The sequence below is a fragment of the Danio rerio genome, chromosome 1 (genome assembly GCF_052040795.2).
Source record: "Danio rerio strain M-AB ecotype USA chromosome 1, GRCz13ab, whole genome shotgun sequence".
Classification (NCBI taxonomy): Eukaryota; Metazoa; Chordata; class Actinopteri; order Cypriniformes; family Danionidae; genus Danio; species Danio rerio.
Window position 1 is genome coordinate 44042501 of NC_141021.1, and position 117500 is coordinate 44160000.

At 36.0% G+C, this 117500-nt stretch overlaps 5 protein-coding genes and 1 long non-coding RNA gene across 13 annotated transcripts in view; 5 read left to right on the forward strand and 1 right to left on the reverse strand.

Annotated features, from left to right (window-relative positions):
- Window positions 1–6700: 6700 nt before the first annotated feature.
- LOC147837465 (uncharacterized) lies at window positions 6701–10618 on the reverse strand. The gene is made up of 4 exons (XR_015476815.1): window positions 10303–10618; window positions 9074–9105; window positions 7357–9002; window positions 6701–7313 (listed from the first exon to the last, which is right to left on the reverse strand). It is a non-coding gene; the product is annotated as an uncharacterized LOC147837465 (long non-coding RNA).
- LOC565594 (mucin-22) lies at window positions 7062–45796 on the forward strand. The gene is given in 88 exon segments (NM_001442629.1): window positions 7062–7166; window positions 10501–10553; window positions 10667–10706; window positions 10806–20071; window positions 20165–20286; window positions 20378–20439; window positions 20555–20655; window positions 20746–20812; window positions 20909–21063; window positions 21152–21273; window positions 21430–21491; window positions 21656–21756; window positions 21858–21906; window positions 21995–22149; window positions 22238–22359; window positions 22516–22577; window positions 22742–22842; window positions 22943–22991; window positions 23080–23234; window positions 23323–23444; window positions 23595–23656; window positions 23821–23921; window positions 24023–24071; window positions 24161–24315; window positions 24404–24525; window positions 24682–24743; window positions 24908–25008; window positions 25109–25157; window positions 25246–25400; window positions 25489–25610; window positions 25761–25822; window positions 25987–26087; window positions 26189–26237; window positions 26327–26481; window positions 26570–26691; window positions 26848–26909; window positions 27074–27174; window positions 27275–27323; window positions 28497–28651; window positions 28740–28861; window positions 29018–29079; window positions 29244–29344; window positions 29444–29492; window positions 29581–29735; window positions 29824–29945; window positions 30096–30157; window positions 30322–30422; window positions 30523–30571; window positions 30660–30814; window positions 30903–31024; window positions 31181–31242; window positions 31407–31507; window positions 31609–31657; window positions 32831–32985; window positions 33074–33195; window positions 33346–33407; window positions 33572–33672; window positions 33774–33822; window positions 33911–34065; window positions 34154–34275; window positions 34426–34487; window positions 34652–34752; window positions 34853–34901; window positions 36074–36228; window positions 36317–36438; window positions 36588–36649; window positions 36814–36914; window positions 37016–37064; window positions 37153–37307; window positions 37396–37517; window positions 37674–37735; window positions 37890–37990; window positions 38097–38145; window positions 38243–38397; window positions 38486–38607; window positions 38697–38758; window positions 38853–38953; window positions 39158–39209; window positions 39286–39464; window positions 39604–39725; window positions 39851–39912; window positions 40073–40176; window positions 40934–41003; window positions 41095–41270; window positions 41459–41574; window positions 41656–41711; window positions 44851–45085; window positions 45253–45796. Coding segments are annotated over 88 exon segments (17805 nt in total). The 5' UTR covers window positions 7062–7137; the 3' UTR covers window positions 45349–45796.
- A 2440-nt stretch (window positions 45797–48236) lies between these two features.
- Window positions 48237–58506, forward strand: si:dkey-56e3.3. Of its 4 annotated transcripts, none has more exons than XR_015476780.1 (8): window positions 48237–48607; window positions 49061–49170; window positions 51595–51712; window positions 52640–52737; window positions 52824–52926; window positions 54006–54097; window positions 55054–55852; window positions 56186–58506. XR_015476780.1 is itself a non-coding variant. In XM_087237436.1 (8 exons), exons 2-8 carry the CDS (start codon window positions 49000–49002, stop codon window positions 58056–58058), a joined length of 1452 nt encoding a protein of 483 aa, XP_087093562.1. In that variant the 5' UTR covers window positions 48237–48659; window positions 48949–48999; the 3' UTR covers window positions 58059–58506. The 4 variants fall into 4 exon arrangements, 3 of the variants coding, with proteins under 3 accessions (XP_087093562.1, XP_087093561.1, XP_087093563.1); XM_087237436.1 differs by having other exon boundaries at window positions 48237–48659; window positions 48949–49170; window positions 55054–55135; window positions 57271–58506; XM_087237435.1 differs by having other exon boundaries at window positions 55054–55135; window positions 57271–58506.
- Window positions 58507–61532: 3026 nt separating this feature from the next.
- Window positions 61533–67807, forward strand: mogs (mannosyl-oligosaccharide glucosidase). Of its 2 annotated transcripts, XM_087236223.1 has the most exons (5): window positions 61533–61618; window positions 61976–62377; window positions 62478–62701; window positions 64323–64516; window positions 65724–67807. In XM_087236223.1, exons 2-5 carry the CDS (start codon window positions 62029–62031, stop codon window positions 67480–67482), a joined length of 2526 nt encoding a protein of 841 aa, XP_087092349.1. In that variant the 5' UTR covers window positions 61533–61618; window positions 61976–62028; the 3' UTR covers window positions 67483–67807. The 2 variants fall into 2 exon arrangements, with proteins under 2 accessions (XP_087092349.1, NP_001073659.1); NM_001080190.1 differs by lacking the exon at window positions 61533–61618.
- A 796-nt stretch (window positions 67808–68603) lies between these two features.
- On the forward strand, window positions 68604–82171 carry LOC797711 (uncharacterized). Of its 3 annotated transcripts, XM_087237443.1 has the most exons (6): window positions 69132–69944; window positions 70071–70124; window positions 70194–70237; window positions 76950–76978; window positions 79195–79303; window positions 79490–82171. In XM_087237443.1, exons 5-6 carry the CDS (start codon window positions 79219–79221, stop codon window positions 80752–80754), a joined length of 1350 nt encoding a protein of 449 aa, XP_087093569.1. In that variant the 5' UTR covers window positions 69132–69944; window positions 70071–70124; window positions 70194–70237; window positions 76950–76978; window positions 79195–79218; the 3' UTR covers window positions 80755–82171. The 3 variants fall into 3 exon arrangements, with proteins under 3 accessions (XP_087093568.1, XP_087093569.1, XP_087093567.1); XM_087237442.1 differs by lacking the exon at window positions 76950–76978 and having other exon boundaries at window positions 68604–69944; XM_087237441.1 differs by lacking the exons at window positions 69132–69944; window positions 70071–70124; window positions 70194–70237; window positions 76950–76978 and having other exon boundaries at window positions 78922–79303.
- A 23275-nt stretch (window positions 82172–105446) lies between these two features.
- Window positions 105447–117500, forward strand: part of fbxo41 (F-box protein 41) — a 120606-nt gene continuing 108552 nt past the window's right edge. The window contains exons 1-2 of one of the 2 annotated variants that reach the window (XM_087237425.2): window positions 105447–105603; window positions 109303–109438. The gene's annotated coding sequence lies outside the window, so the exon portion shown is untranslated. Of the gene's footprint in view, window positions 105604–109125; window positions 109183–109302; window positions 109439–117500 lie in introns of those variants that run through there. The other variant, XM_087237423.2, reaches the window with a different exon arrangement.

Below are 117500 nucleotides of genomic sequence, written 5' to 3' on the forward strand. Positions count from 1 at the left end.
GCAGTCGACAAAAGAGCACTGGCTTCTTTGTTGTGTTCATCTTACTCTAAGTCTTAAAAAGTAAAGTACTGCACATTGCATTTTGATGCTGCATGTCATTTTTAAACAAGACAGGCAAGATTTATCTTGATCAAGTTTTCCCAGATTAGTAATGTACAAAGAAATATTAGGAATTAAAATAATTCTAAATACAAAATAATAGCACAGCGCGACTATTCAAAACATATGAATGATGCATCAAAGTAGCTGATGCATAATAGCAGCTAACAAATTTTAGTTAACACTGCTTTTAAGAGATCAAGCAAATAAAACATTAGTGAACAAAACTTTAGTGAAGATGCTAGAAGAGTTATCTTAATGGGTTTGGCGGACATTTGTGAAGTCTAGACTTTTGCTTGAATCTTGTCAAGCGCATGTTTTGTAATTGAAAACCACAATGTTCAACAGTGCCGAAGGCTTTAGTCAGGACTAAGCACAGGACCAATAACTCCACCCTTGTTAAGTTTAAATTCAACATCTAATTAGCTTGGGTCTGAAGCTGAACTTCAAGCTTCAGTTGTTCTCTGAAAGGATTACTGTTAGTATGAGTGGATTGTTTTGTCACATGCCTTTAGCCGACCTCCAACATAACAGGTGTTTTACTCTGGGCCTATAGTTGTGTAGTTCTAATGGATGCCATGCTTTATACATAGGAAAACCCTGAATTTATACAATTATTGAAGATATTTTCTATTAAACCTGACCAACATTTACTAAATTGTTACCAACAGTTAAATGTAATATTTACCTGATTGAACTCTTTTTCAGTATTATTGTTTCTTTTTGAAGGGGATCTGAAATAAATTACTTCATAGGATTTTTGGGGTAAAGTGAAGCTTATTTAATGATACAATTTATTTTTACTGTAATCGTTTTATTACAAAATGATAATATTCTGATCTTCCACTCCTAGTAGCCTCACCAGTTTGTACATGCAGACATCATCTGAAGCTTGATGCCTGAAGCAGGCTAATTTAGTTCATAACCTGCTCCACGACAGATTCTTGGAAGAAATGCAAGCATAAGCTGGTCACCCTGGTTTTAAGAACAGAGGGTAAAAAGAAACTCATGTACTAAGGTCTTGCCTCTGTGCAATGGCACATATATATTGTATATGCATATTTAAATACAATAATATAATGGTACAAAAAAATTTAAAACATAAATAATAGATAAAAACGTTTCACTATTTTACTGTATTTTGCTTCCAATTAATTTATTGCTGGTCAAAGAGCTTTTAAAAAAAAATGTTTTTATAGTTCATAGTTTTTTTTAACTGTAAACATTGCCTTGCAATAATACTCAATAATACTCAAAATTATAAATTTTTTCATAACTAAGAAATGTAGCACTCGACTACGAACTGTGATTAAAAAGCATGATAATTTTTAACTCACTAAGCTGGCTTGATATATATATATATATATATTTTTTTATTTTTTTGTTAAGATTGATTTTGTTAATAGTTTTTAAGATTTTACAGTAGTTGGTGCTATCTTATTTGACAAAGCTTGTACGTTTACACACCTGTCAGAGCACTGAGGTTGTCAAATCAGATGCTCCTGGATGTTCAGAGGGTAAGTTTGGAATATACATGTGAGTAAGGCCACTCATTCAAAAAGTGCTTGACCTGTTGGTTCTTTAAATCCATCCTTAAGACACAACTATGTAAAAAAGTGTTTTTATTTTATTTTATTTTATTTATTTATTTTTCTGACATTGTGACAAACTTTGGTCAATCATGGTTGTTTTTAAATGTGCTATCTAAATAAAAAAAAAATAATTGAACTTAATCCTTACTTTTGTAAGAGTACTATGTACGTACTATGAATCCTTACATTCGTAAGAGTACTATGCAGCAACTAAAAATAAATTACCCAAATAATGCATCTATTTACATTTTGGGGAGTAACTCAATATTGTAATGTATCACTTTCAAAAGTAACTTTCCCCATCACTGCTTGGGACCATTCCACTTTCAAAGAATAGTCCCTGAAGTAAATTTCACTCAGAATTTAAATTTATACTCCATTTACTTAACCACAAGTGATTATAAACCTTTATGCATTGTTTTCTTCTGAAAAATCATGTAGAAGAAGAATGTTGGAAATGGATAGCCACTGACATCTTAACTAGAAAAAGACAAAAGAAGAAACAATTAAATCAAGTAGGTGCATGGAGGGTGAGTAAATGATTACAGAATTGTAATTTTTGGGTAAATTATTCTTTTAACTGGAGGTAATCTCAATTGATTGGGCATTGTTTAAAAAGACACACCTGTCTATGAGGCCTATTGGCTTAAAATATATGTCACATACCACAAAAATTAGTTTGAAGGTTCACATGACCCAGAAGCCTCCATAATCCTTAACAGTATGTGATACATTTAGTGTGTTAAATAAAATAGCTTTCATATTTTTGTGACTGTTTATATATAAACTCACGTAACAAATAAGAAACTTGAAATAAACAAGGACCTTAATCACTTTCAGAATGTAAAAAACATGCTTATGTAGCCTGATGAATCTCAATTTCAAGCATGCTGTGTGAAAGAATCCAGGCACCACTCATCATCTGCAATATACCACCACACTGGTGCTGGAGCCCATGAGATGTTTAGCTACATGGTCATTAGGGTCATTAGGGTAAGCTCAAAAATATAAAATCAAGTGCTTAAGTATGCAAACTGCTTCTACAAACATATGTGAAAGAATATATTGCTTGGGAGCTCAGTGAATTCATTTGCAGTACAATAAAAGGTTGCCACTTGAGCAATAAGTCCATTTATGTAATTTCTCCATTACTAAATATTTCACAGTCAACTGTTGATAGTTAGTGGTTCTCTAAAATGAAGAGTAACATTTTATGTCTGGCAATTCCGATAAACAATTCTGGGTTTGACAGTTGCCGGGAGAATGGTGCTTGCCTGACTCCATTTTGACAAGTGTCATCTGTTTATAGTGTTGAGTTGTTTTTCAGGATTTGGGTTTGGCCTCTTAATTCCAATGAAAGGAACTCCTAATGTTTTAGCAAAGACATTTCAGACAAATTTATGCTCTCAACTTTATAGGGATAAAAAGCTGTTTAGGGATGGCCAGTGCAAGGCAAGGCAAGGTATATAATTTAGTGTGAAAACACTGCACAGAATCCGACCTCAAACCAATAGATCACATCTTGGATGAATTAGAGCAGAGACTGCAAGCCAAGTCTTGTTTTCCAACATGAAAACTTAAGTTGTTATAGCTGCAAACGGTGGCCCCACTCTTCAGTCCTCCACCACTCACGCTTATTTTTTATGTCTCTTCTTTTTAACACACCTGATGCATGTAAGTTTGAAGAGCTGCATGAACAGGCCCCTACACAGTGAACATTGCTTCCTACGCCCAAGCATGAGAAATCTTTATTTGTCTTTGGACTGTTTATTCATTTATATTAACAACGGCACTGCCTGCACCATCTTCTGCTTACAAATTAATGTAATAAAGTACACCTCTGTAAATAAATGCAATGCAAATTTGCATAACACATATTGCTCCCTTTTCACAGAAAGTTTGTGTACAGCATGGGCCGGTATAAATTCTTATGGTGTAAAAACCTTGGACAAAAATATCAATGTTTCACGGTATTGTCATTACTGCTGTAAAATAATTTCTTTTTAAAAGTCTGAGTAAAAACCAAAAACTTTTGACTTTCTGAGTAAAAACCAAAAACACAATATGTTCTATTTTGAAAAACATAAAAAATATTTTGGAGCAGTAAACATATCAGGCTAAATAATTTAAGTAAATCATTGACTTGTGCTGTCCTTTTTTTTTTTTTTGTAATTTTTTACAATTTAAAAAGGCTAGTTGTTGGCATCTCTGGATATCTTTTCTGCTGGAGATACTGTTGTCCAAAAAAGCAAAAAAAAAAAAAAAGATGCAAAATTGTACACTGGAACGATGATGCAGAAAACTTTGACCTTGACTTTTCTAATTGGCGGTGTCTGTTGAAGGACCAATATCAATATTTATTGATACTAAACACAGTCTACAAATACTCAAATGGACCATCAAAATAAAGTGTTACCAGAAATTATGCAATATTACAAAAAAAAAAAAAACACTTTAAATTCACACAACATTTAAAAAAAATACTAAAAGGAACAAAACTATTTCCTCAAGCCAAAGTCTTTGATCTGACCTCCCTTTGCACTGTGCGACTATCCTAAAGTTTTCTGAAATTATTCATTCATTAATTCATTTATTTTCCTTTTGGTTTAGTCCCTTTATTAATCCGGGGTCGCCCAGCAGAATGAACCGACAACTTTTCCATCACATATTTTTAGGCAGCGGATACCCTCCTAGCTGCAACTCATCTCTGGGAAACATCCATACACACTCATTTACACTTATACACTACAGACAACTTAGCCTACCCAAATCACCTGTACTGCATGTCTTTGGACTAAGGGGAACACCGGAGCACCCGGAGGAAACCCACGTGAACGCAGGGAGAACATGCAAACTCCACACAGAAACACCAACTTACCCAGCAGAGGCTCAAACCAGCGACCTTCATGCTGTGAGGTAACAGCATTATCTACTGCGCCACTGCGTTGCCCTTTTCTGAAATCATGTGCTGTAACAATGTCTGTTTCATCATTTTTCATCAATAGGTTGAGCCTGTCATCTTTATTTTTCTGTCAAGGTCTGCCATTTTTCTCATGACATTTTTTTCTCTAAAAATATATTTAATTGTAATAATTGAAATGAAAAAAATAAACATGTATGGCTATGGTTATATATTATACCATCACTAAAATAACAGAAGTTTTTTTTGTACACAGTACTATAAGTGCAATATGCAAATCAATATTCATAAACTAATTTTTTAACAAAAATGTTTTATTTTAGTTTTATGTACAGTGTGTGTTTATATTTATAAAGTATATACATAATAAATATTTAAATATGAATAATCAAAATTTTGAAGATTAAACAAAAAAATTGGACACATTAAAGGCTTTCTGTATCAAGCAATCCTTCATTCATTCATTTTCTTTTCAACTTAGTCCCTTTATTAATACAGGGTCGCCAAAGCGGAATAAGTTCAGCATATGCAGTGGATGCCCTTCCAGCTGCAACCCATCACTGGAAAACACCCATACCCTCCTATTCACACACTTACACTACAGACAATTTTAGCCAACCTAATTCACCTATAGCACATTTCTTTGGACATGGGGGGAAACCGGAGCACCTGGAGGAAACCCACATGAACATTGGAGAACATGCCAACCGACCCAGCCAAGGCTCGAACCAGTGACCTTCTTGCTGTGAGATGAGGGCGCAACCCACTGCGCAGCATTATATCAAGGAATTCTAAAAAGTAAAATATTAAAACTGAAAAAAGTGTTTTTATTGCATTGATACTATGAATATTAAAGGTTGAGCAACAATAATATTGATTTATAGCAGAAAATCATTTCTGAAAAATAATGTGACACTAAAGACAAGAGTAATAAATAAATGTTTTTTCTTAAAGCTTATTCACCTAGAAAAGCGTTATTTAAATTTGAAATAAATAAATGAAGCCTTGCTGAGCAGAATAAATGTCTTATTAAAATATTAAAGAAAACTTTATATTTTTCATGGTAATACATATAATACTTCAAGTAAATAATCCAATTATATTTAGACCGACCATTAAAGTAAATCATTTTTTTCTTCTAATACATATTTGTAATCAATAATTGCCACCATCAAAAACAGTTTTTTTTAAAGGTTTATATTTGTAAATCTATTAGTAAAGAATGCAGTCAGAGTTGTTCTTTTTTGTAATGTGACAAAATGTGCCATTGTCATAATAGGATTTGAAGTAATTCTACACTGTTACTTGCACTTAGGTAATTCTACACTGTTCTTCTGTTCAAGTATTACAATAAACAATTAGATACAAAAAATGTGTATGTTTTATTGATTTTATATAAACAAAAAAAAAAAAAAAAATATATATATATATATATATATATATATATATATATATATATATATATATATATATATATATATATTTATATATATATATAGGTACTGTTGAAGTCAGAATCATTAGCCCCCCTTTTTATTTGTTTAACCGAGAGAAGATTTTTTTTTCAACACATTTCTAAACATAATAGTGTTTTAATAATTCATTTCTAATAACTGATTAATTTAATCTTTGCCATGATGACAGTAAATAATATTTTAATAGATATTTTTCAAGACACTTCTATACAGCTTAAAGTGACATTTAAAAGCTTAACTAGGTTTATTAGGTTAACTAGACAGGTTAGAGTAGACTTTTTTTAAACTGCTTCTATTCAAGTCGAAATAAAACAAATAAGGCTTTCTCCAGAATAAAAAAAATATATTATCGGACATTCTGTGAAAATTTCCTTGCTACGTTAAACATCATTTGCGTAATATTAAAAAAAGAAAAAAAAATCAAAGGGGGGCTAATAATTCTGACTTCAACTGTAGGCTATATAAACGGTAAAACACTTGTGAAAAGTTCCTTGAGTCTGTATCTGTGAAGGTAAATTTTTAAAAAGATAATTATTCATTTTAAATTCCTTTCTAATATACAGAAATTCAATTACCGACAGAGAAAAGGATTTCGTGCTATTTTAATTTTATTTAAAGTCGGAACATTTAAGTGACTATTTATTGCTTTATTTACAAAATATCTTAAAATACCTGTGCATTTATTGTAACATTAAATGTTCTACATCGGACGTTGCGATTTCATTATTGTATTTTAGATCTATTTTTAAGTTTATTATGAGGTAGGCTACAACCGTTTCAGGACATAAAGACATTTTAACGCAGTTGAGCTTGAGGGTACACCCTTTATTGTTGACGGAATAGTGAGTAACATCGTAAATCTGATGCTGCAGTGCAGGCTACATGGGTTCGTCACCAAATTACACCTGTTGTGCTACCACACCTCGCAAACGTCAACACACCTATGATATATGCTGGCCCAAATGTTTTCTCTTTAGTATCTTCATATTGACCCAAAACGCATCACATAGAGCACTGCAAGGATTATCTCAAGGGATATCGTTTGTTATTTATGGTTATGACTTTGAAGAGCAGGAGGAGGTAGGTCACTAAATGCAAGAATGAACTTGGGGAAAAGAGCTGGTGTATTTACACGTAAATTGTCTAATATCTTCCGTTATGTGATGTTGCTTGTTGTTATGCCTGTTAATATTATATCAGGCTTATATTGTCAGGGTTAGAAAACAGCTAAGTTTCACTCATTGTTCTGTTGCACTTATGGTTAGAAAACAGCTAACTATGTTTCACTCATTGTTCTGTTGCACACATTAGCGGATAACCTTTTTTCCCTGTATACAAATCAAATCCAATATAACACGCTTGATTCCGATGATGACAAGTATAACGCCCTCTTTATAAAAGTCGATTAAGATTAAGTTAAAAGATTAGTCGATTAGACAAAAACGGCCGAACAAATCAATAAATCATGAATATCGACTGAATGCATAAATATTTTGCAGTACATTAGCTATAATGAACAACATTTAGTTTTAGATTCTTTAGATTTAGATCATTTATATATATTCAAGTCTATGTTAATTGATGAAAACTTTAGAAGTATTTTTATTTCTGGTTCATGATAAAGTAAAACCTCTGTCTGGCTAAACAAATTCATTTTTTTGTCGTCTTTGATTGTATTAATCTGTTTCTGGCCCTATTAATCGATCGTCAGACCACTCTAATAAACATTCTTATTTTTTATTATTAGAAAAAAAATTACTCCATGTTAGTGGTAAGCTCTATTTGTAAAGCACTAAAGTTTTTTCGTAATTTTAAAGTGCCTTATCACTTTATAATACTTAGGGGCTATTTATAATAGGCTACTAAATAGGGGCGTAAATTGGGTGCTAAAAATTGTCCGTAGTGCATGTGTGTGAATGGGAGTGTATGGATTTTTCCCAGTGATGGATTGCAGCTGGAGGGGCATCTGCTGCGTGAAACATGTGCTGGACAAGTTGGCGGTTCATTGCGCTGTGACGACCCCTGATTATTAAGGGACTAAGCCGATAAGAATATGAATGAACAAATATTATTGTCATTATTATAAAGCATTTGTTTTATTAATATTAGTATTATCGGCATCTTCTTTATAGGCTATTAATTACATTACTGGTTTACATCCCGCATTCTGTTAAAGTTTAAAACAAACACATAATATAAATAACCAACAGCACATGTTAGGTACTTTATTCATTCATTCATTCATTTATTGTAAACTGGTAGCAAAATGACAGGGCACTAAAAATAATTATTGATAATTCAATGGCAGTGGCTGAATTCATGGCATATCATTCATATTTTTTGTGACAGTTTTAGCATTAAATCAAAAATAATTAAGAATTTTTTTTTTTAATATTTCTTTTAGGTTTCTGTTCATATTTCTGATAGAATTCTCATTACTTTATTATTTCTGTTGGGTTTCTGTTAATATTTTCCGTTAGAGAACTTATTAATTCAATAATTCTAATACAGTTTCTGTTAATATTTCTGTTAGAATTCTCATTATTTCAATATTTCTCTTAGGTTTCTGTTAATATTTCTGTTAGAGTTTTTATTAATTCAATATTTCTGTTATAGTTTCTGTTAATATTTCTGCTAGAATTCTTATTAATTCAATATTTCTGTTCGGTTTCTGTTAATATTTCTGTTGGAATTCTCATTAATTTAATATTTCTGATTATTTTACACAGTTTTTAAACATTCTGTTTAAAAAAAAACAATTGGAAGGAAACACGTTACACATTGAAGGTTGAAATGTGTAGACATTTTAATATATAATGGTATCACTTCATTTTGATATTTTGTTTTAGAGTGTAAGTTATACTGCCAACTAATTCTCATTATAGAATTATAGGTAGATAAAAAATAAAAGGATACCTAATTTACCTGTTCAGAAAGTGCTGACAGTATGTAATGTTGATGGTTTAGTTAAAAAAATATAGTAATACTGTGCTTTGTGAGTTAAATATTTAAAGCATTTCTATAGAACAAAATCAATGAAAAAGGTATTGAATAAAAAGTTTGTTGAATAGCACAAACTGAAAAAAATAATACACCGAATTAACAAGTTCTTGCATTTTAATGACTTTAATTGCAAGGTTTGTATTTTTACCTCCTGAAATTTAACATAGCTTTTTATTTATGCTGTAAATATTTCAAATAAAAATATTATATTGTAATAAAATATTATAAGAAACATGTTTTCATACCTATAAATTCAATAATTGATATTCAATTTCCAGATTTCACTTACAAAATATTCAATACCTTTTAAAAATACGATGTATAATATTCAAGAGGTAACTTTTAGTTCATTTTATTTCAGTTCAAATATTCACTTCTATAAATTTAATGGTTTAAATTCGACAAGGACATTATAAAAAATAAAAGGAGTATGAGTAAAATGAGTAAGCCAGCTGGTGATCGCGTAAACCTCACTCCTCTGATCCAGCGACAGACGTTCAGCAATCTTTAGCATCCTCAGAGCATTTGTCTCCCTATTTGTCAAAAGACTTGTTTATGTGCAGGTAACCACATTGGTCCGAGCAGGGCACGAGCCGGCGATACCGGCTGGCTTCCGTTACATAAGGACAAATATAAATGACCAAAACATCATTTACTCATTTTACTCATACTCCTTTTATTACCTATAATGTCCAAGGCATTTATATTAATATGCTACTTTTGTGCCTTTACTTGCTTTTTTCTTGCCTGTTTACTGGGTTAAAAATCTTAAATTATTCCATCTCCACTTGCTGGTAAAAGAGCAGCTGGCGATATTCAATCTGCAATCTATTGCTTTTCCTGCAGTTCCTGGATGTAATGTTGAATTTTAACAGTAGAATTTGAACCATTGAATTTATGGAAGTAAATATTTCATCTGAAGCAAAATGCTGAAAATTACTGAAATACTGAAAACTGAAAATTGCCTTTAGAATATTATACATCATATTTTTAAAGGGTATTGAATATTTTGTAAGTGAAATCTGGAAATAGAATATGAATTATTGAATTCATAAGTACAAAAACGTGTTTGAAATATTTTTTGTTGAAATGTTCACAACTTAAATAAACAGCTATGTTAAATTTTAGGACCTAAAAATACAAACCCTGCAATTCAAGTCATTAAAATGCAAGAACTTGTTAATTCGGTGTATTATTTTTTTTCAGTTTGTGCTATTTAACAAGATTTTTAATTCAATACTTTTGGCATTGATTTTGTTCCATACATTTCACCTCATCAAAAAATAAATAAATTCTAAATAAAACTCTTTCTGTGTGCAAATATTTTTTTTTATCATTTTTTAAACTACGGTTGTTCTTTTTTCTTTTCTTAGAAATTTAAATGACAGAATGTCTTTTTTCTTTCCTTTAGCAATTTTTTTCTTTTCAGGCAAGATGGCACTAGGAAATTTTTATACACCCTATGTAAGTACTAAAATCTGTAATAAAGTTTTCTCTGGAGTAGTTTGGATTTTAACAAAATGTCTACGAACAAAATAAAAAAACAATATATTAAAGCAACCTGTTTCTCTTTATAGTGTGCTTTTGGTGTGCGGTTCATTCTACAACTAGAGTTCAGTAAGTGTCAATATAATTGTTTTTAAATCTTTATTTACAAAGCATGCGTTATTATTTATCCAATAAAAGGCTTTTAAATCTTTTTTTGTTTTAATTCAGAGGTCAAACGACGGCAGAGGCAGGGCCCACTGTGTCAACTGCATCCACTGCTGGAACTTCAGAAACAACAGCTTTAACAACGGAGGCACCAACAACACTTCCTTCAACAGTGTCAACATCTTCAGAAACAACTGTATCTACAACCACAACTGAACCTACCACTACTACACCAGAGTCAACAACATCAGAGGCAACAACAACACTTCCCTCAACAACAGCGCCAACATCTTCAGAAACAACAACTGCAGCTGAAACAACAACTACAACATCCATAACTACAACTGAGACTTCTACTACATCAGCTTCAACAACAACAGAATCAACAACAACACTTCCCTCAACAACAGTGCCAACATCTTCAGAAACAACGACTGCAGCTGAAACAACAACTACAACATCCATAACTACAACTGAGCCTTCTACTACATCAGCTTCAACAACAACAGAATCAACAACAGTTACTTCAACAACAGCGCCAACATCTTCAGAAACAACGACTACAGCTGAAACAGCAACTACATCATCTATAACTACAACTGAGCCTTCTACTACATCAGCTTTGACAACAACAGAATCAACAACACTTCCTTCAACAACAGCGCCAACATCTTTAGAAACAACAACTGCAGCTGAAACAACAACTACAACATCCATAACTACAACTGAGCCTTCTACTACATCAGCTTTGACAACAACAGAATCAACAACACTTCCCTCAACAACAGCGCCAACATCTTCAGAAACAACGACTGCAGCTGAAACAACAACTACAACATCTATAACTACAACAGAGCCTTCTACTACATCAGCTTTAACAACTACAGAATCAACAACAACGCTTACTTCAACAACAGCGCCAACATCTTCAGAAACAACAACTGCGGCTGAAATAACAACTACATCATCTATAACCACAACTGAGCCTTCTACTACATCAGCTTCAACAACAACAGAATCAACAACAACACTTTCCTCAACAACAGTGCCAACATCTTCAGAAACAACGACTGCAGCTGAAACAACAACTACAACATCTATAACTACAACAGAACCTTCTACAACATCAGCTTCCACAACAACAGAATCAACAACACTTACTTCAACAACAGCGCCAACATCTTCAGAAACAACAACTGCAGCTGAAACAACAACTACAACATCCATAACTACAACTGAGCCTTCTACTACATCAGCTTCAACAACAACAGAATCAACAACAACGCTTACTTCAACAACAGCGCCAACATCTTCAAAAACAACAACTGCAGCTGAAACAACAACTACAACATCTATAACCACAACTGAGCCTTCTACTACATCAGCTTTGACAACAACAGAATCAACAACATTTCCCTCAACAACAGCGCCAACATCTTTAGAAACAACGACTACAGCTGAAACAACAACTACAACATCTATAACTACAACTGAACCTTCTACTACATCAGCTTCGACAACAACAGAATCAACAACAACACTTACTTCAACAACAACGCCAACATCTTCAGAAACAACAACTGCAGCTGAAACAACAACTACAACATCTATAACTACAACTGAACCTTCTACTACATCAGCTTCAACAACAACAGAATCAACAACAACACTTTCCTCAACAACAGTGCCAACATCTTCAGAAACAACGACTACAGCTGAAACAACAACTACAACATCTATAACTACAACAGAGCCTTCTACTACATCAGCTTTAACAACTACAGAATCAACAACAACGCTTACTTCAACAACAGCGCCAACATCTTCAGAAACAACAACTGCAGCTGAAACAACAACTACACCATCTATAACTACAACAGAGCCTTCTACAACATCAGCTTCCACAACAACAGAATCAACAACACTTACTTCAACAACAGCGCCAACATCTTCAGAAACAACAACTGCAGCTGAAACAACAACTACAACATCCATAACTACAACTGAGCCTTCTACTACATCAGCTTCAACAACAACAGAATCAACAACAACACTTTCCTCAACAACAGTGCCAACATCTTCAGAAACAACGACTGCAGCTGAAACAACAACTACAACATCTATAACCACAACTGAGTCTTCTACTACATCAGCTTCAACAACTTCAGAATCAACAACAACACTTACTTCAACAACAGCGCCAACATCTTCAGAAACAACAACAACACTTACTTCAACAACAGCGCCAACATCTTCAGAAACAACAACTGCAGCTGAAACAACAACTACACCATCTATAACTACAATAGAGCCTTCTACTACATCAGCTTTGACAACAACAGAATCAACAACAACACTTACTTCAACAACAGCACCAACAACTTCTGAAACAACAACTGAAGGTGAAACAACAACTACACCATCTATAACTACAACTGAGCCTTCTACTACATCAGCTTCAACAACAACACAATCAACAACAACAGCACTTTCCTCAACAACAGCGCCAACATCTTTAGAAACAACAACTGCAGCTGAAACAACAACTACATCATCTATAACCACAACTGAGCCTTTGACTACATCAGCTTCAACAACTACAGAATCAACAACAACACTTACTTCAACAACAGCGCCAATATCTTCAGAAACAACGACTGCAGCTGAAACAACAACTACAACACCCATAACTACAACAGAGCCTTCTACTACATCAGCTTCGACAACAACAGAGTCAACAACAACACTTACTTCAACAACAGTGCCAACATCTTTAGAAACAACTACTGCAGCTGAAACAACAACTACGCTATCTATAACTACAACTGAGCCTTTGACTACATCAGCTTTGACAACAACAGAATCAACAACACTTACTTCAACAACAGCGCCAACATCTTCAGAAACAACGACTCCAGCTGAAACAACAACTACAACATCCATAACTACAACTGAGCCTTCTACTACATCAGCTTTAACAACAACAGAATCAACAACACTTACTTCAACAACAGCGCCAACATCTTCAGAAACAACGACTACAGCTGAAACAACAACTACAACATCCATAACTACAACTGAGCCTTCTACTACATCAGCTTCGACAACAACAGAATCAACAACACTTACTTCAACAACAGCGCCAACATCTTCAGAAACAACGACTGCAGCTGAAACAACAACTACAACATCCATAACTACAACTGAGCCTTCTACTACATCAGCTTCGACAACAACAGAATCAACAACACTTACTTCAACAACAGCGCCAACATCTTCAGAAACAACAACTGCAGTTGAAACAACAACTAGACCTACTATAACTACAACTGAGCCTTCTACTACATCAGCTTCGACAACAACAGAATCAACAACCACACTTTCCTCAACAACAGCGCCAACATCTTCAGAAACAACGACTACAGCTGAAACAACAACTACAACATCTATAACTACAACTGAGACTTTTACTACATCAGCTTCGACAACTACAGAATCAACAACAACATTTACTTCAACAACAGCGCCAACATCTTCAGAAACAACAACTGCAGCTGAAACAACAACTACACCATCTATAACTACAACAGAGCCTTCTACTACATCAGCTTCGACAACAACAGAATCAACAACAACAATTACTTCAACAACACTGCCAACATCTTTAGAAACAACGACTGCAGCTGAAACAACAACTACAACATCAATAACCACAACTGAGCCTTCTACTACATCAGCTTCAACAACAACAGAATCAACAACCACACTTCCCTCAACAACAGCGCCAACATCTTCAGAAACAACGACTACAGCTGAAACAACAACTACACCATCTATAACTACAACTGAGCCTTCTACTACATCATCTTCGACAACAACAGAATCAACAACAACGCTTCTCTCAACAACAGCGCCAACATCTTCAGAAACAACGACTGCAGCTGAAACAACATCTTCAACATCTATAACTACAACTGAGCCTTCTACTACATCAGCTTTGACAACAACAGAATCAACAACACTTTCCTCAACAACAGTGCCAACATCTTCAGAAACAACAACTGCAGCTGAAACAACAACTACACCTTCTATAACTACAACTGAGCCTTCTACTACATCAGCTTTGACAACAACAGAATCAACAACAACACTTACTTTAACAACAGCGCCAACATCTTCAGAAACAACAACTGCAGCTGAAACAACAACTACACCATCTATAACTACAACTGAGCCTTCTACTACATCAGCTTCGACAACAACAGAATCAACAACAACACTTACTTCAACAACAGCGCCAACATCTTCAGAAACAACAACTGCAGCTGAAACAACAACTACACCATCTATAACTACAACTGAGCCTTCTACTACATCAGCTTTAACAACTACAGAATCAACAACACTTACTTCAACAACAGCCCCAACATCTTCAGAAACAACAACTGCAGCTGAAACAACAACTACACCATCTATAACTACAACAGAGCCGTCAACTACATCAGCTTCAACAACAACAGAATCAACAACAACACTTACTTCAACAACAGCGCCAACATCTTCAGAAACAACAACTGCAGCTGAAACAACAACTACATCATCTATAACTACAACTGAGCCTTCTACTACATCAGCTTTGACAACAACAGAAACAACAATAACACTTCCTTCAACAACAGTGTCAACATTTTCAGAAACAACTGCAGTTGAAACAACAACTACAGCATCCACAACTGAAACTTTCACTACTACACCAGCTTCAACAACAACAGAGACAACAACAACACTTACTTTAACAACAGCGACAACGTCTTCAGAAACAACAGCTCCAGCTGAAACAACAACCACACCATCTATAACAACAACTGAGCCTACAACTACATTAACTTTGACAACAACAGAAGCAACAACAACACTTACTTCAACAACAGTGTCAACATCTTCAGAAACAACTGCAGCTGAAACTACAACTACAGCATCCACAACTGAAACTTCCACTACTACAGCAGCTTCAACAACAACAGAGGCAACAACAACACTTTCTTCAACATCAACAGCTGAAACAACAACTACACCATCTACAACCCCAACGGAACCTTCCACTACAACATCAACTTCAACAACATCAGAGGTAACAACACTTGCTTCGACAACAGTCATGACATCTTCAGGAACAACAACTGCAGCTGAAACAACAACTACACCATCCGCAACCACAACAGATCCTTCCACTTCTACATTAGCATCAACAACAACAGAGGCACCAACAACAACACTTCCTTCAACAACAACAGCCCAAACATCTTCAGTAACAACAATTGCAGCTGAAACAACAACAGAGACACTAACAACAACACTTCCTTTAACATCAACATCTTCAGGAACAACTACTGCTGAAACAACAACTAAACCATCTACAACCACAATTGAACCTTCCACTACTACATCAGCATCAACAACAACAGAGGCAAGAACGCTTACTTCAACAACAGCGCCAACATCATCAGAAACAACAACTGCAGCTGAAACAACAACTACATCATCTATAACCACAACTGAGCCTTCTACTACATCAGCTTCAACAACAACAGAAACACCAACAACAACACTTCCTTTGACATCAACACCCACATCTTCAGGAACAACTACACCATCTACAACCACAACAGAAAGTTCAACTACTACATCAGCTTCAACAACAACAGAGGCACCATCTACACCCACATTTTCAGGAACAACCACAGCTGAAACAACAACTACACCATCTACAACCACAAATGAACCTTCAACTACAACATCAACAACAACAGAGGCAACAACAACACTTACTTCAACAACAGTCCCTACATCTTCAGGAACAACAACTGGAGCTGAAACAACAACTACACCATCTATAACCACAACTGAGCCTTCTACATCAGCTTCAACAACAAAAGAGGCACCAACAACAACACTTTCTTCAACATCAACACCCACATCTTCAGAAACAACTACAGCTGAAACAACAACTACACCATCTCCAACCACAACTGACTATTCTACTACATCAGCTTCAACAACAACACTTCCTTTAACATCAACATCTTCAGGAACAACTACTGCTGAAACAACAACTACACCATCTACAACCACAATTGAACCTTCCACTACAACACCAGCTTCAACAACAATAGAGGCAACAACACTTCCTTCAACAATAGCCCCTACATCTTCAGGAACAACAACTGCCACTGAAATAACACCTACACCATCTACTACCACAATTGAACCTTCCACTACTACACCAGCTTCAACAACCACAAAGGCAACAACACTTACTTCAACAACAGCGCCAACATCATCAGAAACAACAACTACACCATCTATAACCACAACTGAAAGCTCAACTACTACATCAGCTTCAACAACAACAGAGGCACCAACAACAGCACTTCCTTCAACATCAACACAGACATCTTCAGGAACAACTACAGCTGAAACAACAACCATACCATCTACAACCACAAATGAACCTTTTACTACATCAGCTTCAACAACAACACATGCTTCAACATCAGTGCCAACTTCTTTAGGAACAACAACTGCAGTTGAAACAACAACTACACCATCTACAACCACAACCGAAGCTTCCACTACTACATCAGCATCAACAACAACAGAGGCAACCACAACACATGTTTCCACAACTGTGTCAACATCTTTAGAAACAACTGCAGCTGAAACAACGACAGCACCATCTACAACCTCAACTAAACCATCCACTGCTACATCAGCTTTAGCAACAACAGAGGCAACAACAACACTTGCTTCGACAACAGTGCCAACTTCTTCTGGAACGACTGCAGCTGAAACAACAACCACACCATCTCCAACCACACCCAAAGCTTTCACTACAACACCAGCTTCAACAACAACAGAGGTAACAACAACACTTGCTTCAGCAACAGTGCCAACTACTTCAGGGACAGCAGCTGCAGCTGAAACAACAACTGAACCTTCCACTTCTACATCAGCTTCAACAACAACACTTGCTTCAACAACTGTGCTAACATCTTTAGGAACAACTGCAGCTGAAACAACAACTACATCACCCACAACCCCAACTCTTTCTTACACTACTACATCAGCATCAACAACAACAGAGGCAACAACAACACTTGCTTTAACTACAGTGCCAACTACTTCAGAAACAACAACTACGCCCTCTACAACCACAGCTGAGCCTCCCACTACCACAACACCTTTAACATCAACGGAAGCAACAACAACACTTGCTTCAACAACTGTGCCAACATCATCAAGAACAACTGCAATTGAAACAACAACTACACCATTTACAACCACATCTGAACCTTCAACTACCACATCAGTTTCAATAACAACAGAGGCAACGACAGGACATGTTTCCACAATGGTGTCTTTAGGAACAACGGCAGCTGAAATAATAGCTACATCATCTACAAACACAACTCATCTTTCTACTACAACAGTGCCAGCTACTTCAGAAACAACTACTGCTGCTGAAACAACAACTACACCATTTACAACCACAGCAGAGCCTTCCACAACTACATTAGCATCAACAACAACAGAAGCAACAACTACATCAGCTTCAACAACTGTGCCAACATCTTCAGTAACAACAACTGCAGCTGAAACAACAACTACACCATCTACAACCCTAACTCATCCTTCCACTACTACATCAGCATCAACAACAACCGAGACAACAACAACAACAACACTTGCTTCAACAACAGCGCCAACTACTTCAGGAACTACAACTGTAACTGAAACAACAATTACATCATCCACAATCCCAACTCATCCTTCTACTACTACATTGGCTTCAGCAACAGAGGCAACAACACTTACTTCAACAACTGTGCCAACTACTTTAAGAATAACAACTGCTGCTGAAACAACAACTACGCCATTTACAACCACAACTGAGCCTTCCACTACTACATCAGCTTCAACGACAACATTTGCTTCAACATCTTTGCCCACTACTTCAGGAACAACAAGTGCAGCTGAAACAACAACTACATCTTCCACAACCCCAACTCATCCTTCTACTACTACATTGGCTTCAACAACATCACTTGCTTCAACAACTGTGCCAACATCTTCAGGATCAACAACTGCAGCTGAAACAACAACTACATCATCTACAACCTCAACTCATTCTTCCACTACTACATCAGCTTCAACAACAACTGAGACAACAACAACACTTGCTTCAACAACTGTGCCAACATCTTCAGGAACAACAACTGCCGCTGAAACAACAACTACATCATCCACAACCCCAACTCATCCTTCAACTACTACATCAGCAACAACACTTGCTTCAACAATAATTTCAACAACTTCAGGAAAAACAACTGCAGCTGAAACAACTACACCATCTACAACAACAATCGAGCTTTCAACTACCACATCAGCTTCAACAACAGAAGCAACCACAGCACATGTTTCAACAACAGTTTTAATGTCTTTAGAAACAACTGCAGCTGGAATAAAAGCTACAACAACAGCTGAGCCTTCCACTACCACACCAACCTTAACATTGACAGAGACAACAACAACTCTTGCTTCAACAATAGTGCCAACATCCTCAGGAACAACAACTGCAGCTGGAACAACAACTAAACCATCTACAAACCCAACTGAGCCTTTCACAACTACATCAGCAACAACACTTGCTTCAACAACAGTCCCAACGTCTTCAAGCACAAGCCTAACTGCAACTCAAACAACATCCACAGTTCAAGCAATTTCTGAAAATATGTTACCCACAACCCTAGCTGTTACCAGCACATCTCCTGCTGGTAATTCATTTTCAACTACAATCAAAACCACTTCCAGTCCAACAACAGGGGCAAACATGCATCCTGAATCTACAACTACATCAACAACTACAACAGGAATTTTAACAGGTCTCACCAATACAGTTGAATTTCCAATAGTGATTCCAGTAACAGCAGCTACAGTAGGTCAGAATGCAAATATGTCAAATTTAGAAACATCCACAGTATCTACAATTCCAAGTCAAACATCAACTAAAACAACACCAGCAGAGATTCTAACAAGCAGTGCTACATCTATGAACAGTTCAACAACTATTCAATCAGATGTTTCAGGCATACCTAAAGCACTCACAACAAATGTGACCGGTAGTGCAACAGTCACAACCAAGCTGGTATTCTCATCCTTGTCTTCAGTGCCCCAGGAAAATCAAATTCTTGGTGCAATCAGCACTCTCCTGAACTCTAGAATGTCACACCTCAATGAATCTCTGACGATTGTCAATGTTACCTATCAGAGTAAGTTTTATAATTTTGATTTTAAAATAATAATAATGACCAACAAATAAGTAATTAATCTCAGAATTAACCTGAGTGTTTCTTTTCATACAGACATCTCTGAAACTGCTTATGTTGTCATCTTGATTATTAACTTAAATAATATCAACATGTCTGAGGATCCTCAGCAGAGAAACAGCACATACCAATATGTCCTGGATGTTGTCAATAATGCGGTATGAATTTTGAATTTAACCTATTAAAAAAGGCTTGGTTCAATGGAATTCTTCTCAACAATTTAATAAATGATTTGATTTTCTCCTGCAGCTGAATACTCTTCTGAATGAACCCACTAGTGCACCTTTGCAACCCAAATCATCAAACTTCACGTAAGCAGTCAAGTGATTTTAAAATGATCTTTTTTTGGAACTCTCAAAACATAAAATAAATTATTTGGATATATGGACTGAGCCGCCTTACAGATGGTATTTGTGTTTCCTGCAGGAGCACATTAAACCAAATTAATGGTATTATGGTTTACACCTTCCTGGATGGAGATGTTATCCAACCTGTTAGCTTCCTGAATGAGCTTCGTTCTCCAACAGGTTACTTAATATTTATGATTTAGTTTATAAATAAAAATGAAAAAATTCTGGCAATCAATAAGGTTTTTTTATTTTTAATATTTATCACAGAACTCATCACTACAACGGTGATTCCTCAATCAACAGTGTCGTTCACTTTGGCTCCTGTAAAACTATTGTAAGTTATTATTATATTCTACTTAAAGAACTCCGAATCAAAAGTAAAGAAGTAATTTTATTTCAGTTTTAAAGAAACATTTGATACCTTTTACAGATCTGGTTCAGCGGTGGTCACAAGCAAGCTTCTGTTCAACTCCTCATCTCCAGTCCCCAGTGAAGATCTGGTCCTCACTGCTGTCGACACTCTTCTTAACTCAAGAACACCACAGCTCAATCAATCAGTGATAATTGTAAATGTCACCTATGAGAGTAAGTTTCATATTTTGCATTATGAACACTTCAAGCACTGATTAATGTAGGTATTAAATGAAATAATTGATTGTTTCTTTGCCAACAGAACTCTCAGACACCTCATATGCCATCGTCTTTACATTCGATCTGCCCAATATCAGCATTCCCGAAGACCCTGTACTCAAAAACAAGAGCTACAATCAAGTGGAGAGTAATGTCAACAATGCAGTAAGCATTCTCCATTAACAAATTAAGCAGTTTGAGTTTAAAAATAAAAATAGAAATGTTAAGCACTATTGATTCAAAGCTAAGAAGAAAAAGAAAAAATCTTTGTAAATAGGATCTTGTCCAGAGTTTAACAACTGGCTTTGTTTTCTCCTTTAGCTGAATACTCTTCTGAATGAACCTACCAGTGCACCTTTACAACCCAAATCAGCTAACTTCACGTAAGGAACATCCTGACTTCACAACCTTTTAGTAGTCTTTGAGCATTTTTGGATTTTAAAGCAGCCCAACAGATAAAGGAATAAATACATTAATAATGTTCTCATTTTCATGTTACTTTTTTTGTGGACTGAAGTCTTAAAAGAATGTCTTGTTTTAACTAAAGGAGCACATCTAACCAGATTGTGGGCATTACGGGATACACCTTCCAGGATCAAGATGTCATCCAGCCAGTCAGCTTCCTAAATGAACTTCGTTTACTGACAGGTTTGTTAACCTTTTTTACTTGTGGTCATTTAACATTTTTAATCATTTTTTTTTCGTTACTGTACATCACCAGTGCTAAACATTTCTATTTCTGATTTTAGTAGTGACAACTACACCGGCCAGTACTACCGTGACTTCAGCAATCCCAATGTAAGGCTTTGTTTGATAATAATGAATAAAGTTACATTTCAAACCCATAACCCTCAACAATATTCATCACAAGTGGTGCTCTTTACAGATCTGGATTAGCGGTGGTCACAAGCAGGCTGTTGTTCAACTCCTCATCTCCAGTCCCCAGTGAAGCTCTGGTCCTCACTGCTGTCGACACTCTTCTTAACTCAAGAACACCACAGCTCAATCAATCAGTGATAATTGTGAATGTCACCTATGAGAGTAAGTTTCATATTTTGCATTATGAACACTTCAAGCACTGATTAATGTAGGTATTAACTGAAATAATTGATTGTTTCGTTGCCAACAGAACTCTCAGACACCTCATATGCCATCGTCTTTACATTCGATCTGCCCAATATCAGCATTCCCGAAGACCCTGTACTCAAAAACAAGAGCTACAATCAAGTGGAGAGTAATGTCAACAATGCAGTAAGCATTCTCCATTAACAAATTAAGCAGTCTGAGTCCTAAAATAAAAATAGAAATGTTAAGCACTATTGATTCAAAGCTAAGAAGAAGAAGAAAAAATCTTTGTAAATAGGATCTTGTCCAGAGTTTAACAACTGGCTTTGTTTTCTCCTTCAGCTGAATACTCTTCTGAATGAACCTACCAGTGCACCTTTACAACCCAAATCAGCTAACTTCACGTAAGGAACATCCTAACTTCACAACCTTTTAGTAGTCTTTGTGTATTTTTGGATTTTAAAGCAGCCCAACAGATAAAGGAATAAATACATTAATAATGTTCTCATTTTCATGTTACTTTTATTGTGGACTGAAGTCTTAAAAGAATGTCTTGTTTTAACTAAAGGAGCACATCTAACCAGATTGTGGGCATTATGGGATACACCTTCCAGGATCAAGATGTCATCCAGCCAGTCAGCTTCCTAAATGAACTTCGTTTACTGACAGGTTTGTTAACCTTTTTGACTTGTGGTCATTTAACATTTTTAATCATTTTTTTTCGTTACTGTACATCACTAGCGCTGAACATTTCTATTTCTGATTTTAGTAGTGACAACTACACCGGCCAGTACTACCGTGACTTCAGCAATCCCAATGTAAGGCTTTGTTTGATAATAATGAATAAAGTTACATTTTAAACCCATAACCCTCAACAATATTCATCACAAGTGGTGCTCTTTACAGATCTGGATTAGCGGTGGTCACAAGCAGGCTGTTGTTCAACTCCTCATCTCCAGTCCCCAGTGAAGCTCTGGTCCTCACTGCTATCGACACTCTTCTTAACTCAAGAACACCACAGCTCAATCAATCAGTGATAATTGTGAATGTCACCTATGAGAGTAAGTTTCATATTTTGCATTATGAACACTTCAAGCACTGATTAATGTAGGTATTAACTGAAATAATTGATTGTTTCTTTGCCAACAGAACTCTCAGACACCTCATATGCCATCGTCTTTACATTCGATCTGCCCAATATCAGCATTCCCGAAGACCCTGTACTCAAAAACAAGAGCTACAATCAAGTGGAGAGTAATGTCAACAATGCAGTAAGCATTTTCCATTAACAAATTAAGCAGTTTGAGTTTAAAAATAAAAATGTTAAGCACCATTGATTCAAAGCTAAGAAGAAGAAGAAAAAATCTTTGTAAATAGGATCTTGTCCAGAGTTTAAGAACTGGCTTTGTTTTCTCCTTCAGCTGAATACTCTTCTGAATGAACCTACCAGTGCACCTTTACAACCCAAATCAGCTAACTTCACGTAAGGAACATCCTGACTTCACAACCTTTTAGTAGTCTTTGTGCATTTTTGGATTTTAAAGCAGCCCAACAGATAAAGGAATAAATACATTAATAATGTTCTCATTTTCATGTTACTTTTATTGTGGACTGAAGTCTTAAAAGAATGTCTTGTTTTAACTAAAGGAGCACATCTAACCAGATTGTGGGCATTACGGGATACACCTTCCAGGATCAAGATGTCATCCAGCCAGTCAGCTTCCTAAATGAACTTCGTTTACTGACAGGTTTGTTAACCTTTTTGACTTGTGGTCATTTAACATTTTTAATCATTTTTTTTTCGTTACTGTACATCACTAGCGCTGAACATTTCTATTTCTGATTTTAGTAGTGACAACTACACCGGCCAGTACTACCGTGACTTCAGCAAACCCAATGTAAGGCTTTTGTTAGATAATAATGAATAAAGTTACATTTCAAACCCATAACCCTCAACAATATTCATCACAAGTGGTGCTCTTTACAGATCTGGATTAGCGGTGGTCACAAGCAGGCTGTTGTTCAACTCCTCATCTCCAGTCCCCAGTGAAGCTCTGGTCCTCACTGCTATCGACACTCTTCTTAACTCAAGAACACCACAGCTCAATCAATCAGTGATAATTGTGAATGTCACCTATGAGAGTAAGTTTCATATTTTGCATTATGAACACTTCAAGCACTGATTAATGTAGGTATTAACTGAAATAATTGATTGTTTCTTTGCCAACAGAACTCTCAGACACCTCATATGCCATCGTCTTTACATTCGATCTGCCCAATATCAGCATTCCCGAAGACCCTGTACTCAAAAACAAGAGCTACAATCAAGTGGAGAGTAATGTCAACAATGCAGTAAGCATTCTCCATTAACAAATTAAGCAGTCTGAGTCCTAAAATAAAAATAGAAATGTTAAGCACTATTGATTCATAGCTAAGAAGAAGAAGAAAAAATCTTTGTAAATAGGATCTTGTCCAGAGTTTAAGAACTGGCTTTGTTTTCTCCTTTAGCTGAATACTCTTCTGAATGAACCTACCAGTGCACCTTTACAACCCAAATCAGCTAACTTCACGTAAGGAACATCCTGACTTCACAACCTTTTAGTAGTCTTTGTGTATTTTTGGATTTTAAAGCAGCCCAACAGATAAAGGAATAAATACATTAATAATGTTCTCATTTTTATGTTACTTTTATTGTGGACTGAAGTCTTAAAATAATGTCTTGTTTTAACTAAAGGAGCACATCTAACCAGATTGTGGGCATTATGGGATACACCTTCCAGGATCAAGATGTCATCCAGCCAGTCAGCTTCCTAAATGAACTTCGTTTACTGACAGGTTTGTTAACCTTTTTGACTTGTGGTCATTTAACATTTTTAATCATTTTTTTTCGTTACTGTACATCACTAGCGCTGAACATTTCTATTTCTGATTTTAGTAGTGACAACTACACCGGCCAGTACTACCGTGACTTCAGCAATCCCAATGTAAGGCTTTGTTTGATAATAATGAATAAAGTTACATTTCAAACCCATAACCCTCAACAATATTCATCACAAGTGGTGCTCTTTACAGATCTGGATTAGCGGTGGTCACAAGCAGGCTGTTGTTCAACTCCTCATCTCCAGTCCCCAGTGAAGCTCTGGTCCTCACTGCTATCGACACTCTTCTTAACTCAAGAACACCACAGCTCAATCAATCAGTGATAATTGTGAATGTCACCTATGAGAGTAAGTTTCATATTTTGCATTATGAACACTTCAAGCACTGATTAATGTAGGTATTAACTGAAATAATTGATTGTTTCTTTGCCAACAGAACTCTCAGACACCTCATATGCCATCGTCTTTACATTCGATCTGCCCAATATCAGCATTCCCGAAGACCCTGTACTCAAAAACAAGAGCTACAATCAAGTGGAGAGTAATGTCAACAATGCAGTAAGCATTTTCCATTAACAAATTAAGCAGTTTGAGTTTAAAAATAAAAATGTTAAGCACCATTGATTCAAAGCTAAGAAGAAGAAGAAAAAATCTTTGTAAATAGGATCTTGTCCAGAGTTTAAGAACTGGCTTTGTTTTCTCCTTCAGCTGAATACTCTTCTGAATGAACCTACCAGTGCACCTTTACAACCCAAATCAGCTAACTTCACGTAAGGAACATCCTGACTTCACAACCTTTTAGTGGTCTTTGTGCATTTTTGGATTTTAAAGCAGCCCAACAGATAAAGGAATAAATACATTAATAATGTTCTCATTTTCATGTTACTTTTATTGTGGACTGAAGTCTTAAAAGAATGTCTTGTTTTAACTAAAGGAGCACATCTAACCAGATTGTGGGCATTACGGGATACACCTTCCAGGATCAAGATGTCATCCAGCCAGTCAGCTTCCTAAATGAACTTCGTTTACTGACAGGTTTGTTAACCTTTTTGACTTGTGGTCATTTAACATTTTTAATCATTTTTTTTTCGTTACTGTACATCACTAGCGCTGAACATTTCTATTTCTGATTTTAGTAGTGACAACTACACCGGCCAGTACTACCGTGACTTCAGCAAACCCAATGTAAGGCTTTTGTTAGATAATAATGAATAAAGTTACATTTCAAACCCATAACCCTCAACAATATTCATCACAAGTGGTGCTCTTTACAGATCTGGATTAGCGGTGGTCACAAGCAGGCTGTTGTTTAACTCCTCATCTCCAGTCCCCAGTGAAGCTCTGGTCCTCACTGCTGTCGACACTCTTCTTAACTCAAGAACACCACAGCTCAATCAATCAGTGATAATTGTGAATGTCACCTATGAGAGTAAGTTTCATATTTTGCATTATGAACACTTCAAGCACTGATTAATGTAGGTATTAACTGAAATAATTGATTGTTTCTTTGCCAACAGAACTCTCAGACACCTCATATGCCATCGTCTTTACATTCGATCTGCCCAATATCAGCATTCCCGAAGACCCTGTACTCAAAAACAAGAGCTACAATCAAGTGGAGAGTAATGTCAACAATGCAGTAAGCATTCTCCATTAACAAATTAAGCAGTCTGAGTCCTAAAATAAAAATAGAAATGTTAAGCACTATTGATTCAAAGCTAAGAAGAAGAAGAAAAAATCTTTGTAAATAGGATCTTGTCCAGAGTTTAAGAACTGGCTTTGTTTTCTCCTTTAGCTGAATACTCTTCTGAATAAACCTACCAGTGCACCTTTACAACCCAAATCAGCTAACTTCACGTAAGGAACATCCTGACTTCACAACCTTTTAGTAGTCTTTGTGTATTTTTGGATTTTAAAGCAGCCCAACAGATAAAGGAATAAATACATTAATAATGTTCTCATTTTTATGTTACTTTTATTGTGGACTGAAGTCTTAAAAGAATGTCTTGTTTTAACTAAAGGAGCACATCTAACCAGATTGTGGGCATTATGGGATACACCTTCCAGGATCAAGATGTCATCCAGCCAGTCAGCTTCCTAAATGAACTTCGTTTACTGACAGGTTTGTTAACCTTTTTGACTTGTGGTCATTTAACATTTTTAATCATTTTTTTTCGTTACTGTACATCACTAGCGCTGAACATTTCTATTTCTGATTTTAGTAGTGACAACTACACCGGCCAGTACTACCGTGACTTCAGCAATCCCAATGTAAGGCTTTGTTTGATAATAATGAATAAAGTTACATTTCAAACCCATAACCCTCAACAATATTCATCACAAGTGGTGCTCTTTACAGATCTGGATTAGCGGTGGTCACAAGCAGGCTGTTGTTCAACACCTCATCTCCAGTCCCCAGTGAAGCTCTGGTCCTCACTGCTATCGACACTCTTCTTAACTCAAGAACACCACAGCTCAATCAATCAGTGATAATTGTGAATGTCAACTATGAGAGTTAGTTTCATATTTTGCATTATGAACACTTCAAGCACTGATTAATGTAGGTATTAACTGAAATAATTAATTGTTTCTTTGCCAACAGAACTCTCAGACACCTCTTATGCCATCGTCTTTACATTCGATCTGCCCAATATCAGCATTCCCGAAGACCCTGTACTCAAAAACAAGAGCTACAATCAAGTGGAGAGTAATGTCAACAATGCAGTAAGCATTCTCCATTAACAAATTAAGCAGTTTGAGTTCAAAAATAAAAATAGAAATGTTAAGCACTATTGATTCAAAGCTAAGAAGAAGAAGAAAAAATCTTTGTAAATAGGATCTTGTCCAGAGTTTAAGAACTGGCTTTGTTTTCTCCTTTAGCTGAATACTCTTCTGAATGAACCTACCAGTGCACCTTTACAACCCAAATCAGCTAACTTCACGTAAGGAACATCCTGACTTCACAACCTTTTAGTAGTCTTTGTGCATTTTTGGAGTTTAAAGCAGCCCAACAGATAAAGGAATAAATACATTAATAATGTTCTCATTTTCATGTTACTTTTATTGTGGACTGAAGTCTTAAAAGAATGTCTTGTTTTAACTAAAGGAGCACATCTAACCAGATTGTGGGCATTACGGGATACACCTTCCAGGATCAAGATGTCATCCAGCCAGTCAGCTTCCTAAATGAACTTCGTTTACTGACAGGTTTGTTAACCTTTTTTACTTGTGGTCATTTAACTATTTTAATCGATTTTTTTCGTAACTGTACATCACTAGCGCTGAACATTTCTATTTCTGATTTTAGTAGTGACAACTACACCGGCTAGTACTACCGTGACTTCAGCAAACCCAATGTAAGGCTTTGTTTGATAATAATGAATAAAGTAACATTTCAAACCCATAACCCTCAACAATATTCATCACAAGTGGTGCTCTTTACAGATCTGGATTAGCGGTGGTCACAAGCAGGCTGTTGTTTAACTCCTCATCTCCAGTCCCCAGTGAAGCTCTGGTCCTCACTGCTGTCGACACTCTTCTTAACTCAAGAACACCACAGCTCAATCAATCAGTGATAATTGTGAATGTCACCTATGAGAGTAAGTTTCATATTTTGCATTATGAACACTTCAAGCACTGATTAATGTAGGTATTAACTGAAATAATTGATTGTTTCTTTGCCAACAGAACTCTCAGACACCTCATATGCCATCGTCTTTACATTCGATCTGCCCAATATCAGCATTCCCGAAGACCCTGTACTCAAAAACAAGAGCTACAATCAAGTGGAGAGTAATGTCAACAATGCAGTAAGCATTCTCCATTAACAAATTAAGCAGTCTGAGTCCTAAAATAAAAATAGAAATGTTAAGCACTATTGATTCAAAGCTAAGAAGAAGAAGAAAAAATCTTTGTAAATAGGATCTTGTCCAGAGTTTAACAACTGGCTTTGTTTTCTCCTTCAGCTGAATACTCTTCTGAATGAACCTACCAGTGCACCTTTACAACCCAAATCAGCTAACTTCACGTAAGGAACATCCTGACTTCACAACCTTTTAGTAGTCTTTGTGTATTTTTGGATTTTAAAGCAGCCCAACAGATAAAGGAATAAATACATTAATAATGTTCTCATTTTTATGTTACTTTTATTGTGGACTGAAGTCTTAAAAGAATGTCTTGTTTTAACTAAAGGAGCACATCTAACCAGATTGTGGGCATTATGGGATACACCTTCCAGGATCAAGATGTCATCCAGCCAGTCAGCTTCCTAAATGAACTTCGTTTACTGACAGGTTTGTTAACCTTTTTGACTTGTGGTCATTTAACATTTTTAATCATTTTTTTCGTTACTGTACATCACTAGCGCTGAACATTTCTATTTCTGATTTTAGTAGTGACAACTACACCGGCCAGTACTACCGTGACTTCAGCAATCCCAATGTAAGGCTTTGTTTGATAATAATGAATAAAGTTACATTTCAAACCCATAACCCTCAACAATATTCATCACAAGTGGTGCTCTTTACAGATCTGGATTAGCGGTGGTCACAAGCAGGCTGTTGTTCAACTCCTCATCTCCAGTCCCCAGTGAAGCTCTGGTCCTCACTGCTATCGACACTCTTCTTAACTCAAGAACACCACAGCTCAATCAATCAGTGATAATTGTGAATGTCACCTATGAGAGTAAGTTTCATATTTTGCATTATGAACACTTCAAGCACTGATTAATGTAGGTATTAACTGAAATAATTGATTGTTTCTTTGCCAACAGAACTCTCAGACACCTCATATGCCATCGTCTTTACATTCGATCTGCCCAATATCAGCATTCCCGAAGACCCTGTACTCAAAAACAAGAGCTACAATCAAGTGGAGAGTAATGTCAACAATGCAGTAAGCATTCTCCATTAACAAATTAAGCAGTTTGAGTTTAAAAATAAAAATGTTAAGCACCATTGATTCAAAGCTAAGAAGAAGAAGAAAAAATCTTTGTAAATAGGATCTTGTCCAGAGTTTAACAACTGGCTTTGTTTTCTCCTTCAGCTGAATACTCTTCTGAATGAACCTACCAGTGCACCTTTACAACCCAAATCAGCTAACTTCACGTAAGGAACATCCTGACTTCACAACCTTTTAGTAGTCTTTGTGCATTTTTGGATTTTAAAGCAGCCCAACAGATAAAGGAATAAATACATTAATAATGTTCTCATTTTCATGTTACTTTTATTGTGGACTGAAGTCTTAAAAGAATGTCTTGTTTTAACTAAAGGAGCACATCTAACCAGATTGTGGGCATTATGGGATACACCTTCCAGGATCAAGATGTCATCCAGCCAGTCAGCTTCCTAAATGAACTTCGTTTACTGACAGGTTTGTTAACCTTTTTGACTTGTGGTCATTTAACATTTTTAATCATTTTTTTTCGTTACTGTACATCACTAGCGCTGAACATTTCTATTTCTGATTTTAGTAGTGACAACTACACCGGCCAGTACTACCGTGACTTCAGCAATCCCAATGTAAGGCTTTGTTTGATAATAATGAATAAAGTTAAATTTTAAACCCATAACCCTCAACAATATTCATCATAAGTGGTGCTCTTTACAGATCTGGATTAGCGGTGGTCACAAGCAGGCTGTTGTTTAACTCCTCATCTCCAGTCCCCAGTGAAGCTCTGGTCCTCACTGCTGTCGACACTCTTCTTAACTCAAGAACACCACAGCTCAATCAATCAGTGATAATTGTGAATGTCACCTATGAGAGTAAGTTTCATATTTTGCATTATGAACACTTCAAGCACTGATTAATGTAGGTATTAACTGAAATAATTGATTGTTTCTTTGCCAACAGAACTCTCAGACACCTCATATGCCATCGTCTTTACATTCGATCTGCCCAATATCAGCATTCCCGAAGACCCTGTACTCAAAAACAAGAGCTACAATCAAGTGGAGAGTAATGTCAACAATGCAGTAAGCATTCTCCATTAACAAATTAAGCAGTCTGAGTCCTAAAATAAAAATAGAAATGTTAAGCACTATTGATTCAAAGCTAAGAAGAAGAAGAAAAAATCTTTGTAAATAGGATCTTGTCCAGAGTTTAAGAACTGGCTTTGTTTTCTCCTTTAGCTGAATACTCTTCTGAATGAACCTACCAGTGCACCTTTACAACCCAAATCAGCTAACTTCACGTAAGGAACATCCTGACTTCACAACCTTTTAGTAGTCTTTGTGTATTTTTGGATTTTAAAGCAGCCCAACAGATAAAGGAATAAATACATTAATAATGTTCTCATTTTCATGTTACTTTTATTGTGGACTGAAGTCTTAAAAGAATGTCTTGTTTTAACTAAAGGAGCACATCTAACCAGATTGTGGGCATTATGGGATACACCTTCCAGGATCAAGATGTCATCCAGCCAGTCAGCTTCCTAAATGAACTTCGTTTACTGACAGGTTTGTTAACCTTTTTGACTTGTGGTCATTTAACATTTTTAATCATTTTTTTTCCGTTACTGTACATCACTAGCGCTGAACATTTCTATTTCTGATTTTAGTAGTGACAACTACACCGGCCAGTACTACCGTGACTTCAGCAATCCCAATGTAAGGCTTTGTTTGATAATAATGAATAAAGTTACATTTCAAACCCATAACCCTCAACAATATTCATCACAAGTGGTGCTCTTTACAGATCTGGATTAGCGGTGGTCACAAGCAGGCTCTTGTTCAACTCCTCATCTCCAGTCCCCAGTGAAGCTCTGGTCCTCACTGCTATCGACACTCTTCTTAACTCAAGAACACCACAACTCAATCAATCAGTGATAATTGTGAATGTCACCTATGAGAGTAAGTTTCATATTTTGCATTATGAACACTTCAAGCACTGATTAATGTAGGTATTAACTGAAATAATTAATTGTTTCTTTGCCAACAGAACTCTCAGACACCTCTTATGCCATCGTCTTTACATTCGATCTGCCCAATATCAGCATTCCCGAAGACCCTGTACTCAAAAACAAGAGCTACAATCAAGTGGAGAGTAATGTCAACAATGCAGTAAGCATTCTCCATTAACAAATTAAGCAGTTTGAGTTCAAAAATAAAAATAGAAATGTTAAGCACCATTGATTCAAAGCTAAGAAGAAGAAGAAAAAATCTTTGTAAATAGGATCTTGTCCAGAGTTTAAGAACTGGCTTTGTTTTCTCCTTCAGCTGAATACTCTTCTGAATGAACCTACCAGTGCACCTTTACAACCCAAATCAGCTAACTTCACGTAAGGAACATCCTGACTTCACAACCTTTTAGTAGTCTTTGTGCATTTTTGGAGTTTAAAGCAGCCCAACAGATAAAGGAATAAATACATTAATAATGTTCTCATTTTCATGTTACTTTTATTGTGGACTGAAGTCTTAAAAGAATGTCTTGTTTTAACTAAAGGAGCACATCTAACCAGATTGTGGGCATTACGGGATACACCTTCCAGGATCAAGATGTCATCCAGCCAGTCAGCTTCCTAAATGAACTTCGTTTACTGACAGGTTTGTTAACCTTTTTTACTTGTGGTCATTTAACTATTTTAATCGATTTTTTTCGTAACTGTACATCACTAGCGCTGAACATTTCTATTTCTGATTTTAGTAGTGACAACTACACCGGCTAGTACTACCGTGACTTCAGCAAACCCAATGTAAGGCTTTGTTTGATAATAATGAAAAAAGTAACATTTCAAACCCATAACCCTCAACAATATTCATCACAAGTGGTGCTCTTTACAGATCTGGATTAGCGGTGGTCACAAGCAGGCTGTTGTTTAACTCCTCATCTCCAGTCCCCAGTGAAGCTCTGGTCCTCACTGCTGTCGACACTCTTCTTAACTCAAGAACACCACAGCTCAATCAATCAGTGATAATTGTGAATGTCACCTATGAGAGTAAGTTTCATATTTTGCATTATGAACACTTCAAGCACTGATTAATGTAGGTATTAACTGAAATAATTGATTGTTTCTTTGCCAACAGAACTCTCAGACACCTCATATGCCATCGTCTTTACATTCGATCTGCCCAATATCAGCATTCCCGAAGACCCTGTACTCAAAAACAAGAGCTACAATCAAGTGGAGAGTAATGTCAACAATGCAGTAAGCATTCTCCATTAACAAATTAAGCAGTTTGAGTTTAAAAATAAAAATGTTAAGCACCATTGATTCAAAGCTAAGAAGAAGAAGAAAAAATCTTTGTAAATAGGATCTTGTCCAGAGTTTAACAACTGGCTTTGTTTTCTCCTTCAGCTGAATACTCTTCTGAATGAACCTACCAGTGCACCTTTACAACCCAAATCAGCTAACTTCACGTAAGGAACATCCTGACTTTACAACCTTTTAGTAGTCTTTGTGCATTTTTGGATTTTAAAGCAGCCCAACAGATAAAGGAATAAATACATTAATAATGTTCTCATTTTCATGTTACTTTTATTGTGGACTGAAGTCTTAAAAGAATGTCTTGTTTTAACTAAAGGAGCACATCTAACCAGATTGTGGGCATTATGGGATACACCTTCCAGGATCAAGATGTCATCCAGCCAGTCAGCTTCCTAAATGAACTTCGTTTACTGACAGGTTTGTTAACCTTTTTGACTTGTGGTCATTTAACATTTTTAATCATTTTTTTTCCGTTACTGTACATCACTAGCGCTGAACATTTCTATTTCTGATTTTAGTAGTGACAACTACACCGGCCAGTACTACCGTGACTTCAGCAATCCCAATGTAAGGCTTTGTTTGATAATAATGAATAAAGTTACATTTCAAACCCATAACCCTCAACAATATTCATCACAAGTGGTGCTCTTTACAGATCTGGATTAGCGGTGGTCACAAGCAGGCTGTTGTTTAACTCCTCATCTCCAGTCCCCAGTGAAGCTCTGGTCCTCACTGCTGTCGACACTCTTCTTAACTCAAGAACACCACAGCTCAATCAATCAGTGATAATTGTGAATGTCACCTATGAGAGTAAGTTTCATATTTTGCATTATGAACACTTCAAGCACTGATTAATGTAGGTATTAACTGAAATAATTGATTGTTTCTTTGCCAACAGAACTCTCAGACACCTCATATGCCATCGTCTTTACATTCGATCTGCCCAATATCAGCATTCCCGAAGACCCTGTACTCAAAAACAAGAGCTACAATCAAGTGAAGAGTAATGTCAACAATGCAGTAAGCATTCTCCATTAACAAATTAAGCAGTCTGAGTTTAAAAATAAAAATGTTAAGCACCATTGATTCAAAGCTAAGAAGAAGAAGAAAAAATCTTTGTAAACAGGATCTTGTCCAGAGTTTAAGGACTGGCTTTGTTTTCTCCTTCAGCTGAATACTCTTCTGAATGAACCTACCAGTGCACCTTTACAACCCAAATCAGCTAACTTCACGTAAGGAACATCCTGACTTTACAACCTTTTAGTAGTCTTTGTGCATTTTTGGATTTTAAAGCAGCCCAACAGATAAAGGAATAAATACATTAATAATGTTCTCATTTTTATGTTACTTTTATTGTGGACTGAAGTCTTAAAAGAATGTCTTGTTTTAACTAAAGGAGCACATCTAACCAGATTGTGGGCATTATGGGATACACCTTCCAGGATCAAGATGTCATCCAGCCAGTCAGCTTCCTAAATGAACTTCGTTTACTGACAGGTTTGTTAACCTTTTTGACTTGTGGTCATTTAACATTTTTAATCATTTTTTTTCGTTGCTGTACATCACTAGCGCTGAACATTTCTATTTCTGATTTTAGTAGTGACAACTACACCGGCCAGTACTACCGTGACTTCAGCAATCCCAATGTAAGGCTTTGTTTGATAATAATGAATAAAGTTACATTTTAAACCCATAACCCTCAACAATATTCATCACAAGTGGTGCTCTTTACAGATCTGGATTAGCGGTGGTCACAAGCAGGCTCTTGTTCAACTCCTCATCTCCAGTCCCCAGTGAAGCTCTGGTCCTCACTGCTATCGACACTCTTCTTAACTCAAGAACACCACAACTCAATCAATCAGTGATAATTGTGAATGTCACCTATGAGAGTAAGTTTCATATTTTGCATTATGAACACTTCAAGCACTGATTAATGTAGGTATTAACTGAAATAATTAATTGTTTCTTTGCCAACAGAACTCTCAGACACCTCTTATGCCATCGTCTTTACATTCGATCTGCCCAATATCAGCATTCCCGAAGACCCTGTACTCAAAAACAAGAGCTACAATCAAGTGGAGAGTAATGTCAACAATGCAGTAAGCATTCTCCATTAACAAATTAAGCAGTTTGAGTTTAAAAATAAAAATAGAAATGTTAAGCACCATTGATTCAAAGCTAAGAAGAAGAAGAAAAATCTTTGTAAATAGGATCTTGTCCAGAGTTTAAGAACTGGCTTTGTTTTCTCCTTCAGCTGAATACTCTTCTGAATGAACCTACCAGTGCACCTTTACAACCCAAATCAGCTAACTTCACGTAAGGAACATCCTGACTTCACAACCTTTTAGTAGTCTTTGTGCATTTTTGGAGTTTAAAGCAGCCCAACAGATAAAGGAATAAATACATTAATAATGTTCTCATTTTCATGTTACTTTTATTGTGGACTGAAGTCTTAAAAGAATGTCTTGTTTTAACTAAAGGAGCACATCTAACCAGATTGTGGGCATTACGGGATACACCTTCCAGGATCAAGATGTCATCCAGCCAGTCAGCTTCCTAAATGAACTTCGTTTACTGACAGGTTTGTTAACCTTTTTTACTTGTGGTCATTTAACTATTTTAATCGATTTTTTTCGTAACTGTACATCACTAGCGCTGAACATTTCTATTTCTGATTTTAGTAGTGACAACTACACCGGCTAGTACTACCGTGACTTCAGCAAACCCAATGTAAGGCTTTGTTTGATAATAATGAAAAAAGTAACATTTCAAACCCATAACCCTCAACAATATTCATCACAAGTGGTGCTCTTTACAGATCTGGATTAGCGGTGGTCACAAGCAGGCTGTTGTTTAACTCCTCATCTCCAGTCCCCAGTGAAGCTCTGGTCCTCACTGCTGTCGACACTCTTCTTAACTCAAGAACACCACAGCTCAATCAATCAGTGATAATTGCGAATGTCACCTATGAGAGTAAGTTTCATATTTTGCATTATGAACACTTCAAGCACTGATTAATGTAGGTATTAACTGAAATAATTGATTGTTTCTTTGCCAACAGAACTCTCAGACACCTCATATGCCATCGTCTTTACATTCGATCTGCCCAATATCAGCATTCCCGAAGACCCTGTACTCAAAAACAAGAGCTACAATCAAGTGGAGAGTAATGTCAACAATGCAGTAAGCATTCTCCATTAACAAATTAAGCAGTTTGAGTTTAAAAATAAAAATGTTAAGCACCATTGATTCAAAGCTAAGAAGAAGAAGAAAAATCTTTGTAAATAGGATCTTGTCCAGAGTTTAAGAACTGGCTTTGTTTTCTCCTTCAGCTGAATACTCTTCTGAATGAACCTACCAGTGCACCTTTACAACCCAAATCAGCTAACTTCACGTAAGGAACATCCTGACTTTACAACCTTTTAGTAGTCTTTGTGCATTTTTGGATTTTAAAGCAGCCCAACAGATAAAGGAATAAATACATTAATAATGTTCTCATTTTCATGTTACTTTTATTGTGGACTGAAGTCTTAAAAGAATGTCTTGTTTTAACTAAAGGAGCACATCTAACCAGATTGTGGGCATTATGGGATACACCTTCCAGGATCAAGATGTCATCCAGCCAGTCAGCTTCCTAAATGAACTTCGTTTACTGACAGGTTTGTTAACCTTTTTGACTTGTGGTCATTTAACATTTTTAATCATTTTTTTTCCGTTACTGTACATCACCAGCGCTGAACATTTCTATTTCTGATTTTAGTAGTGACAACTACACCGGCCAGTACTACCGTGACTTCAGCAATCCCAATGTAAGGCTTTGTTTGATAATAATGAATAAAGTTACATTTTAAACCCATAACCCTCAACAATATTCATCACAAGTGGTGCTCTTTACAGATCTGGATTAGCGGTGGTCACAAGCAGGCTGTTGTTCAACTCCTCATCTCCAGTCCCCAGTGAAGCTCTGGTCCTCACTGCTGTCGACACTCTTCTTAACTCAAGAACACCACAGCTCAATCAATCAGTGATAATTGTGAATGTCACCTATGAGAGTAAGTTTCATATTTTGCATTATGAACACTTCAAGCACTGATTAATGTAGGTATTAACTGAAATAATTGATTGTTTCTTTGCCAACAGAACTCTCAGACACCTCATATGCCATCGTCTTTACATTCGATCTGCCCAATGTCAGCATTCCCGAAGACCCTGTACTCAAAAACAAGAGCTACAATCAAGTGGAGAGTAATGTCAACAATGCAGTAAGCATTCTCCATTAACAAATTAAGCAGTCTGAGTCCTAAAATAAAAATAGAAATGTTAAGCACTATTGATTCAAAGCTAAGAAGAAGAAGAAAAAATCTTTGTAAATAGGATCTTGTCCAGAGTTTAAGAACTGGCTTTGTTTTCTCCTTCAGCTGAATACTCTTCTGAATGAACCTACCAGTGCACCTTTACAACCCAAATCAGCTAACTTCACGTAAGGAACATCCTGACTTCACAACCTTTTAGTAGTCTTTGGTTATTTTATGCAGTCCTAATGATAAAGTAATAAATGCATTATTAATGTACTCATTATGATGTTATTTTCAATGTAGACGGAAGTCTTGAAAAATGTCTTGTTTTTTCCTAAGGAGCACATCAAACCAGGTTGATGGTATTATGGGATACATCTTTCAGGATGAAGATGTCATCCAACCAGTCAGCTTCCTAAATGAACTTCAATCACAGACAGGTTTGTTAAATATTTGACCTGTGGCGATTTTACGTTTCTTATTGTTGTTGTTTTTACGCTGTTAATCACTAGTACTTATTATTTCTATTCATATTTCTTATTTTAGTAGTGACTACTACACCAGCCAGTTCTACAATGACTCCTTCAATCCCAATGTAAAGTTTTGTACCTTGTAATAGATACTAGTTCAGAAAGTTACATTTCAAATTCATAACCCTCAACAATATGCATAACAAGTGATGCTCTTTACAGATCTGGATTAGCGGTGGTCACAAGCAGGCTGTTGTTCGACTCCTCATCTCCAGTCCCCAGTGAAGCTCTGGTCCTCACTGCTGTCAACACTCTTCTTGACTCAAGAAAACTACAGCTCGATCCATCAGTGAAAATTGTAAATGTCACCTATGAGAGTAAGTTTCATATTTTGCATTATGAACACTTCAAGCACTGATTAATGTAGGTATTAACTGAAATAATTGATTGTTTCTTTGCCAACAGAACTCTCAGACACATCCTATGCCGTCATCTTTAAATTTGATCTGCCCAATATCAGCATTCCTGAAGACCCTGTACTCAAAAACAAGAGCTATGATCAAGTGGAGAATAATGTCAATATTGCAGTAAGCATAATGCATAAATGAATAAACGAGGTTGAGTTCAATGTAAATCTTCTCCAGAGTTTGATAACTGGTTTGGTTATCTCTTGCAGCTGAATACTCTTCTGAATGAACCGTCCAGTGCACCTTTACAACCCAAATCAGCAAACTTCTTGTAAGAAACATCTGGACTTTCTTGGCTTTTTAAAGGAGTCATTTTTTTATATAGGCCCAAGACCTAAAACAATATCTATTTTTTTTCCCTGCAGGAGCACATCTAACCAAATTGATGGCATTGTGGAATACACCTTCCAGGATAAAGATGTCATCCAACCAGTCAGCTTTCTAAATGAGCTTACTGTACAGACAGGTACAGTAACTGACAAATAATTAGATTTCTTTGTATTACGGCATTTTAAGGGATTTAATCCACCAAATACTGTATTTGCAATCTTTAATTTGTATTTGCTTATATATATATATATATATATATATATATATATATATATATATATATATATATATATATATATATATATATATATATATTTTTTTTTTTTTTTTTTTTTTACAGTTTTAACTACAACTAGCAGTTTGCCATTAACCACAACTACTCCACCAATTTTGTAAGTACAACATTTTTAGCCTGTCCTTTAAGTAGTTTTTATCTTTTTTTAATCTGTATTGTCATCATCTTCACAGGCTTGGCAAAGTGCTTATATACATTCGCCTTGTGTTTGTAACACTGGGCCCCCTACCAGATCAGGATAAAATTATTAAGGTGGCTAACTCTCTGCTGGAGTCAAGTCTTTCAACTAAACAAGCAAACAGAGCGCAAACCCTGAGTGATCCTGTGAGCTTTGTTAATGTAACATTTACAAGTGAGTATTTCTCCAGTCATATGGCTGATTTTAATAGTGAATGTTTTTTTCAATTTTTGATGTTAAAGGACACAATGTAATAAATCAATAATTTTTGACTACCTGTTTATAACCACCCAACTATCTGCTTCTATTTTAGAAATTAATGACACAGCGTATGGTCTTAACTTTGGATTTGAAATCAGCAATGTGTCCATGTCTCAAAATGTTCAGTTCAGGAATGGAACCTACCTGGTAGTTCAAAACTCTATAAATGGGCTGGTGAGTTGGACACATTTTGATACAGAGACCTTTAACAAAAACAAAACACTCAACTTTTTGAATATTTTCTATATTCAACTTACATAAATCTCAATAATAATCATACTTTTTGCTGCACTTTTCAGCTGAACAAGATTTTGAGTAATAACTCGGCTCCTGTGATTAATTTCCAACCAGCTGATTTCACGTAAGTTCTGAATGTTGAGCCATTATGCTCTAATGACAGACTAACATGACTTAAACATGACTTCATTGTGTTAAAACTGTGCTGTTACCTGGGTACTACATGAGTTGGATATTTTAAATAGTTATTGACTCTCTTATTGAATATTTTAATGTCCCCACAGAGGTAATTCCACAGTAATTCGGGCCAATGTGGAGTATGTTTTCTCAGAACGTGATGTCACACAGCCCAACATCTTTGTCCAACAGCTTCTCCAAATTAACACAGGTATTGCCGCATTCACATCTGCTGCATTTTACTCTGTGATGCTGAACACAGAAGCTTTTTAGTGTATTATTGTATTTTACACAGTGTAAAGTATTGATGTAAAGGCCTAAATGCAACTATTTTTGCAGCTAAATGCAAATGCATTTGTACGAGTTTCCCTTTTATATAACATTTATGGAAGATATAAGAATCCACAAGAAATGAATCATGCAACCTAATTTAAACTATTTTAAAACGTCATTCTTCTATGTCTTTCTTCTATAATCATTTTTTTTTTTTTAAATAATGGATACTTTGGATATACATCAACATGTTATTGTAAAGCTGGGAATGTATTTTCTTGACCCTCAAATAAATTTTGAAACATATTTGGTAACTGAATGATAGCTTTAAATACAGTATGGCTATTTGTGCCAATATTAGCAACAAAAAAGCTATATAGAGTATTTCACATTTATGGCAGTAGATTGACAGCACCTAAAATATTTGCAGCTTTGTGCTAATTAGTGTTGCTCTTGGTGTATTTGTTGATCATTTTGGAAAAGTGTTTGTTAATTGCTTAAATTTCCACTTCTATATTCTACATTTATTGTGAGATTGTGATTTCACGCCAACTTGGCTGTTTAGAAATTCTGCCCCAAATAGTAAAAGGTTATATTTACCTTTATCTAAGATGTCGTGTTTTAAATGCATTGTTTAAAATTTACAGTAATTCAGAGTTTGAGACTTCTCCATTAACTATTCCATCTTCTTACAGAGAGCAGTCTGACAACCACAGCTTCACCTCCTACAACCACAACGCCATCGACGACTTCACTAGCAACCACGTAAGGCTAACGAGTCAGCTAAGTTGTTTTATAAAGGCCACTATTGTCCATTTTCTGTGCTCACATTTCTTTGTGTGTTTGTTCTTTTTAGGATCAAAAGTGTGATTATTAACATCCGTCTTGAGTTTATCACACTGGGTCCAGCACCAAGTGAGAGTGATGTCCTACAGCTGGTTAAATCTGTGCTGGCCTCAAATCTTACAACTTCCTCTAGGGTAGCAACAACTGTGAGGGACCCTGTAATATTGGGCAATGTCGTCTATACAAGTAGGTCTATTGTGTTGCTCCCTTTTTGTTGTGTGTACAACATTTGAATGCAAAAAAAAATACCTGTAGTAATTGTGTAGGTCTGTTAGAAGCTTTTGTGTAAATCTATTTTAAGGCTAATCGATTATAAAAATGTTGACAACCACTTACTATCACAGAACTAAATATTTCTTCTTTGTATTTTCAAGAAATCAATGACACAGCATATGCACTCCTCTTCACATTTAAAATCAGTCAAGTGCCTGTGACAGAGACACAAACAGCTGTGGCCTATAAAGAAATACAAGACAAGATCAATGGACTTGTGAGTTGGAAACACATATATGTGGTTCAGAAATTAAAACTTTTTTAAATAACGCTAACCTATTCTCTATCTTTCTATCAGATGACGCAGATCCTAAAGAGCCCCTCTTCGTTTGTACTAGTTCCAGCCACTTTCACGTGAGTTCTTCTGATAAACTTCATTGCGCTGAGTAAAAGTATTTCTCAGGGAACATTTACATGAAAACAATGTAATGAAAACACAATGATTTTATTTTCCCATCAAATGTTTTTTGTTCTGATTATTATGTGGTTAAACCAATCCAAGTTCACATTTCGCCAAAAGCGACAGATCGCGAAATTGAAAAAGCAGGGAGAGGGTGTTGCGGACAAAACTGAAGTGTGGGTTAGCAGTGCCCCTGCTCTGAAATAAATGCTTGTGTGCATAATATTTTGACAAGTAGATGCCTTGTTAGATCTTTTTAATTTAACCGGAAGAGATATTGATTTGACTTGATTAGGGGTTACTCACACTAAGCTACCTGAACCATGCCCAGGCACGTTTCCCGGTTTGTTTGACAAATGTGAGTGCTCCGAATCTGGCCTAGGCACGGTTCAGTTGGCCGGCGGTGTTCTTTCTATTTGTCCTACGTTGTCAGATTGTCCTACCTCCCATTCAAAAAGTGGGTGGCACATTATGATGATGCAATATGTGTAAACTTTAATGTCTATTAGTTTTTATATAAAGCTGTAGTATCGCCCTAACCTACCTAATCCTTGGAACCATTCAAATGCAGTGTTGGTAGCATAATCTAATGGGTAGAAAAAATGTCAGGATATTGACCCTGGCCCAGTTGAAAGATGTGTGCCAGAGCGTGTTTTAGCTGGGCTTTGCCGTGGTATGCTTATAGCGCAATGCAAAGCACGCCTTAGCCCGAAATTAAAGATGCAACGTCATTTTTAAGAGACTGTTTCATAAGGATTTATAAATCATTCTTACTTTTCGATGAACACAAGCTGTTGTAGTTTATTAAAGACACAAACCCCACGCTTCACCTCCTAATTAGAAACCTCCTAATACATGCAGCACAAGGGCTTTTATGATAAATTATGAGCGTCAAAAGTTGTGAATCTGTTTGTCAAAATGTTTGACTGCATGTAACTGCATCCTAAACGACTAAAACAATTTGATTAAAGCAATGTTCACTGTGCTAAGCGAGAGCGCTTCTCTTTCTGTTAAACTGAACAGTCGCATCATCAATAATGTAAACCTGCTCAGGTTCGGTAGGTAAAGATGCAGTGTGAATGCAGGTCATCGGGGGAGAGGGGAGGGGGACAACCGCGCTTCTGTACGGTTTAAGGCAACCAGGCCTATAGTCAGAGTACGCCCTTAGATTGAGTGAATGAGATATTTAATATAATTCACCAGAGTATCCTATTTTGTGTGATTCTCATTAAACTAGACAACAAAGTCTGACAGAGTTGTATTGTGCTGTATTTTGAAGCTATAGTATACATGTAAATACAGTCAGAAAGTAGTATCAACCAGTAAACAGATTACGTTAATAAAGTGTACTGTATTGCTATTATCTCACTTCAGATAAATATTAGTAAGAGCTGAATGATAAAACAGTTAAGAAACGTGTATTAAACACAATACAAATTTCTCAATAAACATGATAAATGAACAAAAGCTACACTTCAGCTTACCTTATGCCTCTTAGGTGGAGCTGAATACATTTGTAATTTGCATTTCCCACCTCGTTTTGCGTTCTGAAGAACTAAAAGGGACGACCGTTTGAGTCGTTGCTTAGTAACACATAAAAAAAAACTGCTGTATTTGCGGCGCCACTCGTTTTCAAAATACGAGTCCCACATACAAAGTTGGTTTAATACAAATTTTCAGACACTTATAAATGAAGGGAGGAAAATCATTGATGTTGTAATCTTCAAATGCTCAAGACGTAGAGATGAGTAGAATGTGACCTAAAATACATGTATGGGCAGTGTTCAAATTTAACCTAGTTACTTTAGCTGTCATAATTTTAACTATACAGCAAGGAACACCAGCTGTCACAGAACTACAACATAATCGGATCCCATCGAAACACTACCCCCTCTCACACACACACTGCACTTAATGTTGTGTAGATTACACTACCTATTAGAGTATGTTTTTACTTTCGAAATGGAGTGTAAATTCATCCTATTTGGCGTTTTAAATTCTTTTGAACATAATCAGGTGCTGCTGTCATGGTGACAATGCTTCAATGTTTGTTCTTGCTGTCAATTGCAGAAAAATGATCGATAAGTGTTATGATAAACCTAAACTTGTGATTTTAACTGAAGGTGCTGCATGCGAAGGGAAGTCAGACTTTTATCCGGGAGTCAGATTTTGATACAGCTTTCCTTCACCTTATCTTGTGGGTGAACCCACACGATTTGTGCTATACACTGGTCACTACTAAGTAGTGTAGATAAGTGTTAAATAAGTTGCATATAAAATTTACGTTTCAAAACCACCCAAATTTTGTCATCCCGCTGCCAAATTATTACCCACATCAAATTCAAAACTGCCCAATCTGACAACACTAAGCATGGGCTGTAAATAATGTAAGTCGGTCTTGTTCTAAATGACCTGCTTTTCACTGGTGTTTTACATCGGGAATTTACATGAGAAGAGGAAATAATTGTATTTGAGGCTCATGGTATAAATCTTTTCCATGTTCTGAACTTGACTATTATTTGACCATGCCCCTTTTCCCAGGTTTTCTTTAAATGGTACATTCAATTTGAATATAATTGCATTACCTTTATATACCTAAAGATGTTAGGTGACCACATTTTATTTTAATGAATATAACTATTTAAAAAAATACCAAAATATATTTACATACTGAGAAAAATTTTTATTTACAAAGGGGTATATTCATTTATGCTGTGCACTTTTATGCAGGCGCATTATATAGAGCCAGAAAAGGCAGATGAAATTTACCTTTGTAGCTAGCAAATTCTGGTACAGTTCTTTGATTGTCCGTGTCAAACTTTCAATTCAATTCACTTTTATTTGTATAGTCCTTTTACAATGTAGAAATGAAGAATTATTTTTTTTTTCAGTAATTTTCAGATTTGTGTGTTTTCAGGTCTCTAAAGCAGTTGTTAGGTAAAAAGTAGGGTCAAACTGCATAAAACATTTTCTGCACGATGAATGATTTTAAGAAATCTGCATTTTTAAGTGGTCTTTCCCATGCATCAATAAATAAATATATATTAATATTTATTTTAATAGATTTTTGTTTGTGTTTTAATCTATTCACAGGGATGTTTTTCCTACGGTGATTGAGGCCAATGTTACATATTTGTTCACACCACAAGACAGCAATGGCTCTGCGGGTGTTTTAGTCAGCAGTCTTTACTTACCTTTCCCCACACCAACTCCAACCCTCTTTAACACTACAGTCGCAGGCAACAGCACAAATGCAGCATGGGTTGTGGCTATCATTGTACCCTGCGCTATTGTCATTATGCTTGTACCTTGTTGGATTCTCCTTTGCGTAAGTATTATGATGACTCAATGTCAAAATTGTGCATTGCGGAAGAGATTAATAATGAAATGTTCTTTCCTTAATCTGCCTATTAAATGTGATTTATAATTGGGACTATGATTATGCACAGCTAATTACAAGTGTTTAACACTTACTTTATCTGTTTATGTCCTCAGTGTTTGCTGTGTGGTTGCTGTGCAGCAATCAGAAGACGCTGGCACAGGAGACGGTCTTACAATGTACAGTACACCACTCGAAACAGCCTCTTCTAAAGAGTTCAGAAATATTTAATTACTAAAACCGGACTGAACAACTATCAGAAATCATAATTTAATCTTTGGATTTTGGGTATTCATTGTGTGATTTTTTTTGTTGCTTTTATGAATGTACTTTTATGAATTATTTATTTTATTTTGCCTGTATTATTAGGCAGACAGGATCTGCATAAAATGTTCCTAAATGTGATGTTTTCATACTTTCTCTGTAGTGTATTATGAAATTGTGTTGTTATTTATTTTTATTTATTTATAATAATCTGCAGAGTTTACAGTTAATGATTTTAATCTACTTCATATGACAAAACACTTTTAATAGGGAGAAGGGTAGAATATTTTTAAATGAAATATTTATTTATTCATACTCCATGCACTTTATAGATGTAATACAAATGTTGTTTTAATCTGTGAAAAATGCAATAAAACAAATTAATAATTAAATCAATCTACAATGTTTGTGTTTCTGTTCATAATATCACCATAAAGTTTGCTTATGATTGTTGTTAATCTTGCACATCAAAGTATGCATCATTGAAGAAGTTTTGCTTAGTTCTGTTACATTTACACTTTTTTTCTCTGTTCATGCAATGTTTCTCTTGTACTAAAAATCTATCCATTTTATTATTGTTTGACTGAACAGGGTTAAATAAAAAGCTTTATAAGACATGTTAAGGCAAGTGTGCCTAGGGTCAGTTGCATACTTGGCATTTGTTCTTCATAGGCATACTTGGTTTACAATACTTTGCTAGTATTGAATCAAGTTTATAACTTAAGACATGCTTTTACTTAAAAATGCTGGAACCTTAAGTGCTGGTCAGGATCAGCATATAACTAGCAAAATCAAACATACAGTACCAGTATATACTTTTCCGTAGAGACATCAGAAATTACTTGGCAACAACCAGAATATAAATACATTTTCATCATGTTTTAGGAATTATAAGCGGCATGAAACCCATTAAATAATACATAGGCCTAAACAAACCTTCAAATATAGATGTAAATCTGCAAATTATGGAGCATAAGAAAAAACTATTGATAAAATAAGAGAAAACAGATTAAATAAGAACATGCATTAAAAAAAAACAACAACAAAGAATCAACATTCATTCATTCATTTTCTTTTCGGCTTAGTCCCTTTGTTAATCAGGGGTCAACACAGTGGAATGAACCGCCAGCTTATCCAGCATATGTTTTACGTAGTGGTTCCACCTCCATGCAAACTCCACACAGAAGTGCCAACTGACGCAGACGGAACTCGAACCAGTGACCTTCTTCTTGTGAGATGATCGTAATAACCACTGTGCCACTACGACACCAAAAAATAAAAAAATAATTAAAAAAATACAATTTTATCAATATTTAGTAATAAAAAACTAAATGATAATAAATAAAAATAATAAAAATCAAAAGTGATTGCTGATTAAAAACCTACATAGGCAAAAGAAAAAAGGCACTTTATGTAAATTTTGATTATCTATTAATATTTTCACTTAAAACACAGAAAAGCCTGGTTACTTCTTTTTTTGGTTGCAAAATTATTAAAAAGTCTTGAAATTGTTAAAAAATTAACCACTTTATTCACTTAATTGTGATATGGTGCTAAGGTAAATTTTGCTAATATGGCTAATCTTCAAAAAAAGAGTTCCAATTTTGTCCACTGTTATTTAAATCAATAAGACTAGAAAACGGCTTAGTTGAAACAAGCTGTTAAAAATAATGACATTAGTCTAAATGTAAGTAGTAAGAGTGAAATCAAGAGTTTTATTAAGAAAAGAATAAAGAAAATGTGGCAAAAACATATGGGATGATGAGAAAGAGGGCTGGTGGTTTTACAGAATTCAAAAGAAAGTAGAAGAAATGAGAAGTGTAGGGAAAAGGGGGGAGAGGAGATCATAATATCTAGGGTAGGATTTGGACACAAAATTAAATATTATACTTTTTAAAATGGGCAAACATGGTATAGGACAAGTTTATGAGTTTTGTGGACAAGAAGAAACAGTTGAACACAGGCTCGTAGTCCGCCTATTAAAAGGGTTAGTCCTTATTTCTTATAAAGTGGACCTTTTTACAGTTATTGGAGGTTTATACACTGCATTTTAGTGACATTTTAAGCTATATTTTGTGCTGGATTAGCTTAGCGGATGGTTATCATTACCACACTTTTTGATGGAACAAAATTACTTCTTACATTTTTGTCAAAGTGTTTATCATACTATTTTTTGTTTACAAAAATGTATTTTATTTATAAATGTGTATTTAAACTGTAAGTTATTACAGTTTTATTCTTAATGTAATCAGATTAAAATTTTAGAACAATGAAAAAATACTAATATTTTAAATGCTAATTTATTATCATCCATTATAAAAACAAACAAACAGCAACAACAAAATTAGGACTCTGTTAAAATTAGTTTTAAATAAAAAAAAAAAGTAGCCTATGGGCAAATAAAAAACTGTACAGCTCATTTCCTCAGTCAGAATTTGTCCATTCAAGTAATAAACGCCTAATGTTTGTTATTATTATTTGTTATTCTTCTTAAAGCCTCCATTAATCAACAAATGAGCTCATCTATTGGTTATTTTCACAGTCAAAAATGGAACAAACAAGCTCGTAAGAGCCAAATTCTGGGCCTTTCGAGATAAAAGTTTTAAATTAAATGACATTCTTCAAAATAACTCCTGAAATAAATGCTATACCTTTTTATTGCAGATTATTTTTATTATCTTAAAAATACTCATTTGTGGGAGAGGATTTAATAAAAGAAGGGAGAGTGAGGAGGGTGAAATCATAAATATCCAAACTCCATACCAGTTGGTGGCGGAAACACAAAATTCTGATTTTTGTCAACCGCCAATAAATTGAAGAAGAAGAAGTGGAACGCAGGTTGAACTTTTATCTTAAAATAGCACAAGCGGATGTTGTTGACACACGGGACAGCAGCTTCCCGTACACACACATTTTCATTTGGACGGATTTGTTTTAGCACAATGGCGAATATTGTAACGTTCCAAACGCAAATCGCGTCAGTTATTGAAGTTCTCGCAAACGCCGCTGTGGCAGAAATCTGCAAACTTGTTGAGGACAGCTATGCTGATTTACAGCTTGAAATATCTCAAACGCAAAAGGAAAATAGCCTGCTTAAAAAGAGATTGAAAATGATAGAAATCCGGGATTCGTTTTATCGAAGGGCAAATAAACTGAGGAACGAGTCGACTGCCTTCAACAAAACTAGTTTTCGCGAAAAACAGTCAGGTAAGTTAAAGTTGGTTACGTTGGTAATGGTAATGGTCATGTAGGCTAGTTAGCCACATAGAGGTAAAGTTGGTTTTATATTCGCACATTCGGACTTTTCCCTTAATATTATAATTTTATAAAAGTATTATTTGCAAACTCTAAATAGCGAAATCATATTAACAGCCAATGACTAAAAAAGTACGACATTGTTCACAGTCAAATAAACAGTGCTAATGTTGTTTACAAGTTACACTTGCATGCTAATTCCGATCGAATATTCAAAGTAAAATGGTAAACAATATAGAGACTTCTTAATGAACGAATGTGGGAATATAAAACCAACTTTACCTCTATGTTAGCCACTAACGTTACTGACTTGTTTCGAACCAACTCTAATAACATTCAAAGCTATGGTTATAATGTGCTTATTACTCGTGGTGAAGGAAGGCATTGTGTTTTTCTTTTCTTCAGGACGAATCAGCGTAAAAGTGTCTTCTGTGTGTTCTGGTGCTAATCATGAAGAAGGACATGTTCGCTCTTCAAACGCCTCAGTTTTACAACAACAACAAAGGCTTGACCAGGTCTGCACAACCAACAACTGGAACTGATTATATACAGTCAGATTATTTATGTACATTTACTCTTAGCAATTTATTTCTTACCAGTTTCTTATTAGGTGTGAGTTTAAGTAAAAAATTTTTATATATGAGCAATTCCATGCAAATGTCAACCTTGCATGAAAAAAAGTTTTTACCAAAATAGTATTTACTGTACTTTACAAATACTGAAAATGTCTCTGTCAGTGTTTTCAAATAATTATATTAGATTGACCAAAATCGCACAAGTGGCAATTTCACATCTGTCACATCCATTACAGAGAGGGTTTTTCCTTGTAAATGCAAGAATGTCAAATAAATAAAATCAATCCTTTTTGTTTTTTAAAGAGACAGCTCTTATTCTTTTGATTAGCATTATTTCTTTTGGGTTGGTCATTTTAATTCACTGAATTTCTAGAAAGTATACTGTATACTGTAAACTTGCTAACTTTTTTGTCACGTCCATAAAGCATGTTTATTTTCCTCATTTAAATTAAATTTTTTTTAAATTGATATTTTTTCTGACCTCATTAGTCTGTGGTTAGTAGTTTTGCAAAATATAAACGTTTCAATATAATGTTAACGTATACTTTCTCTTTGAATTTATGTTTTTACCGCAAATGTCACATCTATAACACTGGAATTGCTCATTTGTTTTATTCTGTTATGGTTTCATAACATTTCTTTTAAAAAAAAATTAATTTTTAGACATCAAAACCATTGATTTACTTCCAAAGAGTTTATAAGTGAACATTTGGTGGTATGACCGTGATTTTCAGTCACAAAAATGAAAATATTTATTGTTTTGACCTTCAAAAAATAAATACAAATAACAATAACAATAAATCTCATTTTTAATTTAAATTTAAACCAATATTTCTAGAATAAAATAATTTATTTTATTTACTTTTTATTATTGTTAGTTGCTTGTTCACACATACCTAATACAGGGTTTCTGCAGGGTCCTAAAAAGTCTTAATGTCTTAAATCTCAAAATCCAAATTATAGGCTTGTAAAAGTCTTAATTTTACAGAAATATTGTGTTGTAGGTCTTAAATCTTTTATTAACAGGTCTTAATTTTTCTTTGTTCATGTGTTGCCACCAAATCTGACCAAAACCCATGCAATTATCGACAATAATCTCAATAAAACTTTAAACTTTTTATTTAATTTTATTCAGTATTTTATTTATTTTAATTTTAGCTTTATTTATCATAATGGTTTAATTATTTTCCTTACAATAACATTTGTTTAAAAGTGCTTCATGTGTTTACAGCTGAGGATACTGGCCTGGACAGATTGTTGTGCATCCATTTAGTTTATTCTAGTTTTTAAATATTTTTTAAGTTTATGTTGGAAAAAAAGTGTATGGATACAAGCTTGCTTGTTTTACACAATATTTAAAATATTTTGTTAAGAAATAAAATCTAAAATATTCTATTTATAATATTATTATTATAAATAATTATTAATAAATGTATTAAACTATCTATCTATCTATCTATCTATCTATCTATCTATCTATCTATCTATCTATCTATCTATCTATCTATCTATCTATCTACATTCAAAGGGCATTTGGGCCATTTAAAAAATTCCTTAGCCTTTAGCCCTTTATGGATCTAAACTTTTATTCATAATGGTCTTAAAAATGTCTTAAAGTCTTAAATTGAATTTGGTGAAACCTGCAGAAATCATGTAATAAGTCCAGCATATCAAAAGCAATTGGGAACTTTTGTACTCTCTTATTTTTTCCTTGATAACTACAAAAAAACTAAATTAAACAAAAAATTGTTCTGGGCTAGCATAAATAATGTGTCAGTGCATTTTGGATAAGGGATTCATTAGAATAAACAGCAATAATTAGTTTAAGGTACTCAAAGTGTGTGAAACAAAATGTATTATATATATATATATATATATTTAGGAAACTTGATTCCCATATTTAATTCAAAATCTTCAATATCTCACAACCGCTCAGAAATTCTGAGTCAGAATGCAGGTAGTAACAGCAGCAGCTGCAAAATCACCAGTAAAGTGGCCAATTATCAGCTTAAATTAAATATAATTGGAATATCGTTGAGTAACATAGGCTTAATGATAGTAATACCAAGAAAATAATTTTTATTATTGTTATTTATTTGTTTGTTTGTGTATAAACTTGTATATCACATTTAAAAACAACTGAAGTTAGCTAAAGTAATTTTCAAAAGAAGTACTTGCTTACAAAAAAAGGTTTGATATGTCTTGAATCTTTTAATAACCTCTTAAATGAATCTTTTAAAATGGTTTGGATAACTGTTAGCAGCCAATACAGAAAATGAAGCCTAATGTAAATTAAGACTATATATAAGACCTATATCCGCTGAACAATATTTAAATCATTTTTCTCTGCACTCATTTTAACAGCAGGCTTATCATCAGTCTGTAGAGGATGGAGAGCCAGATGTTCTCATTATTAAAGAGGAGAGGCCTGAAAACACGAGGTGTGAACAGTCTGAAAGAGAAAAACAAACCACAGAGAATCGTGAGTATGGGAGGTGTTTGTAATAGGGGCTGTCAAATAGCTTAATGCATCTCTTTTATGTGTTTTGTCCTTTTTGTGTTAGTTTTTGGGTCAGACATTAAATTAGTTGTTGTTCATGTTGTTTTACACATTGTATAAAAATAGTAATTTTTAAAGAGTTGCTAATAATATGTAAAATAATATGTGAATTTTGTAAATAAATTGTATATTACTAGTTTAATAAATATTGATAGTAGGCATGCTCTAATCAATCTTTGGCCGATAATCACATTTCATGACTCAATCGGTACTCGCCAATCTCATGGACTGACCGCAGGTGTTTGTTTATGAGTTTAAAGCAGAGGAAGATGGCTTAAGATAGCCTAAGCTGAAGTAAAATCAATGAATTAATTGTTTTCTGTAAAGCTGCTTTTGGCCATAACACGTTCACACCTAAATGGTTATAAGAAACGTGTTTAAGGTATTTTATGCAGCATCCTTAATTTATTCTCTCATGTAAGGTGAGATCTTCCCTTAAGGTTCATACTTAGAGGGAAAATGTGCTTAATGCATTATAAAGCTTGAAGCATCAGAATGGGTATTAAGTATCACCATGACAAGGAATCAATACTTGGTATCGGCTGCAAAAATCCTGATCGGAGCATCCCTAATTAAGAGTAGATTCATTTTAGATAGATGGACGGATGGATAGATGAACAGATAGATACATAATAAAAATAAAACAAACATGTAAAAACCTACACTCACAGTAAAAAAAAAACAAACATCTTTTTATTGAATGTTTTCTAAAACAACTCATAAATGACCATTGACAATGGAATTAATGTTTTGAAATGTACTATAGTATAAATAGATATGTATTTAAAAAACATTGTATTATTATCATTTTTTATATATATTTGCATTGCTGGTATGTCCATCCTTCAGATAAAGATGAAGCTCTGAACAAAAGTGCAGGGGTTTGTGTAGCAGGTCACAGAGAGAACTTTATTGACCAGAACACAGTCCAGCACTGCCATCAAGAGGTAGAAATCTGCTTTCCTCAATCTCTGAGCTCATTCTAAAACTAATAATGTATCCAGAATCCTGACAGTGTTTTGCTTTGAATCAGCCTGTAGCAGATGATGAGTCAGATGTTATCATTATTAAAGAGGAGAGACCCGACAACATGAGATGTGAACGCTCAGAAATGGAATTAAATGCTACAGATAATAGTGAGTATGATTAATGTGATGTTTGTTTGTTTATTCTTAAATTATTCCTCATGTCTGCATGAACCGTAAATTGCTGGGACTTTTATTCCAGCTTGTCGAAGCACTTCCAACTGAAATATAATATTAAGTAAGGGGCGAGGCTTTCTTTTTGCGCATAATGGGCTATATAAGTCTCTCTTGGATGATGCGACAGCAACCACTGGACAACGGCACCAGTGTGCTCATGACACACCAGCTATAGGGGGAGTGAGCCAACTCGACGGAGAGGGATGATAGGGAGGCCATGATGGGTCAGGGCTGATGGGGGAATTTGTCCAGGACACCGGGGCTATACCCCTACTCTTTACGAAAAGTGCCATGGGATTTTTAATAACCACAGAGTCAGGACCTTAGTTTAGTCTCATCTTAAAGGTGGTGCTCACTGACACTATAGTGCCCCCTTCACTTTACTGGGTCATTAGGACTCAGATTGAGTGCTCCCTGCTGGCTTCACTAACACCACTTCCAGCAGCAACCTAATTTTCCCATGTGGTGTCCATTTCAGGTACTGACCAGGCTCAGCCCTGCTTAGCTTCAATGAGTAACTTGTCTTGGGCTGCAGGGTGATATGGCCAACCCAAGCACTGTCAGTCGCAGCAGGCTAGTGCAGAAACTCTAAATATTGAAAATACTAGGTTAAAATAAATGTCTATATATTAAAGACATGGCACAGAAAAATGGAATTTAATGCAGTGCTTTTTCTCTGGTTTGATACCCACTTTATATCGTTTATCAGTCAAGCAGTAAAGATCGTTAATTTTTAAAGAAGTCAAATCCAAAATGTGGCGAATTTGAAATGGAGCAACAGTTCACTGGAAGCAATTGAACTGGCTAAATAAAATGAATCCATATAAGTGATAAAAATAATATAGCATGTATGCATAGTGTAAATGGTGTTGTTCATTTATTTTAATCATTTATAAAAAATATTTCAATATGACAAACTTTGAATTGGTATTGAGATTAAGAATGATAATATTTGTATTTTTTATTTTTCCTGTCTTATTGTTACTTTTTGTTTTCTACTTTTTCTTTGTAAGATGGCACACAGTACGGGAGTGCAGGAGTGTTTGTACAAGTCCACAGAGAAAGCTACATAGACCAGGACACAGTCCAGCACTGCCATCAAGAGGTAGATGCGACATGCTCCAACAAAACTGTAATAGTTTACATATGAGGCTCTTTATAGACAAACCACTTTTCTCAAGCAGTGACCGTTTCAACATACTCAGAAATTGATATTTTTTTATTTAAAAATAAATCCATATAATTATATCTCTTGTTAGTTTCTGTAGTTTCATCTAAAATTACAGAGTTGACTCCTCACCTCCACACCTTAACAGCAGAGTAATTTTGCATGTAAACTGTACTTTAAAGGATAGTTTGCCCAAAACTGAAAATCCTGTTCACACTTGGTCACTCATAAATTTTTCACAACCTATTTGAGTTTCTTTCTTCTTTTTGAAAAATGATGGTACCCATTTACTTCCATGTAGAGTTTATTTTTCCTACTACAGAAGTCGATGGGTGCCTGCAACCAGAATTCTTCAAAATATATATTTTGTTTTGCAGAAGAAAATTCATTAAGGTTTAAAACCGCATTAGGTAGAATAAATTCAAAGGTAATTTTCATTTTTGGCTTAACTAAACCTTTAACATATTTACATAGTTGTTGGTTGTTTATTGTAATAAAACCCACCTTATATAAAGTGAGCCCACATTGTATAACTAGATTAACTACAACTCCATTAATACAAGGAAAATTCCTAAAGCATATATTAATCCACCATGGTACAGTGTAATTATAACATATAAACATACTTAATATGGGTTTAGTGTTTGGTTGTGTATAATTATTTATAATTTACTGTTATTACTATAGTAAGTACATGCAACAAGACAGATAAAAGGTGTAATGGTGTAATAATTAAAAATCAAAAGTTGCTTCTGTTAAAATGAATGGACATGAACTAACACAAACTATTGAATTCTCATTAAATAATGTTAACAATGATACATTTTACATTTGAATCAGATTTTGCCAATTGTTCTGCTAAATGTGTTGTCAATCATTTGTTTCTCTGGCAGTCTGATGCAATCCAGCCTGATCTCCTTCAGGATGAAAATACAGAAGTCAATGCTATAGATGAAGACACACATTTACTCAATGGTAATTATAAAATTGGGTTTTCAGTTATTCACTTGCATGATTTATAGTTAGCTTGATGTGACATGCATGATGTTGGGTGTAAGTGACCTAATTACTACATTTGTTTAATTTTTTGCTTGCTATTGCTAATTTCTTCCAAGACTTAAAGCCACAATTCACCCAAAATTAAAAGTTCTGTCATCATTTACTCACCCTTTAATTGTTCCAAACCTGTTTGACTTACTTTCTTCTGTTGAACACAAAAGAAGATATTTTGAAGAAAGCTGAAAACCATTGACCTGCATATAGTTAGTTTTTCCAATGGAAATCAAAGGTTACAGGTTTTTACAGAATAAATAAAGATCATAAAGGTTTGGAACCATTTCAGGGTGAGAAAATTGTAATTAAATAAATATTGTTGGTGTGAAATGTCGCTTTAAAGTGGCATGGTGGCTTAGTGGTTAGTACTGTCACATCAAAGCAAGAAGGTCGCAGGTTTGAGCCCTGGCTGGGTGAGTTGGCATTTCTGTGTGGAGTTTGGATGTTCTCCCCGTGTTGGTTTCCTCCGGGTGCTCCGGTTTACCCCCACAAGTCCAAAGACATGGGCTATAGGTGAATTGAATAAGCTAAATTGACCATTGTGTGTAAGTGTGAAAGAGTGTGTATGGGTGTTTTCCAGTGTTGGGTTGCAGCTGGAAGGGCATCCGCTGCGTAAAACATATGCTGGATAAGTTGGTGGTTCATTCCACTGTGGCTACCCCAGATTAATAAAAGGACTAATGCTGAGTTCAGACTGCATGATTTTAGCCCTGATTTTGACTCGCCGACAGGTTTTGAGAAATCGCAGACAAATGCCTGAAATCACAGAGTTGTCTGTAATACTTCCTATTTTAAAGTAATGCAGTTTGAACTCTCCTGTCGCCGATCCATCCTACAGTGTAAACAACATCTTTTAAAACCTGTTTTCAGATGACACATGAACACTATCATCTACCACAACCATCTACCCATCCTCAAATTCAAATACAGCAGCCCATAAGATAGCAGCCTTAAGTACAATATGTGTGCAAGGCTCCTTCTGAGGTTAGATACACAGTAGTGATGGGAAGTTCAGATCTTTAACGCGAATGTTAGGACTCAACATTATGTAGTCAGCAATAGTAATTTCAGTCAGTTAAAACATCACCATGATCTGAAAAATGTCTCACAGTAAAGTTTTGCAACCAAACTGAATCATGGCTCACTTTATTTAAATTCCGTTACGATTTTCCGTTATAAAATAAACTTTCGTTTTTCTCCAGATCCTTTCATTAAGCCCTCGGTTTACCCGCGCTGCAGTTGTTCAAGTTTAGTTCAGTCACAGCAGCCTGTCATGTACTGTTTGTGTTTGGTTCACTGAATCACGCATGTGCAGTATTATCGGTAACTGCTTTCAAATTTGATCTCAGTGTAACGTTACTGTTTTAATAACTGAATGAGAGTATATTTATTAAGTTATTTAGAGTCAGAGGGGGTATTGGGCTTTGTGGGGGTATTTTAGTCGTTTGTGGATGAGTGCTTACTGGAGAAGCGAATCGTTTTAAATGATTTGGTTCGATTTGGTGTACTAGTTCTTCACTTAGAAGGTCCGTTTAAAAAAAATCATTTGCAATCGCTATGTAGAAATAAAACCCATTATTGGGCACAAATGTATTAAAGTAATAGTTCTATGTGTCTGTATGTAATGCTGTCACCACGCTGCTGTCGTGTCCACTCATTGTTTTTGTCGTGGGAACAACAGCGAGGTTTTTGCTATAATTTTAGCTCATTTCGGTTAGTTGTGTACTTACACAATGCAGTTTCAGCTAGTTCAAGTTTTTTTAAAAACTCTCGTTTTTATTTCAGTTAACGACAATTATTTTACATTTAAGTTTTTGTTTTTTTTTGTTCGTTTTCATTAACTATAATAACCTTGGTCTGAACTCGGCATAAGCCGAAAAGAAAATGTATGAATAAATAACTGATGTCTCTTATCATCATTTAAACTTAATGTGTGCCTGCTTTGTGCATGTTTGTTTGTTTAATGTCCATTTAATTCATTTCAGATAAGATTGAAATGATTTAATAAAGCTGCCATGTATTGCTCAAAATATAGTAAGCATGTCATTTAAAAATAGGTGACACCAGAATGGAGAGACGTTGTGATGGAGAGGTGGATTCTAACCTCCAGCCTGTGTCTTCCTATGCCTCATGGGTCTCCAGAAGATTTGACGCAAGCGCAAACCATCCATCCTACAATGAATCTGAATGCAATGGGGGACCGTCTGTGAATCAGTATTTGATGTACAGAGGGAGCACAGATCCCATGTGTTCCTATGCAACTCCAATTAACTCCAATAGCTTGTCTGTGTCTAATATTGAAGGCCATTTAACACACGACAATGAAGGTAATATTTCTCAATCTGAACAGCCTCCATTCACACCATGCTTTTCTTTCAAACAGTCTGATTCTCCTCACATGCAGAGGAAAGATAGGTTTATGTGTAAACATTGTGGGAAAGTGTTCTCTCAACCCGGCACTCTTCTTTTACATCAAAAACTTCATACCAGAGAAAGGCTTCACAACTGTACGCTCTGCGGAAAAAGATTCAGTCAGGCGTCTAGCCTTAAAAGACATCACAGCATTCATAGAGGAGAAAAACCATTCAGATGCCAGCACTGTGGGAAACACTTCTCAGACCAAAGTAACCTCAAAAAACATGTGACTGTTCACACAGGCGAAAAGCCTTATGGTTGTAGCCTTTGCGGGAAAATGTTCAACCAGTCTTCAAACCTCAAAACGCATATGAAGATCCACACGCGTGAGAAGCCTTTCGGTTGCGATCGATGCGGACGGATGTTTGCACACAAGTACATTTTGGTAAAACACCAACAGAGAATCTGCATGTCTACTGGACAAGTGTAGATGGCATAAGGTAGAAAGAAGTCATGATCAATCAATTCAAAATCAACTTAACCATGTTAAAAATTGATTCTACATACTTTGTCCATGGTTATTGGTTTTACAGTATTAAGTTCTACTGTTGCTCGTTATTGCAGATAATAGCAAAGACTGTCTTTTATCAAAAGGAACTATGTGCAATTGCAGTTTTTACCATTAACAACAAAATAATCACTATTAAATTCATTCCCAACAATTCAAACAATTGCAAGTGGATAAATTCAACACCCTACTTATTTCATGGAAATTACTTTCACGTTCTTTTCTTTGATTTTATCTGTGCTGTAATGTACAGTAACAGTACACATTGTAATATTGTCTTTACACTAATTGAAGTAAATGTGACAGATTATTGTATACATTTTAACATAAAATATTATTATATGCTTAATAAATACACCTTACAACAGCAGATCGCATGGTTATTTATGAACAAAAGTTGACTGTTACAGTTTTTATGGGTTTTTATACATGAAATATGAACATATATATTTATTTTAAATACTATTTTTTTAATTGTATATTTCATTCAATTGTCATACTTTTTTACACTGATAGTGATGTGTGTAATTTGTTATAAAAACCTTTCAATCATTTTCCTTCGGCTTAGTCTCTATTTCAGAGGTCGCCACAGTGTAATGAACCACCAACTATTCAAGCATATATTTTACACAGCGGAAGCCCTTCCAGCTGCAACCTGGTACTGGGAAATAGTACCCATAAACTCTAACATTCTCATACACACACTCTATGGCCAATTTAGTTTATTCAATGTCTTTGGACTGTAGGGAAAGCGGAGCACCCAGAGAAAACTCATGCCAACACGGGGAGAACATGTAAACTCCACATAGAATTGCCAACTGGCCCAGCCAGGACTCAAACCAGCGACCTTCTTATTGTGGGGCAACAGTATTAACCACTGAGCCACCGTGACGGCAACAAAAAGACTGTAATATATATTTTATTTTAAAAAGTTGAAATAACCCAAAAGTTCAACCATCAGGATTCATACGGTCATGCAAAACCTAAAAAAGTAATGGAATTTTGACATGGCATATTCCGGGCCTGGAAAAGTTTTGGAAATACAGAAAAACCCACAAGATTTTGGAAAAGTCATGGAAATTACTTTTACATTTTAGTCATTTAGCAGACATTTTTGTCCAAAGCAACTTAAGCTGCGGTCACACTAGAGCTTGTGCTTGCAAAAATCTGTTCTGTTCTGCAAAATGGGCGGGGTTAAACAATATGATTTGACATTAATAAAAGCGATTACTCCATATTTTACATTTCTTATTTTAAATTATCTTCTATCGGTCTCGCACAATCACCTAATGTGATTTTGCAGGTAAGAATTCAATAAGCTTGAACTTTCGAATGCAGTGAAATGCGAAACTTGTCACAAGTGCTTGCGTTTTGGTCTGCCGCATTTGCATGCCTATGAATTGAAGTCTGGAGTGAAAAGTGCAGTGTGATCACGGCTTTATAATAGAAGTAGTTTTACCTACTATTACTTGTTTAACAAACTATTAAGATTATCTAAAATTAGTTTGACAAATATCTGTGTATTGGAATGGAGGTCAGTTGTTTTTACTTCTTTTCTTTTCTTGGCCAAAAACATGCTCTCACATTATTAATGCGGTGTAAGCATCATCTATTTTACATAGATATAAAAATAAATTAAAACTATTGCATGTTTTATGATATGCTGCAATAAAATTAAACGTTCCTTATGATTTACCATGCAAATGTAGACATTACATGAAACATAAGGTCATGAAAATTGACTTGAAAAGGCCTGGAAAAGTCATGGAATTATTGTAGGAAAAATGTGTATGAACCCTGAACCATAACTGCAATTCTGCATTTATACTGACAGTAACATTGTCAACATGGATCCATGAAAATGACAAACAAATGTAGTCCACCACTGTTGTTTTGGTTGATGAGTACTCGTATATCCATGACACTTCCGTTTGAGTTTTTGTAGTTTGCCCAGAGTTGAAAATCTATCAATCTGTATGTTTTGAACTTTTAAAACCCTTTAAAAATTAAAAATGATCTATGGATATAATTATTTTATGCATGTTACTGTAACATTAATTATTGCACAAATGATCAGCATTAGGGAAAGATAAGAGCTTAGTTCATGGCTAGGACAATAGTTTTAAAGATCAGTCCTTATATTATGGTTCACATTGCCACATCGCACAGAGAAACAAATTCAGGTGATTTTTATTTTATTTTTTTGTAAGTCTGGGACACAGTTACCTTATTAACATTGTGGCATTTGATTCATTAGCGGATGTAATAATTCATTCAAATACAATATGCAAAAACAGTTAAACCTTATTAATTTTATAGTCTTACAGGAGACCCTTAATATCTTCCAGAAGTCTTCTAGTGGCAGCGGCATCATCAAGGTAACAGCTTAAGTTCTTTAAACTTTTAAAGATCTTGAATCTTTATTCCACCTGTAAGTACTTTTCAATGTTAAATCAAAGAAACCTGCATTTTCTTGTGTTAATATGTACTGATTAGTATAAAACTGATTTAATGTATGTTCTATCTTAGTATATTAGTGATATTATGAATTATTGCATGGAAATAGTGCCTTTAACCTGTATTGTTGTCGTGCACCCTAATTGCTTTCCAATCATAAGAAGTGGTCTCTCTACCACCACCACCACCACCACCACCACCACCAGTATGCAGCTTTACCTGGATGATATGACTGCAGCCACAGGACCGAACAGCCAGTTCGCTCACCACACAAGATGTTGGTGGAGAGAGAGGAGACCTTGATAGAGACAGGTCAGTGAACGGGATAATTTGGAGGCCATTATAGGTGAGGGCGAGACGATCCCATTGTGCTTCCAACAAGATAACAGTGTCCCCATTTTTGTGGCAATGAGGATGAGCACCCCCTGCTGGCTTCACCAACACCACCCGAAGCTTGTTTTCCAAGGTGGTCCAGCATCCAAGTACAGATGTACAATGCTGCTTAGCCTCAGTGGGCAACCAATCTTGGGGTACAGAGTGATATTGACAATGCTGACCCAGTAGGTTTGGAAAACCCAAAATTATCCTAATCTATTTTTCCTCTTGTATTTTATTTTGCAGAATCATGCCCTTACAAGTTCTGAAAGTTGTTTAAATCCAATTAAAATTCTGGACTGTTTGTTGTCGTTGTTGCAAACTATATTTAAGAACTGTATTTGGTTAGTCTTTTGATGAGAGTCATAGCGTGTAAACGTCTAGTGTAAATTAATTATCAAATGTTCTCTAAAATTATTACACAAATAACAACAATAAAACGTCAACAAGTGTACAGAAATCAGATGCCTCAGATATAAAGGTTCCCATGGCTTTTGTGTGGTAATGATGGATTACAATGCGACAACGCGGACTTTTATTTTGAAAAGTAGTGATCCTGCATCTACAGTCGTCTGACAGCTTCTCAAGAAACGCGGAAGTGCCTGTGCTGCTGATTACCATGTTCAGTAGATTACTGACACGTACATAAGGTAACGTCATCGATAAAATAAAACATATGTTTGCCTATATTCAGTTAGCTTAAGGTATCGTTCATAATTAGTATAGAGAGAAAAACACTTGCAGACGCGTTTAATAGGCCCTCTCGATCTGAATCTCATTCATTCATTCGTTCTTTCATTCATATCCTTGTCCTTTTGTTAAGTTAGCTAGTTGTTTATTATATGTGCAGCAACTTTTAAATTGAAAGGTTAACCTAATAGTAATATTTAGTGGCTTAATTTCCACGAAATGCATTATCATAAGATATAAATGTAGCGTTAGTTAATGAATAACTTGGCTAATCATCTAATCCTGTAATCAATCTGTTGACCTTTGGTGTTTTGCAGGTGCATTTGAATGTTTGTGATCCTCAGACGGGCCTGGTCAGATCATAAGAAAGATGGGTAGGCGGAGGAAGAGGGTTGCAACAGGTGATGGAGTTCCAAGTCCAAGGAAGGAGGAAAAGGCACCTGCTCCACCACGCAAGGAGAAGAAGAAAAAAACTGACATCGGGAAAGTGTTCATCAATATATCCATCGGTCTGTGCATCTTCAGCCTCATCTGGTTCTTCTATGCTCTTTATATGCGCTCATCCTTAGCTAGAAGGGTTGTGACACTGCACCCCTCTCCAAGGGTCTTGGATGCTAATAGTTCAAGCCCTGCAGTCTCTCCCGAAAGATACTGGGGTTCCTATCGTCCCCAGGTGTACTTTGGGATGAAAACAAGAAGTCCTCGATCTGTTGTGACAGGTGAGGTGTTTTGTATGCTTTCTCTGTGTGCCCAAATTGCTTAGTTTGTGTGGTTTTTACTTGTCTTCGTGGTGTTGTTACAAACATACCTTTTCTTTAGGTTTAATGTGGATGCACCAGTTTGCTGAAATGGATGGAAATCTCAGGCACACATGTGAGCAAGGGGACCATTTGCTGGGCTATGGATGGTTAATGCATGATGGAGTCTCTTTTGGAGTCCAGGAGATCCATGACCGGGATTTCACCCTGACCACAGAGTTCGTCAAGCGCATGGGTGGAGATCATGGGGGAGACTGGACTTGGAGAATCACTGCAAAACAACATGTAAATAACACATCTGTCCGTCTAATTATCTCTCTATCTGTCTGTCTAATTATCTGCTTATCTAATTAACTGTTCGTTCGTCTGTCCATCCGTACAACCATCCGTCTATCTATCCATCTATCTAATTATCTGTCTGTCTGTCTGTCTGTCTGTCTGTCTGCCTAATTATCTCTCTATCTATCTGTCTATCTAATTTTCTGTCTAGCTAATTATTTAATTAACGGTACATTAGTCTGTCCAACCGTCTGTCCATCCTACCATCCATCCGTCTATCTATCCATCTATATAATTGTCTATCTATCTATCTATCTATCTATCTGTCTGTCTGTCTGTCTGTCTGTCTGTCTGTCTGTCTGTCTGTCTGTCTGTCTGTCTGTCTATCTATCTATCTATCCATCTCATCGTCTATCTGTCTGTCTGTCTATTTATCTGTCTATCTTTCTATCTATCAGTCTGTCCATCCGTCTATCTATCTATCTGTCTGTCTATCTATTGATCTGTCTATCTTTCTATCTATCTGTCCGTCTGTCTATCGATCTATCCTATCTGTCTATCCGTTCGTCCGTCCATCCATCCATCCATCCATCTATCAATCTGTCTGTCTGTCTGTCTGTCCGTTAGTCCATCCTTCCGTCCATCTATCTATCTATCTATCTATCTATCTATCTATCTATCTATCTATCTATCTATCTATCTATATTATTATTATCTGTCTAGATGTCTATGTCTATAGATTAAAAGTGTTGTTTTTTTATTGTTCGGAAAATTATGTTTACAATTATATGAGCAAAAAATAAATGACTATCATACATTTTTATCTTGATTTACAGAAGTTATTTATTGTAACAGGAGTTTATGTACTAAAATTATTTTTAGGTAATATTTAGAAAACATATTGAAAGACTCCATGTAGGGATTGCAGTGCATCTCCAAAACACAAATGAATTGTCATTTTACATTTTTACATTTTGTCGCTATCAATAAAACAACTTGGTTTTGCCTATTTGATTTTATTAGTTTAAAATATAACATTTTTGATCATCACATATGTTTTTATATACAGTATTTTAGGAAGTAGAGGGCAGAAAAAGAATGATCTTTTGTTTGTACATAAATAAATGTTACTCTGAATGACAGTGGAACAGTATTACACCCATATTTTGATGTTTTATCCTCACAATTGTTATTTGAAACATTCCAAGCTTTGGTTTTAATATGGTCTCTGTTTGTTTTAGTTGTTTGGAAATTTAACTTGATGCAGACACCAAAAATGGGAAATCTCATGTTTGACCCTGTAATATAAGTTGTACAGAAAGAAATACAAAATATAATTAACTACTGTCAATACACATGCTCAGGAAGTTAAAATTAATTGGGTTGTTTTATTTATTCATTATTATTTTATTTATTATGATTAATTGTCTCTGTAATCTTTCAAATGTCAGATACTATATGGTAGTTTAATCAGCTTTACATAACTTTACACTTTTCCTGTTATTTAAAAAAAATGATATACAGTTAGAGTGGTTCAATTAGATAAATCAAAAGTATAGGAATATTAAGATTTATGGTTTATCAGAAATGCTTTGTCAATTCAAGTCTTTCTGTTTCTGATTAACAGGGCACTGCTTTGTCGACTCCTGTGGTCTCGCTAATGTTCTACGCTTCCACAGATGGTCAAGGTTCATTGCAGGCTCACGTTGAGGAGAAAAATCGTGTGAGTTCTGTCACAGGAACATCTGAGGAGCTTGGCAACTTCAAGATTACTTTTGGCAAACCCACAGCAGGAGAAGGTGCTAGTGCCAAATATGCCAGGTATTTATTATTCATGTAATAATTATTAACTGTGAATATTGTGTATATATTTGGTCAAATGCAGGATTTTAATTTATTTTAATTACTTTCTATAATATGGGTCATTGGATTTTAATGCAGAAAATGCTTATTTATTTTATGGAATCAAGTCATAAGAGCATAATTAGCTGATGTTACAGAATGAGGCAGATTTAAAATAATAAAGCAAAAGTATGCTGTACTCATAATCCAAACACAACTTGGACAACTGCCTGTGAACATTAATGTCTTCAGAGTTGCACTGAGAGCCATTATATTAAAATGTTTATTACAAAATGCCGATATTATGTACACAAACAAACCCCAAAGTCTTCAAAATACAAATTTGCTTTCGTGATTGTACAGTATACAAAAATTATTAAGTTCCTATTTAACACAATCAGTAAAAAAACAATAATGAATAAAAAAAGACAATTACTTGTACATATTGAGCTGTACTAGTCAATGTACAGTTGAAGTCAGAATTATTAGCCCCTGTTTATTTTTTCCCCATTTTCTGTTTAATGGAGAGATTTTTTTCAACATATTTCTTAACAATAGTTTTAATAACTCATTTTTAATAACAGATTAATTTTATCTTTGCCATGATGACATTAAATAATATTTTACTTGATATTTTTAAGACACTTCTATACAGATTAAAGTGACATTTAAAGGCTTAACTACGTTAATTAGGGTAACTAGGCAGGTTAGGGTATTTAAGCAAGTTATTGTATAGTGATGGTTTGTTCTGTTGTTTAAAAAAAACTGCTTTTATTCTAGCCAAAATAAAACAAATAAGAATTTTCAAGAGGAAAAAAATATTATCAGACATACTGTAAAAAAATGTCCTTTCTCTGTTAAACATCGTTTGGGAAATTAAAAAAAAAAGAAAAAAAAATTCAAAGGGGGCTAATAATTCTGACTTTAACAGTATATACAATATAATAAAAAAGACTGAATATTTGCAACATTTGTTTACAGAGCAGTGAAACAATGAGTAATTTATAATGAAATTTTATTGGAGCTCAAATTAATTTTTAAATCTATTTGAAATATTGTACAGCTCTTTAAGAACAAAATTATACTTGAATTGTATGCAGACCAGACGAGTGAGGGAAAATTAAATACTAAAACATCTTATTTCAAATTACTCTATTGTTTTACTTTATTTCTTATATATTTTCAGATATAATTTCTTGCAAACAAGAAGCCCTGGTCTTGATAAGCTGACAGATATAGTGAAGAACAGCCTGAATCACAAGTTCATTTTCAGTCCTCCCAAAGGTGAAAAAAGGTCTTATTTTGCTGTGGATTCTTACAAAGTAACTAACCACCAGAATCAACAGAACGATCCCAAGATGGAGAGTGATTTTGTCGTGCATCAGGTGACTGTTCAAACACCTTTTCAGATTGAAGTCTTGTTTGAATCCGGAAGTTTCCGTGAACGACCGAATCAGCTTGTGGGCTCTGTGCTCACGGATGAACTGGAGAAGCGTAAGGTGGCATTTGATGAGAAGTTTGAGGCTACGTTTGGTCTTCAAGCTAAAGGATTCACATCTTCACATATCAAATTTGCCAAGGCAGCTTTAAGCAACATGCTTGGTGGCATGGGATATTTTTTCGGACCATCGGTGGTGCAGTCGGTTTACAATGAACACCCCGTGCTTTACCCTGAGGGGCCGCTGTTCACAGCAGTACCATCGCGATCCTTCTTTCCAAGGGGCTTTCTTTGGGATGAAGGATTTCATCAGCTTCTCCTAAGCAAATGGGACACCCAGTTAACACAGGAGGTCTTTGCACACTGGCTCGATCTGATCAACATAGAAGGCTGGATCCCACGGGAGCAAATCTTGGATGATGAAGCACGCAGCAAAGTACCATCTGAGTTTATAGTGCAGCACAATGAAAACGCAAACCCTCCCACGCTCTTCCTGGCCCTACAGGAGCTGCTGGAGCAGCTTGATGCAGAGTTAGTGTCCTCTCAGACCATGCTTCCTTTCTTGAGAAAGTTGTACCCTAGATTGCAGGTTTGGTTCGAGTGGTTTAACACCACACAAGTTGGACCTGTTCCCAACTCCTACCGTTGGCGAGGAAGGGACAAAGACACCAATCTTTTCCTAAATCCCAAGACGCTGACCTCTGGCTTGGATGACTACCCACGGGCTTCCCACCCATCTGCTGATGAAAGGCACGTGGACTTGTATTGCTGGATGACCTTAGCCTCTGGTGTCATGGCAAATGTTGCACGAATACTTGGAGAGCCCCACCAACTATATGAAAACACCCATCGTAGTCTGAGCAATAACGACCTGTTGAACGAGCTGCACTGGTCCGAGAATCTACACGCATTTAGTGATTACGGAAATCATACCCAAGCAGTCTCACTTCAGCAGGAGAAAGTGTTTGTGCCACCTGGACAACCACGGCACCAGTTCCCAGTTGCTCGATTGGTTCGTTCTGTCCGCAGAGCCCCTAAGCTGCAGTATGTGAATGCATTAGGCTACGTTAGCCTATTTCCATTCTTGCTACATATTTTGACACCAGACTCGCCAAAAATTGAGCATATATTGCAAGCCATTAAAGATCCAGAGCGCCTTTGGACACCATATGGCCTCCGCTCACTGTCCCGCGCAGATCCACTCTACATGAAGAGGAACACAGAACATGACGCCCCCTACTGGCGTGGACCCATCTGGATCAACATCAACTACCTGGCTGTTAGAGCACTGCATCACTATGGCAGCATAGAAGGGCCATACAAGGAAAAGGCAGCTACCTTATACCAAGAGCTCAGGACTAACCTCATGAATAATGTTTACAAGCAGTATCTGGAAACAGGATACATTTGGGAACAGTACAATGATAGCACTGGAAGGGGGCAGGGAAGTCACCCTTTTACTGGCTGGTCGGCTTTGACTGTACTTATTATGGCTGAGAAGTATTAAAAATCAGTAGCAAGCCAGAATCGAGTGGTAAATCAAGATGCTCAACTGGTGCCATATGTTTGTTACAACAAAGTGTAATTCATTCTTAAGTGATTTAGATAATTGGTGTAATTTTTTTATTTGCTTGTTTAATGTAATAATCTGGAAGCCTGTTAAATTATGTCAATTTTACATCTGGTTTAATGTGATTATATCCTCAGGTTTGAAGCGCTGAAGGCTTTTTCTGGCTCAGACAATACAATGTCATCTGTGTGAACCAGTAGACAGCAGTGCACTTATTTTGGTCCATTGCTGTTTGGCTTCATTAAAGAAAATAAATCCAAAAGTTCTTATTTCTTTAGTTTAATTAAATATTTTATTTGAATATTGAAATAATATATTCATAGATTTTCTCATATTTTGCTCTTTATGATTTTTTTTAAACCGTTGTGTTTTTCTGATTGATAGGTTTTGCTTTATTGTATTGTGTGTAATTCATGTGTTATGTGTGCTGTTAATTAAATAGAAAAGATGCAAGTAAAGATACGAAAGCGGTCACTGGAATGTTATCTTTTCAAAAAGTATACTTTTGTACTTTTTTAGGTAAAATAGATGCACCCCAGTGATAGCTTTTGTATGCTTTAATTTCTGAGGTTGTATACAGTCGCTGACAAAAGTCTTGTCGCTTATCTATTTTGTACAAACGCCTGCTATTAATCTGACTTTTAATCAACCAAATGTTAGAAGTTAGAAATCGCTCATATGAAAAGCTAAACCTCTCTCAAATGATGTTTTATGCACTGAAATAAATTAGTTTCACTGAAAAAAGATGTATCATTTAATCAAGAAAGAAAGGTCAAATTTTAGTAAGACAAAAGTTTTGTCACCTTTACAGAAATTGAACATATTTACTGCAAAAAAAAATATAACAGTGCATTAGGTTGTGGTGCTGTGAGATCCAAATTTAATATTTTGAATGACTTCCATAAGCTTTTAGGACTGCATACATGCGGTTTGGCAAGAATTCATACAATTTATTGATAGAGTCATTAGGAATAGCACAGAAAGCAGTCTTGCATGCATCCCAGAGTTCATAAGTATTCTTTGGTTTCCTCTTCCATGTATTCTCTTTCATCCTTAATGATGTTCATGTCTGGTGACTGGGCTGGCCAATCCTGGAGCATCTTGATCTTTTTCGCCTTGAGGAACTTTGATGTGGAGATGGAAGTATGCGATGGAGCACCATCCTGTTGCAGAATTTGCCCTCTTTTATGGTTGAGAATATAAGAGGTAGCTAAGATTTCCTGGTATTTTAGACTATTGATGTTGACTTGCAACCTGCAGATCCCTCGCACACCCTCATACTGAATGTAACTCTAGACCTTGTTTTACGTACTTTTTTTAGGTGAATCTTATATCCATGCAGACTCTAGGACAGTGGTGTCCAAACTCGGTCCTGGAGGGCAAGTGTCCTGCATATTTTAGTTCCAACCCCAATTAAACACACCTAACCCAGCTAATCAAGCTCTTTCTAGGTATACTAGAGTTCCAGGCAGGTGTGTTGGAGGAAGTTGGAGCTAAACTATGCAGGACACCGGCCCTCCAGGACCGAGTTTAGACACCCCTGCTCTAGTAGGTCTCCTTCAATATTTGCGGCAACCGGTGTAATTCAACAAAAGATTCATCTGAAAAAAAAAATCTTCCGCCTTGGCAAATGCCACACGTATTTTCAATTGTCTTTTGTTTAGTGCTGGCTTCTGGCCACTGATTCAGCCATGGAGGCCATTTTGAAACCGATTTCGACAAACTGTTTGTTTACACAAGGACTCCAGGTGACCAGGTCCCGTGGAGCTCTGCTGCTGTGGAAAATGGGCTGGCCTTGGATTTTCGAGCCAACAAACGGTTCTCTCGAGCAGTTTTCTTGCGGGGTCTGCCTGACCTGGGCAAGTCAAAAACGTCTCCAGTCTTCAAATCCTTTTTGTTATCCTCTGTACTTGACGCTGAAACATGTTGAAGGTGTCTGCCTTTTGATAACCAACCCTTTTGTCTCTAGGTGAATCGTAGGCTTGTTTGCAGAGGTCTAGTGTATTGGGGTATTTTTTATACACACCTAAGACCTAATTTATTCATTATTAGTTACAGATGAAGTTCTAATGACAAGGCGGCAACACATGGTTTTGCAAAAACTCACTCAATGGACTTTACCACGCTCAGAATATTGGAATACTTTTTGACAGTTTCACTTTGTACTGAAACATTATTACAAAAGCTGTTGGCATTAAAACGAGCCATTTCTTGTAAAGTCAGTTCGAACACAAGCGACAAGACTTTTGTCAGAGATTGTACAAAGTTCAAAACCATTTAGGCTGCTTTCAGTGTGAATATTGCTTGTCTGTGTGTGGCAGGAAGTACTGTATGTATTCTCTGCATGTTATGCTTTGTTCTTTTTCAGGCAGACAGTCACAGACAGTATTGAACATAAGGCAAGTGTATAGGACATGGAGTCAACAATTCACAAATGAAACCAGATCCAGTACACATTAGACAAATTAAGCGAAGTATTTTACAACTACATAAAGAGTGAATTAATAATTAGGTCTGTTTTACAGAGTTCCAATGGTGCCATGTTCAACAGGAGATTCTAATGAAACCCATTTTCAAATGTAAGTGAATTCACTAGTTTATTTAAAGGGTCTTTTAAACCTTGTAATTCATGTTTTTTATTCATGTAGGCAATGGAGCAACACTTTTTTCAGGCCTGTAAGAGGAAAGCTAGGTAAGCTTGTAGATTAATTATGATTGTTTAAGTGTGTTGTTGATGATTAGAAGGTAGGTTCAAAAGTTTGCTCACACACTCCTGGTTGAGTCTCTTGATGAGTCAGTCTCTCTTTGGTATTTTGTTTTTTCAAACTTCAGCATATTTTCACAACCATGTGACAACGTGAGCAGTCTGACGAATGATCAGAGGAGATAAGCACACATCTTCCTCTACATTTTCATTCCCCTTCAGCATCGTAGCATGTGTGCCCTCATAGCTATTGCCATTTGAAATGCATCTTCCAGCCTTTGTAGTTTTTGGTTGTTCAGTGTGACTAAAACACTCACAGCGCAATCCCCCTCCCTCTCCCCAGACGCACGGCACAATGGGATAATAGCCAAAACAGCATTAGCGAGATCTAACGCACAGGCATAAATAGATGAGTCAGAGTTCCTCCATTTGCGCATTGATGAGATCCTGAGCCTCTGTTTGCATCCATTGGTAAGAGTAGTTGGGGCATATTTACGTGAGTCACACTTTCTTTTGCCCCGTAATGGGACACTTACTGAATTAAATTCTCAAATCTTCCTGTTTTATGGAGTCTGAAGGATTCATTTGCTGATTATATCAGCCAATGGATCAGAATAGAGCTGTTCATTCACACTTCAAGCTCAAAAGAATCAATATTATAGAGTGGAGATTGTAATGATGACACTAGACTGCTAGGGGGAGCCATTTAATCACACTGTGGATCAGAAATACATATTTTGTGACACTTGGTCTAACTAATTTACCTTCATTCTATCTTTCAGTCATTTCAATATCATTAGCCGAACAGACTGATGTTGTCGTCAGCATTGCTCTCTTGATTTTGTGTGAAATGTTGTGAGGATGGCTCATAGTGCCGAGGGTAAACTCTTGTGTTTGTTATCCCTGAAAGCGCTCTTTTTCTGTGTCATAAACACTTGTTACCTCAATGAATCTGGTGGTGATGTAATCACAGCTACAGTGACGTTCAGTGGTGAATATCTCCCACCACCACAGGCTAATATGCGTCCCATGGGAGCTTGAGATGCTGATCAACAAGCGCTTGTATGCCAAACGTTCACCCTTTAGCAGTGCAACCATCATCATCCTCATCTCTCCATTTAAACTCTTTCTATCCCAATTTATACCCCTCCCCTAGCCTTCGATGTTTGCTCAATCGACAGCATAACATCTACACATCACTCGATTCTAGGGTCGCAGCCCCAGTGCCACCCCGAAACCCAACCTCCCTCGACCAGCGCTGGTCTGTGTGGAGATTATGTAAGCTTGCCTCCATAAATAGTGGCGCCCGGGATCTTTTGTCTTTACCTGCTCGCTCTTAGCCCAACAGTTTTATTTCTGGAGAGCTTGTGGAAGCAGTGCCATGCAGAGCGCCTGTTACCATAGTTACTTATGTTAGCGAGAAGAGAGCGAGAGAGAGAGAGACGCCACATTCTTATTTGGTTTCCTCATAGCAGCAGTGCAATCTGCTTGAATAGACTCATCCCTTTTCAGTCTATAGTTGTCCCTCAGAAAAGGTGATGAATTCTTTTATAGCCTTTTATAGAATCACCTTGATAGGGTCAGGCGTTATGAAGTCTGGCTCATAAAGAAATACGCAGTGCTCGAATGACACCGCAGGGAGAGAAGCAAGTTCGCAGTGCACATTCACTTTGTTTATTTCTCCAAACGGCTCAGGTGCCGGTTTGGGAGTTGAGGGAAAAGTTATGGGCCTCGTCCCCATAACAAGCAAGAGTGCTGAAACATTGAGGGGCCTGCTGCGTGACATGGAGTGAGCCCTGTCAGCGTGCTGCTAAGCTAATTGATCCTCGTTTATCTGTGATTAGATAACTCCAGGTAGCTGGAGGAGAGCCAGATTGGCCTGCTGGTGTGCTCTGTAGCTGTGGCTCAGAGTAGAGAAGAGGTTGCTGGGAATGTGGGGGAGTCAGTCAGAGCGGGCGGGGATCTGCTGGAACCCTCCGCAGTCACGATCAGGAAGAAAGCCGAAGCTCCGACCCCTCCCAGCCTGAGAGGCGAGGATGGATGTCCGGGGACAAGGGTGGGCGAGCGCAAGGGTGTATTTCTGGAACTGCAAGGGAAACCTGCAGCTGGCTGAGTGGGGTTTTGGTTGGTTTCGCAATCGGGCTTCCCTAACCCCACTCCCACACTGGTAGATGGAGGCGGGCGATAAGTTGCTGGTTCAAAAGAGCTATGCTTTCTGAAAGGGGTTCAAGCACTGGAACGTAGTCATGCAAGAGATTGTGAGTGAAAGGCAAAAAGAAAGCTAAATGATTTGGCAGTGTGATGCAAGCTTGCATCGAGTCGTGTTTCCGGTCGTGGAAATCTCTGATGTTGGTGCTCCCAATCCCTTTTTTCGGTTTGTCATTGTTGCTATGGCATGAGGAAGACGAGGCTTCATCCGGTGCCGTTGGGGGTTTAGAATATGGGACATACTGCAGAAATGTGATGTGGAGGGCGTACGATATCTTTGCTTCTTGAAAACCTACCAGACATTTTTGAAAGTGCTCCAACCCTTTTTTTTCCAGCATGTCTTTCGGCATTGCAAGCACACAAGATGTTTGCAGTGGTAAATCTTAGTTGCTCTTTTTTTATGGCTCGGTTTTTGTACTTTTAGTTGCAATATTTTCCTTTTGCAGTGCTGCCTCTTCCCTCAGCTCAATCATTGCCTTGGGAATTAGTCAAATTATGTGTGGATATGATTATACCATTTGTTAATGGTGTTGCCGAGCATCTACAAAATGCTGCTCTGAACAGATGGATTACAAGCATGAAAAGAAAACGAGTGAGGGCATAGTAGAGACACAGTATTCATTTTATTTTCCCATGCTTTGCACTGTCAGGAGCTTATTGTATAGAGATCATCTATTTTACCTTTGGAAAATCTTGATTTAGGAACTGAAAGGGGCTTAAGACATCTGTAGATATTGCAGTGCCAGCTCAGATCACCCAGCGTTTCCTTTCAAACAAACTTTTAAGAAAATACAGACACATCGATGGTCTCATTACACTTTTACCTTCATTGCATTTCTTTGGTATAATAATCTTGGTAAGTGCAGGAATTACATAAATCCATTACTGAGCTCCGTGGCATTTTGCAGAGGCGAGAGGTGAGCGCTGCTCGGCAGTTATCACAACAGCGTCTCAGTGTTATGAACTCTTTAAGAGGAGAGCTTTTTAATAGGTTTAGGTCAACTGGGAGAGACCACTGGAGAGGGGGATATTAGGGCCTCGAATAGGGGAAAGTATAGCATGATGTGAACAGTTACCTCCAGAAAATGTCAAACTCGTTGTTAAGTGCGATTTTGCACCGTGCATCATAATAAAAGAGGAATATTTTGTGCACCACCAAACACAGCTCCATCATGCTCATAGCTTTGTTCATCATTGTGCATATGAATTTAAAGGGTTAGTTTACCCAAAAAGGAACGTTTGCTCTTCATTTTTCACCTTGATGCCGTCTGAGATCTAAGTGACTTTTGTCAGCAGAACATTAAGATTTTTAGCTGGAACTGTGGTCCTTGGTGCTTCATAAAATACAAACCAACATCTTAAAGCACCTGAAAGGTCAAAAAAACACAATGATGAACAAAAATGAATACATTAATATCTGTGTGAGAATCATTATAACATTATTACCTTTAACCCTTTATAAGGCACTCCTTGAAATATTTATTGGAAAAGTCCTGAAGTGTTACTAAGGGTTATTACAAGTTTTATGGTAAATGTTGTGGTAAAAAAAAAAAAAAAGAATTATAGACCATTTTGAGAGATGTAAACTTAAACAGTATCCCCAAGATATTTCCTGTTTTACATTTTTAATTTCTACAGCTTCCGAGAATCCAAAAAGAGTAATGCTAAATAATGTTATGAGAGCTGTTTTAAAATGAGGTTATGATTGAATTGCCTCTTGTTACAGTCATGAGATAGTTTAATAACAAGCAGGAAATGTCAATGGGCCAATGACATGACCACATTGAAATGGTCTATATAATTTTTTTTTTATGTATATATGCCAAAATTACAAAACAGTGGCTCAGTTGTTAGCACTGTCACCTCATGGCATGAAGGTTCGATCCCAGCTGGACCAGTTGGCATTTCTGTGTGGAATGTGTCTGGAGTTTTCCTCCAGGTGCTCCAGTTTTCCCCACAGTCCAAAGACATGCACTATAAGTGAATTGGAAAAGCTAAAATCCAGGGATGTTGCGATCAGGTTTTTTTGCCCTCGAGTCCAAGTCATTTGATTTTGAGTAGCTACCGATACCGAAACCCAGTCGAATACTTCTATAATACGTAAAAAAGAATAAAGACCAAAGAAACAGATCCGGTATATTCCTTATTTTTTATTTTATTCACCTTATTTTAACATTTAACAACTCCGTTAACAAACAGAGCACTTCTGTGAGATAGCTTGAACAATCAAGTAATAAATAATATCAGTTCTTCACTTTTGGACTTTAGTGCAACAGTAAATATTAAAAAGAATCTAATATAAAACAAATAGCACCTTAACTTAAAATACCTGGCAGACAATCCCAACTTTACATATCTGGCAGACATACTCATTCTTTCTGTTTCAAGCTGCTTTCGTGTTCTACTTTGCCAGTGTTTAACCAATAGCATCTCTGCAACAAAGTGATGTCATCCCGCACGCGTTGCTGTTTCCGTGTGAAGTCAAGAAAGAGGTATGAGTCTGTGCCACTGCAAAACTATAGACGTATTAAAAAAGTAATGAGTATATATATAGTTCTGATCGGGGGGTAATGGGGGGAACATCCCTACTGAAATTGATTGTAGTGTGTGAGTGTGTATGAATGTTTCTCAGTACTGGGTTGGGTCTGGAAAGGCATCTACTGTGTAAAACATATGCCGGAATAGTTGGCAGTTCATTCCACTATGGATAAATAAGGGACTAAGATGAAGGAAAATGAATGAATAGCACAACACTTACTTTTACTTTACTTTCTTTAATATTGTCAATAAAGTTATAGGGTTCTTTATCTGGTAAATGGTTAATTTTAAAAAAAAATTTAAAATTGTCAAGAGGGCATTTACAACAGTCTGACATGTAACCTGATGCATAATGCTGTATGTTAGGATGCAAATTCAGGATGTTATTTGTTTGCAAGAGAGAGAGAGGGTGCATGCTGTGTTTTTACCAAAACAGCATGAACTTATCATGGATGCTGCAACATCATTTTACAAAAGGAAATTCACGCTCTATTAAAGGTAATAATGCTGTAAATCATGTTCTACTTTCTTTGCACAGACCAAATCTTTTGCTTTGTAAAATGTAACAAATCAGCAGCAGGAGCCATGTGTAGTAATTTAGTTTTTTTCCCCTGTGTATGCTATTCTGATTCTCAAAGTGGCAGTAGTCATTGACTTCCACAGTATGAATCATCTTTAATGTTCTGCTGAAGAAAAAAAAAACATCTTCGGATAGCCTGAGAGTGAGTAAATTAACAGCTGTATGTTCATTTTTGGAAGAACTATCTCTTTAAAAAATCTATTGTGCACCTGAATGGGTTGCATGTTAACCTATTTACTCTGGTTCATTCTGAAAATAGCTATAAAATACAGCAACTGCCTGCATTTTTCAACTTTTCTATGCACACGCTGCATGTTGGAGAAAAAAATAAGCCATAAAATAAAACAAAAAATACATAAATAGACTTGGTGAGCAAAGGATACTTGAGTAGGCATGTGCTAAATGAGAGCCTCGCTTTTTTCAGCCCACAGCTCAACATATTCTTCCTCGTCTCCTTTTGTCTTTCATTGGTGCTTCATTGGCCTGTGCAAAGTAAATTGCACAAGAGTGGCAGTCACAGCTATTACTGCACGTTTAGATCAAGCAAGCCACAATTCTCAAGTGATTTTGAAGGCACCTACCTAATACAGGACAAGTGGACATCATTGTGCCTCTTCAGTGGTTCTTTCATAGGGGTTTTGCATAGAAATGCTGCTTAAATTGTAAGTTCACCCCAAAATTAAAATGGACTCACCCTCAACTGGTTCCAAACCTTCTTTAATTTCTTTCTTCTGTTAAACACTAAAGCTTTGGAGTTTGAAGAAAGCTGAAAACCTGTAATCAATGACTTTCATATAGGAAAAAAAAATATGTACAGTGCTCTGCGTAATTGAGTACAGCCCTTTTTGAAAATGAATATCTGTATCCATTTCTCAGTGAATATAGGCGATGTATTTTGGTGCATTTAAACAAAACAGCTTTATTAAACAGATATATTTAATAAAATAATTAGTAATTTATTAATTAGTAATTTTAGTCACCAAACATATTTAGAAACTGAGAGAAAATACAATTAAATTCATGAAGAATATTGCAAAAAAAAAAAAAAGTACAACCTACAAACGTTTCAACTGAACTTTTCAATTTTTTGCTTCTTTTGATTTTTCCTCTTTTTTTAAAATTTGTATTTAAAAAAAAATTCTATAACATAAATTTGGGTGTACTAATTTTTGGACCATTATTCTAAGTTATTTTGTTAGATAAGCTCCAGATTTGTCTTCAGTACTAATGTATTTGCACAAATATAATATTGTATAGCTTCCTATTAAAAAATATGAATTTATTAGAAAGACTTGTGATGGGTGTGTACTTATATATGATGAACACTGTATGTCAATGGTTACAGCTTTTTGGCATTCAATATATCTTCAACAGAAGTCAATCAGCTTTGGAACAAGTGAAGGGTGAGTAAATAATGACAGATTTTGTTTTTGGGTGAACTATCCCTTGATATTGTTGAACGTTATAGCAGATCAGCCATCTGCTAACATGTTCCAAAACACAGCTTCAAGATTAAACTGGATTTTGCAACAGGGAATTGTAGTTGAAGAGAGTAAAGCCACCAGTGTAGGAGTTTCTGTGTTCAACTGTGGTATTTTTAAGAACATTTGGCTTTAAAGAGAGTGCAAAACAGAACTTCTATTAATCTAAAATCTAGGCTACATTTTTGTTCTTGTCAGATACATTCTCAGGGAAGGTGTTATAAATATTGTTAAACAGCTTTCAATATTCCTGTCATATCTTGTTGGAGAACCAAAATCCTAGAAACTGTTCACCTCCGTTGAACTGTGAAAAATTAGTTTCCGTCTTGTATATTCAATTTAGGATCAAATTGGCTGGACGTCTTTTAAAAAAGAACATTAAGACTGTTGAAACACATTTTTATTAATTGAAGTAATACTGAAAATTCAGTTTTCTTTTTGTCAATGACAAATGGTGGCACTGTGGTTCAGTGGTTAGCACCATAACCTCAAAACATTAAATTCGAAACCAAGAAAACAAATTTGAACCAAGAGGCATTTCCATGTGGAGTTTGTATATTCTCCCGATGTTCATGTGGGTTTCCTCCACAGTATACAAAGATATGTAGATTGTATGGGTGTTTCTCAGCGCTGGGTGGCGGCTGGAAGGGCATCCGCCACATAAAACATGTGCTATCGTATTTGGTGGTTCATTCCGCCGTGGTGACCTCCAGATAAACCAGGGACTAAAGCTGAAGATTAGTGAGTGAGGGAGTGTTTTAATGGCTGTAAATATCACACGTTTTGCACTTTTAAACTTGTCACATTTGTTATTTTTCTATAGAAGATAATTTTAATTTTATGAATTACTAAAAACATACTTATTCTATACTTGGAATAACTCAATACAAATTCAATGTCATAAAGAAAAAAACACGGCAAGAATGTCACCAATAATTCTTGGAACACAGACTGCAGGCCGTGAACTATAATTGTAGAATAGAGTAGCCTGCTATTTTCAGTTGCGCGCTCTCCATGGTGCTGGACAGCAGTGCGCTTTTACCGCCAGCTCTGCGCGACGCAGCCATTGCATCTCCACAATCTTTTTCTTTAGGAAAAACGTATTCCAGGGGCCGTTTTGTTTAACGTTGTGCAGTATAATTACTTTTGCAAACAAATCGTTATCTACGTATATTATGATAACCCACGGAGCGTGCATATGGAAGTGTTTGCACACAAAAAAGGTTTATTATCAGATCTTGAATTCTGGAGGGAAAGGGGACAGCAAAGGTTTTCCAGACTGCTCAAGGGAGGTAACAATTTAATAATATATTTTAATAATTGCTTTTGCCATTTAAAGTAAATTGGAGCAATGCTTATTACCCAATAACTTCGTATTGGCATGTTCGCACAGTCATTAGAGTTTGCGTTTTTATGCTGCTACAGCATGGCGTGAGATTTAATAAAGTTTCACTTCAAACAAAATCAAATTAAATGAGCTGAAATTCGTTGTCGACGTTTAAACTTTATTTGCAGACGGAAAATAAATGAAATAATTAAATAACTTAAAGAAACACCTTGCGTTTATTCGTTCAGTATATCTACAAAAAATGCAATCTAACGCTTAGAGATGTATTTGGAATTAGCGATAAGAAACATACATAGCCGATGCATGGCGCTCCCTCGTTTCCTTACACTTAACGACAGCCTTATCGAAGCGTCAGAACCGTAACTCTCCTTTTTTGGGGAAGCCCGTCATATCCTCTGTCCTTATATGGTCACGAAGATGACACGCAGCGGGGAATCCTCTCACTGGAGACAATGAATGGGGAGGAGGGCTGATCGCCGAGACGGAGTGTATAAAAGCCGAGCGAAGGGAAGCCGCTAGTGTGAGAATCAACAGATCTACACATCTACAGATAGCTGGAGAGCTATATTACCTTGACGCAGATCTCAAAAAGGGGAATTCCAAAGTATTTACATTTCTTTTCTGGACGTACGCCTTTACGGACTTTACTGTCGGACCGTTCTTGCTCTTTCTTGTGTTTGCAATACCCTCTGATCAATAACCTGCTCGGACTGATAGCCATTGGAAAGCCATTTACGGAAAGATGCTTAACAACATGGATTTGAACTCTCAAGATTCTTTTTACTCTCAGTTTGAAAACTGTAACAGTTCTGCGATGGGGATGGAAACTCAGGGCTCCAAAGACAGCCAGGATGTTTTCATGGATTCTGGAAGGACAGCACCTGCCCAGTTTTCACACGGTGAGTTTTTGAGATATTAGCTCTTATTTCGTTGTAATTTTTATAGACCGTATATCAGCTGCAGTATATATAATGTAATGCAAGTCAATTCAAGGCAATCACGAAACTGTATCGTTATATAACTGTTTGCACATATCACTCAAGGCACTGACGCATGGCTGTTTTATTTTTTCTTCTCCACATCAGGTGCGCCTATTACCCCCAAAACGGAGCCCACAAGTACAGATCAGTTTAACTCTTGTCAGGGTCCGAAAGAAAGCTACACAACCTCCCTAGCTTACTCAGGCAGCTTCTATGTGGAAACATCTCAAGGAACACCTTGCAGCACGGAAACGCTGCTCAACATGATCACCGAAATCGTTGGCATCTCAACAACCCCTGTGTCGGATGCGCATCCGTGTGGAGACGGTACAATGAACGCAAGCCGTAGCAGTTTTGGTGACGAGGGGGTCCAGACGCAGGCCTCCACGTGCACCACCCCGCCGCTGTATTCACCGGGACAGACAGGCCACAGCTACCCGGACACTCAGACCGCCACGCAGGCCCAAGACTCCGCCACATCGCATTTAAACTTTGCCTCCTCTGCGCAAGACGCTGAACCGCTGTCTGAAAGCGCGACGTTCCCGGTGGTCATCAAAAATGAATTCGAGAGCAGCTGCTATGAGTGGGGGACCTTCAGCAAGCCCTACTTGGATGCTGGCTTCCAGTCAGAGCCATTCTCCATGTCGAATAGCTTTTCAGCTGATCAACAACAGGTGGACGTGAAGGAACTTTTAGACTCATATTCTCCCATTTGCTCGAACACAGAGACTGAATTCAAAGTGGAAAGCACCCTAAAACAAGAGCAGTGCTTTGGAGATGCTTGCACACAAGGCTTTAGTGCTCCCCTGTTTAACTACCCCACTCCAGTTATGGATATCCCACCCACCAGTCTTTTAAAACCGACTATTTTCCCCAATATTGAACTCCAGTCCAGTTGCGACACAAGCTACTCGACTTCTACAATAGACTCGGTTCTGTATTCATCGTTATTGCCCGAGTCTTTCAGTCAAACTTATACAAGGGCTCAAAAACCTAATCGGGTAAGAAAAAGCCCTGCCTCCTCTACCGGCCCGGCCAAAGAGAAACCTTTCACGTGTCCGATGGAGACCTGCGACCGGCGTTTCTCTCGGTCGGATGAGCTCAACAGGCACATCCGCATCCACACGGGACACAAACCTTTCCAGTGCCGCATCTGTTTGCGCAGCTTCAGCAGAAGCGACCATCTGACCACACACACCCGCACTCATACGGGCGAGAAACCGTTCTCTTGTGATGTGTGCGGCAAACGCTTCGCCAGAAGCGACGAAAGAAAACGGCACGGACGGGTGCATCTCAAACAGAAAGAAAAGATGGAGTTGAAGCCACAAGTGGTCAACGCGTGGCCGTTCACTTTGCCTGAGGCAATTTAAGCGCCGATTGCAGAGAGCGGCGTAAAAAGCACTCGTCGTGCGTGATGTCAAATCTTTCCGTCTTGGAAGATTCAATCTTACTAATACAGTTGCTTAGGCTACAGATTACAAATCCAAAGCTCAAGTAAACGCTGTGGAAACTGATTCGAGAGACCCACATGAGCGTACAGCTCCAGCGAGGTGACAGATCTTGAATCGGGGACTGACTTTAAAACCTGGACCTCCCACAATGAGTCTTGCGCGCAGCTTGAGGTGCGTGCAACAAGCTCATAAACTTAATTTCTATATTCCTCGACCACTATATTTCACAATCGAGGAGCGTGTTTTGCAGAAGAAAACGAACTGCAGTTCAGCACTTTTACTACGGAACAGCTCCAACCTCGACCTTGCATTGTAATGCGGCAGTAAAACGCACAGCTGGAATGTATTGCACTTATCTCCACTTTCAAACTTCAAATCGTTTTAATTCGTGCTTTTTGGTCTTTTCTATTCTAACGCTGTCACCTTCTTGAACAATGCATGTATATGTTTACGTGATATTAATAATCACCGATAGATGCTTAACAGCACAAGTCAAATTTACCTCGTTTTACGACATGCTGGCATTATTGATTGATCATTGTGCCAAGGTTTTTACAACGTATTTCCCCCTCTTTATATGTTTAATTTCTGTTGCTATGCCTATCCAATAGTAATTGTGTTGTACATTTGAAAAAAAAATCCAGTTCTACTGTTGTCAAACTTACACAGCGAGTGGGAAGAAATAAATACATTTATATGCCAATGATCATTTGTATTTTTCTAACAAGTACTACTTTTTACATTTTCTGTTGAGCTGAAAGACTATTTATATCCTTATTTTCAACGTGTCCCTTGTGTTATGGAAAGCACAGGCCACGCAAAAGATGTCTTGAAATTTGTTCAGTCCACAATTTCTAGAATATTTGAATGTATGAAGCCAATTGCCCAACCCTGAGTATCTGCTTTTCAATCGTTTTTAATTTAACCACATCATTGTTGTGTGTTATTGTGTGAGCTTCTGACACAAATTCATGAATCATGAATTATCCAGTTCACACGGCTCCTATATTTTGTGAGAAGTAGACTAGAACAGGGTTTGCCACTGATGTTGAGTGATTTGAAAGCATACAGTTTTCAACAGTCTTTCACATGATTCTAGAAGAGTTCATCATGCCTTTCAGTATACAAGCTTTTGTATAGTACTAGCCAATTTAATCAATAGGGAGAATTGTAGAAAATGTGCATTTGCCTTAAGTTATAATAACTTTACTGGAGAAATGATTTTGTACATATTGAGAACCATTTATACGCAATACTTTGGATGAACATTGATGTGTGTTATTTTTATGACGAATATTTATGAATAAAACGATTTCTTGAGGTGTTTAAAGAGAAAGCCTTTGACTGAGAATGATCATTCAAGTGATTACGGGAAAGCAGCATGTGCTATAAATGTTATACTCCTCCCATCTGTCCTGCCCTTCTCATGTAGATGTCTAAACTGGCTCTGAGTTCTTGCAATCTGTCGCCAAGTGCTCAGCAGCAGCAAACGGGTCTCCTCAGCATGTAGGCTGCCCTGTACACATGACGCGTCCCGCTGGCAGTACATCACTGGCTCCCACTCCAGTGCGTAAGAGCCTGTGCTGTTTGCCTGACACTCCACTACTGTCAGTTATCAGCATGCGATGGACTGCGCAGCGTTACATTACGCCATAATGCATTTGATCAAACGGTGGTCAATTTGGTCGATTAGTTGATACTGATGCCATCGCTGTCCTCTTTGGAACAGGGTGTGTCGTGGATGATAAGTGTTTTAAGTGCTGCTTTTGTACTGTAGTGGCTGCAGTTATAGCGCTGTGCTTCTATGAATGTCATTCACATTTTCAATAGTGGGGGTTAACAGACTCAAGCCTGTATTCAATCCAGAAACCAGGACCAAGGTGTTTTTTACATGCATTTTTTTATTTCTCTTGGCTATTTGGGCTAATTGGAACTTAGAATAAAAATTTAAGTATCATCTATTAATATGATGTACTTTTTGAGAAAAAAATATGTCCATATATGTGGACTCGTGGTCGGAATTTACATAAAACAATTTCTTCCTGACTGTTTTTAATGCATATATAACATCTAAATTTTTTTGAAAATTTTAAACTATCAGAGAGTAAAAACAACATTTTATTCCCATATTGGACAGTTAAAATAGTGTTGGGGACATTTCATATGCTGCAAAACAGATGCAGGATGAGACTGTATGTCTGTAACAAAATATAAAACATTCAAAGGATTTTAAATAGCCACTTAAGAGCTAAAATATGGTCCACATATGGGGCCACTAAGCCCTAGGAGGTTAAAGTAAGGGGTGCCTAGAAGGACCATTTTTTGCTTTCAGTGAATGTAGATCTTAAAATATTGTTGTTTTTGTAAGAAGAACATTAAAAAAAAAACTTCAGAAGAGACGACACAGTGGCTCAATGGTTAACACTGTCACCTCACAACAAGAAGTATGCTGGTTCGAGCCCCGGCCAGGCCAGTTGGCATTTCTGTGTGAGGTTAGCATGTTTGCATTCTCCCTGTGTTTGCATGGGTTTCCTCCGAGTGCTCCAGTTTCCAATCCAAAGACATGGTACAGGTGAATAAAATAAAGGACTTGTCCGTAGTGTATGAGTGTGTATGTATGTTTCCCAGTACTGGGTTGCAGCTGGAAGGGTATCCGCTGTGTAAAACATATGCTGGTTAAGTTGGCGGTTCATTCCACTGTGGCGACTTCTGATGAATAAAGGGATTAAGGCGAAGGACAATTAATGAATAAATGAATGAACTTGAGAAGATGTTAATGGATCTTCATGAAACCATACATGCTAATAACACGTCTTTACACTCTTAAAAATATAGGTTCTTTATTGGCATCAAAAGATCCATGAAGAAACTTTAGCATTCTTAAACATTTTTAGCTGCACAAATAGCTCTGTAGAGTAAACAAAAGGGATTTGGAATATCAAACCATGGAATCTTATTCTTCAATGTGGAAGTGCACTCGTTTTTGGGATTGTTTTAGAACTTCTGAATCAGTTATCTATGGGAGAATTGATCATAAATAATAAATGACAGAACGTGGTCAAGCTTTACAAGCAAGTGTTTGCATGACTTTGCAGACAAATACAGAAAGAAAATATCAGTTTGCAACATCAAGCAGTTTAATGAGCTGTTTTTAATGTCTAAAAATGAATGGAAGTGAATGAGACCGGAAGTCTTGAGCCAAAAAGATTCAAGTGGCTGTGATTCAATACTCGACGTCGCATATGCTAAGAACAAGGTGAATAGGCCACAAATGCTGTTTGAGAGTGGGAAAAAAAGAACAAATGCTCTTCTAAGGCATTGCTGCAAAAACCTTTATGTTGAAGAGCATATTTAATTAATAACATTGCTTGATTGTTGTTAAATTGTTGAAACAATTCTTACAAGTGTAGAATCTCCAGAACTGAAAAATAACTTAAAAACAAAATGCTCTGATTGCCTCAAATCATTCCATTTCCCACTTGAAGCTGATTTAATGAAGTCAAAGAAAAAGGGAGGATGAAAAGTCTAGTATATATTGGTGAAAGTTTCTCTTTTGGTTGATGTGACTTCATGTGACTAAAAAAGCAACAGCCTACGTTAGGCAGCCATATGTCTTATACAGATATCAACAGCCACATAATTGGTGTCTGAGAGTCTTCATTGAAACAGAGTGCTGCAGGAATGCTATATATTTTTTAAGGTTAAAACTAGGGAAATAATTAATGTTTGAACATTTCCTGCTCCGTTTTCTACCAAAAAAAAAGTACTTTTGAGTTGAAAAAGGTCAGCCGTTAACACTAACACAATGATTTTATTCTACTACATAAATAGTCTGCAATACTACCCCATACGATTTTTGAAAGTTAGTACTTAGAGTAACATGTGTCTCAGAATGCACAAGTCGGTAAATTAGATCTGCAGAGATTGTCTGGGAGAGTGCACGGTGTTATGCTGGATAGGGAAGCTCATCCACAAAGTAGTAGAAATGCTTTCAGAGACTTGATGTGTCCATAGTAATGTGCAAATTATCTGTGTTGATCCTAAAGCCAGTTATGGACTAGTCTTATAAAGTACAACAGCTAGGTTCCAAAAGTAAACGTTCATAACATAAAGAAATTGATTAACTTATAAAGTTTTAAAGATACACTGCTGTGAGCTCTCTGGTGGTAAATTGACAGGATATGTTTTGTTGAATCTATTTGTGTGCTTTAATTGAGTAAAAGTATATTACTCATGAAACACTCAGTTTCAAAATGAGAATATAAATGTAGCAGAGATATGCCCATTCCCATGAAGAACCACAAATGTAGTCAAGTCAGTCAAAATGCTTCTATATTTTTATGTATATTTAATTTCTATAAAGAAATAACAACCAGTGCTGGGGTAACGCATTATAAGTGACATATAATATTATAAATAATATTACTTTTCGAAAAAATGAGTAAAGTAATGCATATACATTAGAAAATTAAGCTATAATACTTGAGTTATACTTTTTTAAAAATGTAACTTGAGTTTTTAAAAATAGTTTGCTGAATTAATTAAAATCAGTGTAATGTTGAATCACGCTCAATGAGAAAATGAGCTTCCCGCGGGAACAGACCAAAACCAAGATAGCAGAGCTTACATTTCTGCGATGAAAATAGTCTCATTATTTAAACACATGGAAATAAAGGGGATTACAGTCTCAATGAATAGTGATTTAAATGAACTAATAAGACAAAAATACAAAAGTAGCAAGCACATTGCTTTCAATTTTCACTAATCTGTAATACGGCATGTAGCGTCAGGAAGGTTTCAGAAGCGAACATTCAATTTTTTTTTAATTAGTTTTTTTTTTTTTTTTTTTTTAAGGAAAATGAAGGTGTAAGTTATATAGTGTGTCATTAAATGCAGAGCTCCTCTATTTTAAAAAAGAAAAATACCCTGCAAGTTTTGAAAGAGATCAAGCCTCAGGCAGGTATAAAAAAGTAACTTAAATGTAACTCAAAAGTAACATAACACAGTACTTTCCATAAAAAGTATCTAAGTAAATCAAATAGTTACTTTTTGGGGAGTAAAGCAAGGCAAGTTTATTTATATAGCACATTTATACACAGTGGCAATTCAAAGGGCTTTACATATACAGGAATAAAAGAGACAAGTATATAAAATAAAATATAAAAATAAATAAAATATTAAAATAAAAACAAATAACAAAAATGATTAAAAACAGGTTATAAAACAATGAAAAAGAAAAAAAACATATTAGTGTGATCTGTTGTGCGTAGCACAGTGCTCATTCGGTAAAGGCACAGCTAAACAAATGTGTTTTCAGTCTTGATTTGATTTATACCTAATGTTGGAGCACATCTGATCATTTCTGAAAGCTGATTCCAGCAGCGGGGGCATAAAGCCAAATTTCCCTGCTTTGACTGAACTCTTGGAATTTCTAGTTTATATGATGATTTATGTTTATATGTGATCTGTTAGGTTTGTATTCAGTGAGCATATCTGTAATGTATTGAGGTCCTAGGCCATTAAGTGATTTATAGAAAAGTAGTAATACTTTTAAATACATTCTGAATGTAACTGGGAGCCAGTGTAGAGACCTGAGGACAGTTGTGATGTGCTATGAATCCTGGCTGCAGCGTTCTGGATGAGCTGTAACTGTCTGATTGTCTTTTTGGGAGGGCCCGTAAGGAGGTTGTTACAGTAATCCAATTTTAAAATTAAAAGTTTCTCTTGGTCTTCGCTGGAAACAAAGCATCTGATTCTTGCAATGTTTTTAAGATGATAGTATGCTGATTTACTAACTGCTTTGACATGACTATTGAAACTCAGATCTGACTCCAGAGACACACCTTGATTCTTGACCCTATTTTTTGTTGTTTGAGCCTTAGTGCCAAGTTACGCATTCGCCTTGAGAACCTCATCTCTGTTCCCAAATGCAATAACTTCAGTTTTAGAGTATATCAGAGTATTTTAGAATATTAGAGAAACTCAATATTGTAATGTATTACTTTCAAAAGTGACTTTGCCCAAGACTGCTAACAACTTTGAATAGTTTAGTTCCTTTTTAAATAAACATATATTAATATTCAATATATTGTAATAATGAACATGCAAAATATAGAAAATAATTTATAATTGAAACTTTTTAGAGTGCCTTTTAAAAGTATTCAGATTGTTGTTTAGGCAGTAGTTGTTCATCACAGCGCCAAATCTGTAAAGACTTAATTTATTATCCAACATCAACATTGTCATGATAATCTGGCCTACAATATAGAATTTTCAACCATTTATAGGTCTGTTGTTTGTTAACTCTGTAAACGTAAAGACAAAAGGCATTTATTTATACAAGGTGATGTTAATTTCTTAGTTAATATCTAATAAAGCGTTAATATTACAAGTCAGAGTTCATAAGCAACATTTATTAATAAGACTTTTGTGTAACCTATTGTACTTTATCATCCTTGTGCAATACATTTTTACAATAATTTATTTACTTTACACATGTATATAAAGTGGCTGCATGTTGACGCTGTGGGTAGCACGTTCGCCTCACAGCAAGAAGGTTGCTGATTTGAGCCTCGACTAGATCAGTTGGCATTTCTGTGTGGAGTTTGCATGTTCTCCCCGTGTTGGTGTGGGTTTTTTCACAAGTCCAAAGACATGTGGTACAGGTGAATTGGGTAAAAGCTAAAATTGTCCGTAGTGTATGAGTGTGTTTCCCAATACTGGGCTGTGGCTGGAAGGGCATCCGCAGTGTAAACATGCTGGAATAGTTGGCGGGTCATTCCTCTGAAATAGAGACTAAGACGAAGGAGAATTAATGAGTGTAAAATAAAGCACTACACCAGCACAAGTTATCATATGTTTCTTATACCTGTTCATGTAATCTTTATAGGTTAGGTCAATATCATGATAATACCAGATATACTGTGATTTTCCACAAGTTTCTATAATTAACACAACAAGAAAATTACAGACAGAATTCACAATGCTTTGTGGGATTCTTTCCAGTATTGTACCTTTGTCTGTTTGTCTGATTTCATGTTACAATTTTACCCTGTATCCCCTTACCCCTACTCCTCATTTTATGCACTCACATGAAGGGAAGGGGTGTCCTAATTCTCTTTAGGGGTAAGGGATTAGGCTATATAGCCCATAAAACAAAGATTTTTCACACTCAAAACCAAGGGGTAAGAAAAGGCCACACTCAAAACCAAGGGGTAAGAAAATTTCCCAGAAAACACCAGCAACAACAGTAGCATGGCTGCACAATTTTTGTCAATATTATGAATTTTTATGACGAACAAGCTTTTGTTTTAATACATTCATAACGGTGTTTGTGTTTTACCACCATGCTTTTAAGAAAAACATCTAAACTTCATTATCTATATCCCCTAATAATAACTCCTGTAGTCCTACAACATACTTTCACATCTGTCACCTGATGACACTCAAATCCCCTGTCAGAAAAGTCTAGTGGCTGGGAATTACCTTTTCACAGTGTCTGCTATAATGTTAATGTTGTTTTCTTGTGTTTACATAGACAAATATGGCCACGGTGTAAATGTGCAGTATAGTTACGATCTTATTGCCACAATATATCGTTATAATAACTTGATACATGACTTCAGTGATTTTCTGAAGATAAATACCAAGAACTGGAATAACTACAGCAGTCGCGATCGTCAACCTTATATGTAGCAAGAGATCACGATGACAAATGATGATGTGTTGTGGTGTTGTAGTGCTGTCCCATTTTTAGGGGTCAATTTTGAAGCCTTTCCCCTTCACACCCTGTTTCAAAGATCAAGAGGAAGGGGTAGGGGTACAAAAATCGAATTGTGATTGGGCCAATCAAAGTTTGTCATGATGTAATTCTACTTAACTGGTTGATGTGGGTCATCGATTTGAACACTTTTTAAAATTATTGTGGCAAAAATGCTTCTGAAAACATTGCTCCTGAAAATGTCAATGCAGGCACCATTGTTTAGTTTTTGTTGAAGAAATCAGAGTGATGCAAACTTCAGGATTGGCAATTTTTTTCTGGTCAACATTTTACAGTAACATTTTTTAGCTTGGGTTATTGTTGGGTGGTTTCTTGTGGGCTAGTTAATTTCAGTCTAAAAATAACTAGCGAACAGGAACTTCTAGTTTATATAAGACAGACTCATTGTCTGCAGCAGTTCCTCCAGTTCACTGGCAGCAAAAATATCTCCATGTCCGTCAAATTAAGTGTTTGTTTTATGACGCGTAAAGGCCCGACTTTTAAAAGCCGGAGGTCTCGTTAAGTGTTACTAGCTATATAGGTCTCAAGTACACCTTATTAATCATAGTTGCACTTCAGACTAAGCTAAAAGACGATGCGGCCGCTAGATTGATCCGTCCCAGTGCAATCATTGCATGATTTTATATCCACCTTGACGATGTGTAGCCGGCTTTGCATGGTCCTCGGGTGGGCTTCGTAATCAGGGTGCATAATCATAAGCTACTGATGGCAATCAGCCTTAGCGGATTAATTCATCGGATGGCTCCCCGGCCCGGCGGTCCTGTCTCTGATCTTGAAGAAGGGTGTGGGTGTTTTGGAGAGTGCAAATGATTAAGATGGAGAAGTGGCGAGGTAAAAGAGCTCGTTATGCAAACATTTAAGTGTTTGATTCTCACCATTGTTCCGAAAGCGAATTTCTTCATTAGTATTACTGGTCAGGGTAGACACTAGTGGATGGATTCGAGAACTTGCCGAGGTGTTTTTATTCCGCACTAAATGGCAAGTTAATCCGAGGGGTCAAGGAGTCTTGTCCAGGCTACCGCTGTTATCCACGCTGGAACATCTCTATGGCAACAAGGGTTAAGCGTCACGGTGCGCCAAAACGGAATGGAGAGGTGAACATTTTGAGTGAGATGAATTGCCTGAAAGCAATTCAATCACATGCTGGAACAGTTCAGAGCTGTCCTTGATGGTGCGGTGGAGGCAAAGAGCCTTCAGACCCCCAAAACAGTTCATTTAAAACTCTCAGGAGTTAATGCAATGCTGTTGGTATAATACTGTCGGCTTTGAAGCAGAAGAATGGGGCTTGCAAACGAGTAATACGTGTCTTTTTGTGGGTTACACAAGCTGACAGAAACACACTGTGGAAATTCAGCAAGCAGAACTTGCAGTAAACGCTAAGGCTTTGGTAGGCCACTGCTACAAAGCTGCTATTATTGTTTAATTTCATTGAATAGTAACCGATTAAATTTAACCTGGATTTATAAATCAGGTCCCAAAAATTCTATAGGTGTAATTATATCACTATCAGATTCTACTTAAGTGTTATTTATTACTCTGTCATTTTGTTTTACTTTGAATAGTCTCAGTATTGTATGTCCACTCATGTGTCATGTAAATCAATTTGCAAACCATGCTTCTAAATTTGGTGACAAAAGCACATATCGATCAAATTTACCATGTACAAGGTGCAAATATTTAAAACATGGACTTCGACCATGTAATGGGCTCTATACACAGCCAGTGTTTTTAGCATTCATAAACTGACGGTGAAAGCTTAATGTGACTGTTTTCAATTTCATAAGGTTCCTTTTAAAGCATACTGAAGATGCTGTAATGTAATTACAAATCATTTAGTTAAATAGACTTAAGCATTCATTTAGTTGTTAAAGCATAAAACGAGATGAGGGACTGTGTAAACGCTAGCACCATCATTGCCATCAGGCTAGCGCAGAAACTCAATTGAAAATTCTGGGGTAAAATAAATTGTCATATTTTCATGGTAGGGGGAAACAGAACTTAATGCAATGCCTCTTGTGCTGTCTGAGACCCACTTTAAATCGCATATCTATCAGGCAGTGAAGATTACTGATTTTAAAGGAAATCAGACCTTCAATGTGGCAATTTTATAATGGAAAGACAGTGCACCGGAAGCACTGATGCTGGCTGGCTAAAATTAAAAGCCTGTGTGCTCATACCCCATTGCTGTTTGTATGTGTGATGCAGAGATTTCCAAACAAGGCAATCCGAGTTCAGAAACGCTTTGTTTAAGTCCACCAAAACATTTTGATGTTCACATTTTCCTGCATATCAGTTAACTGTTACAGTGACGTTCAGGTTAATTAGTAAAATATTTAGTAAATTTTGGCTTTATTATGGTCATTTTAATATTACATGTTAATGATTAATTGGATTGTTAACTTTTCATCAACTGGCATACCAGCATGATGACAGTACATAATATTTCACTTGCAAGATTAGTTTGTTATTTTGTGGTTTTGCAAGATACTAGTATGCAACTTAAAGTGCAATTTAAGGGCTTAACATATTGGGTCAACAAGGCTAGTTAGGTTAAGTAGGCAAATCATTAGACATATATATATATATTTTTTTTTATTATTCCAGACAAATTAAAAGAAATAAGACTGTCTCCAGAAGAAACAAAATAACAGGAAAATGCAGTGAAAAATGTCCTTACTCCAAAAAAGCACATCTAAAATATGAGAATTTTTTTTTTTCAATTCATTGCATGCTAATAATTTTGTCTTCAACTGTATGATAATAAAAGGCTTGCCAAGTAATCTACAGTAGTCAGAAAACATTACCCAAAATGTGTAATCTAATACAGTGTTTCTCAACCATGTTCCCGGAGGACCACCAGCTCTGCATATTTTCCATGGCTGCGTCCAAAACTGCCTACTACTCAGTAGTTACTGTATTTGAATTTAAACATACTACTCGACCGTTAAAAAGGTACTTTCTTTACCATATGGCAGTATGAATGGAACTCACACGTATTACAGAACATCCACTATCTTGTCATGATCACGTTATCTACTTGGGTCAGTTGCATCAATTCACTCCCATTCATGAATTCTCTCACATGACACCATGGGATAGCATAGCATGTATTGAATGAGCACTTCAGAATCTCGCCGGAAGTAGTAAGTTATCCATGTGCGTCTCGCATGCAGTTTTTCGAATTCTATGAATTTAGACATACTTCTTGATACTAAGTAGTACTACTACTACCATACTACTACTGTTTTTAGCGTATGATATAGTATGGAAGTATGCAATTTCTCAGTATGCCTTCTTCAGCAATATTGTGTCCTCATGTTGTCGTGTAACGTCATCATCAACCGCCAAAGTTCTGTTTCAAAACTGAGAATTGTGTTCCAGGATGTGTTCTTAGTATCGATGCTGCACCGATGGAGACTTGAGCACCGAGCTCGCGCTAATAGTCCCAGAAGTCATTGCAACTGAATAAAGGAGCTGGGAAGCGCAGCATTTTATACAACCCAGGCTCATTCTGAAAACATAGTCCCGTGGACGTTTCTGTAGACCGCGAAATATGTCCTTCGAGGTACGTATTTTTGCAGTTTTTGCTTTTACAAATCCGCGAGAGGCCACTGTGTGTGCTTTTTCACATCTCAAATGTCTCTTGCGAGTGCCGTTTACGCCCACGCTGTTCTCGCATAAACCCACCAGAGGCCGCTTGTGACTAACTGAATGATTGACTGGGCGATCGACTGACCCACCCTTCTCCTTCCCTAAACCCAACTAATTTTAACGATTGACCCGCCCACTTGCCGCTTAATTCCCTAAACTCAAATGACGGTTTAAAAATGCCATCCAGAAAAGAAAAGCCCTTGTTTGATTTTCACCACATTTTCAGATTTTACCACATTCTCACCCTGTTTTCACTCATTCATTTTATTTTTTGGATTCTGTTTTTGTCTTACCTAATTTCTGGAACAGCTCTTCCCCGCACTCGAACCCGGTCGTCCTCAAGGTCAACTTCTTTCTGCACCTCAAGTCCGCCAATGTACACAACGAGCTAACAAACTGGTTGCGGTGAAAAGCTCTCCACTCTTAGAAAAACGATCAGCCGGTAAGCGTCAAAAGGAATGGCGTCATACCACCCCGTAGCGTTCGCTTAAAAAAATTTAATACAGCCATACCTACCTCCGGCTACATAATTTGCGGTCTGCAGAAACATCTGTGGGACTATGTCTTCAGAATGAGCCTGCGTTGATTTTATGAAGAATTATTATTAAAGTTCAGACATAGAACTTATTTACCTCAGGAGTTTCTCTAAATGAGACAATATATATATATATATATATATATATATATATATATATATATATATATATATATATATATATATATATATATAGAAGAGCAAAAACAATCAATCATTGTATGAATGCTGTAATTTTGTAATTAATTTTAACGTGTCCATCAGAAAAAATGCAGCATCTCATTTCTCAGAAGATGTGGCTGTTTCTCAATATGCGTTCTTCAGCGGTCTTGCGTCCTCATTTTCTTGTGTAACGTCATCCTCAGCTGACTAAGTTCAGTTCCAATACTCAAGACCGCAAGAACGAAGGATGTGTGAAACTTCCAGGATGTGTTCTTGATATCGAGGACACACCGATGCAGACTTGGCACCGAACTCACTCTAGAAGTCCCAAAAGTCATTGTGACTGGAGGTGGGAAGCGCAGCATTTTATATAGATTTATTATTAAAGTTCTGAGATATGACTTATTTATCTCAAGAGTTTCCCTAAATTAAACGGTGAATATAAACATTATTATAAAAATCTTAATAAGGGAATAAACACATTAAGGGTGTTTGTTTGCTGAAATTCATATTAAAATCTATTTTATTTGCAATTTGCAACGTATATTTATAATGTTTCTATGCATAGTATATAATTAAAAAAATGGAAAAACAATAAATCCCTGTATGAATGCTGTAATGTTTAAATAATATTCCATTAAAACACTTGAAGGTCATGTGACCATCAGGAAAAACACAGCATCTCATTTCTCACAGATCGCGTTCTCTGTCCTCGCGGTCTCCCGAGTTCATTCTTCCGAGGACACCTGGCAAGTCCGGTCTCCACAAGAACGCAAGTCCGTTCTCTGCGTTCTTGGAATTGTGAAACATCCGTGGTCTCCCGAGTTTGTTCTTCTGAGATATCTTGGCAAAACCGGTCTTCAGAAGAACACAAGTCCGTTCTCTGTGCTCTTGGAATTGAGAAGCAGCCCATGTCTCTTTAACCAAACACACCTGGTTCAGATCAACAGCTAATTAGCAAAGACTGAAAGACCTGTAATGGGTGCAACAGACAAAGGAGACACATACAAAACATGCAGTGCTGCAGGATCGTGGTTGAGAAACACTCATTTAAAAGATTATGGTACTGACTACAGTTTCTTCAAGCAATTAATGCTTAGCTTTAAATACAATTTTTTGGTAATTATAGATATCTACAAAGTATGCAACACTACAAAATAGAAAAAAATGTAGCTGATAAAAGCATTATTATAATTAAACATGAATGAATGGAGGCAAATGCTAAAACCAGTTTTCTGAATGAACCTCATTGTCTAATTTGACAAGTAACAAGATATTGCTGATATCCGCACTGGGAAATTGTAAATATATACAAGCTGTATCTAGCAGAAGCCAATATTAAGTCCATAATCATGGTAACTCAACACAATAAACTAAAATGCAAAAATACCCATGCATCCATAGCACAAATTCTGTAGTGATAAGTCAAAAAAAGCCTTGAGTAGAGGCCGTTACCCTGTCCTCAGCGGGACAGTGATTGTGGTGTGGCTGACATTTGTGCCGCGGTAATGAGGCTTGGCCAGCAACGGCTATGTCACTTCAGGCCACCCATGTCAGCGTGTGTCAGAAAGAGAGAAAGAGGTAAAGAAAGAGAAAGAGAGGGATGAAATTGGCCAAGATAAAAAGAAAGAAACAGCATGACATGTATTCGGATATGGAGAGATATTGAGATTGTTAAGCGTGAAAGAGAAAACAATATGGTCAGTCACAGTCACAGCGCGCTGCCAATGCTTTCACACGCCGTGTCAGACGATTGAGTGCCACAGTGAGGCAACAGTTACCTCAAATGAAGTTTACCTCAACTCTACACACTGAATCCACTGGCAGAACCAGGCTCCAGTGCTGCGCTGCTGTAATCACTGCCAGCACATGGGGTTAAGAAGGTTGCTTTTAAAATTTATTACAAAATTACATTCTTTAAAAAGTCATCTGTAATGTATTTTGTTAGGTTAGTCAAATAGTTACTTAATCTAAGTACATTAGAGGAAGGTTTCTTTAAAAGGGTGGTCCACTACGATATCGTATTTTAAACTTTAGTTGATGTGTGCTGTAGCTGTGTGAACATAAACAACATCAACTGCTGACTACTTTGTCTGAAAAGATGGATGTCAGTATCACAGAGTCACAGCTGGGAAGTGGAAAAATATGCAGAAGATGTTGTAAACATAAGAATTTGAAGGAGCTGGATGTTTTTTTTTTTTTTTTTTTTTGAAGAACAGCAGGCGTTTTAACTGATCTGCAGAAAGAAGGGACTCGTTAAACATAAAAACAGCTGAAAGGGGTCAGGGTAACACTTTAAGGTGTTCATTGTCATCAGACCTTTATAATCAAAACATGATACAAATTGAATATGAAGGAGATTTTATGTATGCTTATGACAACTGCCATTTGCTCAGTTATGTAATTTTAAATGCAAGGATGACCTTATTTGTGTTGTTGTTGTTATGACTTCATTTATTCATTATATTTTTGGCGTAGTCCCTTTATTAGTCTGCGGTTACCACAGCAGAATGAACTGCCAACTTGTCCAGCATATGTTTTACACAGCGGATGCCCTTTCAGCTGCAACCCATCACTGGAAAACACCCATACACTCTCATTCACACACATGCACTACGGACAATTTAGCTTACCCAATTCAACTATAGCGCATGTCTTTGGACTTGTGGAGGAAACCGGAGCACTAAGAGGAAACCCAGACAAACACTGGGAGAACATGCAAACTCCATACAAAAATGTCAACTGACCCAGCCGAGGCTCGACCAGCAACTTTCTTTCTGTGAGGTGACATCGCTACCCACTGCACCACCGCGATGCCCTGTTATGACAACTTGACACATTCAAATTCATCATAACCTGTCTGTCTTTTTCATGACAGCTTGACATTAGGCCTACCACAACAACAAAACTTGTCATAAACCTGTCATAAACATGATTTTCATGAAGCTGTTTTATTTGTGTCATAAATTTTTTAAATAATATTTTTCTTGACCTCAATGACACTGGTACGAATTGAATTTATCATTAAATGTCAATGAATATTAATGAGTCTTTTAAAATAATATCACAGAGCATTGACACTTTTAGTGTAAATATTCAGTTTGTTTCACTGAAAAAGTGGGATCAGAAAATATTCATGCACAATTATAATGGCTGCCAATCATGTTTATGACTGATTTATGTGAGTTATGTTGTCGTGGTAATATCAAGTTGTCATGATAAGGACAAAGACAGGGGCTGTTTCACAACATGCGTTCTTGTCTGTACTTGTGTTCTTGTGTTCTCGTGACACATCATCAACCTTCGCCAAAGTACTGTTCCATCTCAAAGTTCACATCTTGCTAAGTACAGATAAAATTCCCAGATGTGTACTTGCTCCGCACCTTTTGTTTAGGACGCATTCAGAAATGACTTACATGAACTTGCGAAGCACAGGTATCCCAGACTGCATTGCAGACCAACTAGCGAAAGCTAATGGCGGAGAAGAAAACCTGCACTGTTTTAAAAATACTCCTCTGTAAGTTTTCAGAGTTTTTCAGGGCAAGAATGTGGTTCTTTCAACCTCAAATCTGCTGTTTATTTAAAAAGATGCCATGTACTGTATTTAATGGCGTTCTTTAATTGATGCGGACCCTGAGCCCCATCTTGTCAGTTTGAGCTCCGTCATCACATCCCCCATCGAGAGCAACTTTACATCGTCCAGTCCATCTCATCTATCCATTATAGTTAAAACATGATATTTAATACATTTTGTGTAAATCTATCGGCCACTTTTGGTCTTTTAAATCCATTATTTGTTCTCAGATGTATTATTTTGTCAATGTTATTTTGTTGCATTTTATAATTGTCTTTAAATTTGTTACGTGTTGTACACAGTTGGTCTTTGTTTACCAAATTGCTTAACGTTATCTTTATTTCCATTTGTTACATCTTGAACTTTATACTTGTACAACGTCCATGGTAGTTTATTAAATCTGGTAATCAAAGACATAAGTCTGGGTATAATAACCCATTTCTCTCCACATTTATGGTGAGTTATTTATAAACTGATTTCGAGAGGATCACGTGCTTATGATTGACCATAGCTGGTCCCACATTGGCTAACACATGATTCACTAATCGACTGATTCTAAAAATAAATAATATAGTTTCTTACCTAATCTTTTTTTATGTTGAAAAATCCCCCTTCCACCCCTGATAGGGCAGCATGGCGGCCCAGTGGTTAGCACTTCCTGGCCAGTCAACGCTTCTGTTGGCTTTTTACATGTTCTCCCCATGCTCGCTTGTGTTTTCCCCAGGTTCTCCGGTGACATAAGTGAATTGACCAAACCAAATTGGCACCTTAGATGAGCTTCTAGTCAGCAGTATATCTCTCCATAGTGATGCCTAATTTTATATTAGCCATAAATAAGCAGGGGAGTTCTCAAGACCTACCTGAGCTCAAACTCCCCTTATTAGCTTATGAGCTCAGGGCTCTCTCCTGGAACAGCATGCCAAACATGCTTTATAATCAAACATCGGCTAAGTGTGAACTCTTGAAAAGGATATAATGACATTTAATGACAGTTGTCATAAGCATGCATAAAATATGAGTCATGTCATGATTATGAAGGTGCCATGACAGTCTCACCACATAAAAGTAAAGTGTTAACAGGGCCTTTTTAAAAATGTAATTATCTTGTATACGCTGTCAAAAACAAACAATGTTTTACAGGTAATTTTCCAGTTTTTTTCATTATACAGTGAAATACCTGTTGTTTTACAGATATGTTCTGTAATAAACAATTCTAACAATAAATTTACAGTTACTGCTTGTATTTTGGTAAACTTTATTTTTCTGTTTTTAAAGGTAATTTTTGTATTTTCAGAGAGTAACACGTAATTTTACGTCAATATTCACAGATTATTCCTGTAAAAATAGGAAAACAAAAATTCTGTCAAATTGTTTTTAGTACTATTGAAGATAGTAATCATATGAAGATTAAAGGGAGGCTAATAATGTCAAATAATAGCCTATTGTTTGTAGGCTGCATATTATGAATGCACTGTAAACTATAAAATGTTTGGTTTGCTTTGCTTACTTTGTTTTTGCCTCCTTCACGCTTGGGATTGTATGCACCTGTTTGTTCTGTTTATTCCTGTTTCAACCTTTAATTGCAAGACGATACAAATAATTAATTGCTATTTGATCCTCATTTGATGTTGTGCAGGCATCCCCACATGACACCAATCTTGTTTTTATTGTTAAATGATGAGCAAATGGTAAAACAAAAATAAAAAATTTAAATAAATAAATAAAAAAGATATAAAAACAGATATAAAACAGTTTTGTAATTTTTTCAAGCAAATTGGAGTTTAACCTACATATCATAAAAAATAATTGTTAAACTATATTATAGTTTATAGTTTTATTTACATTGTTTCATGATAACAGCAATTATTTGTACCTAAACATTTTTTTTTATCATTCTTTAAAAGCTTTTTTTTCTTTTTTAACATTTTTAAGATTTTGTGCATAATAAGATTAATTAATCTGTATAATAACATTAATTAATCTACATAATTACAGTAATAAACATGATCACATGAATTAATCTGCCAAATTACAGTAATGATCATTATAATCACATTAATTAATTTGTATAATTACATTAATTGCCTGTATAAATACACTAATAATCGTTAAAATCACATCAATTAACCTGTATAATTGCAATTATAAATAATATATTTACAGTAATAATTTGTAAAATGGCAGAAGTAATCTGTATGATTACAGTAATAATTAGTAAAATGTCAGCAATTACCTGTATCATTACAGTTATAATCTGTAAAATGACAGTAATAACTTGTAATTATGAAGAAAGAAATTACTGTTTCTTTACAGATTATTTACATTTTTTATTCTGAGTTTAAATGCAAATTATCAACAGTAATAATCTGTAATTTAATAAATTTTGACCGTAAATGTTCTGTATTTTTACAGTTTGCTTGTAATTTTGTGAAATGGTTATTTTCTGTAATTTAACTGAATATCTCTGGAAGCCCTGCTGCTAGTCTTTTAACCATTGTTTTACAAACTTTTTTTTACAGTGTGGGTAAACATGCTAAAATGTGAAATAGCTTAAATAACGTGACGATAAATGTAAAGATTCCTCTTTTTTTGCTTAAAACTGCTACAGTTGTATACAAGGGGTATGTAAACTTATGAACTGTGGCTGAATGCTTTTGCAGAGTAATCGCTAATTGCTGTTTACATCATTGACATTTACAGTTTACATTAAAGTCTAAATGAAATAAATTTGATTGAAATAAATTAAATCAGTTAAATTTTTAAAACACTTTTCTGATGTACAGTTGAAGTCAGAATTATTGGCCCCCCTGTTTAATTTTTTTCCTAATTTCTGTTTAACAGAGATTTTTTTCAACACATTTCTAAACATAATAGTTTTAATAATTCATTTCTAATAACTGATTTTTTTTATCTTTGCCATGATTATCATGTTTCCAATTGTCCCCACCATCTTAATGGTCTGTTGTTTAAATGTGTTTCAACTATTTTTATCTCTATTACAAAATGTTGGTGTTTTAGCTTAATTTGTAAGTATTCTCTTTTAACATCTATATGACCATGTCTATTTTAGTACTTTTTAAATATGTTTGATAGATTGTATAATTTTTGTATTGTTTTTTTCTAGGTTGTTAAGGGACAACAGATGAAAAATAGCCTTCCGGTTAATTCGGGTGCATTGGCAGAAATGCTAATAAATGTACACTGTCCCTGCCAAATAAACAAACAAACAAACAAACAAACAAATAAATAAATAAATAAATAACAGTGAAAAAATTATTTGACTTGATATTTTTCAAGACACTTCTATACAGCTTAAAGTGACATTTAAAGGCTAAGCAGTTTATAATTAGGCAAGTTGTTGTATAATGATGGTTTGTTCTGTGGACTATCGTAACAAAATATAGCTAATAAAGGGGCTAATAATTTTGACCTTAAAATGGCTTTTAAAAAATTCAAAACTGCTTTTTATTCTAGCCAAAATAAAACAAATAAGACTTTCTTCCAGAAGAAAAAATATTAACAGACATACTGTGGAAATGTCCTTTCTCTGTAAAACATAATTTGGGAAATATTTATAAAAGAAAAACAAATTCAAAGGGGGGCTAACAAATTCTGACTTCAACCGTACCTGTAATGTCATTACTTCATTTCAAATGTATCTATAATGAGGTAAAGTTACTCAGATTTTGTATTTGAAACATGTCTTTGTGTACACATATTATTTAACTCCCCAATCCCACCATTCGTTACGTTGTAACCTATTTTTTGCGTTTATAGATTTTTTTCTTAGTATCATTTGTAGATTACATTTCTATACGGCATCATATTCCTACATGTTTATCCTTTTTTTTCCACACCACCCCCCAACCCCCACCGCCCCCACACTATCAGAATGTAATAGTTGAAATCCTGTTCCAAAAGGGCATTAGCAAATGAGTGGGTTGGCTGTGCTTAACTCACACTGTCAGGGCTCAGCAGGAGTAGTCTATACATACACACTTGCTGTACTATTCCTCAACGCTGCCTGTGAATCACTGTGCCATTATATGTGCATGAGCTGTATGCACATATATCATTTGTGTCTGAACAGACATGTTGCTTTTTATGCTGACATTTTCACACTGGCTCATGCTTGAGAAATGACAAGTTTGTTGTAGAAACAACGCAAAGCGACTCGCACATAAAATAGCTTGCACACAGATAAAAGTATGACAGTGGCCCCCTGTGCACTCTTGAGGGGTTATGTAAGGGTTGTGTTATGGTTAGGTAAAATGTTTAGCACTCAGAGAATGTCTTTATAGAAGGTTAACCACATGAAGAATGTTTTGTAAGACACAGAATGTGATGGACAGGTATTTTTATATATTTATTCATGCAAATGCTCTGGTGGAGGCATATAATTACCACTAAATGCATGCTGACTGCAACATTATTCAGTGCTTTCAGTGAGATTTATGTCCTTGGTAGACTTAATATTTGTGTTGAATTTTAACCATTCAGTCTAATGTCCAATGGCATTTTTGAGGTGTCATGCTATGACAATAATGACACCTATCTGATGTATATTCTCTGTAAGAGAGTTAACCTGCTTTTCTGTGTCCAGATGGATGTAGCTGACTTTTCTTGATGTCTTGTTTTATGATGATTGCGAAAGAATTTATTCATGGAAATGGACTGATCTTTAATTATCAGCCACTTTTCATATTCATTCATGCACATACAAGCCACATTCCGTCAAGATAAATAGTCTCATTTATTTCATTTACAGTCAAAGATATATCTGAAAGGTAAGTGCACTTCCTTGAACCTAAAGATGTTTTATTTTTAGTGTTGTGCTATTAATTTATCATAGACATATGTGACAGATTATATTCTGTTTAAGAAATCTAAACTTGGAACAATTTTTCTCATCTTTCAATATTTGCTTCTTATCTCTGTTATTTATAGATCAACTTAGGGGTGTGATATATTTTCAGTAACTTACATTTGTTTTTCTTTGTGTGTGTGTGTGTGTGTGTGTGCGTGTGTGTGTGTGTGTGTGTGTGTGTGTGTGTGTGTGTGTGTGTGTGTGTGTGTGTGTGTGTGTGTGTGTGTGTGTGTGTGTGTGTGTGTGTAAATATGTAAGCCTATCGATTAAGAATAAACTACCTGAAAAAAAGGCTTGTCGTCTATCCAAGTTCTAGGAACAACAAATAATAAATTGACTTCTAGTTGATTATTTGCCATCAAAAGTGGTTTATATGAAAGGCAAATGCCTCTAGGTTATGTTAATTTTATTAAAATAAAGTTTGCTCATGCATTTAATTTTTAATTATTGCATTAGGACAGTAAAGTCTGACTTTACTTGGACAAAATTCTTGTCACTTAACAGAAATAATGTACATTGTAGAATATAAAGTAATGGTGCAGTGGAAAAAGAATTAATGTTGTGTATGACTCCCATAAGCTTGGACCACTGCATCCACATATCTCTGCAATGATCAAATAACTTATTAATAAAGTCATCTGGAATGGCAAAGAAAGTAATATTTCGGGACTTGTAGACTTCATCAAGATTCATCTTCAATGCCTCCTCCTTCATCTTACCCCAGACATGTTCAATAATGTTCATGTCTGGTGACTGGGCTGGCCAATCCTGAAGCACCTTGATCTTCTTTCGTTTTAGGAACTTTGATGTGGAGGCTGAAGTATGAGGTGCGCTATCCTGCTGAAGAATTTGCTTCTCCTGTGGTTTGTAATGTAATGGGCAGCACAAATGTCTTGATACCTCAGGCTGTTGATGTTCCCATCCACTAAGCAGATCTCCCACACGGCCTCATACTGAATGTAACCCCAAACCATGATTTTTCCTTTACCAAACTTGACTGATTTCTATGAGAATTTTGGCTGCATGTGGGTTCCAATAGGTCTTCTGTAGTATTTGTAATGATTTAGATGCAATTCAACACATGAATTATCAGAAGAATCTACCTTCTGCCACTTCTCCAAATGATCAACTAGAGGTCAAGTTATTATTTGTTGCTCTTACAACTGGGATTGACAGCAATCACACTTTTTTGAGGTATTCTACTCAAGATTTTAAAATAATATTTTTAAATTAGTATCTTATGCTCAGCAAGGCCAAAATACAATAAAACAGCAATTTTCAGTATTTTAAAATTTAGTTAATTCATTCGTAAATCGTCACTAAAAACTCCAGGGTCGCATGAGCACAATGAGTAAAGAGAACTCAAATCAACTGAGTACTATAAAACCCAATAAGTTAAGGCAACTCAAATAATTTGAGGAAACTGATTGCTTCAACCATTTGAGTTAAAAACGAATCTATATGAGTACTGTAAACATACTCCATTTAAGTTAAAGTAATGAGGTATTTAATTAACTCAATACCTTCAACACTGAGTTCAAAACTCAAATTAGTAGAATTGACTTTCAGTCAATTTTGAGGTAACTACACTCATTTTATTTGATAAAGTTGACTGTTGGGTTTACAGTGTATACATAAGGTAATATATACTTTATCTTTATATTGGCATTAATTGATTGTAATTGTGAATTTAAACTTTTATTGAGTTTTCAATAATAAAAAAAATCATAAGAAATGCACAAAAGTTTCCACAGAAACATTCAGCAGCTAACACTTCCACATCCAGACGAATGTGCATGTCGGTGTTAATACGCACCATAAGTATTGCATTGGAATCTGCTTTAATTTGTTTTTCGAAAGTGATATTATATAATTGGGTTTCATCTGTGTTACACATTATGGGAGATTTAAGAGCATTACAACCTCATTAACCATCTCTGGCAAACACTGATGACCAGAAATATTAAATTCTTTGTTTAATCTGGTTCGTTTTAGGCTTGTTTTCAAGCTGTGTTATTTGTTATTGGTCTCTGAGGAATATGTGCATGGTATTGTGAAAAAAAGTCAGGTTTTTATTCTTTTTTCCCATCTGTTTGAGCAGAAACTGAAGCGTAAGAGCCTTGTCATCTCCCCACCCCCTCTCCTTCACACTGAGATCCGCTCCCTCCCACTGTGGCTTTTTGCTGGAAATGGATTGTCACCGAGAGTGAAGGGGGGGCCCTGAAATGTGGGAGATCTTTTTGGGGACCTTGCTGTGAAAACACAGTAGCTCTTTAAGGACTCTACTTGACCAGTGGGTAGGCAAGAGAATGACGGAGGATGAAACTGACCTCTGCTAGTATCCTACAGTGCTTGAGCACTCAGAAAAACCCTTCAATTATACCCTTAATTACCAGGCCATTATAAATTGTATAATTATTTGACTTCTTCTAACGTGTGTTAATTACTGAAATGACATAGGCTGAATGCTGGTGTGTGTGTATGTGTGTGTGCAAATTAAATAGGACAATACCTTTAAAAGCAGAGCAGGAAACAACAGTTGTTTCCTCTTAGTAGAAAGCCTAGTTTTCTTATCCTCGAGAGGCCACATCAGGTGAGATGTGTGTGAAGCACTGGGAGGACACATGTAGACTCTTCTCTACAGTAATTATCGGCATTTACTACTTAGAGGAAGTGTTTCCGATAGAGATTTGGCTACACTGCTGTCTGTTTGAAATTACATTAGGATATATATAAGACATGGTCACTCCCTGGACACAACACAATCTTCACCTAGATAGATGTGAGATTTTCTATCGGCGAGGGCACTTGAGCTATTTTTCACAACTTTGATTTTAATCTGCTTCATTTTGCTGACAAATCAAAGACTTTTGTCAAAGCTAACGGTCTGTTAAAGGGATCATTCAGCTCAAAATGAACATTCAGTCATAGTTTACTCACCCTGGTGCTTTTTCTGATGCCATATGCAATTTCTTCTGTTTTTCAACCACAACAGGAGAAATAATAATAATAAAAGAATCCTGATTAAGCTTGTTCTTAAAATGGCAGTGAGTAGCAATCAGCATCAAGCTTTTTAAAAAAACCCATTGTATCAACGAATGGTCCTATGTGACACATGGCATAGATTCCAAGTGTTCTGGGCATGTAAAGTTTAGGGAAGACAAATTGAAATTTATTGTACTATTTAGTAATAACCAGCCGACACGGCGGCTGAGTGGTTAGCACTGTCGCCTTACAGCAAGAAGGTCGCTGGCTCGAGATCCAGCTGGGTCAGTATATGTGTATATGTGCGAATGTGAGAGTGTATGGGTGTTTCCCAGTACTGGGTTGCAGCTGGAAGGGCATCCGTTGCGTAAAACATATGCTGGATAAGTTCACTCTGCTGTGGCTACCCCTGGTGAATAAAGGGACTAAGCTGAAGGAAAATGAATGAATGAATTCACTGATAATCCTGACCTTGACTGTTTGTATTGCCATACTGTAATAAAATACTCGACTCTAATAACATAGTCAACACTATAAAGCCCTGGACACACCAAGCTATGTCTACGTGCTATGCTATATGTTACATGAACATAAACATAGACATCAAGCTGACATCAAATGTTGTCACTGCGTCTGCTGAATCTGGTTCGGTCCATAAACAGTGGTGGTTCTAGTTTAAATGGCACCCTGGGCAAACCACCCCATACACATCTCCCCTTTATTTTGTAATATTTATTTTTCAATAAATATAACAATTTATTTATATTTGATAATATTAATATTATTATAAAATTATTATTCTGAATAAATAGCAGAAATCAATCCTAAATGTTACTGGAAAACCATGTAACAACTGGAGTGATATGCTAAGATCACTTAAGAAAACCTTTGCATGAAAAAAAAAAACACACACACACACACATATATATATATATATATATATATATATATATATATATATATATATATATATATATATATATATATATATATATATATATATATATATATATATATATATATGTTTTATATAATTATCTGTTGTTTTAGATCCGACTCATGGCTGAGAATTAATGTTATAAAGCTCCCGGACTCTTCATCCTTCCTTTCTGCTTTATAGCAATGCATTATTTTATTACTTAAACTTTAATTTTGTCAACTTGCAAAACTCGCTGCATGCCGACACCTCTGCACAAAAGACTATTACTATGAAGGTAATTCAGTTGCGAAACTCGAGAGCTTGCAAATGTAAATGTGAGCACTTGTGATAATAATATTTGTATGTGTAGGTTGAAATGTACACTTACAGCTCTGATGTGAACAGCTGAAATCCTCGATTTGCACACACACACAACAATCCACACACTTGTGTTTTAAATTCGAAGTTGCAGATTAATAGTTGTGTATTTGTAAAATGTCATTCACAAATACAAAGTGACAGACACACGTGTGCACGGCAAATTTGACTGCATCTTCGCTCTACAACCACAGGTCGGCACTCACAACCTCTCAGATTCGTCAGTACAACTACAAATCTCCCGCGCTCTGACTTTTGCTACACATCTCCCGCGATCTCTGTAGCAGAACTCATCTGTGCACTCGCAGATGCAGAGGCGTGAGCAGCGCTGGGCAGGGGAGGGGCGGGGCTGGTGTAAAGCTGTTTGATTGGCTGATGCCTGACCAATGAACAATGCCAGCAGCCAACAGGACTGAGGTGCAAAATAATCATTTCCCACGATTATTTTATTATTTAGGGTTTATTTAAACTCTTTTCTGAAGAGATTCTTGTTAAAAATAATAAATTCTGTGGAAATGTACATACCAGTAAAAGAGCAGCAAAGCCAGTTTATTGGCTAGAGCCAGCCAATGAGATGGGGCGTTTCTGTTTGTCAGGACACACAGGAACTCACGTTGTTGGAGGCTCGAGCAATCAGAGGGTAAGTTATGATTTTTAATAATTATCTATATGTTCAATACTGTTAGCTATTCTAAGGACTGTGCTGGGTGCTTCTCTTGTTTGTTTCTTATATAAGAAAACAGTTATGAGTTATCTAGGAGCTGCTTTCAATCATGTTATATGGTTCTAAAGATACGATTCAACCCACATGAAATAAGAAGTTGTAATAGTATTTATAGCAAATAATAGTACGTTTTTGAACCACACTAACTATAGTAAACTGTATTATACAGTATATATTGCAGTATCTACAACTTTGTTAATGAATGCAACAGCACACTGTAGTATTAACTAGCAGGAACTTTAATAAATTGAAGTATACTTGTATGTATGTATGTATGTATGTATGTATATATATATATATATATATATATATATATATATATATATATATATATATATATATATATAGCTTAAATTTGAAAAAATTGAAATATAGCTATCTGTTTAAAACTAAACATTCTAATGCCATTTATTATGCAAATATCAAGTTGAAACAAATGTGTTAAGAACACGTATTTATATGTAAAACCTAATACATTTTAAAGCAGTTTCATTTCTTTCTAATTTTTACATCTACATGCATTACATCTGATTTAGGTCCACAACTTGCATCCTTCAACATGATATGTGTGTTCAAAGGAAGAGCAACTAGGTGAGGGAGACAGTGTCCATCGCTCGGCTGAGGGTCCACTTTGAGCATCTCATCTGCAGGGTTAAGCAACATAAGCTGAACAGTCATCATCTCTCTCTATTACAGCGAGCATCAACCAGCTTTACACAATGGCCTGCTTTCTGACCATTAGTTAAGACTTGAGCAAAGTATTAAAGAGGAGATAACATTTGATGGGTAATGATGAAGTTGGATTTACCACCTCCATCTCATTATGAACAAGGAAAAACCCTGAAATATTTCAATACAAGTAACTAGACATTTGCACTGCACTTATTTGGACTGTAAATTTTATTTGACAAATTACATTTCACTTACAGAACAGGTGTCAAACTCAGTTCCTGGAGGGCTGCAGCTTTGCAAAGTTTAGTTCTAACCCTAATTAAACACACCTGATCAAACTAATTGAGTCCTTCAGGTTTGTTTGAAACTTTCACTTAAGTGTGTTGAAGCAAGGTTGCAACTAAAAACGTGAAGGATTACGGCCCTTCAGGAACTGAGTTTGACACCCCTGCCTTACAGTAAAGTGTAAAAATACTACATTAAACAATTATCAAAATAAAAGTTGTGTTTGTGGGTGAGTGTGTTTTGTTCAAATCTGTAGTCATCTTGGCAAGAAAAAAGAGAAAATAAAGTCGGCTTCCTCTTGAATGATCTGAATCATTTTGAAGTGTTTGTAGATGAGCTTGATCATCATGTCATCTTTAGCATAAATAACATCCTATTCAAGCTATGCAGCTTCTCTGAGTTCCTCATCGACTTGAAACATGCTGATCTCTCCTGTCACTCCATCCTTACAGGAAACTGAGAAATAACCTATAGTTAGTAACGTTCATAATTAAAAAAGTGATATAAAGGACACACTGTACACAAACATGTAAATAGATAGATGGATAGATAGATATGATGCAGGTTATAATAACAAAAACCGGTATGATCTGTAAGAAACTGAAACGCCTAGTGTTATTTTTAATTGCTCTTAATGTGTGTGTGTGTGTGTGTAAATATAGTTCAATTTATTAAAGTTCATGCTAGTTAATATAACAGTGTGCTGTTGCATTCATTAACAAAGTTGTAGATACTGCAATATATACTGTATAATACAGTTTACTATAGTTAGTGTGGTTCAAAAACGTACTATTATTTGCTATAAATACTATTACAACTTCTTATTTCATGTGGGTTGAATCGTATCTTTAGAACCATATAACATGATTGAAAGCAGCTCCTAGATAACTCATAACTGTTTTCTTATATAAGAAACAAACAAGAGAAGCACCCAGCACAGTCCTTAGAATAGCTAACAGTATTGAACATATAGATAATTATTAAAAATCATAACTTACCCTCTGATTGCTCGAGCCTCCAACAACGTGAGTTCCTGTGTGTCCTGACAAACAGAAACGCCCCATCTCATTGGCTGGCTCTAGCCAATAAACTGGCTTTGCTGCTCTTTTACTGGTATGTACATTTCCACAGAATTTATTATTTTTAACAAGAATCTCTTCAGAAAAGAGTTTAAATAAACCCTAAATAATAAAATAATCGTGGGAAATGATTATTTTGCACCTCAGTCCTGTTGGCTGCTGGCATTGTTCATTGGTCAGGCATCAGCCAATCAAACAGCTTTACACCAGCCCCGCCCCTCCCCTGCCCAGCGCTGCTCACGCCTCTGCATCTGCGAGTGCACAGATGAGTTCTGCTACAGAGATCGCGGGAGATGTGTAGCAAAAGTCAGAGCGCGGGAGATTTGTAGTTGTACTGACGAATCTGAGAGGTTGTGAGTGCCGACCTGTGGTTGTAGAGCGAAGATGCAGTCAAATTTGCCGTGCACACGTGTGTCTGTCACTTTGTATTTGTGAATGACATTTTACAAATACACAACTATTAATCTGCAACTTCGAATTTAAAACACAAGTGTGTGGATTGTTGTGTGTGTGTGCAAATCGAGGATTTCAGCTGTTCACATCAGAGCTGTAAGTGTACATTTCAACCTACACATACAAATATTATTATCACAAGTGCTCACATTTACATTTGCAAGCTCTCGAGTTTCGCAACTGAATTACCTTCATATTACTCCGGTTTACACGGCGCATGAGTGGTGCATATTTTATTGACGTGCATGCAAACAACCGAGATTCACACAGGAGCGCATGTGTGGTATGCGGGAATAGTTTTAAATGTATATCTATATTGTTTGCAAATATTTAAGAAATGCAACAAAATGGCTGCCAACTTCTGTGTTCCACTTTGCTCGTTTGTTTTGTGTCATTGCTTGAGATTTGTATGTACCTGAACAGCCAATAAGAACTGTCAGATTGAACATGCTGAATTTGTTGATCTTCGTCCAAGTCCGACAAGAGACAACATGTGGAAAACACCAAACAACACTACTCAACTGCTCATCATCGGCTTGGTGAGTCCCAGTCTTTAGTTCCATGGTTCATGTCAGTTTAACCAGAAAAAACACACAAGATAACTGATGTGATAAATCAAGATGAATAAAACATGAAACACAATGTCTAAAAATAATAAGTGGATCGAAACGGTAAAACGTGATAACTAGAACTAGTATTTTGTCACATTTTATAGTAAAATATGGTGCTAATAGTCTCATCAATATGCAGTCATGCACATAGACTAATGGTCAAAGTCAGGATTTTCTTTAAATAATATATAATTTATGTGGAAGAAATATAATTTTCACCAAATCCTTTTATAAACCATAAGAACTCTATCTATCTATCTATCTATCTATCTATCTATCTATCTATCTATCTATCTATCTATCTATCTATCTATCTATCTATCTATCTATCTATCTATCATCTGTATGTCTGTCTGTCAAAATTTAAGCTAATGAAACTTTCTTGGCAGGCTTTGTGAAGCCAAAATGAGCATTGCTTTAACAACTTTAAAAAAAATCTAGTTTCTATTCTCAAAGTACTCTATACATCAACCAGCAGGAACACCTTTGATCCCTTGACGTTCACGGCTTGTTAGATGCCGTTTACATCCTCTCAGTGTTGGCTACCCATTCAGATCTATTAGAAGTCAGTGGGAGACGGATCCCATTCCCGTTCCTCTCGTCCTTTTCTCAGTGAGCATTGACAGTAGATTGGATTGATGGCTTAATGCATTCATGAAGTGTCAGCCTTCTGCCATTGGCGATCACTTGAGTGAGGGAAACAGTGTTAAGAGGGAAGCCCGTTCCTTCACTGGGCTGATCTACAGGGTTTGCTTCTTTGTGCTTAACAGGCTGGTGGCAGGATGTACAGGTTAAGTATTAACCCAGTACAGTGTATCTGGATGTTTGAGGTAAAGTTTGGAGCATCCTGCAGGCTCGGTCTAACAATTGAACATGTCAAAGATCTCCAAAGGCAAGAATACATCATCCATCTTTATTTCTACAGTGATAGATACCACATTTCAGCCGATAACACACGGGTTGATGGATCTACATATTATTTGGGATATTAGTTTGTAGCTATATTGTCCAACTGAAAGCTTAAAAAAGATCCTGTTACATTTAGCTGAGGTTACTAGATATTCTTAATAAAAAATATCATGAGAATGATTTTTCTGGTATTATGGAATGGTGACTGGGCTGGCCAATCCTGGAGCACCTTGAACTTTTTTGCTTTAGCGAACTTTGATTTTATTGGCTGAAGTATGAGAGGGAGCGCTATCCTGCTGAAGAATTTGCCCTCTCCTGTGGTTTGTAATGTAATGGGCAGCACAAATGTCTTGATACCTCAGGCTGTTGATGTTGCCATCAACTCTGCAGATCTGTCGCACTGCCCCATACTGAATGTAACCCCAAACCATGATTTTTTCTTCACCAAACATTGTGAGGATCTTGGGTCCATGTGGGTTCCAGTAGGTCTTCTGCAGTATTTGTGATGATTGGGATGCTGATGATTCATCAGAAAAATCTACCTTCTGCCACTTTTCCAAATGATCAAGAAGTGAAGTTATTATTTTTTGCTCTTACAACTTGGATTGACGACAAGACTTTTGTCAGGTAGTGTATATTTGTATACAAGATGGTGGAAATTTAGACACAAAAATAATGAATAAGATTAATATTTTTAACCGATTTAATGAAGAATGAGAAATTAAATGGTTAAAATAGTTAATTTAAAATAGAATACACCTAAATAGTTCACCTAGAAAAGATTCTTCAGTAAGAAGTGTTTAATCATTTAAATAGAATTTAGTATAACCACTTACTCTTCAATGTAACTTATATGTGAGTACATTTATAAAATATAATTATTTCTACTTGTATTTATATGGTTATCTATCTGTAAAATAAATGATAACGGAACATTACTCCACCCACATTTTATTTTCACTAAATGCTAAATTTCTCTAAATTGAATAGATAGATATGAGATGTGTCATGCAGGGTCATTTGGGAATGTTCTATTTCTGGTTTTCTTTGAAAAGCATAAGGTAATGCATAGTTTTAATTTCCAAATACGAGTAATTCCATGCAAATGTCAACCTTGCCATAAAAAAATTAAGTTGTCATCAAAATAGCAAAAACCTTTCTACATTTTTTTGTGTGTGTAGGCATGTATTTTACAGTACTGTGGAAATACTCAAAAATGTTTCTGTCAATGATTTCAAGCAATTACATTTGATTTACCAAATTCACACAAGTGGCAATTTCACATCTGTCACATCATAACGCCACATCCATACCAAAGCTTTTTCTTCATAAATGCAAAAATGTAAAATAAATAAAATCAATAACTTCTGTCCTGTAGAGGGCCAACTCTTATCCATTGATTAGAATTTTCCCTTTTGGGTTGTGCAGTTTCATTTACAGAATTTCTACAAAGTATGTTGTTCACTGTAAACTTGCTAACTGTTTTAGTCACGTCACATCCATATGTTGCAAATTTATTTTCCTCATCCAAAGTATAAAGCATGTTTACAGATTGATATTTTTCTGCTCTTGTTAGTCTGTGGTTAGTTTTTTTTTTTTTTTTTTTGGAAATATAAACAGTTGTTTCAATATAATATTAACATATACTTTCTCTGTGAACTTTATGTTTTGAGTTTTTACTGCAAATGTCACATAATGCTGGAATTGCTCATACATACATTTTACAATATTTTTTTGTAATTTGATATTAAATAATTTCCAATTAAATAAAATAAATGGGTACAAAACATTGAAACTATCACTTATTATAAACTAACAAACATCTGTACGACATTCTATTTTTTTTTCTGTAGTAAACAACTGACAAAATTCCAATGGTTTTCCCCATAAAAATAAATGAGTAAATTCTTCATCATTGATTTGGACCTCAATAAAATTCATTTTATGGAAAAAAACGCTCTTTATTATGTTCTTTTATATTCATTTAACATTTTGTTCAATTATCTGAAACTATCTAATTAATAATCAATCATAAACAATATAAAATTACTTTAAAAAAATTACATACATAATACAAAATTACATGAAAAGTTTAAAGAATGTACATGCTGGTGCCTTTTAAATTCAACACAGCATACACATCTACATTATTTCAACATAGTGTTTGCAGATCTCCATTAAAATGGGCCAAAATCTTATGTCCAGGCCACCAGGGCTCAGAGTTGCTCTAGCAGTGGTCAGCATTGGCCAGATGTGCTTTTATGTGCACCTCATTATGTGCCACACTGCCCTCACATCAAACACCCTCATTATATTTGACAATGGGATGTGCGCCAGGCCATTCCCTGAGCAGAGCGGGGGCTATAAAGTCTAACAGGTTCAAACAATTTAGTCTGTATGGATATGCAACAAGGGCCATGGGCCACCCGTCTTGTTTTATGGAGACGTTGTTGAATTAAGGGCTAAGGAAGTGAAATTCATGTTGCCTTATAGCTCAGAGCAGATCGCACGAGCGTCAAAGCCTGGGTTTGGAACAGTTTCACCTGTCAATCACCCATGCCTGGGATAGTCAGTTCCCCTCGGGATGCAAATATTTGAATTATTACGAAACTGGATGTATTTTTTCAGAGGTGTGAAGAATTACTGGCTTGGTGTACAGTTAATACTTCTGACAGCCACATCCACCCTAACATTGGAAGCCGGCTATTTTTAGTTTACAAGTGTCTTTACCATTTACATAAAAGCCTATATTGATCTTAATTCTAGCTATATGGCTGCGGCGTGATCCTTTTGATCGAGGTTAAACAAACACATAGCTGTTAAATCTATTAAAATGCAAATCAGTGTAACAACTCAACAGCCTGTTGTCATACCTACACTGAAAGCCCAAATAAGTTGCAGAAACACACACACAAAATCGCACACACACACACACACACACACACACATACACACAAGAGCCATACTTGATAAGATATACTCTGTTACTATGGCAACATCTGTGGCTCAAGCTAAGAATGCAGAGGTCTGTACTATTGTCATTGCTGAACGTGATTTTCACACATTTATCTGCACAGTGTCATTAACGCATAAAGATTACTAGGATTTTTTTTTTTGTGCACAAGTTTGACTTGATGTGCTAGTTTTAAACATCGCCTGCCTGTGAAGGTCTTCAGTAAGCTAACAGTCCTTGAAATGTGGTTTGTGGCATGTAGTGCCTAATCTAGGCTGATATGCATACTGTGTGCCTGTTATAATCACACCCTTCACTTGAGCCTTTTTTGTTCATATTTTCCTCTCATTATGCTCAATGGCCTCTTGAGTCATATTATTAGCACATACATGCTTATTGTTTGGACCACAATATTTCACTGAGAAAACAAACTTTATGCGTGTGATGCATTTGAACCTGATTTGAAGTGATTGAATATCAGGGTTATTAATGATTATTGAGATATTCATTTCTTAACATTGATATTGTGTTGTGTAAACATTTGCATAAGCAATTATAAAAACATGCCACTCGTTCTGTTATTTTATGGCAAATTCTGTGACAAAATGGAAGAAATGTTATGAGTTTTATAGTATAAAGAATTAAACAAACATTCAACACATAACTAATATATCCGGAGATTTTTTTTTTCAAGTGGTCTGGTTCAGAATAAAGATAAATTCTGACCCATACTTCTTAATACACAGTTCAAGTCAAAATGCTTAACCCTCGATTTGTTTTCTTTTTCAAATATTTCCTAAATAAAACTTTCATTGTATTTCCGATAATATTTTTTCTTCTGAAGAAAGTTTTATTTAGGCTAGAATAAAAGCAGTTTTGAATTTTTTAAAAAACATTTTAAGGTCAAAATTATTGGCCCTTTAAGCAAATGTTTTTTTTTTTTTTTTTCGATAGTCTGAACAAACCATCGTTATACATAAACTGGTGTATTTACCCTAACCTTCCTAGTTAACCTAACCAATCTAGTTAAGCATTTAAATGTCACTTTAAGCTGTGTAAAAGTGTCTTAAAATATCTAGTAAAATATTAATTACTGTCATCATGGTAAAGATAAAATAAATCAGTTATTAGAGATGAGTTATTAAAACTATTATGTTTAGAAATGTGTTGAAAAAAGCTTCTTTACATTAAACAGAAATTGTTGGGAAATATATACAGGGGGGCTAATACTGTAATTCAGGAGTGCTAATAATTTCAACAAAAGTGTTCACATATAAATGAATATTCAACTATATCTGCATTTCTTTCTATTTTAAATAACGTAAAACTTCTTGCTGACAAATGTGTACGATATAGGGGTAAGAATAGCAAAGTTTGGTAAAGATTTAAAATGACGATGATTTTTGAAGCTTTATTGTGATATAGAAATAGCCTGTTTTACAAATTTACACCTATTTTACAAATTTTTCAAGATTTACGATAAGTCTTTTGTGTCTCCAGAATGTGTCTGTAAAGTTTCCGCTCAAAACACCAATGATGTTGTTATTCATGTTTCTGCATATACAGTTGATGTCTGAATTATTAACCCCCCTGAATTATTATTTTTCCAATTTCTGTTTAACACAAAGAAGATTTTTTAACACATTTCTAAACATAATAGTTTTAACTCATTTCTGATAACTGATTTATTTTATAATTTATCTTTGCCATGATGAAAGTACATAATATTTGACTAGAAATTGTTCAAGACACTTCTATAAAGCTTAAAGTGACATTCAAAGGCTTAACTAGGTTAATTAGATTAATTAGGCAGGTTACGGTAATTAGGCAAGTTATTGTATAATGATGTACTGTTCTGTAGACTATCGAAAAAATATATAGCTTAAAGGGGCTAACAATTTTGATCTTAAAATGTTTTTTAAAATGTTAAAAACTGCTTTTATTCTAGCCAAAATAAAACAAACAATTCTTTCTCCAGGAGAAAAAATATTATCAGACATACTGTGAAAATTTCCTTGCTCTGTTAATCATCATTTGGGAAATATTTAACAAAGAAAAAAAATCAAAGGGGGCTAAAAATTAGACTTCAACTGTATTTGTTGTGGAGTTAATTTAAAGCCTTTCGGCAAAGATGAGTTGCACACAATATTGTTACAAAGTTCATGCACATACACACGGCGTGCATGTTTATGCCAATGTGACAGAATACACATTAATATCCACTGCTGTATGGATATCTGTTATGTTAATTTACAAAATAAACCTGATTTAACGTTCACAAACCGGGATTGAAGCATCTTCTTTTATAACTGTACTGACACGCTGCTGTGGTGATAAAGACGGTAACATCGCTGTAATTCATTACAAACATGCACTGTTTAATACACTTTAAACTTGTAAAACTCATTCTTAATCACATTTGATGATGACTGATGATCACAGAGCGCTGAACAGATCTTTTAATCCTGGTTGTTTGCGCATGTCCTGTCTTGTTGATATGATTATATACGTTACTACGCAGCCAGGGGGCGAGGTAGTGGCGCTGTAGGTAGTGCTGTCGCCTCAGAGCAAGAAGGTCACTGGGTTGCTGGTTTTAACCACGGCTCAGTTGGCGTTTCTGTGTGGAGTTTGCATGTTCTCCCTGCCTTCGCGTGGGTTTCCTCCGGGTGCTCCGGTTTCCCCCACAGTCCAAAGACATGCGGTACAGGTGAATTGGGTAGACTAAATTGTCCATAGTGTATGAGTGTGTGTGTGTGAGAATGTGTGTGTGGATGTTTCCCAGACATGGGTTGCGGCTGGAATGGCATCCGCTGCGTAAAAACTTGCTGGATAAGTTGGCGGTTCATTACGCTGTGGCAATCCCTTTTTCTAATAAAAGGACTAAGCCGACAAGAAAATTAATGAATGAATGACTACGGAGCCATGTTAATACGCGGCTGTCAATCAATTCGGTGGGTGGGAAAACAGCACTCCTACATCATGTTGCTGTCGACCTCAAAATAGGAGGGATTTGGATCTTATTTTAAGGTCAGGAAATTTAAAAAAAGACTTATTGGGTGTATATTACCCCAATATGACTGTATGACAATATGACACCCCAAACAGCTTACAAAAGATGATTTTCATCATACGTGCCCTTTAATGTCTCTTAAAAATATTTATATTCTAAATATGCCTGGCAGTTCTTTTAGTTGGTGTCTTTCGGGAAAAAAACAATGTTTTATGTAGGTCTATTTACAGAAACTGTATAAATGGCTTCTTATTTAAGCTGCCTTTGATTATGTTAATGATCACACAGCGTCAAAGCTGTACTGCACATTCATATGTCTTGTTTTTTTCATGGTCTTAGCGCCTTAATATGTGACAGCAATTCTGTGGTTGTGGTACATGCTGTTGTTTGCCCCTTTTGAGAAGCTTTTGCTGTCCCCTGTTGATAGTACTCTTGTAATACAGGATGTGAGTAGGCCTTATGCATATGGTTTGCAGGTACATTGATTTCCATTTGGCTGCAAAAAGCAATGCACATTTTACCATTATGCACAGCAACATACCATTTACACACATTATGCTAAGAGATTTCCTTCTGATTGCTTGCTTTGCTCCAGAGCTGCATGTCTGCAATGTCTCAGTGTTTAAATTACAGCAGAAAAAGCGACACATTTCAGACACATGCTATCGTTGCTAAGCAAACAGAAGCTAATAATATCCTCAGTAAGCATTTATTGCTAAAAAGCTATGGAAAAGCACTGCACGTCATGAATGGAATCCATCAAAATACAAAGGTGGATGACAGGCTAGTAATTAGCCCATAGTGTGGTTGTCACTTCTTGAAATGTCTGAATTAAAAAGACTGTAGAGAGAATGTGTGCGCGCGCGTGTGTGTGTGTGTGTGCACATGTGTGTATGGAAGGATTGGGGGGGAACACTTGCTATAATTGAGCGGCGTTGAAGACGACAGCGTTTCATCTGCAGCAGGTGTTTAAGAATTACTGGTCTCATTAAAAAAGGCTGTTCGAGGAGGACACTGGAACACACACAATTATGTGATGCTCCTTTGCAGATAACAAGACTGAACATTGTTATCTGGGAAGGGAATGGATAAAGCTAAGGGAACTGATGAAGGTCTGA

What these genes read in the sequence shown, in the direction of transcription:
- LOC797711 (XM_087237441.1), top strand. Translation starts at nt 79,147, where the DNA reads ATGCTTAACAACATGGATTTGAACTCTCAAGATTCTTTTTACTCTCAG. An exon ending in ACCTGCCCAGTTTTCACACG is followed by an intron (nt 79,304 to 79,489) that starts GTGAGTTTTTGA and finishes TCTCCACATCAG; the next exon opens with GTGCGCCTATTACCCCCAAA.
- mogs (XM_087236223.1), top strand. Translation starts at nt 62,029, where the DNA reads ATGGGTAGGCGGAGGAAGAGGGTTGCAACAGGTGATGGAGTTCCAAGT. An exon ending in TCCTCGATCTGTTGTGACAG is followed by an intron (nt 62,378 to 62,477) that starts GTGAGGTGTTTT and finishes CCTTTTCTTTAG; the next exon opens with GTTTAATGTGGATGCACCAG. An exon ending in GAATCACTGCAAAACAACAT is followed by an intron (nt 62,702 to 64,322) that starts GTAAATAACACA and finishes TCTGATTAACAG; the next exon opens with GGCACTGCTTTGTCGACTCC.
- si:dkey-56e3.3 (XM_087237435.1), top strand. Translation starts at nt 48,271, where the DNA reads ATGTTGTTGACACACGGGACAGCAGCTTCCCGTACACACACATTTTCA. An exon ending in TTTTCGCGAAAAACAGTCAG is followed by an intron (nt 48,608 to 49,060) that starts GTAAGTTAAAGT and finishes TCTTTTCTTCAG; the next exon opens with GACGAATCAGCGTAAAAGTG. An exon ending in AACAACAAAGGCTTGACCAG is followed by an intron (nt 49,171 to 51,594) that starts GTCTGCACAACC and finishes TCATTTTAACAG; the next exon opens with CAGGCTTATCATCAGTCTGT.